General features: G+C 57.6%; 43 protein-coding genes across 43 annotated transcripts; 21 read left to right on the top strand and 22 right to left on the bottom strand.

Annotated features, from left to right (window-relative positions):
• Positions 1-191: 191 nt before the first annotated feature.
• On the top strand, positions 192-2,334 carry P884DRAFT_330347 (ferric reductase NAD binding domain-containing protein; the record flags this gene model as incomplete). The annotated part of the gene is made up of 3 exons (XM_069445681.1): positions 192-709; positions 806-871; positions 941-2,334. Exons 1-3 carry the CDS (start codon positions 391-393, stop codon positions 2,332-2,334), a joined length of 1,779 nt encoding a protein of 592 aa, XP_069296824.1. The 5' UTR covers positions 192-390.
• Positions 2,326-3,669, bottom strand: P884DRAFT_330346 (uncharacterized protein). Its single transcript, XM_069445680.1, has 2 exons — positions 3,401-3,669; positions 2,326-3,295 (listed from the first exon to the last, which is right to left on the bottom strand). The coding sequence occupies exons 1-2, from the start codon at positions 3,423-3,425 to the stop codon at positions 2,640-2,642; spliced, it is 681 nt and encodes a 226-aa protein (XP_069296823.1). The 5' UTR covers positions 3,426-3,669; the 3' UTR covers positions 2,326-2,639.
• An 893-nt stretch (positions 3,670-4,562) lies between these two features.
• P884DRAFT_300517 (uncharacterized protein) lies at positions 4,563-8,183 on the top strand (the record flags this gene model as incomplete). The annotated part of the gene is made up of 3 exons (XM_069444771.1): positions 4,563-5,637; positions 5,695-6,863; positions 6,921-8,183. 3 exons carry the CDS (start codon positions 4,563-4,565, stop codon positions 8,181-8,183), a joined length of 3,507 nt encoding a protein of 1,168 aa, XP_069296822.1.
• A 1,271-nt stretch (positions 8,184-9,454) lies between these two features.
• P884DRAFT_202668 (serine hydroxymethyltransferase) lies at positions 9,455-11,097 on the bottom strand (the record flags this gene model as incomplete). Its single annotated transcript, XM_069438446.1, has 4 exons — positions 9,455-10,445; positions 10,508-10,872; positions 10,945-10,980; positions 11,041-11,097. 4 exons carry the CDS (start codon positions 11,095-11,097, stop codon positions 9,455-9,457), a joined length of 1,449 nt encoding a protein of 482 aa, XP_069296821.1.
• Positions 11,098-12,462: 1,365 nt separating this feature from the next.
• On the top strand, positions 12,463-15,458 carry P884DRAFT_202803 (uncharacterized protein; the record flags this gene model as incomplete). The annotated part of the gene is made up of 3 exons (XM_069438456.1): positions 12,463-12,689; positions 12,809-14,794; positions 14,870-15,458. 3 exons carry the CDS (start codon positions 12,463-12,465, stop codon positions 15,456-15,458), a joined length of 2,802 nt encoding a protein of 933 aa, XP_069296820.1.
• Positions 15,459-16,389: 931 nt separating this feature from the next.
• On the bottom strand, positions 16,390-17,739 carry P884DRAFT_202435 (uncharacterized protein; the record flags this gene model as incomplete). Its single annotated transcript, XM_069438430.1, has 1 exon — positions 16,390-17,739. The coding sequence occupies one exon, from the start codon at positions 17,737-17,739 to the stop codon at positions 16,390-16,392; it is 1,350 nt and encodes a 449-aa protein (XP_069296819.1).
• A 563-nt stretch (positions 17,740-18,302) lies between these two features.
• Positions 18,303-20,981, top strand: P884DRAFT_31647 (TIP-1 family-domain-containing protein). The gene is made up of 3 exons (XM_069445287.1): positions 18,303-19,955; positions 20,019-20,354; positions 20,414-20,981. The coding sequence occupies exons 1-3, from the start codon at positions 18,384-18,386 to the stop codon at positions 20,834-20,836; spliced, it is 2,331 nt and encodes a 776-aa protein (XP_069296818.1). The 5' UTR covers positions 18,303-18,383; the 3' UTR covers positions 20,837-20,981.
• On the bottom strand, positions 20,819-22,540 carry P884DRAFT_225584 (mitochondrial carrier domain-containing protein). Its single transcript, XM_069439622.1, has 2 exons — positions 22,148-22,540; positions 20,819-22,000 (listed from the first exon to the last, which is right to left on the bottom strand). Exons 1-2 carry the CDS (start codon positions 22,260-22,262, stop codon positions 21,171-21,173), a joined length of 945 nt encoding a protein of 314 aa, XP_069296817.1. The 5' UTR covers positions 22,263-22,540; the 3' UTR covers positions 20,819-21,170.
• Positions 22,541-23,393: 853 nt separating this feature from the next.
• P884DRAFT_245138 (Sec34-like family-domain-containing protein) lies at positions 23,394-26,379 on the bottom strand. Its single transcript, XM_069440412.1, has 5 exons — positions 26,247-26,379; positions 25,850-26,157; positions 25,447-25,786; positions 24,461-25,393; positions 23,394-24,401 (listed from the first exon to the last, which is right to left on the bottom strand). The coding sequence occupies exons 1-5, from the start codon at positions 26,358-26,360 to the stop codon at positions 23,640-23,642; spliced, it is 2,457 nt and encodes an 818-aa protein (XP_069296816.1). The 5' UTR covers positions 26,361-26,379; the 3' UTR covers positions 23,394-23,639.
• Positions 26,380-26,675: 296 nt separating this feature from the next.
• On the top strand, positions 26,676-28,775 carry P884DRAFT_260673 (regulator of chromosome condensation 1/beta-lactamase-inhibitor protein II). Its single transcript, XM_069441481.1, has 2 exons — positions 26,676-27,827; positions 27,984-28,775. The coding sequence occupies exons 1-2, from the start codon at positions 26,832-26,834 to the stop codon at positions 28,761-28,763; spliced, it is 1,776 nt and encodes a 591-aa protein (XP_069296815.1). The 5' UTR covers positions 26,676-26,831; the 3' UTR covers positions 28,764-28,775.
• Positions 28,776-30,352: 1,577 nt separating this feature from the next.
• On the top strand, positions 30,353-32,228 carry P884DRAFT_270466 (protein-tyrosine phosphatase-like protein; the record flags this gene model as incomplete). The annotated part of the gene is made up of 2 exons (XM_069442353.1): positions 30,353-30,716; positions 30,787-32,228. 2 exons carry the CDS (start codon positions 30,353-30,355, stop codon positions 32,226-32,228), a joined length of 1,806 nt encoding a protein of 601 aa, XP_069296814.1.
• A 4,872-nt stretch (positions 32,229-37,100) lies between these two features.
• P884DRAFT_300508 (vesicle coat protein) lies at positions 37,101-38,519 on the top strand (the record flags this gene model as incomplete). The annotated part of the gene is made up of 1 exon (XM_069444770.1): positions 37,101-38,519. One exon carries the CDS (start codon positions 37,101-37,103, stop codon positions 38,517-38,519), a length of 1,419 nt encoding a protein of 472 aa, XP_069296813.1.
• Positions 38,520-39,418: 899 nt separating this feature from the next.
• On the bottom strand, positions 39,419-41,270 carry P884DRAFT_245128 (P-loop containing nucleoside triphosphate hydrolase protein). The gene is made up of 2 exons (XM_069440411.1): positions 40,797-41,270; positions 39,419-40,722 (listed from the first exon to the last, which is right to left on the bottom strand). The coding sequence occupies exons 1-2, from the start codon at positions 41,090-41,092 to the stop codon at positions 39,753-39,755; spliced, it is 1,266 nt and encodes a 421-aa protein (XP_069296812.1). The 5' UTR covers positions 41,093-41,270; the 3' UTR covers positions 39,419-39,752.
• A 1,321-nt stretch (positions 41,271-42,591) lies between these two features.
• On the top strand, positions 42,592-43,132 carry P884DRAFT_300506 (uncharacterized protein; the record flags this gene model as incomplete). Its single annotated transcript, XM_069444769.1, has 3 exons — positions 42,592-42,766; positions 42,821-42,891; positions 42,974-43,132. The coding sequence occupies 3 exons, from the start codon at positions 42,592-42,594 to the stop codon at positions 43,130-43,132; spliced, it is 405 nt and encodes a 134-aa protein (XP_069296811.1).
• A 1,383-nt stretch (positions 43,133-44,515) lies between these two features.
• Positions 44,516-45,684, top strand: P884DRAFT_292723 (uncharacterized protein). Its single transcript, XM_069444180.1, has 2 exons — positions 44,516-44,842; positions 45,022-45,684. Exons 1-2 carry the CDS (start codon positions 44,663-44,665, stop codon positions 45,571-45,573), a joined length of 732 nt encoding a protein of 243 aa, XP_069296810.1. The 5' UTR covers positions 44,516-44,662; the 3' UTR covers positions 45,574-45,684.
• Positions 45,685-45,811: 127 nt separating this feature from the next.
• Positions 45,812-47,486, bottom strand: P884DRAFT_245124 (CRAL-TRIO domain-containing protein). Its single transcript, XM_069440410.1, has 4 exons — positions 47,017-47,486; positions 46,904-46,953; positions 46,722-46,845; positions 45,812-46,652 (listed from the first exon to the last, which is right to left on the bottom strand). The coding sequence occupies exons 1-4, from the start codon at positions 47,206-47,208 to the stop codon at positions 45,975-45,977; spliced, it is 1,044 nt and encodes a 347-aa protein (XP_069296809.1). The 5' UTR covers positions 47,209-47,486; the 3' UTR covers positions 45,812-45,974.
• A 400-nt stretch (positions 47,487-47,886) lies between these two features.
• On the bottom strand, positions 47,887-49,161 carry P884DRAFT_330331 (Prefoldin subunit-domain-containing protein; the record flags this gene model as incomplete). Its single annotated transcript, XM_069445679.1, has 6 exons — positions 47,887-48,331; positions 48,390-48,515; positions 48,572-48,670; positions 48,736-48,847; positions 48,921-49,043; positions 49,130-49,161. The coding sequence occupies 6 exons, from the start codon at positions 49,159-49,161 to the stop codon at positions 48,218-48,220; spliced, it is 606 nt and encodes a 201-aa protein (XP_069296808.1). The 3' UTR covers positions 47,887-48,217.
• Positions 49,162-50,338: 1,177 nt separating this feature from the next.
• On the top strand, positions 50,339-52,052 carry P884DRAFT_225562 (aspartic protease). Its single transcript, XM_069439621.1, has 3 exons — positions 50,339-50,747; positions 50,804-50,960; positions 51,031-52,052. The coding sequence occupies exons 1-3, from the start codon at positions 50,646-50,648 to the stop codon at positions 51,963-51,965; spliced, it is 1,194 nt and encodes a 397-aa protein (XP_069296807.1). The 5' UTR covers positions 50,339-50,645; the 3' UTR covers positions 51,966-52,052.
• A 143-nt stretch (positions 52,053-52,195) lies between these two features.
• On the bottom strand, positions 52,196-55,333 carry P884DRAFT_225560 (ribonuclease H-like domain-containing protein). The gene is made up of 5 exons (XM_069439620.1): positions 54,836-55,333; positions 54,571-54,782; positions 54,172-54,505; positions 53,931-54,121; positions 52,196-53,871 (listed from the first exon to the last, which is right to left on the bottom strand). Exons 1-5 carry the CDS (start codon positions 55,196-55,198, stop codon positions 52,383-52,385), a joined length of 2,589 nt encoding a protein of 862 aa, XP_069296806.1. The 5' UTR covers positions 55,199-55,333; the 3' UTR covers positions 52,196-52,382.
• Positions 55,334-55,487: 154 nt separating this feature from the next.
• On the top strand, positions 55,488-56,503 carry P884DRAFT_31471 (uncharacterized protein). The gene is made up of 6 exons (XM_069445247.1): positions 55,488-55,718; positions 55,780-55,817; positions 55,884-55,960; positions 56,031-56,124; positions 56,186-56,258; positions 56,316-56,503. Exons 1-6 carry the CDS (start codon positions 55,678-55,680, stop codon positions 56,380-56,382), a joined length of 390 nt encoding a protein of 129 aa, XP_069296805.1. The 5' UTR covers positions 55,488-55,677; the 3' UTR covers positions 56,383-56,503.
• A 1,841-nt stretch (positions 56,504-58,344) lies between these two features.
• Positions 58,345-60,715, top strand: P884DRAFT_202397 (N-acetylglucosaminyl transferase component-domain-containing protein; the record flags this gene model as incomplete). The annotated part of the gene is made up of 5 exons (XM_069438425.1): positions 58,345-58,479; positions 58,542-59,673; positions 59,723-60,184; positions 60,242-60,342; positions 60,395-60,715. The coding sequence occupies 5 exons, from the start codon at positions 58,345-58,347 to the stop codon at positions 60,713-60,715; spliced, it is 2,151 nt and encodes a 716-aa protein (XP_069296804.1).
• A 988-nt stretch (positions 60,716-61,703) lies between these two features.
• On the top strand, positions 61,704-63,014 carry P884DRAFT_202526 (tubulin binding cofactor C-domain-containing protein; the record flags this gene model as incomplete). Its single annotated transcript, XM_069438436.1, has 3 exons — positions 61,704-61,761; positions 61,827-62,695; positions 62,790-63,014. The coding sequence occupies 3 exons, from the start codon at positions 61,704-61,706 to the stop codon at positions 63,012-63,014; spliced, it is 1,152 nt and encodes a 383-aa protein (XP_069296803.1).
• Positions 63,015-63,296: 282 nt separating this feature from the next.
• P884DRAFT_260654 (uncharacterized protein) lies at positions 63,297-64,294 on the bottom strand. The gene has a single exon (XM_069441480.1). It carries the CDS (start codon positions 64,233-64,235, stop codon positions 63,498-63,500), a length of 738 nt encoding a protein of 245 aa, XP_069296802.1. The 5' UTR covers positions 64,236-64,294; the 3' UTR covers positions 63,297-63,497.
• Positions 64,295-64,622: 328 nt separating this feature from the next.
• P884DRAFT_292715 (BPG-independent protein) lies at positions 64,623-66,611 on the top strand (the record flags this gene model as incomplete). The annotated part of the gene is made up of 4 exons (XM_069444179.1): positions 64,623-64,650; positions 64,748-65,100; positions 65,160-65,532; positions 65,590-66,611. The coding sequence occupies 4 exons, from the start codon at positions 64,623-64,625 to the stop codon at positions 66,393-66,395; spliced, it is 1,560 nt and encodes a 519-aa protein (XP_069296801.1). The 3' UTR covers positions 66,396-66,611.
• Positions 66,612-67,613: 1,002 nt separating this feature from the next.
• Positions 67,614-68,685, bottom strand: P884DRAFT_285651 (mitochondrial ATP synthase protein 9). Its single transcript, XM_069443780.1, has 3 exons — positions 68,473-68,685; positions 68,042-68,382; positions 67,614-67,863 (listed from the first exon to the last, which is right to left on the bottom strand). Exons 1-3 carry the CDS (start codon positions 68,582-68,584, stop codon positions 67,756-67,758), a joined length of 561 nt encoding a protein of 186 aa, XP_069296800.1. The 5' UTR covers positions 68,585-68,685; the 3' UTR covers positions 67,614-67,755.
• A 1,508-nt stretch (positions 68,686-70,193) lies between these two features.
• Positions 70,194-72,616, bottom strand: P884DRAFT_260648 (acyl-CoA N-acyltransferase). Its single transcript, XM_069441479.1, has one exon. The coding sequence runs from the start codon at positions 72,523-72,525 to the stop codon at positions 70,399-70,401; it is 2,127 nt and encodes a 708-aa protein (XP_069296799.1). The 5' UTR covers positions 72,526-72,616; the 3' UTR covers positions 70,194-70,398.
• A 668-nt stretch (positions 72,617-73,284) lies between these two features.
• On the top strand, positions 73,285-81,469 carry P884DRAFT_202610 (uncharacterized protein; the record flags this gene model as incomplete). The annotated part of the gene is made up of 4 exons (XM_069438442.1): positions 73,285-75,432; positions 75,499-76,380; positions 77,684-78,394; positions 78,779-81,469. The coding sequence occupies 4 exons, from the start codon at positions 73,285-73,287 to the stop codon at positions 81,467-81,469; spliced, it is 6,432 nt and encodes a 2,143-aa protein (XP_069296798.1).
• A 1,185-nt stretch (positions 81,470-82,654) lies between these two features.
• Positions 82,655-84,535, top strand: P884DRAFT_202363 (uncharacterized protein; the record flags this gene model as incomplete). Its single annotated transcript, XM_069438419.1, has 1 exon — positions 82,655-84,535. One exon carries the CDS (start codon positions 82,655-82,657, stop codon positions 84,533-84,535), a length of 1,881 nt encoding a protein of 626 aa, XP_069296797.1.
• Positions 84,536-85,315: 780 nt separating this feature from the next.
• Positions 85,316-86,593, bottom strand: P884DRAFT_278304 (DNA replication/checkpoint protein; the record flags this gene model as incomplete). The annotated part of the gene is made up of 1 exon (XM_069443173.1): positions 85,316-86,593. The coding sequence occupies one exon, from the start codon at positions 86,591-86,593 to the stop codon at positions 85,316-85,318; it is 1,278 nt and encodes a 425-aa protein (XP_069296796.1).
• A 316-nt stretch (positions 86,594-86,909) lies between these two features.
• On the bottom strand, positions 86,910-87,396 carry P884DRAFT_31362 (uncharacterized protein). Its single transcript, XM_069445232.1, has one exon. The coding sequence runs from the start codon at positions 87,310-87,312 to the stop codon at positions 87,001-87,003; it is 312 nt and encodes a 103-aa protein (XP_069296795.1). The 5' UTR covers positions 87,313-87,396; the 3' UTR covers positions 86,910-87,000.
• A 306-nt stretch (positions 87,397-87,702) lies between these two features.
• Positions 87,703-88,973, top strand: P884DRAFT_202639 (uncharacterized protein; the record flags this gene model as incomplete). The annotated part of the gene is made up of 2 exons (XM_069438445.1): positions 87,703-88,219; positions 88,285-88,973. The coding sequence occupies 2 exons, from the start codon at positions 87,703-87,705 to the stop codon at positions 88,971-88,973; spliced, it is 1,206 nt and encodes a 401-aa protein (XP_069296794.1).
• A 913-nt stretch (positions 88,974-89,886) lies between these two features.
• On the bottom strand, positions 89,887-92,559 carry P884DRAFT_245092 (proteasome regulatory subunit C-terminal-domain-containing protein). Its single transcript, XM_069440408.1, has 3 exons — positions 91,953-92,559; positions 90,563-91,890; positions 89,887-90,473 (listed from the first exon to the last, which is right to left on the bottom strand). The coding sequence occupies exons 1-3, from the start codon at positions 92,209-92,211 to the stop codon at positions 90,330-90,332; spliced, it is 1,731 nt and encodes a 576-aa protein (XP_069296793.1). The 5' UTR covers positions 92,212-92,559; the 3' UTR covers positions 89,887-90,329.
• Positions 92,560-93,474: 915 nt separating this feature from the next.
• Positions 93,475-93,979, bottom strand: P884DRAFT_31317 (uncharacterized protein). The gene has a single exon (XM_069445227.1). The coding sequence runs from the start codon at positions 93,810-93,812 to the stop codon at positions 93,549-93,551; it is 264 nt and encodes an 87-aa protein (XP_069296792.1). The 5' UTR covers positions 93,813-93,979; the 3' UTR covers positions 93,475-93,548.
• Positions 93,980-94,051: 72 nt separating this feature from the next.
• P884DRAFT_202353 (transcription initiation factor TFIID subunit A-domain-containing protein) lies at positions 94,052-96,144 on the bottom strand (the record flags this gene model as incomplete). Its single annotated transcript, XM_069438417.1, has 2 exons — positions 94,052-94,309; positions 94,390-96,144. 2 exons carry the CDS (start codon positions 96,142-96,144, stop codon positions 94,052-94,054), a joined length of 2,013 nt encoding a protein of 670 aa, XP_069296791.1.
• A 1,099-nt stretch (positions 96,145-97,243) lies between these two features.
• On the bottom strand, positions 97,244-98,652 carry P884DRAFT_31309 (uncharacterized protein). Its single transcript, XM_069445226.1, has one exon. The coding sequence runs from the start codon at positions 98,309-98,311 to the stop codon at positions 97,361-97,363; it is 951 nt and encodes a 316-aa protein (XP_069296790.1). The 5' UTR covers positions 98,312-98,652; the 3' UTR covers positions 97,244-97,360.
• Position 98,653: 1 nt separating this feature from the next.
• On the top strand, positions 98,654-99,513 carry P884DRAFT_31308 (uncharacterized protein). Its single transcript, XM_069445225.1, has one exon. The coding sequence runs from the start codon at positions 98,785-98,787 to the stop codon at positions 99,298-99,300; it is 516 nt and encodes a 171-aa protein (XP_069296789.1). The 5' UTR covers positions 98,654-98,784; the 3' UTR covers positions 99,301-99,513.
• A 904-nt stretch (positions 99,514-100,417) lies between these two features.
• P884DRAFT_330313 (DASH complex subunit Spc34) lies at positions 100,418-101,664 on the top strand. Its single transcript, XM_069445678.1, has 3 exons — positions 100,418-100,628; positions 100,718-101,576; positions 101,644-101,664. Exons 1-2 carry the CDS (start codon positions 100,564-100,566, stop codon positions 101,481-101,483), a joined length of 831 nt encoding a protein of 276 aa, XP_069296788.1. The 5' UTR covers positions 100,418-100,563; the 3' UTR covers positions 101,484-101,576; positions 101,644-101,664.
• Positions 101,598-102,358, bottom strand: P884DRAFT_202356 (DSBA-like thioredoxin domain-containing protein; the record flags this gene model as incomplete). Its single annotated transcript, XM_069438418.1, has 2 exons — positions 101,598-102,245; positions 102,311-102,358. The coding sequence occupies 2 exons, from the start codon at positions 102,356-102,358 to the stop codon at positions 101,598-101,600; spliced, it is 696 nt and encodes a 231-aa protein (XP_069296787.1).
• A 1,522-nt stretch (positions 102,359-103,880) lies between these two features.
• Positions 103,881-105,330, top strand: P884DRAFT_31260 (Ca2+ regulator and membrane fusion protein Fig1-domain-containing protein). The gene is made up of 4 exons (XM_069445217.1): positions 103,881-104,089; positions 104,208-104,276; positions 104,342-104,669; positions 104,766-105,330. Exons 1-4 carry the CDS (start codon positions 104,059-104,061, stop codon positions 105,136-105,138), a joined length of 801 nt encoding a protein of 266 aa, XP_069296786.1. The 5' UTR covers positions 103,881-104,058; the 3' UTR covers positions 105,139-105,330.
• Positions 105,331-106,090: 760 nt separating this feature from the next.
• P884DRAFT_285641 (glycoside hydrolase family 47 protein) lies at positions 106,091-109,760 on the bottom strand. The gene is made up of 2 exons (XM_069443779.1): positions 106,993-109,760; positions 106,091-106,857 (listed from the first exon to the last, which is right to left on the bottom strand). Exons 1-2 carry the CDS (start codon positions 109,395-109,397, stop codon positions 106,551-106,553), a joined length of 2,712 nt encoding a protein of 903 aa, XP_069296785.1. The 5' UTR covers positions 109,398-109,760; the 3' UTR covers positions 106,091-106,550.
• A 1,608-nt stretch (positions 109,761-111,368) lies between these two features.
• P884DRAFT_202810 (uncharacterized protein) lies at positions 111,369-116,452 on the bottom strand (the record flags this gene model as incomplete). Its single annotated transcript, XM_069438458.1, has 2 exons — positions 111,369-111,489; positions 111,591-116,452. 2 exons carry the CDS (start codon positions 116,450-116,452, stop codon positions 111,369-111,371), a joined length of 4,983 nt encoding a protein of 1,660 aa, XP_069296784.1.
• Positions 116,453-117,876: 1,424 nt separating this feature from the next.
• Positions 117,877-120,251, bottom strand: P884DRAFT_270438 (glycoside hydrolase family 5 protein; the record flags this gene model as incomplete). Its single annotated transcript, XM_069442352.1, has 2 exons — positions 117,877-119,787; positions 119,868-120,251. 2 exons carry the CDS (start codon positions 120,249-120,251, stop codon positions 117,877-117,879), a joined length of 2,295 nt encoding a protein of 764 aa, XP_069296783.1.
• Positions 120,252-121,054: 803 nt separating this feature from the next.
• P884DRAFT_202546 (uncharacterized protein) lies at positions 121,055-122,783 on the top strand (the record flags this gene model as incomplete). Its single annotated transcript, XM_069438438.1, has 4 exons — positions 121,055-121,311; positions 121,363-121,554; positions 121,608-122,051; positions 122,120-122,783. The coding sequence occupies 4 exons, from the start codon at positions 121,055-121,057 to the stop codon at positions 122,781-122,783; spliced, it is 1,557 nt and encodes a 518-aa protein (XP_069296782.1).
• Positions 122,784-122,865: the final 82 nt, after the last annotated feature.

Raw genomic sequence — 122,865 nt, 5'->3', positions numbered from 1 at the left:
TCGTATTCCGTACAGTAGTTCTAAGGAGTAATGTCGCTGCAGAAGGCTACCTGATACCGTAACCAGCGCCCCAATTAATCTTCGCAGCCGCCCTCACCCCCCTTTTGTTTCGCGCATCCGGTGGCCTGGCCCACCGGCCCCCGATTCAATCCCCCACCACACACTTCGGGGCTGTAGTGTACTTGTAGTGTATGTATGTATGTACTCCGTACAGTTACATACACGACGCTCCGTACATTCATTTACTTGTATGTACGCTTCAGTCCCCATGAATCAGGGAGCTAGGCACCGACCCTAACGCGCCCTGGGAAGTCGCTAAGCCTTTTGCTTCCCTTTTCTTCCCTTTCTTATCAATCCAGGCTGCTTCACGGGGATTACTGGCGGCGCAACATGGCTTGGCTCAACTATCATTTTATCGACCTGTCCCCGGACGAGAAACAGGTCCGCCGCCAGACTCTCAACAAATACGCGCTCTACTCCCAGGCTTCGGCGCTGATTCCCGTTGTCGTTATCCTGCTATCTAGATTGGCCCAGCGGGCGTTGAGCTCCGGGTCATCTAACAAGCAGTATGCGGCTGTGCCTAGTTCTCCGGTCCAAAAGCAACAGCGGACAAGCAGCGCGGGGACATGGACCTCTCGAGCCAGGAGGGTGCAGTGGTGGTTGAACGAGGATGTTGTGATGTCCGGGATAGTCTTAGGTCAACGCGATCGTATGTGCTACGCCTTTCGAGTGCCGGGCCCATTCCCCTCTCCGCTACGTGAAGGCTAGGCCTGGTGCCGGTTCCATGAGACTAACGTGCAAATAGAATGGCTCATTGGACTTCTCTGGATGGCCTGGCTCCTACTTCTTTGTGTGCAGGAAACCGGAGAGGGTAAGATGATGGACCGGCCTGCCCTTGGACAGTACGATGATTAAGACACGCCTTGGCTGACCTCTTCAGATTACCTGCACCTGACCAAAAGATTCGGCGCCATTGCCGTCTCGCAGTGGCCCCTCCAGTATCTCTTGGCGCTCAAGTCCTTCAACCCGGTCGCCTACCTCCTCCGATCCTCTCACGAGCAAGTCAACCGTTGGCACAGGGTCATGGCGAGGGCCACCACCACGCTGTTGTGTCTTCATGCTGCCCTGTACTTGAACTTCTTCGTCCAGACTGGCCGTCTTCACCGCCTGGGCGATCCTGTGGTTCTCTCCGGCGTCATGGCCTTCGGTGGCTTACTCCTACTCGTCTCAGCAGCCCTCCGGCCCGTCCGTCGTTTTTCATACCGGCTATTCTTTATCATCCACGTAATTGCCGGAATCGTTGTGCCACTCCAGCTCCTGATCCACGCTGCCCCGGCTAGGATGTTCCTGTTTGAGGCCCTCGCGGTCTTCTTCCTCGACCTAGCTTCTCGAAAGCTCGACACCGTGACGGGATACGCAACAGTGGAATCCATATCGGGCACCAATCTTGTCAGAATCTCGACCACTGTTCCTCGCTCCAAAGTCAGCCGCTATCGCGCGCGTCCCGGTTCCCACATCTACCTAAGCATCCCGGCTGCAGCTCGCAAGGCGATGGGCGCCGCCTCTGCGTCACGTCTCCTCTATGAATTTCTCTTCAACCCCTTCACGGTGGCTTCCGTGGACGAGAAGGACGGCGAGGTGACTCTGGTTGCGCGCCATTGCGGTGGGCCAATGACTACAGCTTTGAGGCGGCTCGCGCGAGCAACGAAACCGAGGAATACCGACAGAAGCACAGACGAGGACAAGGTGCTGCTGTCGATCGAAGGCCCTTACGGGGCTGCTGGCCGCCTTTCTCAGTTATGTGCAGATTTTGACCGGGTTCTGCTTGTTGCCGGCGGCATCGGAGCAACCTTCACTCTCCCGCTATACCGCGCCATACTCGAGGATAACCCGGCTGCGAAGGTAGAGATGGTGTGGGCGATCCGCAGCGCGGGCGATGCCACCTGGGCCGCGACGGGGAAGGAAGCCCAGGCTCTCATCAAGGACGACAATATCCACCTCTTCATCACCGGCAAGACCTCTGCCGCGGAGGGAGCCGAGGCTCCGAGGCAAACAACCGCCATTAGCCGCACCAATGGGGAAGCGGACGGCGAGGTAGAAATGATTGCCATGTACAGCGATGGTCGCCGCGGGCGGTACGCGTCCCAAAACAACAGAAAGCGTCCTGACCTCCAGAAGATCGTCGACAACCTATTCAAACATGGCCAGGATGAGCGCGTGGCGGTGCTAGTGTGCGGCCCCGACGACATGGCCAGGGAGCTGAGGGCGCACCTTGGCGTCTGGGTCAAGAAGGGACGGTCAATCTGGTATCATAAGGAGGGTTTTGGCTTCTAGAGAGCGTAAACGTAGTCATACATCCCCTACCACCCTACCATGGGGAGCGTCCAACCAAGGTCGCCTGATATCCATGCAAGCGGCTTCATACTATCATACCCGCTGTTCCCCATACATGGCTATGCCCAGCACGCAAACACCGCTTTCCCAGATCCCAGCCAACCCAAAGCCGAGAAAAAAAAAGATATAAGGAAAAAAAAGGAGTGATATGATATTGCGGGAACGCCAATGAGACATTGCAGGCCTCCATCCTTACATTCTGCGCAGGCGCAGCAGCCCCATGATTGTTGTAGCCTTGTTGGGAATCAGTCGGAGCGCTTTTTGGCACCAGCATTGTCTTCCCCCGTCTCGGCATTCTTCCCGGACGCCGGCGCAGAGACACCAACATCGCCCGTGTCGTCCTCGTCCCAGGCATCGACGGCATTCTCGTCCCAATTGTCGACTTCCTCCTCCAGGGTCGTAGCCCGTTGTCCGCCGCCCGCGCCGGCAGCACCGCTCATTGTAATCACACCCTCCTCATGCTCCCCGGAGGCGCCCCCAATCCCCGGACCCTCGCCCAGCTCCAGGTCCTCCGCCCCTCCGGCTTCCCCAGATGGCACGGCCGCATATTTCCTCCGCCTCTTCCGCTCCAGCATTCGCTTGTGGTACCACGAGCACAGGCCCAGCCCGGCCAGCGAGCCCACCAGGTTGGCGACAATGTCAAGGAGGTCGAACGAGCGGCCGTTGGGCAGCACGGCCTGGATGAACTCGGAGCCGATGCCGAGCCCGGCGGTGCACACGACCAGCGTCAGGTGCGCGGTGCGCCGCCGGGTCGTGTCGACGACCCAGTAGAAGACGATCGTGAGGACGAAGAAGGTAAGCAGGTGCAGCACCTTGTCATTGATCGGGAGGGTCGTCTCGTCGAGCTGCAGCGATGAGAGGCCCGCGTAGCCGGCGAGGAGGATGAGGAGGACGAAGACGCCTGCGTGTGCGAGGTCAGGTAAAGGTAAAGTCGGTTGTCGGGTGGGATGGGATGCGGGCATGCCGAGCGTCCTCGACTCGAGTGTTCAAGGGCGCAGAGACGCACCTGCAAAAGGTAGCCGTATCCTCATGGCGTGAGTGACGTGCTTGCTAGGTTTCGGTTCGGTGATCGAGTGGAAATGACCAGCATGCAAATCGGCTCTAGACGTCACAGATGCCTTGCCGTCATTGTCATTGATTCTGTTTCTCCGGAAGTACGCAACTGCAGAAGTGGGCGACGAATGTTTCACGATCGGTTTGGGGTGATGCAGCGAGGTGCTTCCTCACAAGGCTGCCACTGCCAGCGGGAGCTCCAGCCCCACCTGCAAACAGCAGAGACCTTACTTGGTGCAACTAAACCGTAGCTGGGGGGGGGGGGGGGGGGGTACGGAGTACCCAGGCACGCCAGGCTTGTAGCAACACCCGCGTGGCAGCTGATCTGGGGCGGCCTGGGGCAGAAGTGGGGCCACTCTGAACTTCCGTCAGCCTAGCCCGATTTCTCTCTCTCTCAACCCTTGCTCTGGTCAGCACCGCATCAATGTGTAAGCCAACCTTCAGTCCTTTGTTGAACGCTTCAACGGATGATCGATTATGGGAATACGGGGCAAGTACAGTCATCGATCTTTGAATTGATGCAGCTGGTTACTGTACTCGGTTTATTGGCATTTACGCATCAGAGGAACTGCAGCACCTTGCTCGAAGCATATCACGTGACTTCATCATCTGCCTCGCCCGCGCAAGAGTACAAGCACCGACTGTCAAGGTGCACCGCTCAAACGTCCAATTGGGCGACAAGGTTATCAAAAGTGCTGTTAAGAAGCAAAATTACGCATCAGAAGACGTCACGACCAGTATTCAGCCCGGAGGGAACTCGCTGTGAGCAAGGCGACAAAGGGTAACAGCCTCCTATCCAGTACCTCTAAGTTACGCAGCATCAGCAAAAGGAGCCCCCCCCACCCCTTGTCCAGAAACGGCAGAAGCCTGCTTCCGAAGTCGACTTCACGTCCAACTCCCCCCAAAAATCGGCCATCACAAAATCCATCGGCACGCAACCACGACATCGCCGATTGTCTGCAAACTTGGCCGATCACCCCTCTCGACGACGCGCTTTCTGCCCATGTGACTCTGACGCCCTGGATTGCCCCGGTGCCGGCTGACTACGAGCGCGTTCCCGGCGCATGGCGACCGAGCGACGAACCCCCTTCTAGCCATTCCGGACCCGGAAAAAAATGTCCATGACCAACGGCCAGCCCGCCTGGCACACGCCGAACTCCAGCCAGGCCAACGGCAGCAGGATGCCCAATGGCGTTGTGGACGATGGCCCGACGCAGACGCCGAGCGACAACCCACTCGCGCTGATGCCTGAGGCATCGGACCCCGACGACGACCATCGACGCGCTCACTTTGCGAATCTCTTTCGACGCGCCGAAGAGAGGCTCGCGCTCCTGTTTGGCGACAATGGCGAGTACAACACGGCCGCTCTCGAGGCCCTCAAGCGGCCCCCCACTCCGCCCGGCCCCCTGCTGCCGCCGCCGGCGACAGACCACACTCCGGCCCAGGAGCCGCCGCGCAAGAAGGCGAAGCGCGTCATCGACGAGGACGACTACGGCGACGACGACGAGGACGAAGACGAGCCAAAAGAGAGCGGCCCCAAACCGGAGACCGTACAGTCCAAACACGCCAATGACGACGGCGCCAAGACGCTGCTGTCCCCGGCCAAGTCTGGCACGCCGGTCCCCTCCAGTCCGTCGCCCGGGAAGCAAGGCGACAAGACTCGCCAAGATGGATCGCGCATGCAGGCAAAGTCCTCCGAGGATGCGCGCAAGGAATTGGAGGAGGCGCGCAATGCGACCGAGCTGGCTGCCAAGCAGAGTTTCCACACGCTCATCTACACGCTCGAGAACGACCGGACGGCCATGCTTGAGCAGCAACAGCTCGAAGAGTCCGAAAAGCAGCTGCAGGCAGAGATGGACAAGTCGAACAACAACAATACGAGCCAGCCGGGTCAGAACCACGGCTCGCTCAGTAACACAAACCTCGGCGCCTCGAGTCTCACGTTGAAACACCTTATAGCGCGGATAGACATGAAGCGCGATCAAGTGCGCGCGTCCGACGCCGAGCTCCGGTCGCTCATGAACGAGGTCCGCAAGAACAGGAGCAAGTGGGCTAGCGAGGAGAACGTCGGGCAGGAGGAACTCTACGAGGCGCTCGAGAAGGTGCTCAGCGAGCTCAAGGCGCATACTGAGTATTCTACCCCGTTCCTGAACAGGGTGAACAAGAGGGATGCACCCGACTACTACAATTGTGAGTTGCCTGCATAGCTCTCGTCCGCCCCGAACCCTCATCTGACAGCCGCCGCAGTCATCAAACAGCCCATGGACCTCGGCACCATGACCAAGAAGCTCAAAGGTCTGCAATACAAGTCCAAGGCCGAGTTCGTCTACGATTTGAACCTCATCTGGGACAATTGCCTCAAGTACAACCAGGATATGGGCCACCCACTCCGCCGCATGGCCAATGGCATGCGCAAGGAGGCGGAGAAGCTCATCCCCCTGATTCCGGACATCGTAATCCGGCCAAGAGCAGAGGTAGAGGCGGAGGAGCGCCGCAAACAGAACGGCGGCGAGGATGACGCGGGCGACGATAGCGACGACGAGCCGATAATGTCTTCGCGGGGCCGCAAGGCCGGCACAAAAGGGGCCAACAAGTCCCGAAAAGCCCCATCCGATCAGAAAGAGGGTAAAGAGGGGACCCCAAACGTGGAGCAGAAGCCGCTGCTGCAGGTTAACGGCATCCTCGCCAAAGCCCAGCGGGAAGGTTCCGAGGTGGACAGCAGCACCGGCTTGGGTACGCCACCGATCGGCGGCTCTCTGACGCCCAGCGGTGCCAATGGCCAGTCCGGTGTCAGCAATGCTGATGCCATGGACATCGACGGCCCATCGTTGGATGGTATGGCCCTCGGTCAAGCACTGGGAGAGGCGGCCGAACAAGTCTACGAGGACGAAGCGTACAAGATTTGGAAGCAGGTGACGAAGAAGGACCGAGCCTTGATTGCCAAGGAGCGCTACCAGCTGTTTGCCGGCAACAAGCTCAACCCGGACGAGCCCGCCCTCCTGAGGAGCAAGGCCGGGATGCGTCGCTTCCTCAAATCGCGAAGGGAAGCCGAAGCCCTCGGTATCATCCACGGCTCTCATCTCGACGCTTCGGCCACGGGCTCTAGCGACGGGGCCAAGGCCCCGGAGACGCTCGCCGAGGGCATGGAAGAGGAAGGCGAACGAACAGTCCCCTCGTACTACGAACCGCAAACCATCATCCCAGATATCGACCCAAAGCTCCAATGGGTGGAGGACGGCGAAGGGCAGGTCATCAATCATTTTGAGGACATGCTCCGACTGATCCCTCCCGGCCACTTCACCGCCCCGGAGAGCCGCCTCACAAACAAAATCGATGCCAATATACGGCAAATGCAAGAAACCCGCAAACTCTGCTCCAAGATCGGGGTCATCAAACAGATGCAGATCCAGACTCACGTAAGCTGTCGTCCTCCCCGCGGCTTAACGTTCCAGCAGTTACTAACAACAAAGTAGGTGTATACTAACCAATTTCCGAAATACAACCCGGAGCCATTCGTCGAGGCCGACATCGAGCCCAGCTTCATCGCAGGTGAAGGCCCCGTCATGGCGCCCGAAACCTGCAGGTCAGCGATGCAGCGCTCCGTGGCTAAGATCTTTTACCATGCCGGATTCGAGGAGCTGCAGCCGTCAGCACTCGACACGATAACAGACATAGCCGGCGACTATTTCCAGAAGCTCGTACGCACTTTCAACGTGTACCGAGAGGTGGAGAAGAAGCCGGCCACCGGAGTCTATGCGGAACGAGGCGCGCGCACCCAGCCGCGCTTCACGCCCGAGGAGGTGATTTTGCACACGCTTAACGAGAATGGGCACGATCTCGACTCGCTCGAGAGCTATGCTCGTGACGAGGTTGACCGGCTCGGCAACAAGCTCGGCCAGATTCATGAGCGCATGAAGGCCCACCTTGCCGACCTCCTCCGTCCGGCCCTCACCGACGCCGGCCCCGACGGCTCTGGCGCCTTCAATGATGGCAGCGAGCAGTTTATTGGCGGCGACTTTGCAGAGGAACTCGGCGAGGATTTCTTCGGCTTCAAGGCGCTCGGTCTCGACAAGGACCTCGGTCTGGAGACGCTCTCGGTGCCTCTGCATCTCCTCCAGTCACGAGTCCGCAGCCAGTACCAGATGCAGACTCAGACCGTCGGCGGCACCACTGCCGCAGACCTTTTCGATGCCCTGCCGCCGCTTGAACCCGTCACGCGCGAGTCGATTGAGAACGAAATCGGTCTGGTGCGCAACTTCTTCCTCGCCAAGCTGCATGCCAATAACAACGCGCCGCTGGTCGAGGACGAGGACCTCCCTCCTAAGCAGCGCCGCGCCCGTCCACGCCTCGGCGCCACGGGCAAAATCGTCTCACCGCAGAAGCGCAGCCCGAAGGAGCAGCTTGCGCTTGCCAAGAAGAAGAAGAAGCTCGAGTCCGGGTCCGCGCAGGTGACCGATGGCGCCAACGCTGCCGGTGCCAATGCCGCGGGCAACAAAGCGGGAAGCGTTTCACCCGAGAAGAAGAAGACGACGACGCTTAACGATGCCAAAACCGGACCTGCCCCCCCTCTTCCTCTTCCTCCCAGCTCTTCCCAGTCGAGTGCGCCAGGAGGTTTGGCGGTGCCGATGCAGAGGCAGGACACGAACACCACGGACGGCGGGGCGAGCCAGGCGACGGACAAGGATGAGGCGGGAGCGACAGGCATGATGAGCCCGGAGAGCCTGGAGCAGCGGTAAGAAGTCCGTTGCTTCTCATCTTTTCCACGAGGGCAAGTGGGGGGATGGATGGAACCTTGAGCTCTAGTACCCTGGACAAAGGGCGAGACGGAGACAAGAGTCGTCGAGCCTAGGCACCGGGCTAGGAAGTGGAAGTGGGAGCTCGATATTAATTTAAAGATGGAAGTTGGTTTCTTGTATTCCCCCCCCCACCCCCTTTCTCTCTTTTCTTCCTCTTTTACCCGTTCTCCTCCTCCTTTTCTTGTACGTCCGAGTGCGTTTGGGTGTCATGACTCTTTTAAGGTTCCGGGGCGGGGTTTGGGTCTGGGCCGGGTTCTCGGATGGATATGAACTCTTAGGTTCGCAGTATTAAATGCGGTTTCCGGCGCTCATCATTAGCTGCTCTCTTCCTTCGTTCGTTCCCGTTCATCCGTTAGATGGCAAACGGAACGATCTCATCTACCAATCCCAGAGGCTGGACCGGACGTTGGGGCAAACTACGACTACAGCAGTAGCAGGGTTATTGCAAGCATCATCACTTTGCGCTTTGGGGGATGGTTCGTTCTTCTTGTCTTTTTTCTCTCCTTTCGAGATGCCCTTTTCGTGTACATATTATATATATATATACAATATTTTCCGCTGGTCATTGATGGATATGTTCATACATCGAGTAAATGGGTATGTTGCGTGGATCGATACATATTGGTTGGCCCGTCGTTCAAACTCTTGACGGTTGGGAAATACTCCCAGCCCAACATCATTCCGTCACAACCCTGCAGGGCCGAGTGTTGAGTCAAGCCGGAGATTACTCCGTAATAAGGAGGCGAAATGTCGCTCAGTGCGGCATACTAACGTCACCGCAGCATCAGACGAAAAAATTCAGTTGCAAAACAGGCATATTGAATTTCGGGTATAGCCGAACCGCGTTGAAGCAGCCTCCGAACAAAGCATAACCTAGGTATAACCAGACTCCCCTCCGCCCGGTACCGAAACTGGTAAGTTGATGACCATGACACCCATGATGCAAACGCCCTGATGAAATGACTTGCAAGATGAGTGATTTTTTTCCGATTCCCGTTTTGCTTCTTTCCCATGGACCCATGAATCGTTGAGATCGCCGTCCCAGTGCACCACCTTTTCTAGATGCAGAACCTTTTTTTTAAAAAACACCAGAAAACTATGGACAGCCCAGTTGGCCCGTGCAAATGTTGAACAATTGTAAGCATGAAGGGTAGCACCACATGTGCCGTGGAATCGAACCCCTGGCGGTACAACCTGTTAATTTTGTTGGCTTAGATGCCAGCATCCATTCTCCAGCCCTCAACGGGGAGGGGGAAGGTGAGACTCCATTCGGAAATCTCCTTCTTGAGCTCGTTGATGCGGGCAACTTCGCCGCTAGCAACCTTGAGCTTGAAATCCTTGAGTTTGTTGGCCTCCTTTGGCAGGGAAGCCTGGACTTCCTTGCAAATCTTGATGCTCTCGTCGATGTACTGCGCGACGCGCTCAAAGTCGGCCTCACCAAAGCCGCGGCTAGTCATGGCCGGAGTGCCGATACGGAGACCGCCCGGAGTGAGGGCGCTCTTATCGCCGGGGACGCTGTTCTTATTGCAGGCGATGTTGATCTGCTCGAGGACAGCCTCGACACGTGCACCGTCGAGCTGGAATGGGCGGAGGTCGAGGAGCACCATGTGCGAGTCGGTGCCATCGGACACGAGCTTGTGGCCAAGCTCCTTGAACTTGTTCTCCAAAGCCTTGGCATTAGAGACAACCTTTCTCTGGTACTCCTTGAACTCAGGGCTAGCAGCCTGCTTGAGCGCGACAGCCAGTGCGGTGATGGTGTGGTTGTGAGGGCCACCCTGGTGGCCGGGGAAAACGGAAAAGTTGATCTTGTCCTCCAGGTCATAGAGAGTCTCCTTGCCAGTCTTGGGATCGACGGAACGGACACCCTTGCGGAAGAAGATCATGGCACCCCGGGGCCCGCGGAGCGACTTGTGCGTGGTGGTGGTCACAACATCGGCGTAATCGAAGGGGGAAGGGATAACGCCAGCGGCGACCAAGCCGGAGATGTGAGCGATGTCGACGACCAGATAGGCGCCGACCGAATCAGCAATCTTGCGCATACGGGCGTAGTCGATGAGGCGGCAGTAGGCCGAAGTACCGGCAACAAGAATCTTGGGACGGAAAAGCTGCGCATTCTTCTCGAGGGTGTCATAGTCGATGATGCCGGTCTCCAGGTCGACACGGTAGGGCATGGTCTCAAAGTAAGTCGAGACGGCAGAGATCCTGCGAGGAAGGGCTGATTAACAACCGCGTCAATGGTGTGATTGACTCTGTGGCTTGCTTACTTCCGCTGGGGAGTCTGATAGCCGTGGCTCAGATGGCCACCGTGGGGCAAGTCCAGACCCATCAGCCTACCATGAGGAGGCATGATGGCCTGGTAGACTTGAAGGTTGGCAGGGCTGCCGCTCAAGCACTGGACGTTGACGCCCCACTTCGCGCCATCGAGGTTGAAGGCCTCAAGGGCACGCTTTTGGCAGAGAAGCTCAATTTGGTCAATGTGCTGGTTACCGCCATAGTAACGAGCGCCCGGATAGCCCTCGGAGTACTTGTTGGACATAGGGGAGCCCAGGGCATCGAAAACAGCGCGAGAAGTGACGTTCTCGGAGGCGATAAGGATGATTGACTCGCGTTGCCGCTGGATCTCATTTTTCTGGACGAATCGTTAATTGCGAGCTAGACATGTTGGCAAAGAGAAGACATTGCTTACCATGATTTCGGCAACCTCGGGGTCGGACTCAAGAAGCGACTTCTCGAGCATCTACAGGCGGTGAGTCAGTCAACGGTAAAATTCGGCGAGATAAAAGAATCAGCAACGAACCTGCTTGTGCGACTCGGACAGCGCGTATGTCGCGCTCTTGGCGTTGCTGGCAGCCATTGTAATTGATCTGGAGGTGTGCAACGAAGATAGGGGACGTTCTAGAATGGTCAGAAGGAGACTCGGGAAGAATGGAGAGTTCTCAGGGACGGAAGATCTGACAGGTGCTGAGCCAAGCTGCTTTTGTGCGGGGGGCGGGAGCCCCCGAGTCGGAGACTTGGAGGGGCATCGGAGCAAGCAAGAAAATTCAGGACCCCGCAGTTTTTTTCCTTGACAGCATCAATTGCGGAGCGTTCAGCGAAAGGCCGCGCCCGACGAAACCCGAACCGGCAACCGAGCGCGATGCCAAGGCAGATTATATATGAGCTTATCGGGAAGATCATGCAACTACCCGGCTCAGATTGCAGCGATCTCGGTCGATTTCGTAACATAGCAACGGATTAATGGCCGAACGCATGTACTACATATTCTGCATATACTGGAGTGGTTCTGCGCTTCCATTCCAATTCAGGCTTTCCGGCCAGCGCTGTGATGCGAACGAACGATTGTCTTTGGGCCACAGTAGTTAGAGAATCTTTCCTTCTACAACAATTATTGGTTTCCCATCTCTAGTTCATTTACTACTTTGGTTTGTAACTCCTCCTTTTCTATTACCTATCTTGTCATTCTCTCATTGCCAATTTGAAGCTGGAGTCGCCGTGAGTGAATCCAGGCTTTGAGTTTGATGTGAGAATTCGTACTCTGTACTGCATCGGAACTTCAATAAATGAAAGTAAAAACGTTAAGAGGAGTTATTGAAGGTAAACAATGGGCCGTGATTCATATTCTGAACCATTTAGACAAACTGGAAATAAGGGACGTCCACAATGTGGTCCTTCTGGAGATTTGAATTGCCTAGTGCTCATTCCTACAAGCAGACGAGAGCAAGTTGAGCTTATGTAAGTATTAGCTTGACATGGGATGAGAGAGCGAGATCACGTGCAAGAACGACATGGCGCAGCGCCCCACTAATTGCCCCGAGCGTCGCTGGCCCAGACTAGCCTCGCGCTGGCTTTTTGGAACCAACTCTGGCAACCGCAGTCTCCGTCTCTCCTCTGCACTCTGACGCCTTGTCGCTGCAGCGAGCAAATGGCCATCGGATGCCGCAAACCGAATTAATTTTCGGTTGTATTCGAACCTGGGCATTGTCTAGTCATCGCGTGCAACCGTTTTGTAACAATTTTTTCTCCACCATCCGGGCCAACCGCCGTCGTCAAAACTTTTTGAAGTTGCAAGGGACGGTCCCACGCAGCAGCGTCCTCCCTTTCGACGACGCGAATCGCGACAGACCCAGCCAAAACCACCGCGCCAAAACCCCATCCCACTTCGCACCTCCCACCTCCCGGGGTCCGACCTCGACGGCCCATTCCGCATCCCCCGCCAGCCATGGCCTCACCCGCTGTCGCCGTGGCCCAGGTCAACGGCGTCTCCCCATTGTCGCGTTCAGACTCTCCCGGTTCAATCAATTCATCCACGAAGCGGAAGCGCGAATCAACCGACGATAATGAGGCCGACCTCAACCGCGGCGACCCGCCTAAGCAGCCCGTCAATGGCGTGCACGCTTCTGAGGGTCGCAAATCCCTTGTCCGTGATTTCTACAGGGTTTTGGAAAGGTATGCGCCGCGTCGCTGTCGACCATTCTGCTGCATCGGATGTCCAACTGCACACGCTGCTACCTACTCTTTTCCTGCCGTTTCTGTACTGACTTCATCCACCCTAGACACGACACGAGCAACCCATCGCTTCTCAAGCGCCCTCTTCCAGATTCACTTCCCGATGGCGAACCGTCCTCGAAGCGAGCGAAGTCAGAAGACGGCACACCCATCAGCATCTCGGACAAGGTGACACAGGACGTATATGAAGTGCTGGATGACTTGGTCGCCGACGTCGTTCACACTGCAGATGCACAGGTCAAGGAGCTCGAGACTGCAGGCACGCCGGGAGATGCAGACGTGCTCGCTAAAACGATCGCATTAAAGACCAAGGCGCTCGAGCTCTACAGACAGGAACTAGCATACCCCAACGTGCCGCGGCCGATTCCCGGGAAACAGACTTTCGGACGCCAAGCGCCGGCCACAAGTGGCCTGGTCCTCACAGCAATAGGAGCTGCGCCAACAGCGAGACCGCTTTTTACCAGCCTTCAGCGCGATGCAGCTAAACCTTTGGCGGAAGCGGCTCTACCCCCGGGGGTTACCGCTACCAAGGTTCTGTCTGAAGCAAATCTGTCGGGCGACAAGAACGGTCGCGTCCCTACGCTGGGAGAATTGTTTCCTTCCCCCCGAAACCTGCCTCCGCTCCAGCCACCAAAGGCGCCCAAAACGGCCACGAAAAGCAATGTACTGACTTTCTACCACCCCGAGCTAGCGGAGAAGTCCAAGTTCCGGTCTGGCAGTTACTTCTCTTCAAGCATCTCCGTGGGTCACTGGCTGGATTATAGCAATGCCACACCAACAACACATGCCAAAACAAAACAAAGAGAGCGGGCGCAGAGCCTGGCAGGCATCAAGCCCTCCACGACCGAACTAGAAATTTCCGAGCTGGAGACCCTCTTTCGGGGGGCTTTCTCCTCTTTTGCCCCTTGCAAAGACGACACAGGCGCCATTGTCCCCTCGGGTCAGCTCAGCCGCATCTGGTGGCAGCGCGTAGGCCGGCGAAACTTTGCGAAGATTGTCGATGCGGAGGAGCCAGAGGAGGAGAGTGAGAACGGCACAGCGGCTGACTCGGCTGTGGCTGTGGAAATTGATGAGGAGCGCGTGAAGGAGGCCATCGAGAACTGGGATGAGACTGCAATTGACCCGAGCCTTGACCATGTGTTGGGCAAGAAATCCGAGCAAGAAAAAGAGGTGGATGACCTTCTCGAGGAGGTCTCCGATTTGATCGAGACACTTGCCTCTTATCAACGCAACCGCAACCTCACCTTGCCAACCAGTCAAGACCGTTACTCAGCTGATCCGGTCAATGGAGACATGCTTCGGAACGGTAACCTCTCTCATCAGCCAAGCGAGGAGGAAATGGCAACCTACGAGGCGCTCAAGGCTCAGTTGGCCTTGATCATACAAAACCTGCCGCCATACGCGGTCGCCCGCCTCAACTCGGATAAGCTCGGGGAGTTGGCCGTGAGCACCAAGCTCGAGATTCGCTCCGACGAGTATCGTGGCGTTATGGAGGAGGATGAGCCGACGCGGCTTGCCCGGTTGGCCGCGCAGGCCGCGACGTCCAACCAACGTCAAACGCACAGGACGCCGAGCGTTTCTGGGCCCTATGCTAATCATCAGTATCAAACACAATTCACGCCATCGGTCCGCCCCGTTGGGACCACGCAGCACTTCCCGCAGACGCCCTCGCGTCCGCAGGGTAATGTGTACCAACGAGCGCCATCCAGCGTTCCCATTCCCCAACCTCACCAACAAGTGCAGCCCCGAGCCGCGCCCGGCACCCAATTCAGACCGATGTATGCACCCCAGCTCGCCAAGGCCCAGGGACCCTACGGCCACTCCAACATGCCACATCAATTCGCTGGTACGCCATCACAGCCACGAATGCAGCAACATGCCAATTACAATATGGGGCAGCCTGGCACGCCCAACCACCGCTTTCCACAGGGTTATCCTGCTGGTTATCAACAACAGCAAATCCAGCCGCATCCTCAACATGCGCAGCACTCCCCACACCCGCAACATTCTCCACACCCGCCGCCTATGGCGCACCCCCAACAGCCGTACTCGCCTTACGCTAATGGCGGGCAAGTCCCCCGAACCATATCGCCCCAAATTCCACAAGCGCACCAGTACAGCCAATCGCCAACTCCCCCTCAGCAGCATCAACAAATCGTCCGCCCACCATATGGGAGTCCCGGTCCGGGCATTCCTCCGAATGCCGTCCCCCGCCAATACGCTGCCGGCTCACCCGGCCCAGGCATGATGCCGGCAGGTGGCGGCGGCAATGGTGCAGGGGCTGCCAGGTCGAACCTCACTGGTTTTGCGACGGTCATGCCCGAGGTGCAACAACGGCAGCTGATGGAGCAGGCGCGTGCCCGCGCCGACGCTGAGCAGCGCGCCAGTGGACACATGGGCAAGGTTACGCAGGGCGAGGTTGTCGGGTTGGCGGGAATTGGGCTGGCGGGTCATATGGACGTGCACAAGGTGGCCGCGGCCAAAATGCAGATGGGCAACAGTGCTAACAACAACGGCCATAGCGTGTCGCCTAGTCCCAAGGTGGCGATGGGGGCGACCATGCAGGGACATGGTCAGGGCGGAATTAATGGCGCAGCTGCGGTTGGTACCGGACCTGCATCAGGAACCGGGAGCCCTATGCCAGCCCAGGCCGCGCCGGTGCCGGGGACTGCGGGTCTGCCGCCGCAACAGGGTAAACCTGTTGCGTGATGGCGTGCGTGGAATGTTGTAATAGTAAAAGGCTCCTCTCGGAAGGGAGTCATGCTTCCGTCGTATTGTAGTGGGAATGGTATGCCTGGCTACCTATCTGGCTGCTTTATACCAGGTATTTTTTTTTCTTCTAGACGGCAAGCGAGAACCGCTGGGAGTGGAGAGGCAATAGGGTGGATGGGGAAAAGGGAATCGGCGATGGAGGGATGGTCTGGATGTTTTCAATGGATGGCATAAGTAGGACGGGATCCGAGGTGACTGGGGAACAAACTGGAGTTTGTGAGCGGTTGGTTTTCGTCTTTTTTTTTTTTTTTCTCCGAGGAGGCTTTGGCTTGCTTTGGTTCTGACTTGACTGATTCGACCCGATGTGGGCTGAATGCGCCTTCCTGCCATGGGAGACCCCGAGAGGCGGATTGAAGTTCGTTGTGGCTCTATTGTACTCTTAACTCGTTTTTGAGGGTCTGGGTACCTAGACTAAGTGGGTGGATCGGCTCTGGTAACCTGAGAAGAGAGTATTTCGGTTCCGGTGACTTTGCTCCCGGTTGGCTTGGGGTTTTGATCTCTACAATCCTGTTGGTGATAGATGAGGTGGAGGCCTTTAGACAATAAACACGTTTTTGAAAACCCTTCAGGCGCCGGCCGTCTTTTGACTCTTTGAGGTTGTCCCAAAACAGGATATGTCTGGATAAATGAGGATAATCCATCAACAACTGCGTCGCGTGAGCAATATCTTCAGCAGAGTCTAGGACGAAGTCAAAAGTGGAGAGCTGTTTGATTCGTGTTAACATCTTGGTACTTTCTCTCTCTCTCTCTCTCTCGTTTTTTTTTTTAAAAAAAAAAAACCTCTGGCAGAGCAAGTAAGATCTGAGTTGGGTATCATCATATTCACATGGCTTGCGGCCAGCCATCCCGAGATATTTTTTTTTTTTTTTCAGTTCGAGTCGGCCTGTGTCCTCTGCCCGGTTGTCTCCTGCTTTTGCAAATCCGCCCTGAGAGCCCTCAGTTCAGCCAGCAGCTCGTCGTGGAAGACGTCGTAGCGCTCCATGTACAGGCGGCGCAGCTCAAAGACGACCTCGATGGCGATGAGGATGATGATGATCCACTCGAGACGGGTGCTGTGGGCCTCGCTCGACATCTTCTCGCTGATGTCGAGCACGCCCTGGGCGACGCCGACGACCTCCTGGGCGTAGGTCATCTTGTCGTTGAGCGTCTTGATGCGCACGCCCACGTCGAGCGCCTTGCCGATCTTGGCATAGTACGTCTCCAGCTTCTCTTCGGTGTCCCAGAAGATGTCTGGGAGCGCGTCGGTCAGGTCGTTGTAGTGGTTCAGCTGGCTGCGGAGGTTGAGCAGCTCGCCGGCTTTCTGGAGGATCATGCCCCGCGAGAGGGGCGCGTCGAGGCCTTGCGAGAGCCGCTCGGGGATGTGGCGGGTGCTCTCGAGGTAGCGGGTCAGCGAGCTCTCGAGCACGGCGAGCTTGGTGCTGCGGGCGAGGCCGGAGGAGAAGGCGATCTTGGCGAGGGTCGTTTCGAGTCGGTCGCCGGCTTCGACCTCGCGACGGGTTCCCAGCACGACCACGTCGCCGCTCACCCGGCTCTGCTCCTGCTCCGGGTCGATGACGAACTCGAGGTCCTCTTCTTCCCTGTCCTCAACGAACGGCATCTCGGCGGCGGGGAGGAGATGCTTGGTTGCCAGGGTGGTGACCACGTCTGGCGGGAGGCCCCAGGTCACGACGGTGCCGGAGGGGAAGACGAAGATGTCGCCCGTGTTGAAACCCCGCGCGTGCACCACCTCGTGGGCGTCGAAGCCGCTACCGTCCGGGTCGAGCGAGAAGCCGTGGTTCTTGAGGATGTCCTCGACTTTGTCCATGTCGAAGGACTCGGCTACGCATACCGCGCTGATGGTGGAGCTCCCCTCGGCCCCGGGTTTTTTTGTGTCGGTGGCGGGCGGAGGCTGCTTTGCCGGCACGCCCTTCTGGGCAACGATAGCAACCCGGTGCAGCGAGTTCTTCAACGGGAGCTTGCGCCTCTTCTGGGAGGCCTGGCTCGCCGTGGCGGTGTCGTCTGCGATCCCGATCCGGGGTGCCACGGAGCGTGCGGCCGGTTCGCTTCCATCTTGCTGCAGAAAGACGTTGGAGGTGAAGAAGTTCCGGCGGCGCGGGATCCAAGCGGCCGGGGTCGGGTGGAAATGTCGCTGGCTGGGACGGGGCCGGGAGGTGGTCGAGGAAACCGAGAAACTGGCACTGCGCGCGGCCGACCCCCAATTCGGCAGTAAGGGTCTCATGTTGGCGCCATTGAAGGGCGATTGACTTGGTAAAGTCAATCGCTGAGTCGGGGCCCGTTCGGTCGGGCAATGGGGTGAATCGTTGCCGCGCTGGCGATGGCCAGTTCATCAACGTAGTTATTTTGTGCGGAGAGAGGGAAAAAGGATGACCGGGCCCGGGGCCGGGGCCGGGGTCGCCCGCTGGCAGGCAATCATGCGTCACCGGCTCGATGTAATATTACGCATCGATACAACACGTTGTAACTAACCGAAGTTTCCGACGAGATCCACGGGCGAGCTGTAACTAATCCGTATGTACGGAGTACTATGTAACTTGCAGAAGGTAGGTAGGTAGGTAGGTACCTACCTTAGTTACTCTGTAGTGTATGTGCTCAGTAACTACAGTACGATTACTTGTGGTAACTACTTGGAGCTTCCCCCATCAGGAACGGGGTAGTTATGTAAAGTGTCTCCCATACAAATGATAATTGTAATCCGTACCTTCCTCGGCTCCACATCCGCCGAGCTTCGTGAATTACCCGAACAGCGAAGGTGGTAGTAGAATGACAACGAACAGACTGGCCAACCGTGTCCCCGGCAGCCACTACTAACCTCGCGCGAACACAATCCCTCGAGCTCTCACCCGATCCGCACCCGCACCCGCCATGGATCCCGACATCCGCGTCGAAGACTACCTGGACGACAAGCTACAGTCGACGACCGACTTCGAGCATCTGGACACGTTGATCAGCAGCGTCGAGTACCAGCGCAGCCAGCTGCAGTCGCAGCTCGACGATGCCACGCGCGAGCTCGACGAGGCCCGCCGGTCCTCGGCCGACCGCAGCGCCGCCCTCGTCGCCCGGATCGACGAGTTCCAGAAGCTCCAGAAGAGCATCGACGTCCGCCTCCGCATCATCGCCGAGTCCGACGCCCCCGACGAGGCCATCCGCCGCCTCGAGCCGCCCATGGAGCAGCTCCGCAAGGTCGATCTCGCCTACCGCTACCTGCTGCTGCTGCAGGACGTCGAGGCGCTGTGCCAGTCCGCCCGGTCGCACCTCCCGCAGGACCCCAAGGCCGCGCTGGAACCGTACACCAGGCTGAAGCAGCTGGCCATGCGGCTCAAGGAGCTTCAGCGGCAGGCCGACGGCGCCGCGGTGCATCTCGTCACCCACGTCGCGGCCGCGGCCGACAAGCTGTGGGACGAGATGAAGCAGACCATGTGGGACGAGCTCGAGGCCGTGCTGGCCAAGCGTGGGTGGCCGAGCGTGGACCCGGACTCGGCCGCGGACGAGGAGTGGCTCCGGTGCTTTGAGAAGCTCCTCGACCTGCAGGTCCCCGAGGTCCTGTACTCGCCGACCACCGTCAGCCTGCTGCCCATCGACGTCATGGCCCAGATCTTCGTCAAGGAGTTCCGCTTCCACTTCCTGAGCGACAAGCCGACCAGCAACCCTCAGCTGATCGCCGCGCACTGCTTCCCGTGGTTCCTGGCCCTGGTCGAGAAGTGGGAGGACTTCCTGAGGGACAACTTCGGCCCGATACTGGCGTCCAAATTTGGCGAGACCGGAGCAGCTCGCGAGATGGTCTACATGGACCCGGTCTGCGCCTTCATTACCTCGATGCTGCCCGTCATGAGGGAGAAGATCGCCCTCACGATTGCCGAGACTTCCGGGGACACGGTCTTCCTGAGCAGCCTGCTCTCACAGCTCATGACCTTTGACGAGAGGCTCCGGTCCGGCTTTGCCTACGACGGCGGCGACACCGAGGAAGGATGGGCCGGCTTGACGTCCGAGGTGCTCAGTCAGCATTTCAGGACGTGGCTGGAGGCCGAGAAGAAGTTCGCTCTGGAACGCTACCAGACGATCATGTCTGCACCAGACGCGAGGAACATCGATTACGACTTTGCCGCCGCCGGGAAGACCAAGCCCACGTTTGCCGCCGTGCGCGTCACAGACCTGCTGCGGTCCGTCACGGCGCAGTATGAGCGGCTCAGGCGCTTTTCCCACAAACTGCGTTTCCTCGTAGACATCCAGCTCACCATTCTGGATGAATACCACGATCAGCTCCGGGGCACGCTCGAGGCGTACCTGAGCATTACCTCGACTGTCGGGAGAGCGTTCGGCGTGACCAAGGAGCAGCTGGCTGCTCTAGAGGGCACCGGCGCCCTCGAGACGCTCTGCAAGGTCTACGGCAGTGCGGACCATATCGTGAACGCGTTAAGGGATTGGAGCAATGAAGAGGTGGGCGGTCCCCCCCCCCCCCCCGGGTTCTGCGTGTCGTTCCCGATTGCTGACCCGTCTTAGTTCTTTGTCACATTGTGGGAACAGCTCCAGAGCCGGGCCAGGGCTACCGAGGACCAAAGTAACCTTGCCGGCGGCATGAGTTACGACCATGTTAGGGACAAGACCTCGGCCGCCGTTGGGAAGGAGGAGGACGGCGGCGGCGTTCTCTTTGATGAGACCATCGCCGCGTATAGCCAACGAAGAAAGCGGGCCGAAGAGTTCCTCTCCGAAGCACTCGTTGAGTCGCACCGAAAGGCATTCAAGGCGTACCTCCACCGTCCGCACTGGAGCACCATTGCCGACGATGCTTCTTCCGGCGACCTAACGGTCACTCCGGAACTGGATGAGCCTCTGCGGGTGAGCTGCCTCGCCAGCTTTTCTCTGACAAGTAGCCAGCGCCCGCTGACCAGATCAAGCAGGTTTTGAAACGCGACTTGGATTTCCTCCGGCGCGCCCTGGGGACGGCCGTCTTCCGCCGCGTCTGGCGCGCCGCACTCGAGAGGCTGAACAACACGCTGTGGAGCGACGTGTTGATGAGCAACAAGTTCACCGCGTCCGGGGCAGCGCAGTTCGGCCGTGACCTGCAGGCCATCTCGGCCCTCGTCGAGCGATATATCCCCGACGGCTCAAGCGCGCTCGGCAGCCTCAGCGACGCCCTGCGCCTGCTGAACCTTCCGGTCGACGCTCCGGAGGGCGGCATGTCGCTCAAGCGAGCAACGGACATGGTGTTCACAGACAATACGGAGGCGAAGAAGGCGCTGGATGAGCTGGAAATCGACTCGCTGACCTCGGCCAACGCGAGGCAGATACTGCAGCGCAGGGTAGAAAACGCCGAATAAGCGGCGGGTATCCCAATATATACAATGTTTATGGTGGCATTATTCTTCCCGAAATGGTATCATGTGCTCTCTCTCTCTCTCTCTCTCTCTCCCTGCCCTTGGCTCGGACCCCGGCGCCCGTTTCCTTCAAGCAGCCGTCCTGGCCCCGTTGAAGGGTCCTTTCCCTACTCTCTAAACCGGTGCACCCATCCATCCATATCTAGACCGACGTCCTCGACTCTCCGTTCACCCAAACCCAAACAAACCCTGGGGTCGAACTCGTTGATAGTGTTCCTTTCCTCTCCTTCCTATGCGCTCTCCCTTTTTTTTTCATTTTCTCCTCCCCTCGCCCACCTCAGTTGATCGCCCGCATCGTCATCTCGACCACGGCAAAGGTGCCCGCGGAAACGGGCATGGCACGCAGCAGGGTCGGCCCGATACCCTTCCAGAAGCCCCTCATGCCCTCGGCGCGCCAGGTCTGGGCGAAGCAGTCGCGCATCGTCTTGTACCTCTGGTCGGGCCCGAAGCCGTCCGTCTGCATCTTGCTCTTGACCACGTCGAAGGGGTAGCTGCCGAGCCAGAGGGCCTCGCCGGCCAGGCCGCCGTAGAGGGCGACCTTCCAGCTGGCAATGTCCTTGCGCTCGACGCCGTTCCGGGCCGCGTCCGAGTTCATCAGCCACTCGAAGGTCAGGAACCACATGCCGTACGCCTGGGCCTCGCGCAGCACCGTGACGGCCGAGCCGCGGTACAGGCCGCGCGCGACGCCGCCCCCGCGCGCCGACAGCTGGCGCACGCAGTCCCACGGCCCGCTGTACAGCCGCGCCGCGCCGTGCGGCTGCGTCTGCAGCCGGATCCGGACGTGCTCGATCGGGCTCGACAGGACCGTGTTGGCCACGCCCGCGAAGGCGCCCGCCGCGTAGTACTCGCCGTATCCGAGCTGGGGTGCCGCCGCCGCCGCCGCCGTCCCGGCCGCCCCCGCCTTGCGTTGCTCCAGCCAGCGGCGGGCGGCGTGGAAGGCGCCGAACTGGATGGACACGCACGCGCCGATGCCGAGGAGGGGCGTCAGGGTGCCCTTGTAGAAGGCCAACGGTCCCTCGTTGCGGTAGATGGACGTCGCGGCGGCGAGGGCCGAGGGGTAGGCTTGCGAGGTCTGCAGGCGGACCTTGACGATGTCGAAGGGTTGGCCTATATTTTCCGAAGAAAGAAAGACATCGGGGGGGGAGAGGAAACATGTCAGATGGGTTGCGCGAAGGAGGTTTAATCAGGTTTTAGGTGGAGGGGGGGTTGGGGGGGGGGGGGGGGGGGGGGGGCTAAGAGAGAAAGAATCCGTACCGATCAGCACCTGGGCAACACCGCCGGCGGCGCCCGAGAAGAGGTCCTTTGCCGTTTGCACGGCCGAGGACGAGGACGAGCTGTGGCCTTCCATGTCGGCTGCCGAGTCGGCCATTGTGCTTTTCGGACCGGGGGCCTTTGTCTTCTTTTTTTTCCCTTCGTTCGGGGGCGGGGGGAAGTCGGGCACGTGGGAAAAAAACCAAGAAAGCCGCGCGTAGCGTCGTCAATGCACAGCTTTTTGCCTTGTGCCCAATGAGCCGTGTAGCAGCCCGGCCGTCCCTTGAAGGAAAAAAAAAAAAAAGGTCCAACGTGAAGTTTGGCGCGATGTCCCGTGTCGCGCGCCCGGTGTCGGCACACGCCCAGCTTATCTATCTCGGGTTTATACGCAGTAATCCTATCGCTGATCGGCGGGGTGTGGGACCTGTACGCAAAAGGCGGAGGAGGGTGCCCCGGGGACCTGAGTAGCGGTGGGGCGTTCTGGACCAGGCCGATGGCGTGCTTGCAAAACGGTCAAATGCATAAGTTATCCCATTATCCGGGCCAGCTGATTCTCCTTGTCGGGCAAAGAGTGTATGCACATACGCAATACGGATTAGTTCAACTAAGGCCATTGGTGAGGACAGCAGCATTGGAAGAAGAAGAAAAGGCACCGCAGATAAAACTCATGGATCCGTACTGAACATCTCTTCCGTTCCAAGCTGGGAGCAGGCTCCTAGGGTTGGATGGATGGATATATTTAGCGTCTACCTAAAAGCCGATTTGGTCGGCTATGAGACGTCCTCGCGTCGGCGGCGGAGGAAGTGGGCAGCGAAGTACAAGAGAAAAGAGTGCCTCCTGAACCGTAGGGCCCTTGCGTAGTTCCTATCTATGGAGTTGGCCATGGGATAGTCCCTTACTTGGGGGCTCCTCGAGGCCTCATTAAAAACTCCGGCAATTCACTGGTGCTGGAAACCCTCCAGCTGGGGGGGCCTAAAGCCATCGTTCGTCCACGGGGCGTCCCTCTTCGCACCACGGGCATCTTACCGAGGGAGGGTGGGGGGCCCTCCCGGGTTCATGGTAGAGTGGTTCTGGTGCTAAGTCGTAAACGCCTTCCAGGTGTCCTCCTATCGGGGAGGGCGGGGAAAGTGGTCTTGGCGTGAGGTCGAGGATGTCTTCTGGGTACCCTCCATCCCGGGGGGTGTCTTCTGGTGTGTCTAGGGTTGGAAAACAGGCGAGTCGAGCTAGCCGTTTGATCCATCCTCTTAGTGGTTGATGTACGGATTAAACACTAGCCCTGAGCACGCGATATCGCTGTGGCTGCTGTGGTGCATAAGCCCAACAACCCTTACCCCAAGCACCGTGGTGCCTTCATTCATGACTCTATTAGCACTCAGGACCCCGTGCTTTTGCCCCAGTGCCCCAGCCCCGGGCGGTGTTGGCAGGGAACAAGATGACTTTGCAGCCGTTTAACCATCCTCGGCAGCACTGAATAAATTTAAGCATGGGCGCTCTCTCACACCCTAGTCACGTAACTCTTCTTCTCCCCCAATACCCGTGCTTGCCCCTCCGCCTCAATCTGAACGGCCTCCTTCAGCTTGGCGATGACTTCCGGCTGGCCGCTAAACGCCGTCTCCAACATCTCCTCCAGCTCCCTCTCCACTTTGCCCACATTCTTCCCCCCGAGCTTGCTGCTGCTCCCGCCGCCAACACCCCTCGCGTCGTTGAGTACCCCCGCCCACCGCCTCGTAAAACCCACGATACTCTGCCTCAACAACCCGTCCAACTGCTCATGCGCATCATCCACGGCAACCGGCGCGGTAGTACCCACCCTGGGGGTACCACCGACAGCAGGAGCCCCCACGCGGCCCCCGCCAGCAGCACCGGCAGCCGACGCCGGTGAAGACGACCATAGCGACGACCCGGGGATGTAAGTGCTCAAACTCCCGAAACTGCTGAGCAGCCCGCCGAGGAGGTTGTGCGGGCGGAGCGTATCCCAGATCTGCGTAAAGTGCTGCATGTTGCCGCTTCCTGCGCCAAGAAATGCCGAGGAGGATGTGGCTTGGTTGCCGCGAACGTCGCCAATCTCGAGCGTCATGAGCTCGTTCTTGAGAATGAGTAGGTTCTTGATCATGAAGAGATCCGGATCGGTGCTACCAGGGCTAGGTTTGGCGGTTGCGGCGGCGGTGGCGGCGGCGGATTTGAGGCGACCTTCTGCGCGCTGGAGGGAGGCAATGGACTCCTTGATAATCCTGAAGACCACGGGACTGTTGCGCTGCTTGAGGGTCTCTGTTAGGTCAATGTGCTAGATAAGCAGAGGCTCATTTGCGAACTTACACATCGCTCCTTGGGCATGGATTGGTCGAACAGGACGAGCAGCTCGAGAGCTCGCTTAACGGGAGGGAAGGCGTTGGACGCGATGTCGCCGTTCGTGACGGGCCCAATCTTGAGGGCTTCCGGTGGAACGACGGCCCGGGTGATCGACTTGGCAATCTCGGCCTCGAAGGCGGCGTCGGTGAAGGCCCATAGGTGCTCGGCGAGCAGTCTGGCCGCGAGCTCTCGGCAGCGGCCCACAAACGGCGTTTCGTCCTCGTCGTACTCGGGGAGCAGGTACTCACTGGTAATCCATCCGACGAGGTTGCAGATTGTTTGCAGGTCGCTGCCTTGAAGGACCGCTTGCAGACTCGCGGCGATAGGGGCCACGTTCGCACCGGTGAGCACGGTACGCTGCGATTTGAGAACTGCAAACGCAGACTGAGCGTCTGGGGAGTAGTGCGGGTCGATCGAGAAGATGTTTCGGAAGAGAGTGGCTTCGCTGTCGGAGCGCTCGAAGGACTGCTTGACAAAGTTCCTCGACGCCGTCTCTATCGAGTCGTTGGCTTCGGCCCTAAAGACGTCCAGGTCATGCTGAATGATTGGCTTGAAATCGCGCTCCCTAGCGGCCCAGTAGGAATGGAACAAGTTGTTCGCGGTGTTGGCGTAGGTGTCGGCGTTGGGCGTCGAGGATGGCTGGCCGTCCTGGTCGTAGGCCTTCCGCACCACGGCCTGGACGTTCGGGATCAACGAATACGACTCGAGCACCATCTCCTCGAAGCGACCGTAGGCAAGAGCGTGACGTGCCGACTCCGACTGGGTCGCTCCAACTTGTCGGGATATTTCGGTAGATACCTTACTCAGGTGGTTGACGAAGCCCACCTCGAGGAGGTGAAGCGCCTTGGTGAGCAGCGCTTGGTACCGAGCAAGGTACGACTCCGCGTCCCGGTATGAAGACTGCGCCATGTCAGCCCGCTCATGTGGTATCCCAGAAGGGTGTGACGACTGACGTTTCTGGTCATGAACTCTATGCAAGAGTCGAGAGTGGACAAGATCTCGGCGAAGCTGCCCCCTTCGACAAGCCGCCCGGCTCCGGGTGCGTTGAGGCGGCGGGTGGCAGAATCCAGGTAGGTGTAGTATTGGAGATCTGTCCCGACAGCCTCGGCCAGCGCTTCCAGGCGCTTCTTTTCCGCCAAGAGACCGTCGCATTGCGCCTGGAACGAGCGTGTCTGATCGTCGACCGCGCGGAAAGAGTGGCAGAGCGACTCGAGGACTTTCAGAGCCTTGTCGGCGTCCGCCACAAGGGCGCCAAGATGCCGCTCGGTCATGGCCAGCTCGTCGTGGTAGAGCCTTGAGAGAGACGTCAGCAAAGGGCCACGCGGCCGACAGCGGGCACCGGATTGTCCCACGAACCAGTATTCCTGCTGGCTCGCCCGTATGAGTTCCTTTCCCAAAGTGCCATTGTAGTCCTCCTCTTCCTCTGGCAGGCTCCCTGCCGCAGAATCCGGGACCGCCAAGGCCTCCCAGCCGCGGTCGCTCCGCCTCCTCTTCCTCTTCTTCTTGGGTGCATGAACGGCCAGCTGCGCCCTCACGATGTCGTATAAATCCGAGTATGACTTGGCGCGCCGCGAGAGCGTCGGCTCTGGTGGCGAGTCGGCGTCTTTCTGGTCTTCGAAGAGCGTCGGTAGGGGTTCCACAGCGCCGGCATCATCGGCCGTGTTCTGCTAAGCGCCAAAGAAGTGTGTCAGTGCCCATCTGGCCAACACAACGAAGCGCGCATTGACACGCTTTGGGAGTCGGGGACACCCACATTCGGCTGCTGCGACAGCGATTGCTTCCGTCGGTGGCCTGCAGTCTGGGCTACGAAAGCCGGCTGGTGCTGTGACAACTCCGGCACAAAGCTGTACCAGGAGTCTTCGTACATTTTAAAGACGCTGGGCGGATTGGACCGATGCTGCTCTCTATCTGCAGCAGCCGCGGATGAGCAGCACCTCTTGGGGCCATCGAGCTCGGCCAGTGGGGCTAGTTAGTTTCCGCCGGTGGGTCTGTCCCCAATCCGGGGTTCGCGCACAGACCAAAAGTGGATGATACTGCCAAGGACGGATTAGGCAGTTACCGTACGTACCGTACCTACCTTACGGAGTTTTCACTACCGTAGCTCGGACCAGGGCAGCTGCTGACGCCGAGGCCGAGAAGCTCTTAGTTACTCGGAGCTCTCTTGTTAGGACCCGCCTGCACCAACACCTTCAACGCCGAGCTCCACATTCTTCAGCTGTCAGATCCAAATCCTTGGCACTGAGGCGGCCCTCGACGGCAATCAATGATTGCACTGGCAATGGCAGGGGCTCCAGGTACATACACTTAAGTGATTGATGATCCAGAGAAGAGAAGCAAAATGTTTAAGACGGCCTCACCCCTCTTGACACGGACTGTCTTCCGGCAGCCCTCGTCACTTCGGACGCTGGCAGCCACGTCGGCGCAATGCGCACGCTACTCCAGCTCAACCGGGCCGACCCAGCGCGTGAGCGCGCGCGCCGTTGGCCTGCTGACCGTTGCCGTTGCCTCCGGCGCCGGCACCCTCTGGGCTTACCCGCGCCTCTTCGGCGAGCCGCAGCCGGCCGGCCCCGCTCCGCCCGAGGCCGCCGAGATTGTCTACGAGAAACCTCGGAAGAAGGCCGCTGACAAGGAGGAGAGCCGCGAGCTTGTGAGCCCGCAGCATGTTCAGGTTAAGAGGAGCTGGGAGCACCCCGGCGTCTATGCCTGGGGGTCCAACGCTGGGAAGGTGGTTGCGCCAGACTCCAACGAGACCGTCATCAAGACACCACGGCGGATCCCCTACTTCGACGGCAAGCTCCTCCGCGATCTGAAGCTTGACCGTGACTTTGGCGTCGCCGTCACCGAGGAAGGCGACCTCGTTCAGTGGGGCACCGCCTTCTCCAAGGACGCCGTAACTCCTACCGTCACCCTCAAAGGCAAGGACCTGTCCAAGATCGCCGTTTCGCGCGACCGCATCATTGCGCTCTCGTCCAACGGATCCGTCTACTCCATTCCCGTCGCCAAGTCAGACCAGGAATCCGGCGAGAAGCCCACCAGCAAGTCTTGGTTACCCTTCTGGTCCGCCGAGGCGTCTATGAGCTACCGATTGCTCACTCCCCCGAGTCTGGGCTGGGGCGAGAAGGTCATCGACGTCAAGAGCGGACAAGAGCATTGCCTGCTCTTGACTTCCAAGGGCCGTGTATTCTCGGCCGCCTCTAGCTCGGAGGAGTTCCCTTCCAAGGGACAGCTCGGCGTCCCAGGCTTGACCTGGCACACACGACCGGCCGGTCCTTATGACCAGCCGCACGAGGTGAAGGCTCTGAGCAACATCAAGGCCATCGCAGCAGGCGCGTTTGTAAGCCACCTTTTATGCTATTTGCTTCCCTCTCCTCCTCTAGGATTGTATCGAGACGCCCTTGCCCTCCCGAGACTGTCGTTCTGCTCCCGAAACAGTCTCGGCAGGCCGAGGCCCGGATGAGGGGGAACTAAAGTCTCTAACAATGGTTGATAGCACTCGCTGGCGCTCGATGATCGAGGGCGCGCCTTCTCGTTCGGAGACAACAGCAGCGGCCAGCTAGGGTTCGAGACCGACGTCGGAGCCATCGTCGACAAGCCTTCGCTCCTCCCGGTGCACAAGCTCTACAGTGGCACGGGCCTCGTGCCCAAGGTCACCTCGATCGGCGCGGGAGGGCATAACAGCTACTTCACCGTAGACGCCACCAAGACCCAGGGCCAGAACGCCCAGGAAACTGGCCGGACCGTCGCAGACACGTGGGCGTGCGGCGCCGGCATTTACGGCGGCCTGGGCACGGGCAAGTGGACGCACGTCTCGGCCATCCCGACCAAGATCAAGGCGCTGTCCAGCCTGTACGAGTACGACGAGGCGACGAACCGCGTCACGCCCATCCGCCTGGCCCAGCTCGCCGTCGGCAGCACCCACGCCTGCGCCGTCCTCGACAACCTGACCCGCCTGACCGCACCGCGCAGCTCGACGTCCGGCTCGGACACGGACACCAACTTTGGCGCCGACGTCCTCTGGTGGGGCGGTAACGAACATTACCAGCTGGGCACGGGCAAGCGGAACAACGTCAGCGTGCCCGTGTACATCGCTCCGCTGGACGGCGGGCGGGCGGGAGATGCGGACAAGAGCGGGGTTGGCGAACCGCCGCGTTTCCAGCTCACGCCGAGGACGACGGTGCGGCTGGGTGAGGGAGGGAAGGGTCGGAAGGCTAGTGTCGAGCAGCGGATCGAGTGCGGCCGTTTTGTCACGGCCGTCTACTCGGGGTCATGAAGAGAAAAAAAAAAAAAAAAAAGGGGGGGGGGGGTTCCGTCAAAACTCGTTCTTGAACAGGCTTGCCCGGGAATCTATCTTTGAAACGGGCGAATGGGATGGCGCAAGGTTGATCAGCTGTGTAACATGTGATGTACATTACAAAAGGCACGGAGGGTTCTTGGACAAGCGCCTCTTAGTGTAGTTATTCGTTTTCTTATGTATTTATCATCACCGGAGAATGCAACTCCCCCTTTTATTCTTTCATTTCAAACAAAAGCCGCGACAACTTTGTTACGTGTACACTTCTGAATATTCATCAATCCACCTCACGCTCTTGTTGTGTGTTCTTCCCTCCCTCGTTGCAGCCTTTGATTTAATTACGCAGTCTACTGGATATGCAGGAACAAGGCGCGCCTACTGAGGATCACAAGCTCCATTAAGCCGGAGCTCGGAGCCTGGTTGGCGGTCCCCTGAGCGGCGCGTTGGCTTTTTTTTTGGAAAGGGGGGGGGGGTTGTCCTCAGCCCCAGATGCGGGCGTTGCCGCCTGGGAACCATCCGCATGGTGCGGTACCACTAGTGTAATCAGCGTAGTGCAATTCGTGGTTATTTTGGGATCTCGGTAAACGCCCACGGGTTGCCTCCACCTGCTGCTGCTGCGATTAAAGTTTTCGAGATGCCGCGTAAGTCATACACTATGTCTTTGGTATAGTTGTCTGTCCATCGCATGTATGAGCTTTGTTCTTCGATCATAGTTATTTATCCTCCAGTTCGCTCAACGTTTCGGTTCAATACATGATAAGGTAGCGTTTTTTTACGGAAGGAGCAGATAAGATACACTAGGTCCGGTAGCTATTCCGTAGTTCATCCTAGCCTGCGCTGGACTTCCGGATTGTTGGGAAGCCCACGGGATATGGGTTCGGTTGGGGCAATCGCGGCTAAGTGGGGGAAAGGACCTGGTTTGGTAGCGGGCGGCCCGGTCCCCTGCGTTGGTGGGGCGACATCGCTGTGGGTTAGTTACCGGAGAATCGCTTGACCATTCCAGCGGGTGCGCCATCCCGAACGGGACGCCCTGCAAGCACTCTGATCGACTCATTTCCCCCTTCGATCCCGCGCTGGGCTGTTTTTGGGAAACGCGCGCGTCCTAAAAAATATCCATGCTTGTGTATGCTGTCGGACCGGATTTGGACGACCTCCTAACCTGAGTGAGAAACTGCCCGAAAGTTCGGCGGCCTGGAGCCTCTGAATGGTGCAGTTAGCGAACTCGTGCCCCTTCTTCCGACTGGAATCGACTTCGCTCCCCGATCTTATTATCACACGCAAAGGATCGACAACTCCGCATTTCCGTGCATCTGCATTCCGCACGTGCCCCTTGTCTATTCTCCCGTGCCGGCCCGGGGGATCGGCATGCTTCTCGGTGACGCATAACTCACGGTACTTCTACTTCATCCAAGACTCATCGCTTTGACCGCCCTTCCGAGGTGCGATTTCTGAACAGGCTGCATCGCCTCCGTTGCCGCGTCCTTGCCACCTTCCCCTCGCAATCCTGGATCCTAGCCCCGCGGTCGCATTCGTCGAGTCATCCACGACGCAGGATTCGGGAGTGCAGAATGGCCAGTCTTCCCCGATTTCACCGGCGCAAAAAGGATGTCGCCCCGCCGACCCTGATTACCAGCAACCTGCCGGGCAAGTCGACACCGTCTTCGGCCGATCTACCGCCCAGTTCGCCGAAACGGTCTTTCCAGAAGCTCAGTCGTTTTAGAGTGTTCCATCGCTCGTCGGGCAAGCGCGCGCGCGACTCGCCCCCAGCGTCGCTACCACACTCCCCGGCTGGCGCACCGGTGCCGCCAGCAGACTACGCCGATGGCCGCCCGGTCTCCCCCCCGTCGCTAAAGATGGAGGCTGCGAGCGACGAGGTACAGAAACCGGCCAAACAGTACAAGATGCCTGCGTTCCTGGATTTGAGTGACGAAGGTGGGTTCTGTCCGGCTTTTACCCCATGCGCTGTCACCCGCCTCCCGGCTGACTCGGCGGAAAATCGCAGAGATCGAAAACAGGTTCTCCGAACTTGTATGGCGCGAGCGCAACCGGCTCATGCTCTCGGTCACCAACCCGTCGCCCGACTTCCGGTGGGCGCGCGTGACGGGCCCGCACCTCAAGACCCTCGACCGGTATCTCAACATACAGCCGTGGCACAACAACCGGATCAAGCTGCGGGTTCCCGAGGGGCACGTCGACTACGTCAATGCCTCACCCATCGTCCTCGAGCCCTTGCCGTGTCCCACGCCCGACGGCCGCCCGGGCCCGGTCCGCGAACCGGATCGGTACATTGCCATGCAAGGGCCTAAGCAGGCGTCTATGGACCACGTCTGGAGGATGCTGGTGGAGCAGCTCGAAAGCCCGGGTGTTGTGGTGATGCTGACGGAGACGCACGAGGGGCACTTGGAGAAGTGCTTCCCGTACTTCCCGCGCAGCAAAGACGACCCGCCGGTCGAGGTCAACGAGCGAGACGAGTTCGGCGACGGGTTCCGAGCTACGGTGCGGTGCGAGGGCATGGAGGAGACTCCAGCCGGCGACGCGATCGAGCTGCGAAAGCTCGTCATCCGTGTCTATCCGCGGCCAAGGACACCGGCTCAATCCAAGCCCGGTCAGAGCAATTCCTCCTCCCCGACAGAATCTTCTTCCCAGCAGGCCGCCGCTACTACTGAAACCAACGAAGTCTCGCCTACGGACCAACAGCAAGAACGGGACCAGCAACCGAACGCCTCGGGGGAGGAAGGGTCTTACGAGGAAAAGATCATTTACCACTTTCTTTACAAGAACTGGCCCGATTTTGGCGTGCCTTCCCTCGACGACCTCGATTCATTTTTCACGCTGATGCGCCTCTCGCGCGAGAAGAACGCCTCTCCGCGAAACCCGCGCGTCGTGCACTGCAGCGCCGGCGTTGGTCGCTCCGGCACATTCATCGCGCTCGAGTATCTCATGCGCGAGCTGGAAGCAGGGGCCCTCGAGGATTGGGACGAGCGGGCTGCCGGCGCCGGCGCCGGCTCGAAGACTACACCGTCCCCCGGAAAGAAGGTGGATGAGAAGGAGGAGGAGGAGGAGGAGGCGGCGGCGAAGGAGGAGCTGGAGGGGGGAGAGGAAGGGAGCCAGCGAAGCAGCGAGAGCGGAAGCAGCGAGACGGAGGGCCCGGAACTGCAGTCGCAAGGGCAAGGGCCGGATCTCATCTTCGAGACGGTCAATTCGCTCCGGGAGCAGCGGCGCGCTATGGTACAAGCCGAGTTGCAATACTTGTTCATCTATAGGGTTCTGAGGCAGTTGTGGATTGAAAAGTACGGACCCCCACAGGCGGAGGGGCAAGAGGAGGAAGAGGAGGGAGAGGGTGGAGGGGGCAAGGAAGTGATGCCGGGTGCCGATGGGAAAGGTGATGGGGATGGGGAGCGAGCGGCTAAGAGGTTGGAGATTGACCCATCTACTGAGCAGTAGAGAAGGTTTGGCGCCGGCGAGTTGGAGCTGGTATGGATAGTTGCTGTCTTCCCCTTCCTTCTTGTCTTATTGTTTGTCTTTTTTTGTCTTTTTTTTTTCTTCTCTAGCTTGACCGGGAATATTAATGCATAGAGGCTACATGGGGCGGTGGCATATAGGTTCGTTGACGAGATGGGTTTCGTGGGTAGGCGACGGGCGGGTGGTATAGAAGTCGGGCATAGATGGATCATGAATATGGCTCCATTCTAACTACATTTTCTTTGGCGGGGTTCTCAGTTTAGCATAAACCATACAACGTCAACGGCGTATCAACTCGCTGCCGAGGGATTAGTGTCACTTGACTGAGTCTAGGTTTAAGTGGCAATACATTGGGGAGTTCTAACTGTTTTGCTGCTCATGGCGAGTGCTCCGAGGACTTATCCCATTCTGCTGGCCATCTTACCCAGAACACCGAGTCTTCCCACCCGCAGTAGGCTGTGACGCCTTGTGCTGAATACGGAAGACGAAATGGACAGGCGGAAAAGCCGGGCGTCTTACTCGGTGGCTTGCAGCAAACTCCCCTTGCAGTCACAGACAGACAACCATCGTTGCAGTTCAGGCACACATCCGCCTAGATCACACGCCCAACAAGGGCATCGGATATTGGTACAGAGGCTTGCCTTGTTACCTCTTTCAGTACAAAAAAGAAAAAGAAAAAGAAAAAAGAAAACTTCGTGTTCCAACAGTGGTGAGTGGATCAATTCAAGAGGCGGCCGCTAACCTCTTACTATGTGGCCCTGTCCCTTGAAAGTTGAATCGGATCGCTCTTTCTTCACGCTCAGGAGGGCCGTATCAACCCGTTACTGCAGGACTTTTGACTGTGACTGGGAGGCGCTGTGTGTGATTGACAGGTGGCTTCGCTGACTGCGAAACACCATCGGTTGGACTGGGATGTCTCAACATTCCCTGTTCCCTGCGCGTCGATCAACATCATCTCAAAACCTGCTACGTACGCCGTACCTTATGCTCTCGGACATAGCAAGTGTGCGCTAGGTTAGTAGTGCCTTCAAGGCTGTTTACAACCTGGACGTATGTAGACCTCCAGATATCGCACAAGGAAACGGCACTCTTAAGGACTGAGGTGTTCCCGATAGAGGACCCCTATGATGTGTAAAGTATCTAGATGGATTAGCCGCCGTGGTTCCACCATGTGTACACGGCTCGCCTCAAGCTGTGTTGCGCCTCGCAATCCCAAATTTCCCTCGGATGGTATCGTCACTGACCGCTAAGTGGCGCGACACTTCCGCGTAATCATGTCTTTGCCTTTCTTTCCTTTTTCTGTTTTTCCTTTTTTTTTTTTCTTTTCCTTTCTTCTTTCTGTTATTTGCGTGGCTTGGCTTACTCATGCCGATACCGGTAAAGAATGCTCATATGGGACTGGGTACCTACGAAGCAGGTACCTTACCTAAAGAAACATGAATTTCGCAAAATAATTGTTCCAAATTCCGTACGGAGTATACCCACCCCTTACCATCAAAGAAATACTGTTCCTTCCAGGCTCACAAATAGAAATAGCTCTGTAACGGTAAGGTCGCATTACCGTGGCGCTAAAACACAGCTCGGCAGGTAGTGCACACTAGTCGAGGTCGAGACGTGGCAGGAATGTCACACTAGAAGCATGTAGTAGGGCAGGTTCTCGGGCCGTTACGGCTAAAATTGGTCTATCGAGCCGTTGCACTAGTTTGTTTGACCACCCTCGGCAATGCAACAATGGGCGAGTGGTCAGATTGCACAAATGTGCCAAATTGAGGGCACTTTTACCATGCGGTACCACCATTATGTATGTAACAAGTACGGAAGTACGGAGTACGGATTACTCACAGTACGCACCAGAGCGCTAAGTGTATGTGCTCGGTCATGCCAAAGACATAGGAACTTTGTTGGTCGAATACCTTCATCATCTGACTACGTATCGCCCAATTGAAAACAAGAGTCTCCCGTTTGACCGACGGAGAGTCCGGTAAGGTGGGCTAGGTTAGGCAAGACCGGGCAGTTCTAGGACAGGTTTAGGCCTTACAAGTAGTGTAAGAGGGCTGGAACAACAAGGGTTTTGAATTGAGGCATGGACCCCGGGTGTGTTGGGTGGGTTGCTAGACAAGGGGGGTTGATGGTGACCTCGGAAAAAAAAAGAAACACATGAACATAGAGGGGAGGGGCAGGGGGGTTTAAAAAGTGAAGAATTAGCTGGAAGCAAGAGAAATTGCCGAAAAGAGGAAATTTGAAAGAGAGAAAATGGTAAAGGAAGACAGGACAGGAAATCTACAGCCCCGGCGCTCCTGAGGAAGTCTCGTCGTCCTCGTCCTGCCACGTCCTGCATTCCGTACGCCGCAAAACGGCAGGGAGCAACGGATAGAACTGCTCGGCAACGGTCTCACGGCGTCCACGGGCCCATCCGTCTCAGCATTCCAATTGCGCAGTAGTGCGGGGGGCCCAATCCCGCCTTGCCGGTCACAGCCAGACTTGGTCACTCAAAGACCTTGTGAACACGGTGATCGCACGGCAGTCGGCTCGGTGAAGGCCGTCGCACAATTCGCGGCTTGAAGCCTGCCAAATCCGCACTCCTGGGGTGCCTCCAACCCGGCGGCTCGAGCGGGGTGGGGCAACACGCTGATTCCCACGTGGGGACCCAGGCGTTCAGGCGCCAAATTCGTCCTGTTAGTTACAGCGGGCGTCGGCTCTGGGAGATGAAGGTCTCTCACTCTGCACTTGTCTCCCTTCGCTGCTAGATCAGGCCGGGCGTGAGCCGACCCAGCGCTGCGATTTATCCTGCATTCCCGAGGGCCGAGATCCGGCTTTCTTGTCAGCGTAAACGCGATGAGGGGAGATGAGCAGCTGCAGAAATAACGATCGCAGACAGCGCGTGATTGTGATGAAAATCAGGGTAACCTGCATCGAGGGACGGTGCAGGGCGGGTGCAGCCATCCGAGGGCCTGGCCTGGCGCGGAAATATTAAACACTTCCGTTGGGAAGCTTTCATCCCACCGTGGTTGCTTGGAGGACAGCCACCAAAAAAAGCACGCAGGGCCAACAAGCCCACAGCGAACGGCGGAAAGCCCTTGCTGTTTGTCCCATTGCCTACGCCGTACACTCGCTCGCCGTACCCCAGCCCTCCTTCTCACATTTGGGAGCTAGTGTACAGCGGATAGCGGTTTCCAGGGCAATTTGACAGGGAGCGGCGCCGAGATGAATCTCATGGCCCGATTCCTTCACTAGCATTGCTCCGAAGGGCAGGCTCCATCAAAAAGGTCGCAGTCCCGTCTCAAACGCCAATTGCCCCACCGCGACAGTACACTAAAGGGAGCGCGCACAACGGTCCGGGAAGGCCGGGAAGGCCGGGATGGCCAGATTAGGCAAAGTACTAGATAGCGCTGGAACCCACAGTGGTGCTTTCTTTTCGTTCTGGAAGGATTCTTTAAGAGGACCCGATCAGCCCTGCAGTCAAGAAGGTCTTCCAGACCTCGCTTCTCGGGACCTTGGTTCTTCGGTCGTTGGCCTCAGTCCAGCACGGCTCCTCTCGACATTTCGGAGTATCCATTGGCCTGCCAGCCTCTGGGTCAGCACGACGGTGCATTTCTGTTCTCGACATCTCAGCCCTTTCTTACACAGTCGAGTATCTGGGTTGTGAAGTTGTTCCCACCACGGGTCCCTTCAGCACACTGCGCCGTGTGCAGGCCACACAGGGCGGGGCATTTTTTTTTTTTTCCATCGCTTGGCCGGGATTCTGCAGGCGCCACCATGGCTCGCGATAAGTCGTTCCGAGGTTATTGAATCCTCGTCCGAACCCTGAAATCAGCGCCAGAAAGACGAAAAGCAGCCGGAACCGCACGTGCGGCTTAACGCGTGCATCTTTGGGGAAACCTGGAGAGGCACGAGGAACCAGGCCATCGGATCTGACGTGCAGCAATTCAAGCAATATTCAAGCGAACCTAACCAACCCCCCTCCCACAGTCATTGGAGCGCATTGTGTAGTCCGGTCATTTCACGCTCAAGACTTCCGAGGCACACCGACTTGACTGACGATTGCCGTTCGCTTCATTGAGCGTCCGGCCGCTGATTTACCGCCTCGAGACTCTGCGCGCAACAGAGGCCCCTCCTGATTCTTATTGCGGCTTACCCCATCCTGGTCCGATCCCGTCGCAACCCGACCGAGCGCGGTCTGAGGGAGGGAAGCATCCATCACGGATCCGGGCGAGCTGTTTGCCATCTTCTCCCCGGCTTACACCTATCAGCGATCCGACTCCAACCGAGAGAACAATGACGATTCAATAACGCTGCCCCGATCATGACGTCAATTGTGAGTTTGGTGTGCCCCTCCCCCCTCCCATTCCCCCTCGTTCCTTCTGGCCCTCCATACCTTCCACACAAGGACATGGATGCGGCAACGAAAGGGAAAGCGTCAACCAGTCGTTTGTTGGGCCTTGTCGCACTTTCCCAATGTAACCCCGACACCCTCACCGCCTCAGATCCTGCCCCTTGTTTTCGGGCGAGTGCGTTCGACAGGCGCAAGGCTGCCTGCTGTACACCCCCACGTCGGCCCAGCTGAGCCCCGGCATTGTCCAAACGTCACTGAGTGCGGCCCTGTGATCAGAGCTCGAGACGCTCCCACGAGGAGATCAGGCTGCATCCCGTTCAACATCCCGTTCAAAACGGCCCTTTCTCCCCCTTCCTTGTGGCCCTTGCCATGATGCGCACGCGCACGCGCACGAACCCTTCCTCTTTTCAAACATACGAGATTCCATCCAAAGTTTGGAGGAGATGCGACACAAGATGCTAATCTGCCCTTTGCAGCTTTGTTTAGCGCACTATTGTGACCTCCATGGGCCGACGCCCCTGATGGTCACGGAGGGCCTTCCAGTCCCTTGCAGCATCTGTGACGAGGCTCCTCCCGGTCCTGCCACTTCGCGCGACAAGTCTGGCCCAAGAGCCCCAAGTTCGGCCGAATCTTCACATGTAGCCGCCATCACGGAAGCCCTCCGCCACATCAGCTTCTCCGAAGCCCAGCGGAGCTCGTCTGAGCCTGTCACGGAACAGGAAGCCCATTCCCGCCGCGCCTCCATACGGCAGGCGGCTCGGGCAGCTGCTGCCCCAACTACCGACTCTGCCATCGAGACCCCTCCTCAGAGCCCGTGTCTCGCCCCAGGCCCTGGAGCGCAGCAGCAGAAACCGCGGCAGGATTCTGGCTTCCGCAGAACCTACGACGAATATGTGACGCGCCGCGCCGGTCCATGCGACAACTGCGCCCTGACTTTACCGAAGCGACAGGAAAATGGCAAGGACGTAAGCACGGGGTCGCGGCCTGACCGAGGTCCTACCCTGAGGACGCGAGCTCCATATGCACGAGTATTTACAGGAGTCGATAACCATATGTCACCGCCGACGTCCCGGTCATCCTCGTCGACCCCGTCCGAAGACGAGTCCGGCAACCAGCAACGTCCACCATCCCACCGTCGAACCGGGACTGGCCTCTCGGTGACCTCTCGTTCCAGCGGCACCTCTGACAGCGCGACTGCCAACTCGCACATGCACTTTCTCGACTACACGTCGACTCACGAGCCTCTTGCGCCCGAATCCTTCTCCCTTGTTCGCGCATCGTGTTTGCGCACGCTATCATTGGAGACTCTCCCCCGCGCGCCAGCGACAAGCCCCGCTGCCGCCGGAGCTACCATGCCCACCCCAAGCGGCTCGCCAAAAAGCCCGGCCTATGTCACGACTCACAGCATCGGCTCGGCCGCGTCAGGTGGTTCAATCTTCTTCGGCGACAGAAAGGTCGGCTATACCACAGCCTACATCTTCCGAGTTCCCGACGTCCATGCTCGCGGGCACAAACGCGTCTACGCCTTCCTGGCGCTTAGCACGCACCCGGAGCCCACTGCCGTCAAGACTTTTACCTTTCTTTCTTCCGCCTTTCGGGACATGGCTTCTTGGATCCAGGAGCTCGCAGAAGCAGAGGCCGAGCGCGCCCTTGCCGAGTCGACCGGCTCGTCAGGAAGCAGCCCGGTCGCCCCCGGCCCGGGATACGGCAGCTTCCACTCTGAGCCGGTCGCGCCACCCGTCTCTGGGGGTAACAGTAGCTTCCTGACGGGAGGTATTGGCGGCCTGTCGCGGCGAATGGGTGGCGGCTTTGGAGGCTCCGGGATCGCGCTCAAACAGCGCGGACTGGCGGAGCTAGTCGGGCTGCCCGACTTCTTCATCGAGCTGCATGCCAAGTTTGTCCGGTTGTTACTTGAGATTGGAGTTATGGTTGGGTCGTGAACCCCAGCAAGCCGCAGCAGACAACCTCTGTCCTGTCCTTTGGAGGATTTGCGGCGGTCTCGATGATGGAGGCAGGCACAACACTCTGCCACGCTCCCTGCTCCACCTACTCTGCCTGCTCCGCCTGCTTCGACCGCTTCGACACAACAACAAGCCTTTACTCTTCTACCTCACAACCTTGTTAGTAGAAGGTTCGTTTTGTGCGAACCACCTACCTCACGGCCGAAAAGATTTGCATCACAATTGGAACAAGCACTGAACTGGGTCGTGGATGCTGAGTCGATGGTTGGTTCCACGCCACGGCTCCCGATCCTGGCGCCTCTTCTCTGTGCTACAACCTTGGACAATCACAACACGAAGTTCTCGGCTCCAACCTACTATCCCAAGCAACGGGACACACGAATTTCAACATATTCACGGGTTTAGACGGATATCAGGCACTAATAGAAGGCTGAGGCTGGATGCGGGAATGGACTACTTGCATTAGGGATACATGCATTTGGGAGGGAAAGGGATATGAGTGGGACCTGCATTGATCGTCACATAATTCTGCACAGAGGGCGTGGCTGATGTCGTTCTTCTATGAATATCCAAGAACAAGAGGGAGACAAGCAAGCAAGGAGGAGTTTGGTCTGGGCAGCCGGGTGGCCTGTGGTTGTCGTCTTCCTCCATCGTTGCTGTCGTGCTCTTTTTCTTTCTTTTCTTTCGAACGCTGATACCCAGAGGAGCGGGAATGGGAGGGGAAGATGGTGCGGTTTTGATGGCTTCTGCTCGGCGGAACGAGCCGCTGTTTGTACTATAAAATCTCTAGGGCTGCTGACGTTGTCGGCACTACATCAAGATTCGAAGTATGTATGTCACGTTCTGTTGTGTATAGAAGAGGTAACCGACAGGCCTGTCACGCTACTGAATGCAAGGGGAACGTCCGTTTCTGACGAGGGAAACAAGGCCACGGGTATATTGAATCAAGGCGGGCTGGACTCTTTTGAATCTTACCAAGGTAAGGCCGTGCAGGCGTCGCCGCTCATGGCCTAGATGACCGATCAAAGAGCAAGCCGATTCGTTCTATGGTTTGCTACAGCGTGATCCGGGTGGTTTTTTTTTTCTCCCTGTACATGCACGCCGCGATCCACCTCCCCACGAACTTGTTGTCGTCTGGTATTCCCGTCCCCTCTTTCCGGGCCAGAACTCATCTGATCCCGTCACCAACAGGGACAATCGGGTCGCCGTCGTCTATTTGTAGAAATCGAACTTGTTCTCGTCGCTCGTCCCCTTGACCTGGCTGCTGTAGGCATCCTCGAGATCAGACTGGATGATGTTGTACCGGTTCTTGCGGACGGCGCGCAGGCCGGCTTCTTGCATGATGGCGGCGATGACGGCGCCGCTCAGCGGGTCGTTGCGCACAATCAGGCTGTCGAGATCGACCTCGGGCGCAAGGCTCATCTTGCTGGCAATGGTGGTGAAGATGAGGCGGCGCTCGCGGCGGTCGCGCAAGCTGGGGAACTCGATCTTGCGGTCGAGGCGGCCCGGGCGGAGCAGGGCCGGGTCGAGCGTGTCGGCGCGGTTGGTCGCCATGATGACCTTGACGTTGGCCGTCTGGTCGAAACCGTCCATCTGATTGAGCAGCTCGAGCAGGATGCGCTGGACCTCGCGGTCGGCGCCCGTCTGCGCGTCGAAGCGCTTGGTCGCGATGGCGTCAATCTCGTCAATGAAGATGATGGCCGGCGCGTTCTCGCGCGCCATCCGGAACACGTCTCGCACCATCCGCGGACCCTCGCCGAGATACTTCTGCACGAACTCGGAACCGACCACGCGGATAAAGTTGGCCGTCGTCGAGTTGGCGACGGCCTTGACGAGCATGGTCTTGCCCGTGCCGGGAGGCCCGTACAACAGGACGCCGCGGGGCGGGTCGATGCCGATCTGCTTGTAGAGGTCAAAGTGTGTCAAGGGCAGCTCGACGGCCTCGCGGATCTCCTGCTTTTGCATGTCCAGGCCGCCGACGTCCGCATATGTCACGTCGGGCTTCTCGTCGGCGCCGAGCATGGCGATCGACGAGTCGGCCTCGGGCGGGAGGATGTCGACGAGGGCGTTGGAGTGGCGGTGCAGGGCAACCGAGGAGGACGGCTTGAGGAGCTCGCGATCAAGCGTCGACAGGATACGGACGACATAGTTGGACCCCGTGCTAGACTGGACGATGCCGGTGCTGGGAGCAGGGTTAGGCAAGCGGGGGTTGTTGGCGGTGCGGTTTTGCGGAGCTCGAAGAACGGGGGGACTCACTTCTGATCGATCGCTTCCATGAACTGACCGATGACTAGAGGTACGCTCTGGATGCGCTTGATCTCCTCCTGTGCCCGGACCAGTTCCCGCTTCAAGCTCCTCTGCTCATCCTTGATGTATTCTTCCTGCAGCTGGATGTACTCGAGTTGCCGTTGCAGCCGCTTCAGCGTCGCGTACTCATCGCCGCCTTCTGTTGGCACGCCCTCGAAGTTCTCGATACTAGGGATGGTCGAGGTGGTGTTCTTCTTGAGCGGCTGGGTGCTGTTGGTGGCGTTCTCGACCAGGACGTCACCCATTTTGACTGCTGTCTCGGCCTGGCGGGCTTGTGTATAGTTTTATAGCAGGGTGCGAATGACTGACGGACCGGGATCGATGCGGGATTTGTTGGCGTCAACGAGATCGGTGCTGCTGATGTGTGGTGCCTGCAATCGCAGATCCGGCGGTTTGTGTTGAAGTTGCTTCGGTGCCGTTCTGTCGCCTCGTTGCGTGCGCAGTCCAGCCTAGCCTGCGTTATCTTGGCGCTAGCCAAACAGTGGCTCGTCATCTGCCCGGAGCCTGAGGCTGACCCACACACTGGTCCGTGCTTGTGCAGAGATCGGCCTTCCCGCACTGTCCAACTTGGTGTCGTGCGTTGTGGAGAATGTACAGATTAGCTATGGTTTATACTCCTTACAGTAGCACCTCACCTTCATAGCACCAACCACTACGGTAGTAATACACCTGCAACCTCTACGGTCTCTTCAGCTGGCTTCCAGACCATATTGGAATGCCGAAGATCAAACTGATGTGGAGTTTCTTAATACGTCGAGGTACGGAGTACCCGCCATCGAATTGGAGAGGATTGGCTCTCGTGATCTGCCTGTGACAACGTGAGGAGCTAGCGTATGAGTACCCGATAAGGCGACTAGGAAGTATCCACATGCTATCGCGCGGCCGCTGCGTGGTGACTTGTAACTAGTTGTGCACTTCCTCATTTACGACCTTGATGGCTAAGCTCAAGGTCTATCCAATTTCCGTTGCTGCATTGCCTTTATTACCATTCATCTGTACCGATTTCAACGTAGCTGGGCTTGCACTGAAATTCTAGGTACAAATCCATACATACCCTACCTTTGTTGGTACCCTTATGTACGGATTACATGCATAGGTAGGCTCTGCAATCCCACGGCGAAGATCAGGGCGGGATGATGCCACCGTGAGCTGCGTTTGCTGTCATGACAGCAGCGCATCCAAGCGGCAGCCACCAACCGGCAGCAGCAGCAAGTGCTGGGGTCCTGGAGAACGCCCGCGGGGTATGCCATGTGGTGAGTGACTCTGCCGCTTCCGTTGCGAGCATTGGTTGGTCCAACGGTCGTGCGCCTTGCCCGCTCCCTTACCACGCCCCAGTCCGTCTTATTAGTCACTAGTGTAGGCCGGAGATGTTGCCGGCCAGGGTGCTGCCTCTAAGCCTGGTTCCTCTCCACCTGCCTCTCAATCATCCAAAGCCCAGGCCTTCCCTTTCCTTCTTTCCTACTCTTCCCTGCAGTCTGCATCTCCCCCAGATTGTCGAAGCCCGCGGCCAGGAAAGTTGTCTCACTCCCCACCTCAGGGTCTGCCTCCAAGTTGCTTGTATTCCCAATTCTGCAACACCTGCCTGCCTGAGTTCATGGTCTCATCTCGCCGTGCCGCTCTGCACGTCCGCCCGGCAGCAGTAGCAGCACCAGTCCTATCGCACGCAATCGCCCATCGCCACTCGTGACTGTGTCCCTCTCGACGCATTCGCAACTTCACGACCCGCCGCCACTGATCATTATCAATGGAGAACGACTCAACGTCCATCACTATTCCCGAACAACGCCACCGGGCGGTCCACGCCGAGGCCGGATCCTCGCCGTCGTCATACTCGAGCTCGCCGAGCTCCTCGCCAGAACCGTCGACCAAGGCGGCACAGAAGCGGAAGCTACTGCATACTCGACGACCGAGCCTGCTGAGTCGGTCGCCTTCTCTCCAGGAAACGTGCAACCCCCAGCTAACGTCATTGGCAGGCTCGGCCTTCACCCAGCAAGAATGCACGACCATCAAGATCGGTGACGATCCGGAGGGGCCTATGCGACTGGTAAGCTTGTATCCTGACGGCTGCGTGATATTGTGCTGCCGCCGAAAGCTGCACAATCATCGCTCACATTCATTTTCTCTAGATTACCTACCTCTCTTCCGACCAGGGCTTTGTCTGGAACCCCGAGATCTTTGTGCCTTCGTTTTGTGATTACGACTACGTCCCACTCGAGCAACGCCGCGATCCCGTCCATGAAATCTACCTGAGCGACGAGGAGATCAAAAAGATACTGCCGCAATGAACAGGTAACATGGCGCCCCCAGCCCAGAGCAACGAGTGCTTTGGTAAGGAGCCCATGTACATCACGTCATCCGGCGGCGAATAGTCGCGATGCGGGTCAACATTTCGCTAGCACCAGTTTCTCCGGAGTTGAAGGCGTTGATCTCGAAAACCGGGCGTAAAATCTTCCCTCAGTAGAGATATTCGACCAACTTGCTGTACACTACTTCGTGGTGTTGAGGTATCAGTCTACCTGGACGGATGGAGGCCAATCGCTGGCAACAAGAGTGCCACCACTTTCAAGTTTGCATTCAAGGATTTGTGGACGAGAGCAGAGGAGTTTTGGAACAGATCATGGGTACGGGAAACGGTTTGTCATTTATATCCAGAGAGGAGTTCGTTGATTCGGGCATTCCCATCTCATTTCTAGCAGCATCACCAAAATCCACGTCTGGGGGGCTAAGTCATTCGAGACAAGCTATCCAAAGCGTCCAGCTTCGGCGTAACCCTTTGTGTTGTAAATGGTGACCTAAGCAGACCGGTAGTTATTGTATTGCCCATGTCTTGCCCTTCCAAGTCGCATATTGACACCGGGGATCTCGATGTCATTTTCCACAGTCGTCATCTCGCTAGTGGGCAAGTGGGCAGGTACCTTGGTATGGTACCTTATGTACCGTACGCATGTACTGTACTGTATGTATATACATGACATAACTAAATTGAGCTTGGGTGACTCCTCGGCAGTTGGCCTTCTATAAGTCATTGACCAGCCTCAGTTGACACGGGACCTAAATACTGCGGTGCGAGGCTTATCTGCTGACGGGTGATGCCGGAGCGCCTGCGTTCCAAGACAAGCGGCACTATGTCCCGGGATCAGAGAAAGTCAAACTGCAATGGGCCCATCTGGAAAGACCATGCAAAGTCCGTATGTGTCTTACGGCGTCGCCCCTGTGCACCAGGCCAGACCTCATACCACACCATCACCAACAGCAGTAAGCGTGGCATTCCGGGCGTTCGAGCGAAAAGATACCGAATGCAGCGTTAGTCCCAACACAAGGTCCAGCATGTGCCGCCTGGAATTGTAACATCTCAGCTCCCGGTCTGCAGCGTCCCTGCGTCATGGGCATGCAGCTCGCACCGGCCAGCCAACATTGCTCCCGTTGCATCGGTGGTTCCCTGATCTGACCCCGAGATGGCGAGGTCGAGCCCCACCACTGACCGCATCCTCCCTCTTGACCGGCTCGGGCAACCCCACACCGATAATAAGTTCGTGCTGATAATCGTGGGGCAGCGCACGGGTGTTTCTTTGCTGTGGTATCGATAAGCCAACGCGTCGCGGTCTGTACAATCCATAACTACATACTTCGAGAGATCGAGGACGCCTTACCCCGGTTAGCAAACCCATTTATCTGCTATGCTGGGGAAGTATAATATTTTTTGGAAGAACTCGAGGATTCTAATCAACGGATTGGTATCAACACCTTCGTCAACCAATCCCAACACCTACTAACGAACAACTGGCGAATTTGAACCCACCCCCCGTGTTAGAAAGATGGATGAACCCGCGCACCGGCGCATCGAGCTCCAGTCACCGGAGGATTTGACCTATCTCATTGACAACGTGCGGCGCGCAGCCACAGATAGCATCAACGCGGCCTTCCCGCCAGTAGACAACCCACTCGACGACCAAGAAGACGAACTGCGCAACCAGATTGAACAGCTGGTTAATGACGTGAGTCAATATTCCCCCCCACCCGCAACCTCCCTTCTTCCCTCCCGGTCTTCCTCGCTTCCCCGCGCTTCACATTTCACCTCCTATCCTCTTAAAAAAGAAGAAAAGAGAGGAGAACAGACAACACGCCATACTAACACTTTGTTGACGCCGGCGCCCGACAACAACAAAAAAAAAAGTACATCATCCGAACCTTCACCCTCGCCGCGCCCAACCTGACAATCAACGGCCTGCCAATATCCGACCCCTCGCGCTTCCTCGACCGGGCCTCCTCCTCCGCCTCCCGCGGCGGCGGCGGCGGCGGCGGCGAAGACGACGACGAGCCCCAGGTGCAGTACGAGTACGAGCCGTTCGACCCCCGCAAGCGCGACCGCATCGAGCAGCTCATCTCGGAGGAGGAGGACCTCCTGCGCGGCATCGCCCAGCTCAAGCGGCGCGTGCCGCAGTCGACGGCGTCCAGGTGGGCGGAGGCCACGGGCGCGGCCGTCGCCGCCGACGAGGCGGCCCTCCGGGCCGCGTGCGAGCGGGTGGCCGAGGAGGGCGCCGTCAGCGGCAAGAAGGCGCTCGAGGGGATGGGCCCGCTCGAGAGGCAGGCCGACGTGGAGGCCCGGTTTGGGGATGCGGTCGGGACGCTCGGGAGGTTGAAGAGGGATATGCCGGCCGTGGTCGCCAAGATGGAGAGGGCCAGGGTTGCGGCCGGCTATGTGACTGGGAGTAGCGTTGGGAAATGACCAAACGGGAACGAGCCCTTGTGCCGGGCTCTTCATTCCTTCCACTCCGGTGTTCCGGCGTTTTGGCGTTCAGGGGAAAGGGGATGGGGGAGGGCGTTTTTTACATCGGGGACAGGCTATATGTAGAGTTGAAATTCAAGGCCATACCAAGGCATTCAACTGATCTATTGTGTATTCATGCAAATGGCTAAAGTATTACCAAGAACGCAACAAAGTCTACGTGTCACACAGTGACGCCCACAGAAACTCTGCAAAGATCATGGCTTCCCCCTTGCTGCTGGAACAGAGAGTTCCAGCAGAACAAGGGGTAGATCTTGTTGGACCTGAGACTCAAGGACCCGCTCTCCAGCCAGGCCCCGCCGTCCTGTTCAGACGCCCAGCCTTGTCTGGCTGCTGGTTCCCTACGCGGCAGCCGGAACAGCAGCATCCTCCTTGGCTGCGTCGGCAGTCTCGGCAGCAGCAGGCGCGCCAGCATCGGCCTCGGCGCCCTCCTTGGCCGCCGCGGGCTCGTTCTTGGCCGCGGCCTCGGCTTCCTTCTTCTTCTTCTCCCACTTAGCGGGCCTGGCCCACTGCTCCTCGCGCCACGGACCCATGTCGCTGAGATGGCACCCGCCCTCGCACTCACACGTACCGCCAAATTGCTTGGGCAGGTTCTCGGCGGGGATCTGGGCGAGCAGCTCCTTCTGGTAGTTGCTGCCGAGCACATGGATCTTCTTGACCGTGACGGGGTCCAGCCAGCCCTTGACGACGCTCCAGACGGTGCTGAAGCCCCAAGGGGTGTTGATCAGGTACAGATGGCCGAGGCGCTCCGGGTAGTAGTTTTGGCTGAGGGCGCTGGCCTGCTTAACGTACCCGTACACCTGCGGTGCCTTTGCCAGGCCGACGCCCTTGAAGTCCATGATGGTGCAGCAAGTCTCGAGCAGCGTGCCGGCCTTGCGGCTGCACGCCGGCAGCCGCGGGTCCGCCACCCGCTCGTACTCAACCGCCAGGTTCGTCAGCATGCGCTCCGCCGTCGTGATCTTGTACATGGCCGTCAGATCGATCCCTCCGAGCTGCTCGATGTAGACGGGGCGTCCATCCTGAATAGCGAGACGACCGTTAGATTGAGCGCGGGGTAGCAAGCATTAAACTGGGGGAGATATGCATACCTTGTCGGTCTTGTGGTAGTACTGGGGATAGTACTTGAAAACCTCCTCCTTCTCGGGGTATTCCCAAGTCGGCAGCAATTCGTCGAGCTTGGTCTCTTGCCGCCACTTCTCGCATTCGATGAACCTAGGATCATTCCGTCAATACCCACGCATCGACACCGCCTTCTTTCAAAATTGCTTACATGGTCTTGGCCAGCTCAACGTCAAACTTGCGGGCACGCAGGAAGCGCAGCTACCACATTTTGTCAGTAGCCGTCCCCAGCCGATATTGTTCTTTCCGAGCCTTCAGTCATACCAGCGTGAGCGTGTCAAGCCGCTCCTTGTAACCCTCCGATTCGAGGAGCAGCCTCAGCTGGTGGACCTGGGCCTGCTGTTGAGGCGTCAGGTAGCCGGGATGCCCGCTCTGGGGGGTTGGGGCCGTAGTCGGGTAGTCGTAGTCATCGTACTTGGGATCGAGCTCCAAGGGTGCGGGTGCGGGCTCAGCCATTTTGTATGGGTCTGTTTATCCGCTGGTAGGAGTTGTTCCGCGATGAAAAGGACAGGGTGTAGGTAAAGGAGAAGTTGCCAGGGACTCAATTTCCCCGCTAGTTTTGGATGCCGTCGGTGGAGGTGTCTTGCGGGTTTCAAGACAGGCGCCGAGTGTGTGGATAGGGGCGAAGAAACCGGCGGTTCGTGGCAAAAGAAAGGGCTTGGGGAGTTGGGGGAAGGGTGCAAAGTGTTGACGGGTCCTGAAATAGGTCAAGGGGCCCAGCGCCGTTGATTTTTCGGCGCGGGTGACTGGGTGACGGCGTGCTAGGGGGGGGTTTGAATGTTGCGGTCAATCACTCTCCACTTGGCCAGCATACGCCCCGCACAATGGCCGCCTAGCCCCTCGGGCTCCCCACCTTCTGGGCGATCTGGAGATCTGGCATCCCTTAACAGAGTAATCCGTACTATGGACAAGTCGCGTAAAGCGCCTGACAACGTAGGTTGGCCGGGGCCGAACCCCAACGCTTAGCGATCGTTAAGCTTACTCGACCGAGCGGCAGTGCCGCACCTGCTGCTGGCTGAAGTCGGGCAACAAAAGGACTCGGCCGCCTCTGCCGCCCTCGTCGGCCCTGCCCAACCAACGACACGCCAGGAACGCCTCACAACTTCTCAGAAGTTTTCAGTCCGAGTCTATATAACGCAGATCTCTTTCCTCCATAACGTCACGATTTTTGTTTACAAAAGAAAAGCCGTTTTGGAAATCAAGGGCTCTTCCCTTTTTCTCCTTGTTCTCGGCTCTATGTGTTGCGTGCCGAGGATTGGCCCTTCAGCATTGGCACTATCCATACCGGGCCTTCCGTCCAAATACACTTGGCAATGTAGTTGTGCCAGCGAACCCGGTCTTTTGGGACGGTGAATACTAAACAGAGACGACCGCCACCGGGACGGAAACTATCTGGAAGCAGAGACGCCTGCCGCAGTCCGGCGCGACAAGGGACAAACCATGAACATGTCCTTCCTGAATCGCCTCAGCTCCCGGAGTTCTGAGAATTTTTCCTTTTCCCTTTCTCCTCCTCCTCCTTCTCCTTGCGCTTTTGCACGACATCCCAGTTGTATAGCCTTGCTACCGCGACTTCCATCGTCTGCCCGCGGTTAGCAAAACTTCCTTACCAAAGCAGCTTAAGCGCAAGGCTGGCTCACCGTTATTTGCTCCCGCAGGAAGTCCAAGTCCTCCTCGCAGTTGGACAAACTCTGCTTCGCAGCCTGCAACTTTGACTCAAGGAGCGCCTCGGCCTCGTCGATTGGGTAAGACAGCATTACGTTGGCCTGCCAAATGTCAGCCTCTAGAAGCACACTCCCACACTCGTTGGAAAGGTTCCTACCCCAAGCCACAAGTAAACCTCGTCCGTCGGCGGTATCTCGGCCTTCGCATACAGAGTGTCGTTCAATTCGAACGTTGTCTCTATCGGATCAGATTCGCCCTGCCACAATCAACCGCCGATCAGCACCATGGCCGCTCATCGAGAGTGGCCGCGCCTCGCCCTACCGTCCTCAGCTTCAAAAAGCGGACAGCCTCCAGCGTTTTCCGAATGTCGGGCATTTTGTCCTTTAGTCCCGCTACCCTCCGCTGCAGGTTCTGCTCCATGAACTGGTATTTCCTGCACGCCGACCACGTATCAGCCGAACGCCGTCCGTCAAGGCTGGGTTTCAATCTTAACCGGGAGAGCTCACGCAATCATCTCTTGAAACCGACGCAGCGTCGGCTCAACATCTGCTCGTGACGTGACATAGTCCTCGACCTTGTCGACGAATGGCGCATACGGAATGCCGCGAGGATTGGAGGGTGTGGCGTCCCTGTCTCGTGCAGGTGGTCAGTTAGCAATAACAGCCAGAGTGCATATGCTAGAATGGCGCCCGCGGGGGAGGGAAAGTTTGGTTACCTTGCCGCTGCTTCCTTGTCTGTGCTCGCCATCTTGGACAAATTCTCACATGTTGCAGTGGAAGGATACTGCAAGCGACTGTTAACCCGAGCCAACAGAGTGACGTCGGGTTTGGTACCTAGGTTAGGTCAAGCCGTTCTCAAGCTGCTGGCCAAAAATTCATAGCGGGGTCGAGTGGGCAGCGAGGTACTTCTCGTAGGGAGCAAGGTGAAGGTGTGGGGTAGCAGGGGTTGACGCTACAAAGTACGGATACTTTGTATCCGGATTGCTGTGTGGTACGAAGCATCCGTGTCTTGGATGCTCTCTAATTATGTACGGATGTACCTTTCTCCATACGCTTCCCCATTCTCTATTTGGTTGCACCTGCTTCGTTCGTAGTGTATGTATAACAGTACAACTATCTACGACACCTGAACTGACTAGTGCGTAGAATTCTTCAGTTTCTCGAGTACGGCGCTATCGCTTTGCGCAAGAAGCACCTTCTTCTGATTGCGTTACTGTGCTCAAACCTCGCCAGCCAGCTGCGGTGCTCCACAAGCCCTCCGCGTGACGCGCCCAACCGCCATTTGCATCCCGGTCCCATGAATCGAAGATACCTCGCAATCGCTGACGCTCGCTCATCTTATCCTGTGGACGACTTATCCCTCTCTGTACTCTGTACCGCGTCGCGGTATCAGGCCAGAATGATAGCGGGAAGACATACGCAGTTATTCGGATTACGCTCGCAGGAAATGGGGGAGTAGCTTGATAGTTCTCCACGGCGAGGGTGTCTCGGGCTGAGGTGTCAACTAGTTGTATGTACACTCAGGACGAGGCATTCTGCGTTTTGAAACACCAACCTTCCAATACCGGAGGTGTTGTATGCAGGATCACTTGAATATGTCTGCACCCATTATTGCTGTACCTGTATGATTCGGACAGCGCGAGCATGATTGGTCGCCCCGTTTTGTCACCGCATTCGCAGCGGCGGCGGTAAGCAGCCACCTTGAGCACTGCCAAACGTTTTCAAGAGACACCCCATGTGGAGTAAATTGGAGTAATATGTATCCTCCAGAGCCGTCAATCAAACTATTGTTTCTCAGCAGGATTGCCCGTCGCTCATGGCGGATGTACCCTGGTAGGTAGTTCGTTGATTACTTCCTTGGATGAGCCTGGTGCGCATGAAGGTTCCGGGGGCCCAGGTTGGGTGCCTAAAACTAACTGTAAACAGACGCACGGTGGCGACGACGTAGCCGGACCGTGTAGCGAGCTTTCCCCGGCCACTACGTAATCGGGGAGATGCACTGCAGGAACACCTCACACCTGACCTACCCCCTTCGCCTCCGCATCCGTCCCAACCCGCTTCCCCAACCTCTCTCCATCAACTTCTTCCGAGACTCGACATCACCTTTTCGCGTCGTGTCTCATCGTCGTCATCATCACCATCGGCGATAGATTTGTTGTGCTTCGATCGTCGCATCGCCTTGACTTCCATTCGTCCTTCACGCCGACCGACCGGACCAGACAGTCGCCCAAAATGAAGGGTGCTTTTCTGCTGACCGCAGCTGTGCTGCTCGGCTCCGCCCAGGGAGCAGTTCACAAAATGAAGCTGCAGAAGATCCCTCTCTCTGAGCAGCTTGTACGTCTGACCCCGTTCAAGCACGCGCCAGCGGCTACTGATCTTACCGCGTCCAGGAGGCGGTTCCCATCAACACCCAGCTCGAGCATCTCGGCCAAAAATACATGGGGTTGCGCCCACGTGAATCTCAAGCCGATGCCATCTTTAAGGGCATGGTTGCCGACGTCAAGGGCAACCATCCTATTCCCATCTCCAACTTCATGAACGCACAGTGTATGTGACGCCACCGTGGTGGCATGGCTGGCTCGTCCTCAATTCGGAGACTGACACTGGAGCACCCTAGACTTCTCCGAGATCACGATTGGAACACCCCCTCAGTCATTCAAGGTGGTCCTCGATACCGGTAGCTCCAACCTGTGGGTTCCATCAGTCGAGTGCGGCTCGATTGCTTGTTACCTGCACTCGAAGTATGACTCATCTGCCTCGTCCACCTACAAGAAGAACGGAACCTCGTTCGAGATCCGCTACGGGTCAGGCAGCCTGAGCGGGTTTGTCTCTCAGGACACAGTGTCCATCGGCGATATCACAATCCAAGGCCAGGACTTTGCCGAGGCGACCAGCGAGCCCGGTCTTGCCTTTGCCTTTGGCCGTTTCGACGGTATCCTTGGCCTTGGCTACGACCGGATCTCAGTCAACGGCATCGTCCCGCCTTTTTACAAGATGGTTGAGCAGAAGCTCATCGATGAGCCCGTCTTCGCCTTCTACCTGGCCGATACCAAGGGCCAGTCTGAGGTTGTCTTTGGCGGTGTTGACCACGACAAGTACAAGGGCAAGATCACCACCATTCCGTTGAGGCGCAAGGCCTACTGGGAGGTTGACTTCGATGCCATTTCTTACGGCGACGACACTGCCGAGCTTGAGAACACTGGCATCATCCTGGACACCGGTACTTCTCTGATCGCTCTGCCCAGCCAGCTCGCCGAGATGCTCAATGCTCAGATCGGCGCTAAGAAGAGCTACACCGGCCAGTACACCATCGACTGCAACAAGCGCGACTCCCTCAAGGATGTCACGTTCAACCTGGCTGGCTACAATTTCACGCTCGGCCCCTACGACTACATTCTCGAGGTCCAGGGCAGCTGCATTTCTACCTTTATGGGCATGGATTTCCCGGCTCCTACTGGGCCACTTGCGATCCTGGGCGATGCCTTCCTCCGGAGGTATTACTCCATTTATGACCTTGGCGCCGACACCGTCGGTCTGGCAGAGGCCAAGTGATTGAAGGATGGGCGGCAGGGAAAGACGATGGGTAATACGGGGAGTCTGGAAATCGGGCTTTGGACTGTAGTCTGTATCTATCCAGTTGCTCAAGAGAGTTGTTGTTCGATTTTGTTATAGGATCTGTCTAGGAACTTTTAGCAGGAGTGAAATTTTTCGTGTGCAAGCTCTGGACTTGAGTACGCAGGCAGTTGCACAATCTGCTTCGCCGAGAAGAACAAAGGCGTCCTCTTTGAAAAAGCCTACCTACGCGTCACAGGGGTATAATTTTTTGAGTTTGACCTACGCCCTGTCCCATACCAACCGCGTCCCAATCCCCGTCAACCTTGCAATGTCATTACCCGTGGATGTATCACGTAGCAGAAGCCGACATCCCACACGCTTCAACCTTCCTATCCAGACAATGACATGGTAAGCTCATTTTTTAAAGGTTGCCGTCCTCCCTCCCTTCACGTGATTCATCTTCCTTGCGCCTTGTGGCGCATCCCCTGACTTCATGCCGTACGGATCAAAGGGTGCAAACTTGCCCCGCACCTCTTTTCTGCCGCCATCATCATCATCATCATCGCCGTTCGTCGCCCGCGCAGCATGTAGCACGGACGACGCCTTGCTGTAGTCAAACGGCTCCTGCTCGGCATCGTCATCATGGTCTTCCTCCTGTTCGCCCGAGGTCTGTTCGTCGGCTGCCGAGGTCGCGGCGGAGGCAGATGTCTGCTGCTGCTGCTGCTGCTGCTGCTGCTGCTTCTGGGCTTTCTTGGCGGCTCGAAGTGCCTTCCTGGCTTGACCCTTGAGTTCCTTTGCTCCCCTTATGTCTCCGTTTTGAGCCAGTTGCTCTGCCAAGAGCTGAGCACGCTTGAACTCTTCTCGAGCAGCCTTCTTGGCTTGTTTCTTTGCCTGCTTGGCGGTCTTGTCATCACCACCCTCAACTTCCTGCTCGACACTAGGAGACTTCGGGTGGTCTTTGCCTGCGGAACTATCTCCACCCATCTCGATGTCGGAAACGACTTCGGCTTCGGATGCTGACTCAACATCAACATCCCTAGACTTCCGCTTTCGGCCAGCCTTCAGAGTGAAACCTTCTTCTTCGAGAACAGGGAGACCCTTGGTGTCTTGTTCAGCGACACGCTTGGGTGACGGTTGGTTGGTTTCCGGCAACTCCTCCTTAATAGCACCAAAGTCAAACGTGTACAGCGGAATCATATCTTCCTCACGTATCGGCCGGGCTTTGGACGTCCCGTCTAACGACGAGTTGAGCGCCACATCCCCCCAGAGCTGGGAGCGGTCACATTTCAGTTCTTCGATGCTGAGCGGCTCACTGTCCTCTGCCGCGGCAGCTGCCACCTTCTTGACCCCGAGCGAAGTCTGAGAGGCGCCTGATGACAATTCTCGGAAGAACTGAAGCATGGTGGGGCCGTTCACACCCCTTGCCCGAGCTTCTTGAATAACCTGAAATAGCTCCTCGAGACGACCTTTGAGCCCCCGTGCATTTGACTCCAATAAACTCCACAGAGCCTTCATGTCGGTGGGAATGATGCGTGCTATGTCGCTGAGGACCTGCTGGGTCATAATGAAGAATGGGCTCTCATCTTCCTGGCGGGCCACATCATCCCGCCACTTGTGCACCGCCTTGTAGACGGCGAACTGCTCGCCGTTGTACAGCGTCGGTGATTTGATCAAAGTATTGTACCAACCGCGGTTGCCGGCTCCAGTCTCAGGGTCACAAACGGGGTGCTCGTAACGCTGCAAAGACACCTCCTTCGACTTCTGAATAACACGGTCGATCGGGTTTCCATCGGGGTTATTCTGAGAGGCAAGCTCGGCAAGCTCGTTCCGCAGCATGTCGTAAATGTAAAGCAGGAAGTGGGTGTCGGATCGAGCGTAGTAAAACATCTCTTCAGGGAGAGGTCTGCCGGGTTAATCTCGTTAGTCAAGATGCTTGCATCGAGAGACTGAGCACGAGCTTACCTTATCCGCCAATCCGCAAGTTGATACTTTTTGTCCGCGTCAAAGTCGGCGAACTTCTTCAGTAAGAACGCCAAACTCTTGCCTGCATACCCGAGGGTGTCGCTGGCATAAAAAGTATCAAAAAGGCCCACTATATAGAGCCCAAGATCTCGCTGGAGCCAGATGACGTCCATAAACGCGCCATGAAGTACCTAGCGCTGGTTAGCGGCACGCCGCCCCCGATTCTTCCGTACTTGCTCACCTTGACAATCTTCGGGTCCGCGAAAACTTCGTTGAGAACCTCGAGCTTGTGTCTCCAGGGAACCAGTGTGTCAACTATCCAGTCCTTCTCTCTTGTGCTGATTTGCATCAGCGATAAAAGCCCTGCGTAAGTCCTGAAATCATGATGCTCTAGATCGACAGCAATCTCGGTTGCCTGCTTCAATTCTTGCAGCATCTCCAAAACCCCTTCGTAGGTGTCGACCCAGATTGCCTTCGTCGTCTCCATCGGCAGATACTTGATGGGCTCGCAGGACCGATAGACCTGTTCGGGATATTGCATGTTGGTGATCTCCTGCTCGTACGGATGCTTGTACCTGCAAATGGTCAACGTCTTCTCTAGTTGCAAAGCGCGTGAAGCTATGAAATGAGGCATGCGTACTGGGTGCGGCCTTCTTCGTCGACAAAGGTGTCGAGACTCGTCTCCAGCGGAACACGGGCGTGAGGTTTGCTCGTCATTAGAGGCTTCCATGGTCCCGAATCAAAATTGTCTATCTTCCTTTCGAAAGCGTTCTGGGGCTTCAAGATATTGGCACGCTTCATCGACCAGTCGAGCCTGCTGGTGGTCGATCTCGAGCGTTTGAGCTCTCGGCCCTGGAGATGGTCAGTCAACGGCGCGACAGATGATAGAAACTAAGCGCTCGTACAAGTTCGGCAGTCGGCGCATCTTTCCTCTTAACCAGACCCGTGTACTCGTCCAGGCAAGTGTCCGACTTCTCCAAGAGCGAGTCAATCACGTCCACCACGCCTTTCCATTGGATCTCTACATCGTCCACGTCTTCCAGCTGAGGTTCCCGTTGGGAGGTGAAGTTGCTGGCCGACTTAAGGACGCCGCGCGCTAATCGCAGGATGCGTTCCGTATTCTGATCGAGGCGAGTCGCGACCGAAGGGTGGACTGTCCGCTGAAACTGGAGGTCCTCGTTGGCGAGCGCGTTGACAGACCGTGTTACCGTGACCAGCGCAGAATGAACGGTGTCCCGCAACGACTTGAGGTCCTGAGATGACTCCATGATACTCGCGATGCCGGCGCCCAGGAATCTTATATGGCGGAGGCAATTGGCGACACGAGTGCTTTTATTCGGGGAGTCCCCATTCTCGATCCGCGCCTGACCTAGGAAGGGAACTTTTCGAGGGCCCGCTTTGTCTGGACTGATTCGATAAGGTACCTGACGAAAGTTGCAGCAAAGCAGACACTTCAGTTCGGCCAATCAAGTGTGTTATTTATGCAGTGTGGGTACAATTGATAAGATAAGTTTTGATGCGGCTACCATGGGAGTGGTGCAGGCAGTTGACCCTGTTTCTCACAATCTAGTGGAGCGCAAAGTACTCCGTACTACAGAGTACGACTCGGGACTTGCATCCGGTGAATCACACCTGGAGCTTAGATGATCAGTAGCGCGGAACTAAGCGTCAGTCTTGATACATAACACCCTTACAAGAGCGTTTGCGAAGACGGACACCATAGCTCATCCAGGCATCAACGTCCAAGATGTCTCAATCACTCGCGCCAGAGTGCAACGAAATCAAGGAGTGAGTGAACTTGAACTATTATTGCATGTCGTGATCAGGCTGACAACGGCTGCCTACGAAGACGCTACGACACTTGCTTCTTGAAATGGTACAGCGAAAGTAAGTTTTTGGCGGTTCTCTTCTTTTTTGGTGTGATCTTTTGACACTTATGATCCATATGTGCAGAATACCTCCGTGGGATCGGCACGACAGACAATAATGAATGTGCTGGCTTGTTTAAGGAGTACAGCTCCTGTTTGAAAGTAGGGTGGTGGCTCACATCTTCCACGAAATACGCTACTTCTTCACAGGGCTGATGGGTCTGTTCACTAGGGAGCACTCAAGGAGCGTGGTATTGATAAACTGCTGGATGAAGCTCGGGAAGACAATAAGGATAATGATGCAACGTTGATGGGGAAGAAGAAATGTAAGTGACCCCGAGTCTCGAGCCGGCGAGTGATAAATCTGACGGGCCGTTGCCTCTAGAGTGGAAGCATTCCTGAGGCATTCCATGCCCCCAGCCTGCAGTCATCTGGCCTGCAGAAGTTCTGTACGATTATTGTACGCAGTATTTGTATCATCGACGTCCATACGCGCATCCACTCATCCAGAGTTCAGTCATGTTGTGTATCTGGTAATCCAGAAGTGTAAAATAGTTCGAATCAGGCGCTTTGGATGCGCTTAGACAAAAACAAGCATTATATGGGTTTGTTTGAAAGATAAACGGTGGAGGGGACGGAAAAGTACTCTACAACAGTTGCAACATTTTCATCGAGATGGCATCGACATGAGATTCCAGATGAAGTACTCCTCTCAAATTTGTCTAGTAGGACCAGCTCCTGGTAATATTATGGCCTTGGTGAAGAAACACTGACACTCATTGTGCTACAGAACGGCAGTGTGGTGCTGCAAATACGGTCAACCACAGCGGTGTGAGCGCTGTGGCAGGCACTGCTGGAACTCTCGTATGGTCCTCAGAAGTGGTGATGATGGTTGATTGTTGTCAAGTGCCGGAAGCACTGGTGGAAGCTCTCTAAATACATGCTGAACCCTGGTCCGTCATCCCTAGTGGTGGGTCGGCCTCCGAGTACCTCGATCCAGTAACAACACATTGCGTGCCTAGCTCTAATTAAGCAGGCAGTAAGTGAGCGTCATGACTGGTCCGCGGTTTGCCCTAAGCAATCCCGTCTACAAAGCTCTGCGTACGTAAATTGCTTGAATTGGTAGATTGCATTGCAAACTCGTCGACTAGCTCAGATGCCTCTTGGTTATATGTATTGTCAATTAATGCATCGGGCAACATAATCAAAACCAATTGGTTCAGTTAGGAAGGCGGCCATCAGGCTAGCCGAGGAGTATCTTGGTTCGAGAGGCCGACACCTCACCTTAGTCACGAATGTTTGTAGAATATGTGCTAAAACTGTGTGAGTAAATTGTCATCGTTTCTAGGCATTTCTTCCCACAGGACTACCGCCCCCATAGAGGAGGAAACCAAGAGGTCATTGATACACTTACAGCCATTCCTCCCAGGAACACAAGAGCAAGTCTGCTGGTTGTTTGCAGGATGAGGCGTGCAGCCAATTGAATGAAGATGTCCCTCGTGTTCTTCATTGGTCTCTGGGTTCTACCTGTCGTTGCCGTGTTACATTTCTCCTCGTGCCAGGCCTGGATGCGCCTTTGGCCTCCTCGTTCTGCAGGATGTAGGTTCGAGCAATTTCAGCCTTTCCGCAGTCCAAGCTAGGATGCCAAAGCCACTCATTAAGTATTTCCCAAGTTCTCCGTCGAATCCAGGGCTTCGGCTACCAGTACTCCCGAATAGGTAATACACTACTGTAAGGTACGGAGTACTACCGTACACTATGTTTTACGAGAGTGCAGTGGGCCAGTGAACATAGATAGGACCCACCCACCAATCTCCACAAACTCCCGATTCGCACGCTAAGTGGAATTCAAGGTTCTGGACCTCGGGGTTTCAATTCCCCTTTCACACTTGGATACTGTGAAACGCAAGTGTTAGACCACGGTCGAGCTCACCCTCGCTGCTCGATATACCTGCGCCAACGCCGAAACGTGGGATCACCAACAGTCGCGCCGGCGTTTCGTCCCCAACCATCGGATCGCCTCAGCCTCAGCCCGGAATGCTCTGGCCATAGCCCACAGCGCGATTCTATGCACCCCTTCTCCATCTTGACTCTTGGCATCTTCGTAGCTGGCTACATCACCGCTCGATGGGATCTCGTCACCCGTCTCTATGAGCTTGCCATTTTCGCCTGGACCTACGGAGTGGTCGTAAGCAACGGCCCCCCTCCCCCTCCCCACCTGGCGGCGACGCTGCTTCTGCGTTTCTGCGCCGAACGCCGATCGAATTCTGACGAAGCCTTCTCTTGTGCAGACACGCGCCGCCAAGGGCTTTGTCGTGCTCAGCCTGGTTTTCCTCTGCATTTTTCTCCCGGTGGAGCGGCTTGCGACGCGAGAGGGGGACCTGGTACGACACTGCATTCCACCCGCCTTGTCCAAGCTTCCAGTTAAAGCTGACTGACTGCCCGTTTCAGCATCCGCGCTCGACCTCATCCGGCATCTCGGCCAGGGAGCAACTCAGACGGCGGGGTTCTTTTTAGCTGATTCGACTGCGCTCTTGCTGTCGGACATGCCAGATAATGATGGTCTGATGCGCGTTTTTTGGCCGGCCGATCTGCCGCGGTCGGACCTGAGGGGCGTGGTAGTGGGGTGGAGGAACTCGGCTCTGGACGTATTTGTGCTGGCCATCCTGGAAGAGGTCGAGGTGTGTGCGCGTAGGCGAACATTGAGGACAGCGGAGGGTGAGATTGCTGACTCGACCCCTAGCTTCGGAATGTCGAATTCGCCCTCAAGATTGGCACGCTCCTCCGCAACGCTCCCCATCCCGTGAGCCGCATCTACGAGCTGTGCGGCCAGACGTCGATATGCGTCCTTGGCCTGTCCAACACCCCAGACTCGGTCGAGATTGATCCGTCATGGATACGCGTCACGGTCGGGCCCAAGCGCCGTGTCCCTGCCATCACATGTCCGCGAGCCTCGAGCATTCAGCTGATCCTCTTTGAGAGACCGAATCCCACTAGAATGCAATATATTTCCCTAAACCCAATCGCGTTGGCTCTTGACGACAAGCACGATAGTTTCCGGCAAGATGTGTCTGATGGAATTGAAGACGATGACGAGAAGGAGGAGCGCAAGAAGAAGGAGCAACAGAGACAGCTCGTCGAGAAGCTGAAGCAGCATTCAATCTTTAAGCGTGTGCCTTCCGAGAAAGAAAAGGCACTCGCCAAGATTGTGAACCAGATCAACTGGTCATGGGAGCTCGAGAAGCTGGTCCAGAAGAACGTTTCTCGCATTGGCACGCGCCCTAAGCGGAGTCTTAGTGTCTCCGAGAGGGTTGTTGAGTCAGCAACGACGGCGCGCGACATGATGGTGGTGTGGATGTGGGATCTTTTTACCGTCTACGTTTGGCCTGTCATCAAACGGGTCTTTGTCATGGGCCTATTGGCCCATCGGATCGCCGCCGAAATGCTCTTGCGTATCCTGGAATGGCGGGCGCAGCCAAGGTACGCCGCCCTGAAGGACATCTCTGCCACCGCTCAGCAGGTCGAGATTCGTCTGCAGCAGTTCTGCTACTGGCCGATGCAGTACGTCACTCTTCGGTTGAGGAAGAACGACTGGGAGAGCGTGACAACCAGCCACCCCGACTACATCCGCTTTTATAACAGCCTCTGGCTTGTGGCCAACGATGTGATCATTGGCATCGCGCTGGGGTCTTACATCATTGATAACGCTGGCTGGGTTGCTGAGGAGGTCAACCAGCTCCTCAGTCAGTACACGGTGGACGCGCTGCAGAGCAGCATCTCCTGGCTCATGGGATGGCCCGCCGGGTTGAAGCTGAACAATGAGCTAGGGGCATTCCTCGGCGACTTGTTTCTATGGGTCATTGATTATTGGTCAAGTAAGTCCTCTCAGCGAGTCAGGAACAGGATATCGCTGACCGAAGCCAGGCTTCATCGGGGCTCTTCGCCCATATCTGCCTCGCATCATCTGGTTCATAGGCTTCTCGAGCTTTGCCGGAGCAAGCATGCCGATAGCCTTGTTTTCGGATCTTCTCTCCATCCTGACGGTGCACATCTACTCTTTTTACCTAGCCTCGGCCCGAATCTACCACTGGCAGCTGAATATCCTGATATCGCTGTTCCACCTGTTCAGGGGCAAGAAGCACAACGTCCTCAGAAATCGCATCGACTCGTGCGATTACGATCTTGACCAGCTGCTCGTTGGCACCATCCTCTTCACTCTTCTCTTCTTTTTGCTACCGACCGTGGTGGTGTTTTACCTTAATTTTGCTATCGCACGCATGGTTATCATCTCGCTCAAGGCCGTCTTCGACACGATGCTGTCTTGCTTGAATCACTTCCCTCTTTTCGCGCTCATGCTTCGGATCAAGGATCCTGGGAGGCTTCCTGGTATGTACCTGTCTTACAAGGCCGTTTGTTCGGGTTAGTAGGCTTACTCGACGGCAGGCGGGATCCGGTTTGAGCTTCGAGATACCCAAGACTTCAGATCACCCATTACTAACTCGCCCACACAAAAGCTGCCTTCGACTTCAGTAATATACCTAAAAGTGAGCTACTCCTGACCTATCGTCCAACATTCACCGCACTGACCGCAGGCAGTCCGTTCCCCTGAAATTCAAGGCCATGTTCCACCAATACTTTCAAATGGGACAGCGGATCCGCAAACACTATCTCTCGCCGCGGGTGTTGCTCTGTCTTCTCACCGGAAAGTTTGTCCCGCCGCTGAACCGCAAGAACCTGTACAGCCTCCAGTACAGCATGCTACCGGCGCGGAGAGCGGGTGTTATGGAGATGTGGAACGCGGTCAATTCGCTGCCGGAGTCCAAGAAGCGGGGGGTGCCGGTGCAGGTGCCAATCCTGGCGAACGGGAAAACATTCCCCAGCAATTATGGCGGGGGGAGGTCACGAGGTTATGGGTAGAGCTGGTAAACACGGTTATTTACATCGCACTAGAACGTAATAAATGGGCTAAGGCATTGCTCTGATCAGAGGAAACCTCCTGAGTGGAGAATGGTCGCTTCTGCTGTAGTTCGGACAGTCCAACAATCTCAGAGGAAAAGAGGAAAAAAAAAAAAAAAGGGGGGGGGGGGGGGTTAAACTCAGATAACAACTGATCCTGTTGCCCCTTGGGCACCTGTAGCTGGCAAGCGATCGGCTGAGGAGCTCCAAGTTATATTTCGGTTGTTCTCAACAAGACTGAAGAGCTTAGGTACACTGCCGAGTAATGAGCTAACAAACTCACCATACCTGCCACTTTCCTTCACGTTGTGGCTAACATGCGCAGCATTGTATGAGAAAGGCCGGTACCTTAGAAATCTTGTGTTACCTAGGTACCTAGGTACCTATGTACCGCAGCGGACCTTGGGGAAGCAGCATCTCAGCTCTGCAGACGGAAGAAGCACGCATAACCATCGAACCCCTTCCTTTTCGTCTCAAATGCTCAACAGCCAAATCAGAACGCGTTCGCCCGCGTCTAGATCATGGCTGGACCTGGGACTAGCTTGACCCCGCGATCTCTCATCTAGTGGCCCCACTATATTATACTCTTCTGCTGCTGCACCTTTAATGCAACTTTAAAGACTCCAGCTACATACACAGCAAACGACGAAACAAGCGTGAGATTTCCATCTATAGATGCCTTGATTCCTGTAAGGTTGGATGTTGCCACATCCTAGCTCCTTACGTGCCCAAGAGTGAAATTCAGCGTTGGCGAAGTTTAGGGCGCTTCTCCTCACTCCTCACGGCCGGCAAGCTCGCACTTGTAAGTGGGAATATCCCTTTTTCTCCCAACAATAATGGGATCTTTCCTTCTCCTTGTGTGATGTTCGGCATGTTGCTAAACAGCAATAATCATTCAGTCATTTTTCGGCACCTGAACCCTTCCTCCCCGATTTACAGTCTCTTCAAGATGAGTTCACCGGACCCCAAGGAACGCTTCTACCGCCAGTTCCAGACCTCAGTCACGAGTAAGTTCTGGGCATCCAGCCCCTTGATTCAGCGTCTTTCAGCGTCTCTAAACAAGCACACAAAGCCATCCATGAGCAGATCAACCAGCTCTCTTCCTTTGCCAGCGTCGGCCCTGAGCGCCAGGATGCTGTCGACCACATTCTGGGTGGCCTTTCCCACCTCTCCAAGGAGGTAGCCGATGCCACTGAATTCATCCCAGCCCATGATCTGCGGATCTACTCCGACACCGTGAAGTCGCTCAAGGACCAGCTCAACGAGGCGCAGGCCAAGTTGATGCCCAAGAACCGCTTTCAGTTCAGGAAGCGGCCCGAGAACAGCGACGCTGCCACGGCGAAGCCTGACACTCGTCGCCTGGACCTGACCGCCAACAACACCAGATCGTCCACGGATGTCGCATCCACACAGACGGAAGCTAAGGACACCATCGGCGCGCTCCCGGCTTCCTCGTCGCTGCCGACCAGCAGCAGGAACTACAACGCCGAGATCTCTCGCGATGACGCCACAGCTAAGGGCGTAGGCGTTCGCAAGCCGTCCTTCTCGGCGGCCCGCGACATCCACCTGTCTGACCACATCCGTGTGCACATCACCCTGCCAGCCTCGGCCTCTCGTGCCACCTCTTCCGGCACTCTGACGGACCTGCATCAGTGTGTCGTCGACATGACCCTGCCCACATCGAGCAGCACCACCGGCAGCGGGCCCGGTACCCCCTTCGCTAGCCTGACCCTCAAGGACATCCGGAGCAGCGCCATCGTTGCCGGCCACGTCAACGGGCCGGTCCACGTCACGGGCGTGCGCGACAGCGTCGTCATGGTCATCGCGCGCCAGGTGCGCATCCACGAGTGCCGCAATGTCGTCTTCTATCTGCATTGCGTGAGCAGGCCGATTGTGGAAGACTGCACGGGTGTGCAATTCGCGAAAGCACCCGAGATCTTTGTAAGCTTTGCTTCTCCCCCCCCCCCCCCCCTTCTTTTGTTTTCGTTCCAAATTGAAGGCGATGGCTGTGCTAACATGGCGTGCGTCTGTGTAGCTGACGGAGAAGGAGAAGAAGGAGGCCAACCTATACGACCAGGTTGACGACTTCAAGTGGCTCAAGACGTTCAGCTCACCCAACTGGAGCCTGCTGCCTGACGACAAAGTCGTGCCGGAGGATGTTTGGAAAAAGGCCCTCGATGGCAAGCCCGGTGCGCTCATTGACGATACGCTCCGCATGCTGGGCGTTGGGAAGGGTCTCGGCGCTGGGAAGGAGACCTAAGGAGCGGGGATTTGGTGGGAAGAGTTGCCTCGTCAGGAAGTCGTTTATACCAGGGAAGATGGTGTGTGCTTTGCTCCCCCCTAAGGGAGAGAGGCGTTTGGTCAAGAGCTCCGCGTAGCTTCGTACACAATCAACCATGATTTCTCGCACCGGCTGTCTCTCAGGCCGTCTTAGTTACTGCTGCCTGTCTTATCTCAGCATTTTGTCAAGGCCATCACCTAACATCTCGAGTCGTTTATACCCAACACCGACACGTAGGGTGTTTACGGAATGAATCAGAGGTTTTTTTTTAAAAAAAATAATAATTCGGTCTCGGATAAACCAGTCAACGGACCACCAACTCCTAGAACGATGCTGCAGAACCAAGCTGGTATCAACCCGCCAATTGTAGCCCCAACGCCGTGAATATGATCGCCTATGTCTTACCCATCCCATTCCACACCGCACCCAGGGCCCAGGGCCCTCTCTTAAAAAAACTTGTCCTCACTCGACCATCCTCTCCCCCGCTCCGGCCTGGCCATTCCCATCCCCCTCCTTACCAGCGCCGCCACCGCCATCGTCGACGTCCATATCCCCCATGACGACGACCCCCTCGCTCTCCTCCCTCTTGGCCTTGACGAAGAGCAGCCCGTCCTCCTGCGTGCGCGCCAGCCGCGCCGCCTGCCTCGCCCGCCGCTCTTCCAGCGCCCGCGCCTCGGCCTCCTGCTGCGCCAGCGCCCGCCGCACGTCCCCCAACATGCGCACCGCAGCCCGCGCCCGCTGTAGCTTGTGCTTGAGGTTGTCTGTCGCGAAGGGGAGGTCTTTGACGGAGAGCAGTTCCTTGTCGGCCGACCCTGGGCCGGACCCGGTGGTGCTCTGTTGGTTCGGGTTCGGGTTCGGGTTTGCTGCTCCTGCTGTTGATGACGATGCGGCGACGGCCGCGGCGGCGTTGGCGGTGTTGCTGTTGGTTATGGTATTGTTGGATGATGAGGGGTTCGGGGTCGGGGCCGAGGTTGGGAGATGTGTCGTGCCGGTTACGCCGCCTTGGGGAATCGGGGTCGCCCCGGATGTCGGTGGCTTATTGCCGCCGCCGCCTGCGGAAGCTGCTGTCGCGCCTGTCGCATTGGCACCGCTGGGCGAGCTTGATTGCTGTGCGGCGCGCAGGCGCGTGATGATTGAGGACAGCTCGGTGACCACGTCAACGGCATCGGGGGAGAGGCCCGCGGGAAGGTGTGTCGCCATTGTTACGGGGCATTCAGGAGAGCCGCCGAGAGATCCTATGCTGAGTAACTAACAACATGCCCACCAAAAGATAAGACGCGTTCCTGCTGTTGGTGGGTTGGATGTCGGGTTTTGGGTGGGGACCGGAGGCGGCAGCACCAGTGATCGCTCTGTTATTAGCGGCGCGCTAAGCTGGTTTAAGGCAAAAAGCGTTCGATGCCGTACGTCAGGTGGGGGGACTTTCCAGGAACACAGGCCCGACCTACCCCGCCATCCCGTCTCAACAAGTCTGGTCAACTTTTTTCCCTACCTATCTCGGCCGACTTCCTAGCCGCGCCGTTTTGACTGCCACGGACTTTTCACGTCATATCAAACAAACCCCGAGACAAGGCTCCCCACAAGACAACAATGGCTCCCGAACACAAGGCCTGCCTGAGTACGTCCCGCCGCCCAGACTACGTCCTGTTCGCATGTTACGTCCTGATATACCTCGAGGCGGGGTGGCTGATCATGATGCTTCTGCGGTCCTCTAGTCGTGATTGACGGCTGGGGTATTCCATCCGAGGATTCGCCCAAGGATGGCGACGCCATCGCCGCCGCCGAGACCCCCGTCATGGACGAGTTCTCTAAGAGCGCCACCGGCTACACCGAACTCGAGGCCTCGTCGCTCGCTGTCGGCCTTCCAGAGGGCCTAATGGGCAACTCCGAAGTCGGACATCTCAACATTGGAGCCGGCCGTGTCGTCTGGCAAGATGTTGTTCGCATCGACCAATCCGTCAAGAAGGGCGAGTTTAGCAGCAACGATGTAGTCAAGAAGGTCCTAGAGGCGTCCAAGAACACCAACGGGCGCCTTCACCTCTGCGGTCTCGTTTCCCATGGTGGTGTGGTCAGTACCTGGATGCCTGTGACGTCGCCAGAGTTCTTAAGAATGCTGACTGCCCGTAGCACTCGAAGCAAACCCATCTCTACGCCCTCCTCAGGGCTGCTAAGGAAGTCGGCGTTCCCAAGGTCTTCATCCACTTCTTCGGAGATGGCCGCGACACCGACCCCAAGTCCGGCGCTGGATACATGGAAGAGCTGTTGTCTACGATCAACGAGATTGGCACTGGACAGATCGCTACCGTCGTCGGCCGGTATTACGCCATGGACCGCGACAAGAGGTGGGAGAGAAACGAGGTTGCGCTCAAGGGCATGGTCCTAGGCGAGGGCGAGCAGAGCGATGATCCGGTCAAGACGGTCAGGGAGCGCTATGAGAAGGGCGAAACAGACGAGTTCCTCAAGCCCATTATTGTCGGCGGCGATGAGGCCCGCATCAAGGGTGAGTGCCCCGTCTTGGCTTAAGCATGGCGAGTCGAGATGCTGACTATTTATCCAGACGGTGACAACGTCTTCTTCTTCAACTACCGGTCCGACCGTGTTCGGCAGATCACCCAGCTCCTGGGCGATGTTGACCGCTCGCCTCTGCCCGATTTCCCCTACCCCAAAGTTAATCTGGTCACCATGACACAGTACAAGCTCGACTACCCGTTCGAGATTGCTTTCAAGCCCCAGCACATGGGCAACGTCTTGGCCGAGTGGCTTGGCAAGCAGGGCGTGGAACAAGTCCATGTCGCCGAGACCGAGAAGTACGCTCACGTCACCTTTTTCTTCAACGGCGGTGTCGAGAAGGTCTTCCCGCTCGAGACGCGTGACGAGTCGCAGGACTTGGTGCCCTCGAACAAGAGCGTCCCGACGTACGACAAGGCCCCTGAGATGAGTGCCGATGGAGTCGCCGAGCAGGTGTGCAAGCGGTTGTCGGAGGGGAGGTTCCCCTTCGTCATGAACAACTTTGCCCCTCCGGACATGGTTGGCCACACTGGTGTCTACGAGGCTGCCATCGTCGGTTGCGCTGCGACTGACAAGGCAATTGGCAAGATTTACGAGAGCTGCAAGAAGAATGGTTACATCCTCTTCATCACTGCCGATCACGGTAATGCTGAGGAGATGAAGTTCCCTGACGGCAAGCCCAAGACCTCGCACACCACCAACAAGGTCCCTTTCATCATGGCCAATGCTCCTGAAGGCTGGAGTCTGAAGAAGGAAGGCGGCGTCCTCGGAGACGTGGCCCCGACTGTCCTTACTGCCATGGGTCTGCCCGTGCCTGAGGAGATGACGGGCACAAACCTGCTCGTCAAGGCATAAATAAGCTTGGGAGAGCTGGACGGGAGATGGCTACGACGGCAAAGACGAGATTCGAACATACATCCTATACCTAGATGATAGACGCTCGGCAATAGACCGCGGGAAAGGTACCCCGCACAACCCGATCTGATACACTCAGCAAATGATCGTCCCGAGTCCTCGGCGTGCTCGGTGTGGTACTAGCGCTGATCCCAGCAGCGTCAGCAGGCTGCGAGGTGTTCCAAGAAATTGCCGCCGCGCAAAGTGTACCACACATATGTTTTCCGTAGCGTGTACCTCCCCCGTGAACCTCGCCTTTGGACGTCCTCGTTCCGTGGGCAACGTTCCATTGCTACCCTCGGGTCTCAAAAGTTCCTTGTTCGCCTCCTTGGCCACGCTGCAACTCAGGGTAACAGAGAGGCGCACGGTGGCAGTGACACCCTCCGCATGCCACCCTCCCCAGGTTTGAAATGCGGGGGATGACCGAAAGCATGCAGGATGCTGGTTCCGAAAACGAACCTTCTCAAAGTATCCTGCCCGCATTCCTTCGCAGCACAGATACCTTGACATGGACAAATCACCTGACACCTCCGAGTCGCACTTCCTTGCCTATTGCATGAGAGCCGTGAGGGGAAGATCGAAAAGGGAAACAGCGGCTCGGGAAAAGGACGACCCCAATGCTGGAAATAACCCAAAGGGGAGAAGGGCGCGTACGCAGTCGCAACAAATAAGAAGACGGCTCCCGGCAATTATCCAACCTCAACCAATTCTCCTCCTCCTCCCCCATTTCCTCTTGTTTCTGGGCGTGGTACACATGCAGACATCTTCGATGACAACGACAGCACCAACAAACCGCATGAACAACTGACACGCGATGTCAACAATTTGATGTGCCTCGCGTGTTAGCGCCCATGGTTAACGGGGAGACGCTTGCAGCGGCCCAAGTGGGCTCGCGGTGGAGCAAACAATCGCGGACCACGTTTCCACCGGGAGACTCGCGTGCCAGAGTGGAGCAGCAGTCGGTGAAGTGGTCGAAACCTCCCAACGTTAGGTTTGGGTTCGCGTTTCTTTACTCATCTCTTCATACAGACTGCGTCCCCTGCCACCACCTATTCCTTTCTTTTCTGTTGACATCTCAGCAAGGCGTATGCCACTGCCAGTGCAGGAGTCAGAGCAGGTGAATGAGCTCAACAGAACGTCCCGCGGGCTTCGACGTGGTGCACCTGGAAGGGAGTTTTTGAGACAAAAGTGAAATTTTTGTGATGGATTTTCCCCCAGTAAACCCGGAGGGAAGAATCGCCGTGGGTAATGTACAAGGTTATGTCGGCAGTGCCGACAGCAAGACGGTCGGATCGCCCTGGAAGTTCTCCCCGATCTAGGTCTATATGGCCCCATCTATGTTGATGCGATTCCCCGCCATTATCCCATGCACACTTCCGTCTGTTTCATCAGTCCACGCGATGCGATCAAGTCGCAGAGACCTATGAACCTCTCGTACACACCAACATCTCGTCCCCACGTCCCCATTATGTACAGGCAATCGACCGCTCCGAGCGAGGTATCGACGCCAATCCCATTCGATAGAGGGATACGTTTAGGTCTGGTTGACGGTTAAAATTGCGATTCCGGATCCGCTGGAAGCTTGTTGCTCTACGGATAATACTTACGAACTTGGCCATGAGGGCAACCATGAGGTCGAAAAGACCGATGGCTTCGACGAAGGCGAAACCCAGAATGGCGTACGAGAAGAGCTGGCCACGGAGGGCAGGGTTGCGGGCGACGCCGTTCAGGAGGGCGGCGAAGACGAGACCGATACCGATACCGGCACCAGTCAGACCGATGGCGGCAGAGCCCATACCAATGTTCTTGGAGACCTCAACCATGGCCTGGGCAATCTCGGAGGAGTAGGCACGGCGCTGGACAGCGAAGGCCTGGCGGGTGGTGGCGTTGATGATGGACGACATCTGCTGACGCTTGACGGCCTGGAGAGGAGAGGACTTGCTGGCGACTGTGAACGCGCGAGAAAAGTCCCGTTAGATTGCTGGTCCGGATCATGATCGCCACGGTGCTATAGCCGCAGCAGGCACGCCAAACTCACCAGTCAGGGTCCGCTTGCTGGTGTTGGCAAGCGAGACACGAGCGGCCGGGCGAGCGGCCTTGGTGGCCATCTGAGAGGCCAGTCTCGAGGCGAGCACACGGGTGGAGGCCATTGTGACTGATGGGAAGAGTAATGCAGAGAATGCAAAGACGGGTCGGGGAGGATTGGCGAGATGGTACTCTTGAAGGTTGAGGCAGAGGCGATGGCTCGACTGCTGAGTGGGAGAGAGAAAAAGAGGAGGAAGGGAAGAGCGAAAGTGAAAAACAGGTGGTCAGCTGGGGAAGCGGACCCTCGGGCTGGTCCGGGCAACGGGCTCGAGCAGTACAACCAAGCGACGTGAGTGGCCAATTCGATGCTCGCTGGTGCAAAACTCTCCACTTGGAGCTCGCGGTGGGTCACGGCTCCAAGCTGGGACAACAGTCGCGGGAGAGGGAAAAATTTGCTGCGGCACTTTAGGAAACGGTCGGGCAATCTCGGACGCGGCGCGCACAGGAAACCGTGGTCGATCGACCCCCGTGGCTGAGCCGCTCTTTTCGGCCTGCTTCCTCCAGCAACAACTTCGATTCTCAGCCTCAATTGCTCCTGGTGGACACAAAATACGTGGGCCCCAACAATGGTGGAAGCCATCGCTGTTCCATTTAGCGCTCCTTGGGAGCTCCTGGGGCTTTGGATCTGGCGGGCAAACTGAACATTGGCCTGTTGTTGGGCGTCGCCGAAAATTTTCAAACCGGGTGTTGTGTCTCACGCAATGAGGCTCCCGTTTCCTTACCAGGGTGTCCTGAATGCCCCCACGCACCCCCCACTTGGAAGAGAAATGGCCGATTCCCAGTCGCCAACATCGCGGCACAGGTTCCACAGATAATCCACCGCGACATCAGGGGCCGGGGAATGACGACAGGATGAGGAAAAATGCCTCTCTCCGCTCTTCCTAGCAGGACTCCGTACTCTTTCGAAGCTATCACTCGAGATTGACAGGGAGTCAATTTGCACACAGAGCATGCAGCGGTTCTTGAGATCTCCTCCGCCACACACACCTGTCAAATGACGAATGAAGGAAAGTAGAGAGCTAGTTCGACGTGACTTTTTTCAAGCTAACCCTTTTCACCGACCCGAAACCGTGTTTGCGAAGGTTACACAGCGTCTTCCAATGCGAGTGCGGGTCGGATCTCCCGGCGCAATTCGTTGTGGTGATTGGCTGGTAGGACCGCGGTACTCTGTATAGTACTTCCGGTTTGCCGGCATTCGTGAGACTGATCGTCCTCAGGCTTCCAGCCACCGGGTACACTCACTACCACACAAATTGCTGTGGCTGATAACTAGTTTAAGTCAAAAAGGTGAGATTCGGGGAACAGATGATTTCTTGGCAACCTGCCTCCTGTCCATCAATCTGAATCTGGTAATCCGTCGTCCGTACTCCGTACTTGTACTACACAATAAGTGTTCAGTTGGCTCGCTACCGACGCGAGTATACAAATGAATTACGCGACCCAGCTTATCTTACTCAATTGCGAAGTGTTTTATTTCGCAGAACTGGAATAACGCCCTGGAAATTTGAGTTACAATTTTTGTTGCATTGATTGTTGATTTCGACAAGGTTCAACAACGTCCACTAGAAGTGAACTGCCCGCTCCTGAAGGTTGGGTTTCCCTGTGTGGTCAACATTCTTCATTGCCTGGGACCATGGCATACGGCGGAGAATTCCTATGTAGATTCTTGAATTAGTGACGTTTGACCAACTCCCGAACTGGATAAGTCATTACATAGCGCTGCAGGCCCACGTTCACATACATAGTAGAGATAGGGGTATAGTAACCAAACCGGTTTCCTCACACGAGACTCGATAAGTGTACCGCCTGACACCCAATCGCCAAGTTTAAGATCGAGAAAACCTCCATCCCAAAGCACTCTGTTCTCAAAACACAACGTTCAAACAGGCTCCTCCAACTGCGCCGTCCTTCCCTTCAGGGCGTATCCCTCCACGAACCCGTCTGGATCACAGGTCCTCTCGAGGCTAATCTTGTTCGTAGCAACCCACTCCCTGACAGCAGCCTGCGAGATGCGGACCCTCTGCACCACTTGATCCGGCGACGAGGACGCCGTTTCCGTCGTGAAGGCGCCGGAGCCGTTTGGGTTGGCGCCCTCGTCGGCCCTCTTCGGCGCCTGCACCTTCGAGCCGAGAGGGGGGCCGGCTCCGGCATCTTCGGCCACCCCCATCTCTCGCAGCACCGACAAGCAATCTTCAGGCGCAATCCATGTCGCCTGGCTGCAGGCTTCGATGTCCACCACAATCTCTTTGTTTCCCTTCTCTTCTCCATTTGCGCCACCACCATCACCACCACCACCACCGCCACCACCGCCGCGGCCACAACTGTCAGCATCGCTACCCGTAGTGTCGGCATCAGCACCAGAGAGCCCCAGAATCCACCGACATATTTCTCCGGCCCAGAATCGCTTGTATCCTTTCTTTCCGAGATCCGAGATGGGCTTCTCGGGCCCGCCGAGCACGCCTTCGCGGCGGGCGATCTCGTACGAGACGCCCATGAGCAGCGAGCCCAGGCCCTTGCGCTGCCAGGGCGGGAAGACGAGGATGCAGGCGAGGTTGTTGTTGTCCCAGGACATTTTCTCCTTGGAGAAAAAACCGACGATCTGGCTCCTGTTCCGTACGGGGGCAGGCCTTACTGACCGCGTCTCGGGATTGGCGGTGGTCGAGGATGTGGCTGCGGGGGGAGGGGCCGAGGGTGGCGGGGTGTAGACGAGGAGAAAGTAGTTGAAGCCGGTGACGTCGAAGAAGACTGACTTGTTGTCGAGGAAGAGCTTGGCGAAGAGGGAGAGGTTCTGGCAGAAGAGCACGTCTTGCTCGCCGTCGACCTCCCGGATGCTCCACTCGCCCTCGTCCTGCACGACCTGCTCGATCAACCTCTGCCCAACACTGCCGCGCTTGCTGCCCCGTCCCTGCTTTGGTGCCGGGCCCGCCGGCACCAGCACCGTCCGCTTCCCCTTGGGGTGGGTGTAGATCAGGCGGCCCGGCAAGTACCCGCGCCTCTCGCACCAGCGGACGTGCTTCCACCATGTGACCAATTCCTTGGAATACTTGAAGCAGCGCGGACAGACGTACAGCCTGTCTAGCATGGGCGGATGGTGATCGCGGTCTCGACGTCCGTGTGTTTTCGCGCTTGTCGTGACGTCCTTGCCGTCGTGGTGTTGGTGCGCTGCTAACCCCCCGCCGCCGCCGCCGCCGCCGCCGCCGCCGCCGTGGTTCTTGGTCTCCTTGCCGCCCTTGGTGCTGTTGCCCGAGATGTCGCCGAGTACGTCCTTTCCGTAGTATGACGGGTACCATGCGCGGAAGCAGATGTCGCCCAGCACAACCTTGTCGATGTTGCGGTCGGGGCGCGGAGTGTTGTCGGCCCCGCCAGCGGCGCCGCCGGGCCTCTCATTCGGTTTCGAAGCTGGGTTCTGGCCGAGTTGACCGACTGAGGTGGTCATGATGATGGGCTTGTTGCGACCGAGCGAGACGGATTGCTGGTGGGGCACGAACGCATCAGCTGTCGACGAGCGGGGTCCATGCCTCTTGGGCAGGGCGGCCGACAGCGATGGAGCGGGCCGCGAGGCCGCCGCCGCCGACTGGTGCACCTCAAGATGTGTCATCGGGAGGGCCGGGGTAGAGGCGGGATGGGCGGCTTGTTTGGCGTCGGAGGTATTGGGACGAGAAGGACGGGGAGCAGCTTGTGCTTCTCGGCTGGAGCTCCGGCGGGTCGAGCGCGTCAACAGCTTCGGCGGCAACTGATCGCGCTGTTGTTGCTCCGAGTGTATAAGCACGTTTTCTTTCCCACGCGGAGAACTAGTGGGCTGCAAATGGTCGGCGGGTTGGCCATTGGCATCGGTGCGTCGCCGTCGGCGTCGCGGCTCGGGGTCTTGGGGAACCGGGAGCGGGGGTACTGAGCTTTGGCGCGTCGCTCGGCGCTGCGTTGTTGCAGGGGCGGTGGCGGCAGCAGCAGCAGTGGCGGATGATTCCTGTCCCCCCGGAGGACGTTTTCTCTTGAGGTGAGCTGGCATATGTGTTCGCGACGCTGGGCCTTGTTACCAAGTGCCCGTTGTTGTCCAGTCGCACAAGGTCAGATGTAAGACAGGTACGGGATAAATTCGCGGTTATCTCTCTGATGTGCGAAGCTACAGGGGTTCTCGTGCACCTTTGGGGAACTGAGCACACCCAGAAACCACATCGAGTTAACTAGTGTAGGCGGCATTCCTTTCCGTGCCCACTCTCGCGCCCCTAAGGGTGGGTCCAGCGTCAAACAGAGTGGGGCTCCACACTTTTAGTGTCGTGGATTTGGATGCGAAAGTTCGAATGCTTCATCGTGTCCCACGGTCCCGCGACGGAGAGGTTGAAGGACGCGAGTGCTGGTGCTATCGCGGCCAAAGCTACTCAATGCTCTTGCTACGATGAGTGGCAACTAGGGGCAATGCTGAGCGCGCGAATCACTGCCTTGAGACGGGCCGAGAAATCCAGAGCGCTCGTTCATCTGGTGCGTCGTCGCAGGTGCTTTTTTTACGTTTTTGTTCCCGTTCCCGTTCAAGCTGTTGACTTCAATTGCTTTCTAGCGGCTCAGCTATACAACCACAAGTTCTCGTTGGAAGTCGACCGACTACGATGGCACCGAGTTGGCGTCGCAGGCCCGACCTCGACAGCCGGAGCAGTCTTACGTCTACAAGCGCTACGCCACAACCATAGCCAACGCAGCGCCCCCAGGCGACGGGTCAAGATGCTATCGAGACGCGTCCGAGAGATTTCCCGGGCCCTTTGAACCGACCAGGATGGTCAAAGCTGTCGGTGCCCCGCAAAGACAATCCTCAGAGCAAGACGCATTCGACGAGATCCTTCGAGAGACGAAGGAAGATGCAATCACGTCGCGGAAGGTCCTTGACGATCCACTGCCTTGTGTGAACGGTACAGGAGAGTGTGGGCGGCCATTTGAACACGCGCGAACGACGCCGGACCAAGTGGTTGGGACCACAGCAGGCAAGATTACGGGCGACGCGGCGCCAGAGAAGTCGAGCCCGCTTGAGAACACAGACCACGAGTTGCCATTCTTGCAACTTCCGACAGATCCGGCCAAGCTGAAAGCGCTTCCGACAGGCTTCAGCGACATGACGGAGCAGGAGCAGCAGGAAGAACTCTGGATAGTGCACGCCGAAGAGCGTCTTGGCAAGGAGTGGGAGCTGGAAGACCCTGGCAAGCATGCGCCGTATAATCACGACTATCCGCCTTATTCGCCCTCCAAGGTGATCGGAATGTTACACCGCTGGCGCAACCGTGCCTGGACTGCTCAACAATGGAGGCTCGCACGGGCTATCGCCGGTAATCGTAGCCTGCGGCTTCCGGTGCTGACGGCGCAGGCCTTCCTTCGGCGACACACCCTTCTGGCTCGTCGGCGTGGCGTGGAACTGAAGATAGAGCGGTACTTGGGCGGGACTAAAGAGTGGAAGGCCCGGCTGGCCGAGCTCGAGAGCCAGACTGGCGTCTCTGAGGCCGACATCAAACAGTGGCTCTGGATTCTCTCCCCCGAGCGCGGAGATGCCAAGATTCAGAGGTTTCTCAAAAGCAAATGCCGCAAACCCCTGTTTCTCCTGCAGCTGCTCCTGGCCAAGGACAAGAAAATTCATGAGCCGGCCACCTTTCTCGGGCTGCTGAAGTTCATGAGGGAAAATTACGTCTTGGCTGACCGCCCGCAGGACGAGCTGAATCACCCGGCGTACAAAGGGCAGGGACGTGCCGTGACGTGGTGGCATTATCTAGTCTTTCTCTACCGGCTCGTGTGGCATTGCCGGGAGGGGTGGCCTGCGGCCATGCCCTTGCTCGCTCGTCTGACGGCCGATTACATCGGCACGATGCGCCTGGATAGTAAAGCACGGGCGTTGACTGGATACCAGGCTCGGTCATTGGTCTTGAACAAGTCGCTCCGGTACTTTTCCTGGCCAGCACGGGTCCGCCCCATCGACCATATGGAGCATAATTGGGCCGCACAGAGACATCTCCTACGGCTTGCGGCGACCGCCGAGCCGCCTCTCGTCATGGACCAAAACGGGTACCGAGCTGTCAGGGCGGTCCTCATCGCCTTGCGTAAGACCAAGGGCGAGGCGAGAAATGCGGACCGTTCAGCACAGACATGGCCACCGTACCGGCGCACCTTGGACGGGATAGACGAGCGCCGGGACCCGGAGGACGACCTCAGTAGGAGTGCCAAGGCTGGCATTCTCGTCAGAGCGGCGGGCTACAGCGACGACGTCGTCGACCGAGCGCTGAGCGCGCTTGGCGGGTCGACGTTCGGCCAGGCTCCCACAATACAGACCAGATCACTCCCTCCTGCGTTCTACTCGGGCAGACTGGCCAGTCATAATATTTTCGCCGAGTGGGCTGCGCAACTGCGGGCGACAAGAAACGCCAGGGAAGCCTGGATAGTGTTTGAGAACCCGCCCGAGCCGGGACTTCGGCCGACGGCGCAAATCTACGGCGAGATGTTCGAAAAGCTCTATGCCCGCCCAGCATCGGAGTCACCAGCGATCCGACCAGGGGATGTGAAGGAAGCGTTCCCCGTGTACGACAGCAACCTAAGCGAATTCGAAATCGCCAGGCTCACGCCTCCAAGTCCCGAGGAGTTGTACGACCTCATGTTGCTACAAGACAAGCTCAGGCCGACCGGCTTTTGCCTTGCGGTTCTCATTCGCAATTCGCCTTCGAGGGCGACGGCATTGCGATATTTGGGCGACAGTCCATACAAGCCCTGCATCCAAGCGCTCCGCGTACCTGCTTCACGGGCGGACGCCGAGAGCCTGAAAGCGCTGTCCGAACTGCCGCTCAACATATTCAACGCCTGGATTGCCATGCTCTGCCGCCTCCATACCCGAGCGCCGCAGGAGAAGAGCGCCAGGCCCGACTCCCGACCAAATGCCGAAGGTGCACACGTGGCGAATAACGCGAATGCGAAAGACAACGGCGAGCACGAACGGCGGTCCGGTGAGGTGTATCAGGGCGGTTCGATCCCGGAGGCCATCACGCTCGCAACGGCGTTCCAGGCGCACAACGCCAAGGCGGCGCACCGTGACCGGCAGCCCTGGCACACCATCATGCAGGCGCTGGCGGGGCGCAAGGTCCTCTACAGCCAACGGGGCGCCGAGTTCAACGTTCTCGAGACGTTGACGACATTCCTACGCATCTACGAGCGGACTACGGCATCCAAGGGCATCGACCCGGTCGCCTTTGAGGCGCTCTGCCTCATGATTCGCAAGGCGCTGAAATTGATGACTTTTGAGAAAGTCGAGGGCGGCAAAATGGTCCCGCGTCCGTACATAGCCGACACCGCCGTGATGGAGAAGCTGCTCTGGAGGGCGCACCGCTATGCGGTGAAGACGTTTGAGATGCTGACATCGCCCGTGCCCGACGAGCGGCTAGAGGGAGCCGACGCACCTTCTGGACGTGCGGTCGGAACGATCAATGAGGAGGAGGAGGAGGAGGAGGATGAAATGAAAGAGGCTGACGATTGGGCGACGCCGGGGATGCTCCGCTTCAACGTGGTCGGACGCCCCTTGCACAAATACATGCTAGCGCTGGCGTGTTGCGGCGACCACAAAGGGATGGTGCGGCTGATGGACTGGCTGCTGGACGGGTGGGACCAGGAATACATCCGCGAGGAAGCCAAGACGTCGCACAACATCGACTACCACTACACGATACGGACGATCGCCTACTTTGCCGAGATGGGCAGGGAGCTGGTCGAGCCGGCCGAGCTGGACCGGCTGAGGCAGCGGCTGGAGGACCTGCGCTGGGAAAAGGGGTGCACCTGGTTCTGGCCTCAAGAGGGCTGGCAAGGGCCAACGGAGGAGCAGGCTCTTCCCGAGCTGGAGACGGACTTGGTGGTCATTGAACGCTGGCCGCGGCTGAGGCAGATGATTAACTCCACCGACACGCCGGAGGAGGACCCCGAGTGAGATCAGGCCGACGAGAGAGGCTTCGGCTGGTGTACAGATGCGCATACATGTACAATTCAAGGTTATGTAGAACGCTTGTTACAGTTAAAGGCGTATGTACTACTCCGTACAGGAGATGCCTTCTGCCCTTGGCCCCGCTAAATTTCCCGTGTTGTTCCTGCTTCTGCACCCTCGTCTTTGTCCGGGCCGGACCCAAGAAGAGCCCATCTGGAATCTGGAACCTTTTCATGAACAAAAGAGTCTACAGATTACGGATTACATTCGTGCATTACGGGCAAGGGAAACATGGGGGTGACCGTGCTAACTTTATCCAGACTTCTTTGTTCGCTCTGTTCCTTCCCTGCACCTTCTCTAACCGCCGATTGGCCAATTCCGTCTCCTCGTTCATTCAGACCCCTGTCTCCTCGGCGCGTCACCAATGCGCGTTTGCTGCGCGCCTCTCGTCTGGCAGCAGCCACTTTCATCGTCGGTTTACGCTGCGGTGTTCCCAGAGTCCATACGGAGTGCATGGCCGCGACTCCAAGTTGAGATTGTTGGATTTAAAATAATGAATCTCTACTATTCCTATTATCACTGTCGCTTCGGTGCTATTTTGCAGCTCGCTGCTGGCCAGGAACAAGGCGTTATATGCAACAAATAGTGGATTTCTTCTTAGTCCGGGGTCTCTTCTCTCCATTCCCCCGTTTGCAGGCATTCTCATTCCTTTTCTTTATTCACTTTCTCCAAGGTATTCTTCTCACCCATTCATACCTCCACAATCCCCCTCACTCACTATTACCGGCCAGCACCATGTTCAACCTGCCTTCAGGCTGGGTTGTTCTTGGGCCAGGTTCTTCATAGTTTCTGGCTCTTGGGAAAAAAAAATCCTTCCAGGAGAGCAGCTCGTTCCTCGGCCTCATTCGATATCACTTGCCACGAGAAGCGAAAACTACCATCATCACAGTCTCTCTTTATCACGTTTGCAGAACCGATGAGTGCATCGGCGACATGCCCAGTCGAGGAGCATGATCCTCTGGGCCAGACCCGGGCTGGACCCGATCTGTCACTGCGACTCCAAGGTCAAGATTGGGAGGCAGCTCCTGCGGGGACGCCGACAATCCACGCCCTCGCTCTCGAGTCTGACTCTCGGCCCTTTGTCGAAAGTCAAAATGAGGGGGTTGTCCTTGGGCTACCACGGGGGAACGGCCGGGATCCTCCGCTGCCGGAGTCATCACGAGCCTCCTCCCAGACCCTCGCCGATCAGGGGTCGGTCTCGTCTGGTTCCGCTGCGTACGAAGTTTGCCGCAGCAAGCACATTCGTGTCGAGTTGCCGCCGTCCACGCTTGTCCACCCAAAGTCCCAGTATCAAGGCTACGTACCGCCATTACCACCCACCCCGGAAAGTGATGCAGTCCTCTCGTTGCTCGAACTCGCCCGGTCTCGAAAGGAGAAAGGGTTTGCCGAGATTGAGCTCGAATCTTTTACTTTCTACATCAACTCGGCCATATACCCTTACGAGATGCGACCGCTCCAGCACATGGCGACGAGAATTGGGCACGATCAGTTCTACTTTGATGGTGTGCTTCGCGTCGGTGACACTAGACACTACGTACAAAGCGTCGAGGTCTCGGAGCTGCCCATTGGGAACTATGGCACCGAGCATGCCACCGTTCGAGGGCAGATCTGGGCTCGGTCGAGGCTGAATTCGAAGGCGGATGTGTACTACCTCCTGACCCAGCCGAGCAAGGAATATGACCGATTCTACGCACCGTTCCTGTGGGTGGCTGACTTGGCCAAGCATGTTGTGGACTTCTCGGCCGCCATGATAGACCGAGGCCGCCCGGTTCAGATCAACTCTTTCAAGGCGCACTTCATGCGCTGGTTGCGCCGGACACATGGCAACTCGCCAGAATTCCGGCGTTGGCGGGCACAGCATCCGAGTGGTGACTATCGCACATCGGTCGCCGCGAACATTGACTTCATTTGGAAGGAGGTCAACGGCGTCCTGGGCCGGAAAAAGGCGCTCTCGATGCCCTTGTTCCAGGAGACCGTCTTCTTCACAAGATACAAGCAGACCGTCTCGCCGCCGCTCCCGATGGTCGTGCAGGGAAGGGAGAGCGCGGCCCCCACCATCGTGACGCCGTACGTTAAGGACTGCTTCGGGCACATGGTTATCGGCAAGATCTTGAAAGCTATCGAGAACCCGATCGCTCGTGCTAGGATCCCGGTACGGCAACATTCGGACATGTCAGGCGAGAGGTCCTCGGCACTTCCCGACAGGCTCCCGTCGAGCAAGCGGACCCGTACTAGTGAAGCCTGCTTTATCCCGCTAGACGCCATTGAGCGAATCAGAGTCGGTGACACCATCTCAACGCCTCGCGATGGAGAGACGACAGATACCAAATGGCGCAATATGGCGTCCAAGGGGGCTGCGAAGGACGACAGATGGTTTGGCCTTGTTCAGAGAGTCCACGTTGCGAAGGACGGGTCCCGCAGCTTTGATGTTACCTGGTTTTATCGGCCGGTCGAGACGCCGTGCTGTATGATGAAATATCCCTGGCCGAACGAGCTATTCCTGTCCGACCACTGCACCTGTCAGGAGGGCCACCGCTCCCAAGTCAAGGAGCACGAGGTTCTGGGTGTGCACAATATTGACTGGTTCGGCAGCCCGGAAAAGAGCGGCGGAGGAGAATTCTTTGTGCGCCAAACTTATCTCGTCGAGGACCGCCGCTGGGTGACTCTGCAGAAAGCTCATATGGTATGCTCGCATGGCCGCGAGAAGCTCGGTTACCAGACGGGCGATACTGTCCTCGCCGTACTCTCCAAGTCACCGGAAGCCAACGCTGAGCCGTACGAGGTGGTCAAAGTCTTTAGGCAAGGCGATCATCAGTTCGTGCGGCTGCGGAGGCTCCTCCGTCGTTGCCAAGTCGACCCGCAAGCCGACACCGCCCCAAACGAACTGGTCTACACCGATCAACTGGTGGTGGCCAAGCCGGACAAGATAATTGGGAAATGCGCCGTCCGCTTCTTCAGGCCGACGGAGCCAGTACCGACCCCCTATGACAGGGGCGGCACCGGTAATCTCTTCTACATCACCCACCATCTTGTCTCCGGGGATGACGGAGGTGAAAAATGTGTGCCCTTTGACGGCGACTTCCCGCCTTCTCTCCGGCAGGGCTTCGACCCTGCCCAACCAGTCCCTCGCAGGCTCAGGGGCATGGATCTCTTTTGCGGCAGCGGCAATTTTGGGCGAGGACTCGAGGAGGGCGGAGCGGTCGAGATGTTATGGGCGAACGACATCTGGGACCGGGCAATCCACACCTATATGGCGAATAGCCCCGAGCCAAAGTCAATCAAGCCCTTTCTAGGTTCAGTTGACGACCTGCTCCGGCGTGCGCTACAAGGAAAATACGCGGAGAATGTTCCACGGCCAGGCGAGGTCGAGTTTATCTCGGCCGGCAGCCCCTGTCCCGGCTTCTCTTTACTCACGCTGGACAAAACGACGCTCGCACAGGTCAAGAATCAGTCCCTGGTGGCATCCTTTGCGTCCTTTGTCGACTTTTACAGGCCGAAGTACGGGATTTTGGAGAACGTAGTGGCCATCGTCCAAGCCCGACACAACCGGTCCCAGGACGTCCTCTCGCAGCTCTTCTGCGCCATAGTCGGCATGGGTTACCAAGCCCAGCTCGTACTCGGCGACGCTTGGTCTCACGGGGCGCCGCAAGGCCGCAGCCGCGTCTTCCTCTACTTTGCGGCGCCCGGCCTACACCTCCCAGACGCGCCCCTCCTATCCCACTCCCACTACCCTGGCGTCAACTCCCGCGGCCTCGGCGAGATGTGCAACGGCGAGCCCTTTGTCAGCCGGTCCTTCCGGCCGACGCCTTTCCAATACGTCAGCGCGGCCGAAGGCACGTCCGACCTGCCCCTCATCGGCGACGGGAAGGCCGAGCCCGCTGTAGCTTTCCCAGACCATCGGGTCTGCACCGGCCTGACTCCCAAGCTGCGCCACCAGATCGCCGCCATTCCAACCCACCCGTACGGTATGTCCTTTGCCAGGGCGTGGCGCGGGGGCGACGGCGTCATGACGCTGGCCGACAGGGCCCTCTTCCCGGCCGACGGCGCTCGCGTCAGCCCAATCTCGCAGGGATGGCGCCGCGTCAGGCCGGGGGACGTCTTCCAGACGGTGACCACGCGCAGCCAGCCGACGGACGCGAGGGCTGGCTCGGGCCTGCACTGGATCGATAATCGGCCGCTGACGGTCCAGGAGATCAGGAGGGCGCAGGGATTCCCGGATCAAGAGGTACTGCTGGGCACAATGGCAGACCAGTGGAAGTTGGTGGGCAATAGTGTTGCCCGGCAGATGGCGCTGGCGCTGGGGCTGCGATTCCGCGAGGCATGGGCTCTCAGCTCTGCCACACTGGAGGGGAGAGAAGGGAGCGCAAAGGCGAGCACCAGTGTGGGCGTCAGCCTTGAGGGGACGCCGGTTGTGGATGCGGGAATGGTGAAGCGGACCGGACGCCGTCCGAGCACGCCCCGGGAGATTGTCGACCTCACTGCAGCGGTCGAGGATGAGCCGAGAGTAGTAGCAACGGATAACGAGCACAAACAGTGCGACTTTCGCGAGATTATCGACCTCACCTTGGCGCCAGATACGACTGAACGAGCTGGCCGTCGTCGCGGGGGCTCGCAAGAGCTATCAGCCAACATCAACATGATCAGGAAACGGCGTCTGTCCCAGCATCAGCAGGCAATACCAGAGGCACGATCTTCCAAAGTTGGACGATTAGAAAGCAGGGAATCGACGCCGGCTCCGCCACGACTCACGGCACCCGAGCCCAGGCCTATGCCGGGGCGTGGTAATGATGCCCGGGCACGGCTGGCAGATCCGCGACCCCTGGTTCCGCCGAGCCCGGCTGTAGAAGGGGGAAAACCAGCAAGGGCAGGCCCGACAATTGTTCGACTGTGGGCACCGGAAGAGCTGGGAAGCGATGAACCAGGGCCAAACGGCGACGACCTACATCAGTTTACCGATTAGTAAGTCGGATTGCATAGCTTCTGTCACGGAGTCTAGATTCTGCATTGCGGTGACAGCATTGAATTTTGAAACATTGGGCGAACAAAACTGAGAGATTCAAACTCCAAACGGCCACGAGTGCATCCCTCTTCTCTCTCCGAAGAATAAGGTGCATATATTTTTAAGGTAGGCACGGAGTGCGTAGAGACAGAAGTCGAGACCACCGAAACCCCATGCTTCTTGCTACCCAGTAGTTTCAGTGCTTGCTAAGGTGGGAAATTTGGTTGGCTCTCCTCTCTCAATCCCGCGCCTGCTTTCCGTAGCCAGCCAATCAGAACTCGCCCGCGGTTGCCGCAAGGGCGATCCAGAAACAACCACCAAAATGCACGGAAGGTCGCCTCAAGACGAGGCGCTTACACCAAACAAATAGTGAACATTGAGAATTACGAGGCAAGGGCACACAGCCCGAGGGGCCCGTCAAACATGGCGGCTTTTCAAACATCCCCAGGTTTCTGTGAGGCGATTGGATGCGGATCAACGCGACCATGGCGGCCGCAGGCACCCCCGTCATCTCGCATGCTGAAGAAGAAGCACACCATGCTCCCCCTCCCAGGTCCGAGGGACAAATCCTGACCGTTCGACTCGCCGCGCCGCGTCGGCCGCCTGACGCGCTTGGGTAGACGGGACAATAGCTCAAAGCTACCTTACCACGGACAGCGTTGCTGTTCTTTTGCGACGGCGACCAGGAGACGATGGAGTCATCGTTCAGCGGTCGCTCTTCGGAACTCTAGTCATTTCTTCTCCCCTGCATATCTTTCACCTCTCCGTTCCCCTCTCTCCTCTACCAGGTCCGTCGTGGTCATCCAGTCGTTTTCCCTTGTCCATATCTTTTGGCTGTTCGTGGCCGGGTCCTTTTTGTCACCATTTGTGTCCTTTGTCATTCATTCATTGCCCGTTGATTGTTCCAGGCTGGCTTGGTGATAACCGCCAACCGCCAAAGAACGGATACTTCTTTTTAATCATCCCGCGACAGCAAGCCTGTCTTGATTTGTTCTCCTCATTAGTCTTATTTCTCTTGTTCTTGTCTCGGGCAGGCCCTCTCCGCAACAGTCTTGACGTCTTTTCCCCTCTTCCCGTCATCTGCTTCAGAAAGGCAGACACACGCAGACACATATTCATACGCTCATACGCACGCGCGCAGCAAGGATGCGTACGACAACACTGATAACACTGATATTACACGCCCTGTCGCTCGTCGCCTCCGCCGATGCGGGCCCTCTGAGGAACCAATCATGGCGACGGGCACAGGCACTCAGGATGCCAAGGCAAGCAGAATCCGGCTCCGAACGCGTGGCGAGTAATTCAGCAGAGAGCGCTTCTCAGTCGCTGCCGGCAATAATAACGACTGCTACCGACGCCGAGTGCTCCGACATTCCTGCCTTGTCAGCCACATCATCGCTGTCGTCGTTGTTGACATCCAGTGTATTCTCAGAAAGCTCCACCTTTGTCACTCCGATGACAACGGTGAATCCAACTTCTTCCAGCTCAGAGAGTCCACTCTCAGGCGGCCTCGGGTCTTCAACGTCCAGTGGGACACTGCTCCACAGCGCTGTCGAGCTTTCCCTCACGAGCACGACGACTGGGGGGCCTGTGGTGACCCCCTTCAGACAGGATCCAGATGTATCGTCCACTTCGTCGGCGCTTACAGCGCCGGAGAGCTCTGATTTGTTGTCAAGTATCAGCTCTACCACTGGCACGCTCATCTTGGGTACCGGGTCCGGCCAGGTTTCATCGACTTCTGGTTTCTTCTTGAACTCAACGGCCACGGCGACTACCTTGGGCTCCGCCACGATCACAGGGCTTCCCAGTTCTGCCGGTCTCTCTTCCAGCTCCTCCTCTACGGCCCCCGTCGTCACAGGGTCGCCCAACCCGGACATCCCGACAGTATTAGAGCCACCGCCGCCAGCGACTACCACTGTGTTGCCGGACGTGTACCAGCGCAATATCGAGGAGGCGCGTGGCTACAACAAAATCTTTGCAACCCTGACGGAACAAACCGCCTGCAGTCAAGGTCAAGTCGCATGTATCGCAGGGGGGGTCGCCACCTGCGCCGAAGGTGGTACCTGGGATATTGCCCCTTGCTTGGAGTCGGGCACTGCCTGTCTTGCGATGCCCATGAACACAACCGATGGCGCGGTTCTGGGCTGCACCGACGTTGCCCTGGCCAAACAAGTTCTCGGATCGATTCCGGACGCGCTGCTGCCGGGTTCGTCCTCCACCGTGTCGGCAACGGCCTCGACTACACTCTCAACCTCAACCGATTCATCGGCCGATGCGTTGCCCACAGCTAGCTCGACCGGCCGTAGGACCCGCACATCCATCGTTACCATCACCAGCGGCATCGAGACCGTAACGGTGACTGTCGAACCCAGCACCACCGCCGACTCGTCAGTGCTCAGTACCCTCTCCCTCTCTCAGTCGCCATCCTCGGAGACCAGTACCATGTCCAGTTCCGACACAGCGGTCATCCAGCCTATCACCCGCACCGCAGTCATAATAGTCGGTACCGAAACGGCAACCATTACCTTCACGATCGATCCGAACATCCACCCAACAGCATTGCCACCTTCTCCCGACGAATCGACCACCTCCCAGGGACCACCCTTTCACAAGAGTCCACCCGGAAGCAACTTCTCTGTTCCCTCTATTGTCTTCACCACCGTGCCCCATTCGACAACCACCAGCGGCACTACGACATCGTTGTCATCGTCGACGTCGACGCGCGAGTCGCTCGTCGTCATCCCCATTGAGAGTACGACCGCCAAAACCACGACAAGTGCCACGTCGGTCGAGACGCCCACCGAAACTCCCACAGAGACGGAGATGGAGCCTCCAGTGTCTACAACAACAACAACCTCGACGCCCGGCTCGGCGAACGGCGCAGCCGATGGCCCCGTCTCAGTGATAGTCACACAGCTCGTGACAGTGACGGAAAAGGAGACGGTGACTACCACCGATACTGCTACTGTTACTACGACGGTGAGGCTGGGGAGCGTGGTGGTTGTAGATTCAATTATGACTAGATAAGTCATTGTGCGCTTGCTTTACGCTGATGATCTGCGAAGGCCTGGGCTTTTTTGAACTACATTGCCCAGACCTAAGAATGGGGGAATCTAGTAGGGCAGGTAATTCATGTCCATGACTGCCCATCCACTCTCAGCTATTCCGTGGTTCGGATTTTCATTATTCAACTCGTCGTTATGTCTCCTTTCTGGCAGCGTCTGAATTATGTAGCACTTGAGTCGTTGGGCGGCGAGAATATTTAATTGTTTTGCGTAGTCTTAGCTGTAGGGATTGCTCCTTGTATTTATAGATTCAATAAAGCTGAAGTTGATAGCAACCCACCTTCAAACTTCCAGATAAGAACTGTTTCGCTAACATGGTCTAACTATGGCAGCCACACTCTCTCACCGGGACACGGCGAGGTTTAGCCCATGTCTGTGGCGTAACCGTGATCAGAACGAAGCCCTGGACGGGGTGCACTTGTTCACCAAAGCTGGCAGTTCAGTTCACTCGCTAGGACATACAGAATAGCGTTTCCGCGGGTATTTGAAAGCGATTACAGCAGGAGACCCAGACCCATCTCTACCAAGCAACCATTCCCACACAAAAGCCATGCTCCCAACGCCATGCGACCGCGCCCCAGCACCCCCGGGTATGTTATGTATACCTGCAAAACGATCCATACGCCATGCCATGCCATGCCATGCCATGCCACCCCATGCAGTAGTGAGTCGTTAAATGGTTGTGAGAGCTCCATGCGGAGGCCGCCCCCACCCCTGCCTGCCTGCTTGTTTGCTTGCTCGTTCACCGCCTCCTCCTGAACCGACTGTTGTGCGCCGGCCCGCCCTTGGCCCCCGAGTTCCGCAGCTTGAGACGCTTGAAGTTGGCGTGCGCCGTCGCCTTGACCTTGCGCACGGCCCGCCTGATGACGCCTTCGCCTTTGTCCTTGCCGTCGCCGTCGCCGCCGCCGTCGCCGCTGCCGCTGCGGCCGTTGTTGGTCTTACTGTCCTTGTCTTTGTTCTTGGCCGTTGCTGACCGAGAGTTCTTCGTCTTGGGCTTGCCTCCTCGCTCCTCGTCCTCGTCCTCCTCCTCCTCGTCGTCGTCGTCGTCGGCGGCGGCGGCGTCAAAGTCAGCGTCCGAGGCGGAGTCAACCTCCGAGAGGCGCAGGCCGTCGTCACCGGCTGCTGCAGCGGGCTCCGAAGACGCGTTCAGTTGTGTCTCGGGCACCATGTCGTCGACTTCCGCTTCGTGACTTTCGTCTTCAACATTGGCCTGCGTAGGCCGTTTGGTGCGGGTCGGCCGCATCTTGACCAACCGGGTGGTGCGCTTTTGGCCGCGCTTCCTGAACTGCCGGAGGGGTTGTTGCTGTGCTCCTTTCTGTTCCTCCTCGTCGGGGCTGTCGTAGAGCCCTTCCTCGTCGAAGCCGGACAGCAGCCCAACCGCGGGCCCCGTTGTTCCTCGAGCGTTCGCCTTACCGGGCGGATCGCGGCCCAGTTGGACCGCCGCCCCCTGGCTATCCTTGGTCCCGGCCCCTCCCTTCCGCATCGTGTTGTCAACAGTGGCAGGTCGATCGATTCCCCCGCCACCGCTCGAGCCCGCCATCTCCATCTCCCGCAAAGCCTCCTCGTCGTCGCCAAAGGCTTCCTCTTCCATCTTCCTCAGGTCGGCAACCACGCTGCTCAGGCTCCGTCCGAATCCCAGCTTCCGCGGCAGCCTCAGCGGGCCGACTTTTCTCCACGCCTCCTCCTCCTCCTCCTCCTCCTCCTCGTGGTCCTCCTCGTCCGTTCTGCCGCCGTCGTTGGCGGCCCCTTCCTCCTTCTTCTCATCGACGCGCGCAAGGCCCGTTCTGCTGGCCGCCGCCGCCGACATTCCGATCGAGACGGTCCGCCGCCGCAGGAAGGACGGGGTTGCGCTTGAAGGTGTGGCGTTGCCGTTGGGCTTCTCCTCGGAGTTCCGATCGATCGTCGGGGTCCTGAAGGGCGCGTTGCCGTTGTCCCTCCTGCTGTGGAGGGGCGCTGCAGCCCTGGCTGTGGTGCGCCTGGACTGCGGCGTGGTGGCGAAGCGGGCAGAGGTCGGCGTCATGGCCGTTAATGGGATCGCTGTTGGTTGGGGGAACGCATCATTGGTCCATCGTTTACTGGGAGTCGCCGCGACGGGGTGGGCGTCGGCAGTTGGTGGGGCCGCAGAGGACCCCGATGGGGTGCGACCGAGCAGGTCGAAGAGGCCCAGGACGCGGCCGTCTCTCTGCGGAGTTGGGCTGATCGAGGTCGGCATCGCTGCGGCCGGGGTAAGGGACGCTCGATTCATAGAGGGGGTGGCGGCGGCGTGACGTGCCGAAGGCGTGCGAGTACCGGCCTCCACGGCGTCGGACTGACAAAGGTGCGTCTTCTTTGGCGTCTGGGCCGGCTTGCATCTCTTGGATGGGGTCTGGGGAGGGAGGGCAGCCTCGGATTGGGTCCGCTTGCGCTGCTGGTGGCCGCGGGCGTCTTCTACGGGACCCGACGGCGGGGGCGGGAGCTTGCCTGCGAGTATGTCGCGTAGCTTGTTGTACTGTTTGTATTTGTGGGCTGCAGTCCGCGAAGGCGTCTTAGCCGAAGAGAGCACGCACGCATCGAACGAGGCGGGGGGGGGGGGGCATACGTACCAATGTCTGGCCTTTGTTTGATGTCGTCACGGCCGGGCTTCTTCCCGGCGTGCGCAATTGCCCAGTCGCTCTCCCATTTCTTGAGCTCGGCGCGCAGTTGGAGGCACTGACTCTCATAGGCCGCCCTGGCCTGCTCGTCCATTGTTTTGTGCGGCATCGAGCTTGGGTTGTGATGTTGTTCATGAAGGACGGGGTTCAATCGCCCGGAGGAAGACGGAAAGGAAAAGGTACAACACTTCGAAGGACAGAACCCCGGAACACGACTTTGCGTGAGTGGGTATTAACATTCAAGACGCGTTCTCGATCGAGACGCGTTTAACCATGGACCCCACATGAGATCATGCTTGGCGCGAACTGCAGTGGTAATTACAGGTAAGGAGGTGTAACCGCCCCGCAATCACAGGTGGTTACAAGGCCACAAACTCGGCAACACCAGGGCACCGTGATCAGAGTGGGGCAGGTGCATCTTGACATGGACCTGGGTTCACGATGCGCAACCACAGGCTCCTCTCTCCCAGAACATCGACTATTGACGTCTCGGGAGCCCATGGATGCTGGAGCAGCTATTGACGCGCCAGAAGATATCCAAGCCCAAGTCCTGAATGCTACACTTGCCGAGATCAAGACAACGCGACTGGGTTCCGCGGATTCCGACGAGTCTCGCGATCGCGACTGCTGCGTAATCTGCCTTGATGCCATTTCCGATCCCTGTGCCGCCCTCCCCTGCGGCCACGCCCATTTCGACTTCCTCTGCCTCGTGAGCTGGCTTCAGGAACACCCAAATTGCCCGTTATGCAAGGCCAACGTCTACAAGGTTCGCTGTGCGGACGACCAGAAAGCCGAGGTCTTCTATCGCGTGCCCAACGCGCCCAGGACTCGAAATGACGGGGGAGGCGCCCAGAACAGCACAAACTCCTTAGACGCCACAATACGACGGCGAAGATTCGCCTCCCAAAGCGGCCTGCTCCGGGAGAGAGAGAGACGGCCGCCGAGACCGCCTCCCACTGTGGACGAGGCCATCCAGCGGCGCCGCTACGTCTACCGACACCAGCTATACTCTCTCCGTGAGCCCTTTCCCCCTGCCCGCGCTATGTTCCCGCCACGGATTTCGACTAACCCCCCAGAGAAGACATAGGATCCAACCGCATCTCCCGGTACCGCCCGCACCCGACCCCGGCCCAGTTTGCTTCCACCCCGCACCTCGTCTCGCGTGCCCGGCTCTGGATCCGCCGCGAGCTCCAGGTCTTTTCCTTCCTCTCCTCCTCCTCCTCCTCCTCCTCCACCACCACCACCAATGACGAGCCCGGTCCCGCCAGCACCGCGACCAGCACGAACCGGGAAGATCGCCGCCGCCGCAACAACGCCGAGTTCCTCCTCGAGTACATCATCGCCATCCTCAAGACGGTCGACATACAGGGCAGCGCCGGCCAAGCCGAGGCGATGCTCGCCGACTTCTTGGGGCGGGACCACGCGCGCCTGCTCCTGCATGAGCTGCGCAACTGGCTGCGCAGTCCGGCCGTGGGACTCGCCGCCTGGGATCGGGAGGTCCAGTACCCCGAGCCCGGCCCCCATGCTCCTCGGGACGTCGTGAGTCGTGGTGATAGTGAGGACGGCGAGAACGATGACGGTGATGAAGGCGGTTCCGCCGCGGGTGAGGACGAAGCGGGGAGATGGTGGCGGGACCGTGGCGGGGATCATTGGGTGGCCCGCCGGGGGGCGCACGCAAGTCCCGGTGGGAAGAGGAAGAGGCGAGCGAGTGGACGGCCAAGGGAAGGAAGGGTGAGTCGAGCTCGAGGAGATACGCAAGGAGGTGGATGAGAGCCCAGAGGGCCGCGGATAATCAGCCAAGCACGACGACGATCGGTTTTTTCCAACACACCGCGTGGTCGTCAGCGCGAAATCAGCGGGCGGCCGGTTACGGCTGTGTCCGGCCCTTCTCGTGCTGAGAGAAGTGAGAGGACGAGGTTCGAAAAAAGCTCGCCCCCGGACACTTATGCCGATTCAAATGGCGGAATTCAGCTGCGCGGATACCGTTGGGGTCCGTAGAACCTATAGGAGCTGGAAGGTTCTTGACGGGTTGCCAGAATCGACTTCCGCCCCCTCTAACCCCCCCCCCCCCCCCAAAAAAAAAAAAAAAAAAAAAAAAAAAAAAAAAAAAAAAAAAAAAAGCCCGACAGCAGCCATGCTCGTCCGGGTCTAGACGAATGGCTAATTAAATGCTCAACCCTTAACCGTGCATGCTGCAGGCGAGGCGTGGATGCCGGACGGACGGATGAGGCCAGGGTCGCTAAGATATGAAGTGCTTCCAAGGTTTTGGAGAATGAGGCCGATTCGAGTACGGTTTCATCCACCATGGGGACTCGAGCACCGAGCGACCCTCTCACGAGAGGGCAAAACTTGTTTGAAGAGAGAGGGACCAGTTGCTGTCCACATCGGACTCGTTCTACCTCGGAAAATGAAAGCACGGTATGGAGGCTTGAGCCAAGGGCTTCAGCCTTGTAGATGTGCCAATCTGCATTTGTCTCATCGCCCTCGTTGCTGGGGGAGTATCCTCGGCTCTCTTCCGACGCTCAAAGCACATCCAACTCTGTCTCCCCAGCTTGATAACGAGTTTCGAACGTAGTCCCAAAAAAACGAAAAAAAAAAAAAATTACCATCTGACCCTAGCAACCCACCAACCGCGGAGCGGCATGGTGCCGATGAAGTCAAGGTAAACCTACGTAAACACGACGGCGTCGATCCTGCAAATTCCTGGTCATGTTACGCTTGGGTGGCTCAAGTCCTTCTCCATTCTCCTGCTTAATTAACGCTGCTGATTGTTGGAATCTATGCAGCCCAGCAATTCATCTAGTCCAACTGAAATGGCAGGACAGCAATCCGCAGATGCCATCGCCACCAAAACCATGATGCAGCATCACCATTCCTCTCAAAGCAACCTGGCTCTTGATGTTGCGTACCAAGCACCGGTCATGGTGACCACGGCCATGATAAAAGGGAGCTGGGCGTTCCAGGTCCATTGAATCTCCGTCGTATTCTTCCTACTACTACCCTCACTCAACCTCCCAGCCCTTTCACTCTCTCCCACTCCCCCCTCTTCCCTTCAGACATAAAGTTTACAGAGAACCCAAGGGTGATGGAAATGTCAGGTGCAAATGGCACGGTTGGTTGGGATAATTACATGCCCTCGAACTCGCCGCCGAGGTCGTCCTCGTCCAGATCACCTTCCTGAATCTCCTTGGCCATCTCACGTTCGCGCTCACGGGCCTCCTGCGCATTCTTAAGCTCAAGGCGATGTTGGTTCATGGGGAATCGCATAGCCTAGAAGAGTGAAAAAGATCCCGCGTTAGTAAGGCGTGACCGATATGGGATGACGTGTAGCGGGGTAAGAAACTAGATAGAAAACATACCTTGACGCTCTCGTCGTGCAACGCCAGACACGCGCGGATGCGGTCGTGGAACGCCTCGCCCGGCTCCCGCGTGGCGTACACGTCGCCGACCTCTTTGCTCTTCATGAACCCCCGCTCACGGTCGAGCGTCGCTTCGATGACGCCGTCGCGGATTGCCTTGGCCACGATATACTCTGCGCTCTCCTCGGAGCCCAGATGCAGGCGGATGCAGATGTCGCGCAGCGAGATGCGGCTGTAGCTGAGGCTCATCATGCGAATGCCCGTCTTGATCACGTTTTGGCGGAGGCGTAGAATCAGCGTGTAGGTACCGTCGCGGCGGAATGCATCGGCGTGCTCGGCAATGATCGTCTCAAAATCCCCCAGGTTGCCGACGCGGACGGCCTGAACGAGCAGGAAGTAGGGGCGCAGGGCCGTCTCCATGTTCGGCTGGCGAAAGGTTGCCCGGTCGGGAATGTCGCCCATCAGCAGCTCTACGACGAGCAGCAGCTTGGTAGCGGTTATGCTGAAACCGAGGGCGCAGGCGCTCGAGGGGGCCTTCCGCGTCGCGGCCGTCAAGTGCTCGTGGGCTTCAGTGTAGCGGAGCTGAATAGCACGCGTGCGGCCGAGGTAGTAGAGGAAACGGGCAACCTGGTTGTTCGCGGCATTCTCGGGAAACTGCGTGTGCGAAACCAGGAGGTCGGCTTGCGAGATGTGCGACGTGAGGAGGTAGTTTCGAAGTAGGAGAACGATGACCGTGGCTTGTGTGTCGACGTCCTTGCGCAGCACGGCTGTCCGGAGAGCAGCCAGGAGAGTAGGTCGAATCGACACGATTGGCGACTGAAGAGACGGCGGCAGCGGAGCAATCTGCTCAGCAAACAACGAGTCGTAGAAGTAGACCTTCGCGGCGAGACTATCGAGAGTGCGGCGGTTGAGGGACCGGATCTGGTCAACCAGGAATTGAGAGAACTCGAAGCCTTGCTGGTGCTGTTTGCTGTCGTGCAGGAGAACCTGTGTGAGAATACCGAGGAAGACGTCCACCTCAGGAATCACCTCCTTGGCCTCCTTCTTCGCGCCATTCTTGCTAGACGGCTTCGGCTCGCTGTCGACCTCCATGTCCGGTCCGAGCTGCTGACCGAGGGGCACGTCCGACCGGCCGATGGCCAGCAACATCTGCCTCGCGACATTTGCGCTCGCCGATGACGAGGCGTAAGTCTCAGAGATGGCCTGGGCGAGGATATCGGGCGTGAGGCGCTTCCTGATCGACGAGATGGATCGCAAGGCCCGCAGGGAGAACCGGGCGTCGAAAAGGGCGACGGCACGGTCTAGGAGGGCGAAATTGCTCTTGATGTCTGTGGGACACGATCCCTGGTTAGTATCGGCGGCCTGAAGCAGCAGATGGCGCTGGGCATACCGTTGATGGTCTGGGCAACGGGGTCGACCTTGGCCTCGCCTTCGGCAGTCTTCTCCGCGTCGTCCATGGCCACGTCGCCTTCGGCGTCGTTCGGCGGCGGGACCGAGGACTGCTTGGATGACTTTGACGGAGGCACCACCACGGTCATCTCGTCGTCACCTTCCTTCTTGCTGGCCTTCTTGCCCTTGGGCTTGAGGTCCTTGCCCCCGCGGTAACCGCCGTTCTCGACGGGCTCTTTGTCAGGTGTTTTGCCGGGCATGTTCGAAAATCGACCCGAACGGTAGAGCTTCTCGGATGCGCTCCCGCCGATGAGAGACAGATGGAGCTCGAGATGGAACACGGGACGATCGCGAGGCGCGGCGGCTTGTTGGCGTGGGTCAGGTGGGCAACCCGCCCCGAAACGGTTTGTTGGAATGCGGACGGTCAAAGGTCGGCCACGGCGAGCGCGAGGACGAAAAAGTGCCTGGAGCGCAGGTGCAATGTGCTACAGGCACACAGAGTTACTATCGCCGCGGTGGATGGAATTTTGTTGTGCTAGGGTTGGCGATGGGTGATGCAGAAATGGAAGACTCCGAAAGCTCGAGGGCAGTCGGAGATTGGGACCTGGGAGGCAGTCGCCAAACGTGACACGAGCAGCGGCACAATGGGGGGGGAAGGGTAGGTAAAGGTACCCGACCTGGGATTGGTACCTTAGCTTAGCGGCATTCCGTTGCGTTTAGAGAAGTAGAAGCTCGGGCCGCAGTACCTGCCGCGATACGCTGCGCCAAAACTGATGCGCCCGCAACAGGGCAGCGGGCAGTGGATGCGGCTCGCCTCAGGCCCACTTGGGCTGAGTAACCGCTTTGTGACGTTGTCGATTTGCTGCCTGTTGGACCCAGCTTCGCTTGCTCTTGCTACTCTCAGCTGGGGCCTGACTCTGGGCAGCAGCAGGAACCTGGAAGCCCTGATTTCACTGCCTGGAATAGAAGGTAGTCATTCCCCATCGAGGGTCTTCGTCGCTTCACCTCCATCAGAGGGTTTTTCAGGCGCCGCAATACGTACACTACGGATAACAGGTTCGCTAACTTAGTGCCGTGGCTTCCTGGGCGAACAACTAGAGGTTCCTTGCAATCTGTCAAAGCGCAGCACATGGACCAGAACACGACTGGAGAAGTGGAGGTTGCCCTAGCTAAGGTATTTCGATTCCAATATCCTGGCATTTCAAGGCCCCATGCCCATCGTGGCCGCCGAGCGGGTATGTACATACATACACAGAGCCTTGGCTACGCCACTGAAAGATATGAAAATAATAAGCTTACAAGCATTTCGCAATGCGGAACATATCAACCAATCTGTTCATGGGCAGTGCCAGAACGTAATTATGCGTAAAGACTGTTCGTCACCCATTCGCTGGTAGAATAACCCCGGAGACACTCGAACTAGACGACCAAGGAGAACTACAAAAAAAAAAAAAAAAAAAAAAAAAAAAAAGGGGGGGGGGGAGAGAGAGAGAGAGAGAGAGAGACCAAAGAGGGATAATACTCGTAAAAGGCGGTGATAATAGGAACGTCAAACCATCTCTCCTCTGGGGCGAACAGGTAAGGAGTGAGTTCGAGATCATGTATGAAAGCATCCTCGTGCTATAGAGAAGGATTCGTGTCTCAACTTGGGTTCAAGGCGAAACGAAAGCACTAAACAGGGGTTGTCAAAATACTCTGTGTATAACATTTCGAATTCGTCGCCACGCAACATAACACCAACCAAGATACGAGATAAGTCCTTCAAAAAGACCGAGCCGTGACAGCCAGGCAGCAAAGAAACGAAAACTATCATGCGGCGACGAGTTTGTTCATCCGTTGCAGAGAATATCCCGCTGTTCATAGCCCACCCCGTATCCGTCCGTCCGAACGCCAGATGCTATAAGTGCAAAGAAAAAGCCGGCGTGTCCCCCAAATATTCGAAGCAAAGAGCGAGTACTTTGCGCCCGCTGCCAGATCAACCCGAGCTGCCGAGAAGCCAGAATGCCGATACCAGAAATAAGTCCCCCCAGAATACACCAGGGCAACCGTAGCACGATCCCCGAAGCTGGTGCGGGAAGCGAGAGAGAAAGATAGAACCAATCAAATATCACCCTTGCCGGGGACAACCTTGGCAGCTTGCACGGCGCTCATCTTCTTGATCCACGAGCTGTTGGGCTGGATCTTGCGAACGGTCCTCAGCTCCTCGCTCGAGTAGCCGGGGATGCGGATGTTGTAGGTCCGCTCCAGCACAAGCTGAATGTCGCGGATCTCGAGCACCTTGGAGCCCCGCTCCTTGGCATTGCGGCAAGCCTGGTGAAGGACACTGTCGACAAACGAATCGGCCATGCTGAGGACAGACTGGTTTGTGTCAGCAAGAGAATAATATAAACAGAAGAAGCATTTCCGACCGCAAGAATCAAGTATTGAATTCTACTCACCTCCTCTACTTCGGGAGTCAATAGGTTGCCCTCTTGGCCCTCGGCCGTACCACCGCAGACCTGGCGCACAAGCTCGTCCAGCTTCTTCTTGTTGAGTATGCGCTCGCCCTCACCCTCGAGCTGATATGCCGGGGTCTTGGGAAGCGCGGGCTGATTCATGACTCCGCCTCCAATGCCGCCGCCACCGCTATAGGTGGGGCGACCGGCGCTGCCAATGCCTCCAATGTTAGGGACGGGGGTCGGCATTTGGACGGCCTTCTCATGGAGCACCTTCGGAATCGGGAGTTTAGATTGCAAGTTGGCTTGCGGGGTGGGCTGCGGTTGCGGCGGGTGCGCGTGGGGATGGCCTTGCTGCTGCGCTGCGCCCATCACCCCAAGTCCCGGCGCTTGGTTGCTTCCGGGTCCGGTTGTGGGCGGTGCCGGAATCACACCGGGGCGCTGCGACGCGAGATTGACGGCGGCTGCGTGCGTGAGAGGTCGAATATTGGCGTTCGCGGTCGTCGGGGTGGCCGACTGCGGAGTCTGGAGGCGGGCGGAATTCTGCGTCGGCGTACCCGCGGACGGTATCCCACCAACAGACGCCGCCGCGGCGATTGCCGTGTTAAGAGGCGTAGGAAGGGCTTGCGTCCCGGGTTCGGCTTTGATGGGCGCCGCCGGATGCTGGATTTGCTGAGGCTGTTGCGATTGCGGCTGCGAGGAAATCGGTTGCGCCGGAGGCGCTTGGCTGACCGGAGACTGTTGCGCCTGTGCGGGTGTTGCCGAACCTTGGGACTGGTGCTGGGGGTGCGGTCCTTGCTGCGCCGGCAGCGCATTCACCGCACCTGGCACACGGCCGGCCGCCAACTGCTGTTTTTTGGCAGCCTCAATGGCCGCGTTGACAGCAGCGGTCGAGTTTTGCATCGAGTTTGCGGGAGGCGCTCCATTGTTAACTCCGGGGCCAGGCTGGACGGCGCCTTGCGCTCCTGCAGTTTGCGGACGCTGCTGGTTTGCGGCGACCGAGGCGCCATTCTGTGCTGTCCTCTGGTTACCGCCGATACCATATTGCTTCCGCACGAGATTGGCAAACGAGATTGCGTCGGTATATTGCTTCTGAAGTTGCGCCTTGCGATCCTCCAACTTCTTCCTCTCTTCCGGCGGCAGCGCCTGGTTCTCCTGCAGGGTCTGCTCGATTGACTTGGTCGCGCTGCGGGCATTATCCATCTGCCACAGAGCCCGGGCGTACTTCGTCTTGATCTCTTCCAGCCATTTCGCCTTGTCCTGAACGTTGGGCGGAGCCTGGAACTGGATCTCGTTAAGGTGGCTCACGATATGGGGAGGCAACGTTCTCGCTTGGGCGGCCGCAGCCTGAGGAGCAGTTGCGGGTGGTTGGGAAGGAGGATTGGCCATGGGGCCGGATGGCCCACTGCCTCCCTGAGCAGCCGAAGCTTGTTGGCCATGCTGCGCCGACTGAGCTTGGCCGGGCTGCTGCAAGGACTGCTGCTGTTGCTGTTGCTGTTGTTGTTGCTGTTGCTGTTGTTGTTGTTGTTGTTGTTGTTGCTGCTGCTGCTGCTGCTGCTGCTGGTTCTGTTGTTGAGCTTGGCGACGCTGTTGTAGTTTTTGCGAGAGCATCCTTCCAAACTCGGCAATTTTCTTCTTCGCATCCTCTTGTTGAGGAGACCCAGGGGGGGCGGTGTCGTGCATTTTCCAGAGGCTAGCAAGCCCTTTCTCGTATTTGATCTTTTCCTCCTCGCCGAGATAGGCGATCCCGCGCATCATCTCGGGCCGATATAAAAGGGTACCTTGCTGTCGGTTCGGTTGGCCAGCAACCTGGGCATTTTGAGCGGGCGCCCGACCCGCCAGGCCTTGACCTTGGCCTGGTGCTGGGTTCATATCGGCCAGTTGAGAGATTGTATGTGCAGGTTTCCACGTGTTCACGCGGAGGTATGGGAGTTAAGGTATTGGTGCGTTTCGACGTCGCGATGCGGGAGACCCCGTTTGAATCAACCTCGTTTCCTGAAAGGCGCCAGCGGTGATTCGTCGAGTGTTGGGATGCACAGACATGAAACCTTTGTGGGAGGGGAGGAAACGGTCGAGGTCGACGCGTCCTTTACCAAGCAGAAGGCGTTCGGGAGTTTAGGCGGGTGGAGTCGAGCCGACCAGGCCAGGATTTTGTGGCTGGGTGAGCATACGTTCTCTACGTTGATTGGACAGCCTCGCCAAACGCCTGCCACATAACCGCCACAAGTATTGCTCAGCCTTGCGCTCTGGCTCCCTGCTGACTGTTCACCACTTCGCGAAGTCGAGGGGTGATCTGCGGCCCGGTGTCTGTATTCCGTACATTCAAAGCGGCACGCATTTGAGCATACCGTTTTTTCTCGGAAAAGCGAACCAGTCCAGGATTACATTGGTTTTGAGCATAGAATCGCCGTCTGTGGCAACAGTCTATCACTCCGAAAGAACCTGTACAAAGCGAGGATCCATTCCCAAAGGTACCAACAGCGCCCCTCACCCGCCAGCCAAACGGTTCAAACCAGGAGCGTTGAACTGAGCATGCCGCCCAACCCGTCTGCCCAAGATCCACAATCCCACCTCTATCACATATCATCAACCGTAAACGTAATGTGAAGCGCCACATCCCAGTGTCCATCAGTGGAGAGGCAGTCCCCGGTGGATATCCGGCCGCTGCCATGATGAAGTCGTGTTGGAGCCAATTGGAAGAGATGCCGGTCCAAGATGCCGCCCGCCACCCGGTATACATGTACTAAATAGAACGCGATGGTCGTCATCACAGTTTTTTTTAAGTTTTTTTTTGCTCGCATCTCATCAACTCATAATCGTCGTTGTCACCAATGGCCGTCGTTATCGTTATTGGGGTATAGGTTCGAGAATGGAGATAAGGTCAAATAAAAGGCTTGTCATCATGCCGAGCCGCGCCGAAGGTTACCACGTTGTCACGGTAATTGGAGAATGAAGCAGTGGACAGCCGGCGTTATCATGGAGAATCAACCTCCATGCTAACGTATTCATAGTAGGGAAGTTCCCGCGCGAGCGACTCGCCGATGAAGATCTCGTCCTCACTCGAGCCCGGCTCGTCGAGCTCATCGATCCTTGGCGGTGGCGGGTCTTGGAACTGTAGGCTCCGCCGGTCACCAACCCTCCGACGCAGGCGACGTGCGCTGGAGCCAGCCTGCTCGGCGTTCAGGAAGGACCTGATGTCCTCGCGGTCCGTGTCGCTGCCGATGCTTTCGCTGATGGTCCGCTTGCCGATGCTGCCCGAGGTCATTCGTTTGTGCCGGCGTTCAGCACGGCGCTTCGTGAGAAACTCGTGATACTCTTCCTCGTTCAAGCTTATGTCCGAATCGTCGCTGCAGTTAAGGTTGTTCAGGTTGTACATCATTTTCTGGTCAATCTCGGGCCGGGTTCGCGAGGTAGAGCGGCTCCGGTCGGATTCGGCGTACTCGATGGCCCAGGGCCGAACCACGTCGACCCGGCCGTTGTCGTTGTCATCAAAGTCGCTCAGCTCTTCGACGTCAAAATTGCTTTGTGTCACCACGCGGCCCGTCCTTGCTGGCGGCGTCGGTGGGGCCGCAGCCGGCCGCCGCTCTGTGGCCGCCGACGGGGAGAGGCCGGCTGCTGCATTGGAAGCCTCCGAAACCTCGGAATCTTCCGACTCCGAAAGCGGCTCAGAGGATGAGCTTGTGGAGCGTGGAGAGAGCTGTTCTGGGCGGATCGAGGGCGGATGGCTAAAATCTAGCCCGTTGACCGCTGTCCGGCCGGTCGACGGTGGCGGCGCCATTGGGCGAAGAGGAACCTGCGGCGACCGTTCCTCAGGCCGGGGGCTGCTCTTGCGGCCAAAAACGGGAGATGCAGTCCTGGGGGTCTCTGGCGGTGACGACGGCCCCACGTTTTGGGAAATTTTCGATTTTGTCGCCGCTGGCCACATCGTCTGCGGCTTTCAACTGCAGCCCGGACAGATTCGGTTGGGCTTCGACTTCCAATAATTGCGTCGTCTCCCGAGGGACAAGGATCTTATCGATTGCCCTTGCGCCGCGAGTGTGGGGTAGACGGAATAAATGGCGGGGCAGATGGAGAGTGAAGGAAGAGAAAGAAAAAGAAAAAGAAAGAGAAGGTGTCGGGGAATTGCGCAAGATCAGGGCGTCAGGACCCAAAGAATAAACCTCCAGCGCGGAGAAGAAGTTGGGCTTCGGTTGCTTGTCATGATAATATCGTGCGGACTCTAGGCAGTGTTGCGTGCAGCGCAGGCTGATTCCCGATATTGCTTTGGGGGTGGGAGGGGGTGGGTGAAATCTGAGCACTGAGCGGAAGGAGTTGAGCAATTGGGATGACGCGGGGGGGGTGCTGCTGGAGAGTGGGCGAGCAGCGCTGCGCAAATCGCTGGGTGGTGCCACGGCTCTGATGTGCGCCGTTGCGCTGCTCCTTGTCGGTGCGCAAAGCAATGGCTGCAAAGCAATGGCTGCTCCGAGCCTTGGTACAGTACAGTACGGGCAGCTCGAGGGGCGGCTTGTCGGGAGAGCGGGGGATGCCACTCAACTCAACCCTTGTGACGGGCAGTCAGGACCTCGAGTCAAGGCCAGGACCAGAACCGCGGTGGCTCCCACAGCGTTGTTCTGTCTGCGGCGGATTGTTGTTCCTTTTGGCCTTTGTTACAATGATGTCTTCCAAGCTCTCCAAGCTCTCCAGGCTCCGAGACGGTCAAGTTTCCAGGATCACAAGGCACAGTTGGGCACCGGACTGAGGAACCGTCTTCTAGTTTTGCCAGTCACTTGCGCAGTGTCTTGGTGCAGGGTTGTCAAGCCCTACCAACGCCGCCGGCGGGCCGGCCGGGAAAGAGGCAAGAACCGTCGGCCAGTCCCTTCAAGAGATCTCTCTGGAGCCAAACCCTCGTTGGCCGGACGCGGTTCGGAGGCGTAGCGGCAGTTTGGGCAGCAATGCTCCGGTACCCCTGACATGTCCCTGGACGACAACGGCCGCAAGCGAAAGCTGTATGGGGTAAGGAGGTAAGGAGCCTGCAAGAGCGACTCAGCGGGAAGAGGACGAGGCGCGACGCCGGCGGTCGGCGCAACGCACCTCAGGAATCATGGTGACTTACTTCATGCTGTGTCAAGACAGACACCATGGTGGCTGTTGAGTTGTCCATCGTGTCAGCAACTGCGCAACGGAGCAGACGGCAGCTGGTGGTTCTTTGATTAAGCCAACAGCGAATCAGAAGCCCACGCGCCACCGAAATAGCCAGCTTTCAGTCTGAAAATCTGCAAGGTCTGTCTCAACTGGAGCCATGCCCAATGAGGAAGGGAGACAGAAGGAGGGAAACAAGTGGGCTTCCAACAGCAAGGAGTAAGAGGGCAGAACGGGAGCATGCCCCTGATAAAAAAAAAAAAAAGGGCGCGAGCACCGTTAAGCATACAAATGATACGTGCATCTAATGTTGTTGCCATTCCATTTCTCAAAAGTACAGTCAGATTCAGACACTCAGACCATCGAACATTTGAGCTAACTATGTTCTGCCCATCTCTGGAAAGTGCGGTCCAGAATAGAAGCTTGTGGAGCTGCAGATAGTGTCCGTTGGGCTTTCAGGAACGCGCGCATCTTGGGCTTCCCCTGTTCCATCGTCTATCCTCAGTCTGGGAAAGACAAGAATTATTCTGCGGCCCCCGCTCAATCACAACAGTTAGGTATCTCGTTCGATATAAGCTTGTATGCATTAGCGGCGTGTCAAATATTAAAATATATACGGGAAAGTGTTGCATTGTAGGCGCAGGAATACGTCGCAAACCAAATTGGGGCAGGTAAACAAGGAAGTGAAAATAGCAGCATCAACCTAATGGGTCCTACTAATACATATCCAGGTACCTTATGCAGGTATCAGTTTGGATTATAGCTTCCATGGTATGCGCAAGATGAGCTCTCTAGTCCAGAGTGTATCACTGCCACGTGATAAGCGGGGTAATTGAGTGGTGGCGGACCCTCTGCGGAGTTATGGATTAGACAGCTACAGCACGCTACATACGGTACAGTACCTCAATGCTGAGTCTTGCGCTTGTGGGACAGTACTTCGTATGCTACGCAGGATACGGGAGGAAAACATGCCAAAACTTCAAGAACCCAACTACTTGAGCAACGGCCAACTCTGTACCATCTACATCACCATCCTTACGGTGACCTTAAGCGGCCATCATGTCACTCCTTTCTGCGCATTTGGAGCAGATCTCCATCTCGTGTCGGGGCATTGACAGTCTCCCGTAAGCCTGGCTACCCTACCCAGCTCCGCAACACGCAAGCCTTGCACTCAAGTAAACAGACGCGTGCTGACCGCAAGGCCCGGACATAGGTTCCCACCACCCAAGATCTTCACCAATGCCCTCCTCTCCAAACCGGACATTACCTCTCTCATTCGCGACACAGAAGCCCACGAGCGCGCCCTTTTCTCCGTCCCCGCACCGCCGCCGCCGACTCAACAAACAGCATCAGCATCAGCATCAGCGGGCCGCCAGAACAAGGCCGAGGCCCCCAACCCGTCGTCCCGCCGAAAGACCGTCTTCAACGTGACGGGAGGAGAGGTTACAACCGGCCCGCCGTCCGGCTCGTCCCGCGGCGCGGGGCTCGCGGCACGCCGTAACACGGCGGTCGCCGCGGTCCTAGGCGGCAACTTGCACGCGCAGATCGTCCGCCGCGGGGGGCAGCAGCACCAGCCGGGACAGCCGGGGGCGGACGTCGACATCGAGGTGCTCCTGCGCGGCGCCGAGAAGCTGTGCGCCGTGTACGCGTTGCCGGGCGCTCTGGAGCGGATCCCCGCGCTGCGCCAAAAGTATGCGCAGCAGAAGGCGACGCTGGCGTATTACGAGGGGAAGGTGGCGGAGCAGCAGGAGGCGTTGGAGCGGATGAACCTTGAGAGGGTCTTGGACGGGGATGACGGGGAGGGGCAGGAGGAGGAGAAGGAAGGGGGGGAGGAGGATGAGGAGGAGGAAGTGGGCATGACGGAGGAGGATCTGAGGAGGGAGGAGGAAGAGGCCAGGCAACTGGAGCGGAAGAAGAGGGAGTTGCAGGCACGGTTGAGAGCTCTCGAAACTGACCTAGGTGGCCTACTGAACTTCTAACGGGGGCAGGGCGAGGGGAGAAGATGCGATCCACGCATCATCGTCGCGGCGCCGGATGGGAGGCCTGAATGCGGGTTGCACTTGAGGAGAAAGGTCAGTTTCTATTTGATCTCGCTAGCAGCTCGGCCCTTTGGAAGACTCGATGCTGACATCCGGAGAGGACTTCTTGGCCCGGGCAAACACCTCAAGGAACTTCTGCGGATCCTGAGCGCCGTTCAGTTCATAACGGCCGTTGATGGTGAAGTTGGGGACACCATGTATGCCTTTCCGATAGGCGTCCTCCACTTCGCGGTCCACTTCCTCGCCGCCCTTTCCCTGGTTCAGCCAGTCCCGGACCTCGTTCTTGTCAAGCCCGGCCTTCTCACCGACCGCGACCAGCACGCTCTGGGACGTGATATCGGCGTCCTCCTCGAAGTGGCTCTGGAAGAGAGTCGAAATGACTCGGTCCTGGACATCGCCCGACTTGGTCTTGGCTAGCTGAATGAGCCTGTGGGCGTCACGGGTGTTCCCGACTCTGCCCTGCAGCGAGAATTTGATTCCCTCGGCCTCGCCCACCGCCCTGAGGTGTGCTTTTATCATCGCCGCTCGCTCAGGCCCGTACTTCCCGGCGAGGTGGGCGTTGAAGTCGACACTACTCTTTGGAAGGGTTGGGTCCAGGTAGAAGGGGTGCCAGCTGATGTTGAAGGAGTCATTGGCGCCGCCGGGTACGTCTCTTTTGTACAACTCGATGGCGCGCTCTAGACGTTTCTTTCCAACATAGCACTAGTGCACGTAGATGTATGAATCAGCAGGTGGGAACCGCGCAGTCGCAGGATAAGAGCACTCACCCAAGGACAGATGGCGTCGGAGACGATCTTGATGTTGAAATTGGTCATTTTTTTAGAAGTGGGTTCTGTCAGTCGAGCGTACTCGCTATACGGAGCAGTGTGTGCAACTTTAGGAAAGCAGCGCAGCCAAGGTGAGAATCAGTTGCGTCGACCTTCCGAGACTGCGGATATTCATACCTCCTTAAGTCGTACCTCAATCGCATCATTAGGAGCCAGCTGCGGGCATTGATGACAAATCTGCGAAAGCCCGGTTTTTTCAAACTCTCCGATAGTTACCGAAGCTACGTTTCGTGCTGTTCCAGCATGCAGGTCTTAAGGGCCCCTTAAGACCTCACAAGGAACTCACCGTATTGCGTTCTTCAATGTCGGCATCTCGCGTTGATGGACAGCAGCAGCTAACGGAGTCCCGAGGTCAAAACAATGTACATACATACTTGGATTTTATTAACAGGCAGCTGAGGTAACACCTGAGAGACAACGGGGGTCGGCAATGCATCCGATTATGAGGTGCGCCAACCCCCCCCCCAACAGAGGAACTGCGGGCCACGGCGATGATTTGGACTCAGGAGAAGTAATGTATATACAAAGATGACAGGAGAAGAATTGCAAGCAGGAAGCTCAGAGGAATTGATCATACTCTATTGACCGCAACGAATTTCAGCTTGCAAGCGAGCCGACGAGCGAGTTATGGGTCGTTCTGGCAGTAATCTGTACTGTGGTACGGAGGTACGCAGTAAACGATTCGGGACCCTGGCAAGCCAATCCGTCACCAAGCGGGGCAGTCTGACGAACCAGGGTGTTAGCTGCAGCCTGCGCCGCTTGTTCCTGCCGCCAAGACCCGGCGCCAGCGCAAGCTTGGCGCCAGTGCCCGGCCAACGAGGTTAAAGTAAATAAAAGTCGGTGGTTGGGACAACGGCATCAGGGATACAGCCAGTCGCCCTGCGCCTTCCACACTCATTAGGAAAATCGGATGGCGGGCTAGATCTCTGCGCCAGCTCGAGCTTGTCTCCTGTTTCTCCTCTCGACCGCGCCATCGTCCGGACGTACCACTCCAGCCACCGACATTCGTTCCGCAGATCGAGCTGCTGAGGGAAGTCGTGAGGTGAGTAGCTCCTGCGCACACTTTCTCTTTTCCCACACTGCATACCAGAGCGTCCGCCGGTCGCACGCTTCCTGCTTTCCCGCTGTTGCATTCCGTCGCCCTAACGCTTGTGTGTCACGCATTGCAGTTCGGAACAGCCAGCCCAAGTCTGGCAGTGACAAAATTGGTAAATCGGTGTCCCATCACCTGTCACCTAAAAGTCACCCGTCTTAATATCCTTGTCGCCCAAAGCAGCTTGACTTGTCCCGCCAGCACTGGCGGCGCTCTCCTTAATCTTTGCTGTGAATAGGTCTTGTCGTTCCGCTCGATCAGCCGACCGATCGATCGTCGGCGAATCCTGGCGCTGTCGCAACTCGCCTCCTTGCTGAGACGACGCGAGACATCCCCTATCGGGACAGGGCGAGGCGAGACACGAGGAGAGGCTGCCTGTCGCATTCCAGCGCAGCGACAGCAAGTCCGCCGTCTTTGGCCGTTCGGCACGACGACGTCCCATCGCTTGCCTCGATCAAGCGCTGCCGCCGCCGACGCTGTCCGACCCCGGCCGTCACTCCGACGAAGCTCGCGGAGGACCGGTGCGGGTTCCCGGAGCGGCATCGCGCACTCGGATAACGATACTTAGACCAAGCGCACTCTAGGAAGAATCAAGATGGCGACCAGATTCCAGTTGGGGTGGTATCGTAAGTAAACAAGTTTTGGCCCCTATCCGTGGCTCTATGGCGCGCGCGCAGCGGGTTACGGCTTCTGAATCCGCACAACTGGGGAAGCATTCCTGACTGACCATCCGTTCGACCACAGGCTGGGTACCTTTCCTGGGCTATCACCACGTGTTGATGATCTTGATAGCGGTGGCGATAATATTGTTGTGTAGGTTTCCTCCTCCTGTATTACTGCTCTCGCTGCTCTGGTTGCTGACGCTAGCCCTCACCCAGCTCTCCTGCTTGCCGGATGCTCTTCTTCATCACCCCTCATCCCCGATATCTTCCTCCTCTCGCTCTACTACACGCGCTACACGGCCACGCCCGATACGGCACAGGTCGACTACAACGTCCATAATGCCATCGCCGACATTGTGGGCGACGCTCGGCTCCAGGCGCGCGTGGGCTTCTTCGGCATCTGCGTGAGCCCCGACGGCGGTTCCTGGTTGTGCAGCAACAACGCGACGACGCTAGCGAACGAGGTGTCGCTCGATCAAGACCCGCTCAACCTCATCTGGCTGGCCAGCCAGTTCAAGGACATGATTGTCTTCCCCTACCTACTGTACGCATATTCCCCTCCCTTTTTTTTCCCCCCTTCTTCTCACCTTCCGCGGGAAGGAGCTGAGAAACTGACATCACCGTCTCCGCGCGGAAATAGCATCATCGCAATCATCTTTGCCTTCATCTGCCTGTTGCTCCTCGCTACCTTTCCCGGCTGGCACGAGGAGGAGGACAGCGAGGGGTCCGAGCGCGAGGTTAAGCCGTTCCCCTCGCGGCCCGTCAGCCAGGTCGCGCTGGCCATCATCTTCATCTCGTCCATCTTTGTCCTCGTATCGGTCCTCTGGCAGCACACGGCCTCGGTCGCCGCCAGTATCATCGCGCAGGACCTGGCTAACGGAAGCGTGCTCTCGGGAGTCGGTACCTCGGCCATGGTCATGGGCTGGTTCAGCTTCACGCTGCTCATCATCGTGACCATCGGCCTGCTGGTCATGATATTGAGTATGCAGGTGCTGGAACATATCATGGATTGATGATTAATTTTTTAAATCCTTCTCGGCTTTTTGCGACGACGATGACGACAAACGACGACGATGGCCACGAGACGCCGTGGGATGAGACAGGGGATCTTGTTGAGGGCGGGTGCCATCTATGCTGGCATGCAACGACTGGAACGAGTTATTGGGTCCGAGGGATGAAGAAGATGGGGTCTACGAGTTCATGGATGGTATGAACGGCTGTTTGGTGTTGTTTACGGTACATACGACGTGGCTGCTGGAGCCAACCGGTTGGCTAGCGACGACTCTGAACGACGGATGTTGCGCCCGCGCAGGGGTTGTTAAGCAAATTGGGCATATTGCGGGGGAGGGAAGGGGGAACTTATTTTGGCGGCGGAGAGGTACGGCTAAGCTATGATATGGGTGGACAGACTTGTTTATATGGAGCATGTTCGATTGTTTCCCATTTTCCTTGTTCTTGGTGTTTTCTCACTTTCTGCATCCATGTGTGCGTATATATAAACTGGGGAGATGGCACGAAGCCATGCATTGGTGGTCTCTGTCGTTGATGTTGTCGGTATATAGCGAGAAGCGAGCGATCATAAACAGGGATGGAGTTTGATCGATGGCCAGGTGTCTCTTTTGGATTTTCTCCAACGTTGTAGTTAGGTGAAACATGTGAGTCTCGTGCGTACCCCTTGCGCCTCGAGTACCACCTGTAATGTCTCAAATGTGCTCAGAAGTGAACATTTATTGACAAAAAAAGCCCCAAGAACGCAAACTGATCAAATCGAGCATAATCAAATGTTTCAAAAAAATGAAAAGTTGAAAACCGGAGACATTAGACTGGATAGGCCGACCATGCAGCAATATACCAAGAGCAGAAAGAGAAGAAGAAAGCAAAAAGAAAAAAGAAAAAAAAAGAAAAGAAAAAAAGAAAAGAACATGAAGGAAATTGATGCAGTAAGGTTAGATTAGATAAGCCTTTGTGGGTCCTGGCTTTGTGGAGCCCTCTTTGTGCCCGCCCTCTTCTTATACCTGGCGACAGGAACCCACGATTTGAGAGACATCGAACTATTGAACTATCGTGATTTTACCAGACCAACCAACCTCCATCAGAAATAGAACAAGGTTTGTGGGGGCAAGAATGACAAAAACACTTCCTAATGGCTCAATATTTAGTGTCTAATTAAAATAACCAAAACCCCATAAACGCCATTGCTCGCCACGCCCAGTTGCTATGATCAGCGGAAGACCGTCCTTTCATCCCACACCCCATGCCAAGATGCGTATATGTATACAATTACAGATTTGCTTGACGGGTCGAACCAACATCCTTTCCCCAACTATTGGACAGAGGGACCTCTTTCCTCGGCATAATATCCTTGCCAACCTTACCGATACCCTCCCATAAAAATTTGACTATTTAAAAAAAGACGGCAACCACGCTAAGTTGGGCGTTTGAAGGGATGCGCCTCGGTATTCAGGACCCAGTTGTCCAACGAGATGACGTCGGGGGTCTCAAAGAGCAGGTAAAAGTACTTGAGCGTCTCGGCGAGCCAGAAGCTCTCCATGTTGTCCTCCATGTCTTTGGCGTTGCCGGGGTCCTTAGTGGTCACATCGCGGATAGCGCTGTGGCCGGCCTCTGTCCGGGTCGCGCCGATAACGGCCTCGAACATGCGCCACCCCTTTTCCTGCCAGGACGGGTCGCCCGTGATGCGGTACATGTACCAGACGGACTCGATTGCCTCGGGCCTATGGTAGACAAGGCGTTAGTCAGTCAGTCAACTTTGGATGAAAGGGTGGTTGAGAAATGTCGCCGCGGTGGTTTTTTTGGGGGTTGGAGGTTGGGGGTTGGGGGGAGGGGGAGTGATGGTAAACACGGCTTACCTGAGGAGGTACCGCTTGTCGGTGAGGGTGACGAAGCCCGGAGGGATGCGCTCGTTCTCGATCCGCTGCGCAACGTATTGTTTATGGGTGACTGGCTTCATGGGTGCAGGAGGGAAAACAAGCTTGTCGCTTCTCATGGGTTGCTGGTTGTTGGAAATGCCTTGGTTGTCGGAACTCACTGCCACGTCCCTCTTCAGGGGGACGGGGGCCGGGGTCTTGTCGTTCTCCGTTACTTCGGCAGGGAAATCCCCCGAATCCCCATATTGTGCCGTCTCCGCAGCAGGCTTACTCTGCGACTCGACCTCACGTGCCCGCTCCTCGGCCTGCTTCCGCAGAGCGTCCTCCTTCTTGAGTTTCTCCACTTGCTCCTTCCACTCGGCCAGCTTGGTGTAGTATTCCTCCATCTCGGCTTCGCGTTGCTCCGCCCTGGAATCCAGAGCCGTGTACCACGCCGCTTGATCGTAGTGACAGTCGTCCCTGCTTTTGCAGGGCAGGACCCGCGCGTACTCGGGCATGACACCAGCGGGCATCACCTCGTACGCCCACACGCAACCGTCGGCGAGCTTCTTGGCAATCTCGACATCTTCTTGGCGGTCAAAGATCTTGCCACCCAGGCCAAACATGCCACCGAGGAAGCAGGTGAGGTGCGTGACCTCCCACTCGTACGTCAGCTTGTCCGCGGTGCCGTCGGAGGAGTAGGCCTTGGCGGAGAAGAGGATGTCTGGGTCGCCCTCAGCCATGGGACGGAAGAGCAGATACTCCTTGACGGCATCGACCGTCTTCTCGTGCATGGTGCGGTACTTGGGTTCGAGGCCACCCAGCATGAGATATTGCTTCGGAAAGTACTCATACGTGGAGTCTTGGCTGCCGCCCATGCTGTACGAGCCCGTTCCCCAGCTGGTTCCCGTCAGGGGCTGAGCGGCGCAGTCCCAGTTTGGGGGCAGTTCCTTCGCGTTGAGCGAGGTTTGATCGCCGCCGCGGGGACCATCTGTTCGCTTTTGTGGCCCATCACGAAATCCCGTGGCGATGTTGCCGATGTCCGTGCCCAGGGCGGAGCCCTCCGGACTCTGAGCTTCGTGGTGGCCCGCAAGTGCAGGCTTCAGGTCATCGGTGCCGTGCTGCACGGTTGCGGCGCCACCGGCCGGCGTCGCGGAGGAGGATGACGGCGGCGGAGCGGTCCTATTGCAGCCAGAAGCGTCCAGGCGCTCGGGGAAGATGCCCGGGATGGCCGTGCCGTTCTCGCGGTTTTGGAGGTCCTCCAAAGCATCGGTGATGCGGGCGATTGCGTCGTAATACTTGTTTTGGCCGGTAAGCTGAGCTAGGCGGGTGAACTCCATACTCATGGAGCCGAGCTCGGCCACGCTCGCGCTGGTGGAAGCCCGTTTCGGTCTCTCGGCGTAGTCCGGCTTCCAGTTGTAAAAGAGGATGGGCAGGCGGTTGGGCGTGTCGAAGACGCCCATCAGGATCTCGGCAAGCTCGACCGCCTTGTCCAAGAGCACGCGGTATCGGGGGTCGTTGCCCGTGACGTCGTAGGCCCCAACAAGACCGCCCAGATAGCGGATGATGGTCTCAAAGACGGGGATTTCCTCGCGGTAGGGCGTGGTGGTGAAGTCAATCCCCCTCACGGCGTCCACGGCCTCGTCAAACTCGTCCTTCAGGCCCATGATCCAGAGGGTATCGAGAGAGTCGACAAGGGTAGCGGCCCAGCCGCAAAAGGGGTCCCTTGATCTGTTGGAGACGGGCATGAGCTCGTCATGGGTCCAGGCGTACTTCTTGTAGCCGGTCCAGGCGTGCAGGGCTTCGGCCCTGACCTTGGCCAGGCGCTGCTCGCGCTTCTCCTTGGCGGCGGGCGACTCTTGGGCAAACGAGAACTGCACCGACGGAATGGGCTTGGGGTTTCCCGTGGGAAGCGGAATGAGCGACTCCTCGGGCACGGGAAACCACTCGTAAGGCTTCTTCCAGTGTACGACGGCGGAGGTAGGGGTCGCCGGGTCCAGGACCCCGACGTCTTCGGCTTGCGCATCGTGATACCCGTCGTGGTGGGTGGGCGGCTTCCTCTCGGGCACGACGGCGGCAGGCTCGGTAGGAAGGCCGTAAGTGCCTTGCTCCCCGTCGGCATCCTTCAGCTGCGGGATCCGGATGCTGGGCTCCGGATCCGGCAATGGCGAAGCGCGCGGCGGAGGGTCGTGCGGCGGGGGAACGTGAGGCGGGGGACCTTGGTGCGGGTTGGGCGCGGGCGGCGGTGGAGGCCGAGGCTCGGGTCTTGGATGGGTGTTGGGACTCGTCTTGCCGCGCCACGTCTCCCTCGGCTGGTCCCATTGCGAGCTCTTGGAGACGTGGTAGAGCAGCACAGTGATGACGAAGGCGCAGATGAGCACCACGCGGTGCCGTCTTGGGCGAAACATGATGGAGACGGGGATCGACTAGCCCGCGAGAAGCCCGGATCGGGAAATCGGGAAAAGCAGCGCTCGCGCAGGTCGGTACTTGAAAGTGGGAATCTTCCTAGCTGGGTTTCGGAAGTCGCATGGCGGCGTGCTGCTCACAAAATACGACTTGGACGAGACGATGGGGTCTGCGCGCAGACCTTCCACTGGGAGACGAGAGAGAGAGAGGGAGGGAGAGAGAGAGAGGGAGCGGGAGAGAGAGGAGAGAAGAGAAGAAGAGGAAGGGAAGGAACGCATGCAAGTTGGGGTATGTATGTAGGTACTCTACATAAGGTAGGTACATACAAGAGAAGAAGAAGCCGCACTCGCCAAGACTCCCCGAGGAGGGGCGGAAAGCAATGGCAAAGGGTGAATGAAAACGAGCGGACCAGGCCCTCCCGGGACGCGGCGCACTACTGTGTACGGAGTGACAGTGGCCATTTGAGACATAACAGTGCTCCGTAACCTACTTGGTAGTTAAGGGAGCGCCATGAACGCTGGATCGCGCCAAGACGGCGTTCTTGTCCCACATTCCAATGTTGGTCACGGTTTTTCTGGTCTAGAGTCTTGGCATGTGCAGGGGGAGCGAGCGGAGCCGGGGGTCACGCCCAACAAGGTTGGTCCAAGTGGAGTAATGGCAAGGCTTAAGTTCCACCCAGAGCTCCGGTTAGCTTACTAAATACGGATTAACTTACAGAGGCACGAGGCACAGTAAAGTGTACGAGCTCCTGGCGAGAATTTGATGGTTACAATACACGTATGATCTCTTCCCCTTACTAAACTACTCCTACACTACATGACAAGTAGGAGCTGTCCTCTTGAGCTGTTGCTGGAATCCGTTGGCTGTCTCGTCATGTCGAATGTAATCCGTGCACTCTTCTGCACACTGCGTCGACTGTGTGCGCGAGCGATGCAACTGCCGGTTGCATTGGCCAGATTGGAGAGTGCGGGGGCCGTCATCATCTGGAAAAAAAGAACATGCCTTTTTATTTAGCCTACCTAGTGTACACTACTGTCACCACGGTAGTACTCGGAGCTCCTGATCTGCGACCCGAAGCCGCCGCAAGCGGACAGATAGGTCCGGGTAACTAACTATCGCAGCTAGTGTACGGAGTAGCTCGCAACTTGTGGGGTAGAGTTGTGCGAAGGATAACATGCGTGATGATAGTGCAGTATTATAACTAGTGTAGCGTACGCTGCATGTGCATACAACGCGCAAATTACCACGTTACCTTACAAATACCTCATCCCGATCGAGAGTATCTCGTCTCTTAAGCGACTTGTCCTCGTTCATTACTCGCAACGAAACTGCGCCTCCCGCTCCTTTCGAGTGAAACTGCTTGGTATTAAGAAGCAACGGGGTCTGATATTCCCAAACCACGAATAGCGTGCTGTGGGTGGAACCCCATGATCTGACGCAAGGACAACCCTTGAAATAGCAGACGCAGGGACTTGCGGACCCAGCCGGCCACCCCCCGTTTCGGGAGGATTCCAGTTAAAGTGGCCTTAACGTGCCGAGCACGGAACAGTACGGATACGCAGTAACTACGTTCACCAAGGTACAAATACGTTACTCCGTAGACTACGCAGTACTTTCATAACTAGGTACCTTACGTGTGTACGGATTACATGAGAACATGCCCATCCCAGCAAGCACCAAAAAAATCGTGTACCCAGTAACTAGTAGGGGATGCATGTGTACCTCGGCGGACATGACGATGCATTGCTGGCGACAGCTACCACACTCACACTACTACCTACTGCATGCACGAAATTCAAAATCATTTCCATCGAAACTGCCTGTACCCGACATAACAACAACCTTTGCGTCCCATGGCCTCCGTGGCAACCATAACCACCACGCTACCATGCCCTTCCAGCGGACACCAGTTCCGCTGTTCCTCTTCGTCCAAATCATCCACACAAAACAGCAGCACAGCCTCCTCCATGCCGCTACAAGGCATGCCTGATCTTGGCGTAGAGCTCCGTATCGTAGAAGCTGTAGTTGGGATCGTGCTCGCAGAACGGATGCTGTGAGAGAAGCACATCGGCAGTCGGGCGGTCCGTAGGATCCCTATGGGTGGAAGATCCGGTGTTAGCCTTTCTAATAGGGACAACGAAAGATGACGAGGAAGAAAAAAAAAAAAAGAGGAAAGGATAAAGAGAACAACGTACACGGTAAAGCAGTCCAGCATGAAGGCGATCGCAATCGGACTGATCTCCTCGCGAATGTCGTCCGGAATCGGCGGCGTCTCTCCGTTGGCAATCTTGTAGATAGCACCGACCGCCTCGTCCTTGCTCCACGGCCGGCGTCCGGCAAACATCTCGAGCACCACGCACCCGGTGGACCAGATGTCCACCTTGGCGCTGTACCCTTCCCCCTGCGACCGCACCACCTCGGGCGCCATCCAGAACACCGACCCCTGCATCGAGTTCGTCTTGTCATTGCCGTAGATGTTGTCCGTCTTCTTGCTGATGCCAAAGTCGCTGATCTTGCACGTGCCGTCCAGGTCCAGCAGGATATTATCCGCCTTCAGGTCGCGGTGCAGGATGCCCTCTCTGTGCAGGTACGCCAGCCCGGACAGGGTCTGCCGCGTCAGCGAAGCGACCACGGGCTCCTCGAACTTGCCGTGCTTCCGCAGGCACGAGCCAATCGAGCCGCCAGATATGTACTCGAGGAAGATGGAAATGCTGCGCTCCTTGCGCTCGCAGCCGAGGTACTGCACAATGTTGACGTGGTCGAGGTGCTGCATCGTATCGATCTCGCGGTTCAGCGCCGCCACCAGCTCCTGCATCTTCTTCTGGTCACCCTGCGCCGCCTTTGGGTTCACTTCGACCTCCTTGACCGCCAGGAACTCGCCTGTCGTGGCGTTCATGCCCAGGTAGACCCGCCCGAACGTGCCCTTGCCGATGAGCTGGCCCTTGAACCAGCGGAACGTCGTCTGCCGCTTGGGAATGTTGTCACGGTTGCCCTGCTGCGTCGGTAAGTTGTCTTGCGGGATCGTGCTCTGACTCAGGGCCATGTTGAGCGACCCGCGCTCGGGCTGGATCTGCACGATATTGGCGTTGAACATCTTGGTGCTCTTGCGCCGCATCAGGTTGGTGTTCCTGTCACCAGGCCCCGCCCCGGCCCGGGAGTTCAGCGGTCCCGAAGCCTGCGTGTACCGCTTGCTTGCCTCGTGCGCACCGCGAGCAACTTCCCTGATCGACTTCATGCGTCCTAGCCCACCAGAACGGCGCACGCTCCGACCTGTCAGCGTCTGCATCGACGTGGGTCGTGAGTCGAGCGCCTTGAGGGTTGACTCATCGGACCCAAGCGTATCGCTCTCGTTGTACGTGGAAGCAGCTCGGCCGGCCCCGGAGGCCAGGCCAGCGGGCAGCGGAGGGATAGGCGGAACAGAAGAGGACCCTCCCGCGTTCTGCTCGCTCTCGTCTGCCTCGTCGATGGGTGAAGGCCCCTCCCCGTCCTCGAGAACTGGCTGGTCAACGTCAACATTGGGGAAGAAGTCCTCGAGATTGTTGATAAGTGCATCGGTAGGCGGGCGGTTGGCCCAAACGTCCTTCTCGATGAACGACTTGCGCCTGCTCAGCTTCACTTCGGGGTCATCAATCTGCGACGACCGGCCGTTTGCTCCGTCTTCTTCACCGTCGGCCGGCGATTTGCTGTCGCCACTGGACTGCGGGGACTGGAAGGCGACCGATACGGCCTTCCGAGAGCGGTTCGTGTTCACCCGCAGACTTGGCCGTTTACCGCTGCCGTCGGACTCGCCGCCCTCCGCGGAGGCTCCCGTCTTCCGGGACGTAGCGTTATTGCGTGCCGAGAGAGGAACAGCAAACAAACCGTCGTCGGAGTCATCTCCGGAGTCGTCTCCGGCCGCGTTCCGGTTTTCGTTGCTGTTCTCGTGGAGGGTCGAGGCTTGCGAGAACCTGACGTCGTTGCCTTGGAAGTCCGTGTCGGGGCCGTGCGACTTGCGCTTCTCGCTGGTTGTGGTCGCGAGGGCATGGCTTGGCTCGCGAGAGCTCGGGCTGACATCTCCTGGCGATGGAGTATGTGCTGATCGATGAATCTTAGCATCACCTGTCCCTCCGCGGAATTGGTCGGGGCCTGGAACCGCTCCGGCGAAACCCCGGTTGTCAGGACCAGGGTACGGCGAGTAGTCCGGAACCAGGAACGGCACATTCTTAGCACTCCAGGTGGTAGACCCCGGTGATCCGGGAACGGGTCCGGTCTTGGGACTACTCTTGCCTGAGCCGGAGCGTGTCCGCTGGCCGAGATTAATGGTTGACAAAGCTCTCTCACCTTGAGCATTGGCTTCGGTGTTTGTCACCGGCATCGACGACACCCGGTGTGGCGACAACCCTCTGTGACCGCTCGGGGTGGGCCGTCCGATACCAGCCATCCGCTCCCCCATGCCTACCAGCAGACCGTGAATACCGTCCTCTGGATTTGGCATGCCTGGTCGTTTCCTCTGCTTCTCGAATGTGACCTCCTCGCGCAAGTCGGACGACGCGCGTTTCGGACGGCCGCCGCTCGTATTACTATCTTGCGACAAGCGTGTGCCGTGGTTCTTCCTCCGCGATTCTGCCCGGAGAAGCGTGGCCGACGGGTTCTCCGGGGGCGCCGGGGCCTTGCGCTGCGGGAACAAGGTGTCCACCTTCCGATCCTCGTACGGCGATCCTCTGGGGACGTCAAAGTTCACGGTCCTGCCTACAATGCCGTAGGGCGTTTCCGCAGACGGGCTGCTCTCCTTGGCCTCAATCATTTGCCTACGCTTCGCGAGGTACTCCTCCTGCTTCCGCAGCTGTTCCGCCCTGTATTGGATGGCCTCGGCTGTCAACATCTTTTCGTCTCGCTCCTTGCCTTCGAGCGGTTCTTGTTTCGAGGTGGCTGCGGAGGAACCGGGCCGCTGTCGCCCGTCCTTTGCATTGACATCCCCTTCCTCCACAGCGACAGGCCCATTCCCAAACGATGTTGTCGCAGGACTTCCATTCTGGAACATGCTCGGGCGGACAAAGAATTTCAATGACCCGACCGAATCCCCAACATGGGTTTTGGTGCTTAGTAGCTTCGCATCATCAAGTGGTTCTTCGTCATGCTCGAATCTTCCCAGCTCTGTCAGATAGATTTGAGCACCGTCGCTGCTCGGAAGGCCCAGGTTGATACAAATAAGTTGTCGCAACTCGGAGGGCGTCCCAACATCAGTGACGTCTACCATACGGTAGTTCCAGCAATCGGCAGTTGCAAGTATGAGGACGCGCCCGCTGCCGGCCCGCTTTGAGGCCGGTCGTTCCTGCGAGTTCTCGCCCGGGTTACTATGGCGGCAGTATTTGCAGACACTCGGGCTGGTTGGCGAGTCATGGTCGTCAGGCTTCTTCAGGCCCTTAAATATCGACGAAAAGAACGAGCTGCCTTTGGCGCTGCCCGGAGGATCTGTCCCTGCGCTTCGGTCACCGGTATCCTGCGGCGAGTGTCTGTTGCCATCTTGGCCGGACCGCTGACTGTGTTCGTCGGAGCCGCGGGGCGCGTTCACCAGGTCACCGAGGCTAACCCCGTTCTTGAGCAACGCTGCCGCATCGGGCGGGACCCCAGAACCGTAGATTGCGGCGTTTGAGGATATCGAGTCAGTGCTGTTGCGCGAACGGTGGCCGAAGCTGCTTCTGTGGGGGGAGGCGGAGACGTTCCCTGCGGTGGAAGAAGGAGGGAGGAGGCCGGACTGAGGAACGGGGCTGCCACCGGGGCTGTCCCTTCCCAGCAGGTTAGACTCGCGGAGGGAGCCGACCTCGCCGGACTCGCTCGGGTTCGGACTATGACGACGGGCAATCGCGGTATCGATGTTCTTCATGAGGCTCCTGTGGTTCGATGAGTCCGAGCTCATGGTGTTGTTGGACGTAGGCATGGTTGCTGACCGCGACTGCGAGAATCTCCTACCGCTGAAGCCGGGACCTGGGGTCTTGATCGGAGTGTTTGGGGACTCGGCCGACTCGTTCGCGGTGCTCGGCGCGCCCACGGCACTAGAGGACGCTTTGCGAGCGTGGCTGGCCATCACCATTGACGGATCTGGCGGACGACCGGTGACGACGCTCCGGATCAGCCGCCGCATTCTCTTACCCTCTTCTCTCTCCCTAGGCTGGTCCCATACGCCCCCATTCTTCGGGCACACCCTGGCCAGCATCGGGTACACTTGCTGGTGCATCATGCCAAAGTTTCCGCGACCGCCATGGCTACTCCCGAGCTCCAGAAACTTCGCGCCGTGGATATCAAGGAGCTCGAAGGTCTCCTGCCAGTCTTTGGAGAAATTGTTTGCCCGTAGCCATGCCAGGACCCTTTCCAGCGGCCACTGAGCTGCGAGCTCGGCTGGAACTGACGATGTCCCGCCGCTGGTATTGGGCCGCGCTTTCGCACCCATGGCCGCAGCATACAGCCCGTCACGGCCCGACGTCTCCTCCAACGGTGTCGCAGCGGCCGAGTCCATCCCGGTCCCGGTCTGGCCCGAGTGGGTGCCGTCGTCGGGAATCCACAGCCCCGGGATGCCCACGCCCTCCCCATAGGTATCTTTTGTCGGAATGTATGTCGCACTCATCTGCTCGCTCGGAGGCGGTGGGGGAGGCACCGTAAGATTGGTCTGGCCAGACGACATCGTCGTGGAATTGGCGGCAGTGATGGCCTGCGCGTGCGTTTGGGCGTGAGACATTGGGTTATAGGCTTGCAGCCCGGTGCTGCCGACGACCGGCGGGGGAGGGGGGACGTTGAAGGCCGTCCGGCCGTCGTAGGCGCGACCCCACCGCCCGTGCCATGGCGCGTTGCCCAAGGCGCTGGGCGGTCCGATGGCGCTCGATGGAAATGTAGAATTTGGCGGTGGGCCCGGGGGCGGTGGGAGTAACACATTGCCGCCGGTCGTGGGGGCACTTGGGTACCGAGGGGGCGGAGGGGGGATGGCCATCATGTTGCTGATTCCGACGGGCGGCGGCGGCGACATGGGCGGAGGCGGAGGGGGGACCTGGAAGGGACGGGTGTCCCGTTGGCCATTTTGATACATGGCTAGCAGCCGCGCTCACGAGTTATCGGTGCTGTCGCAGGGTCGAAAGCGGTGCACGGTCGGGGGGATCTGCAAGGCCGAGCGCGCGGGGGAAGCCCGAGTCGGTATCGACGAAAATCGGTGCAGACACAGGCGAGGGAATTAGGATAGCTGATGATCGAGACTAATTCACTGATCCGTGCAAACACGGAGGAGACGGGAATGATGGCCGTCGTGACTTGTTCTCGACGGCCCCGGGGCGCACGGCTGGTATCGGACGGCGCTTACCTCGGGTTTCTGTAGTCGCTGGTCATCCGTCCACACCACCTTTGGAGCGGCACAGGTTAACCCAGCTTAGGCGTCCCTGCCCAAGTAGGTAACTAGTTTAACGTAAGACTCTCCGGTGCGGTACCCCGGAGATGCGGGCGCCAAAGCTGTGAAGGGCGTTGGGTAACAGACACAATGAAATGAACGAGGTCTACCGTCCAGACTTCATTTCGAGGGAAATATGGGATGGCGGCATGACAGCTGTGAGAGCGAGAGCGGGAGGTGGGCGTGGTCAGGTTGGTGCAAAGCTGCCGCCTGCTGCTCCTCTTTTCTGCTCGGGTGCTCTTTGTCGTCTGCGCGTTCCTCGTTTCGGGCCCAGCCCAGGGTCTGGCGGCGGCAGTGGTTCGGTTTTGTGATACAGCTGCCTGCACCCTGCAGCTTCCTGCTTGAATCCTAGAGGACTCGGCCAATCAGCTGGGTGCATGCCTTTAGCTCTCGCCCACCCATGGCTCATCAGTGGTGGGGCTGCAGTCCCATTGCGCAAATCACCCCAAATCCACACTTTCTGCGTCAAGACCAGACATGACAGCGCCGCCAGCTTCAAGTCCAAGGGGCGTCAATGCTTTGCCTCGGGTGTCAGATACCCCTCGAAGTCAATATGCTTTCTAGTGCAAGGAGTCAAATCCCCACTCGAGGTCGCCACGGTTTCTTTACCAACAGGTATATTTGAGATCTGCACCACCCAACGAGAAAGCCGATTCCGAGTCTGTTGTTCCTGCAGCCCATTGCGACATAACTTATATTCCCGCGGAGTGTGTGGCACATGCGACGGTAGTGCAGGTTGGCAGGCCGACGTACCCGGTACTCCTCAAATTCAAGGATTGTTTCTCCTAGAGCCTCTTGATGAATTGTGGTCGATCTGAGAGGGGCGGAATCCTTGGATCCATCGCTTCTCAATACCAGCTACGAAATTACCTGAGCCTCGGACATGCCCCAATTCCCCCCACATAGCCCTACTGATGATAATGCTGTGTGAACTAAGACCTGAAGCCGTAAGAAAGAAAATAAAGGAAAGGAAAGAAAAGAAAAGGAAAGAAAAGGAAAGGAACGAAAAGAAAAACAAAACCACCAGACACATCGCTTTCTGCGCTACCCGCAGTCCCGTAGCGCTAAGGACCTTACATGGCCGTGCAACTGCTCCATGCCCCCTGGTTACATTGCTCGTAATACCCCGTATCCTCGGCGCTCTCTCCGATGTTGTGTTTCTTGATGACCCCGGAAACCCTCAAGGTCTGCTGCCCATCACCATGCCACCAGCGCAGCCGCTGGGTGAGCACCGTCTCCTCCTCATCGCTGCTTATCTCCCACTTACCCGAGCTCACCTCGACCGAGCACTCGTCCTTGGGGAAATGGTACTCCGGGAGGAACACTACTGTCGGCGCCTCCGGATCTGCCACTCTGGGAGCTTGGATCGTCAACGTGAAGAGGCATTTTCGGAGATCGAACCCATAATCCGTTATGACTCCGGCCGTAGCGACCGGTGCTGGCCGCACGTACGCCTCTGCTGCACGGTAGCCCGGGGAAGCCGTGAGTTCGGGCTGACGCGAGGTAGCCTCTGAAGAAATGGAAGGATTTGTGATGGAGCGTCTGAGGTTAGCGGGTGTAACGCTCTCGTCGTCGTCCAACTCCTTCCTAGCAGCCGGTGGTCGTAGGTTCGAAGTCGAGTCTTCGAGGCTTGGGGGGCGGGGGCGAGCCGAGAGTGGTAGCAGCTTATCATCGACCGAGACGATGGACAGATCTTCGCCATTCCACTGATCTCCCTTTTCGTGATCGTTTGAGGCCATGTATAGCCAAAGGCAGTAACCTTCCAAGCCGGCGGCCTCCACTCCGAAATGATTGGCGTCCATAGCAGCCGATTGACTCGAGTAGTCGCCCGTCTTGTATGCGTACTTGTCATCCATATCGTACGGAATGCCGAATTCCGTCATCAAACATGGGTGGTTCCCCATGCGATCGAGACCCTCCTTTCTCATGGATGCGTGTTGGTCTCGGAAGCAGTTCCGGATTGCCGTCTCCCCCAGCTTCACGGCCAAGGCTGGGTGCCAATACCGTCCGCGGAGCACGCCTATCACGTCCACGTTCCAATTCCGGTTCCATTTCTTGGTCATCAAGGTGATGCCATCGTACCAGTGAGGGGAATAGACTAGAAATGGATCATCGCCGTCCGGGGTGTCTTTGATGAGCGGTGGAAGTTCCATGGTGGGACCCTGCAGAAGAATGATGGCGTTCTTGTGTACTGACCGGACCGTGTCGCGGTATTTGCGGAAAAAATCCATAAAGTAGGTGTTGGTGAAGTAGGAATAGTCAATGGTTTCCCCCGTTGCCGGATGCTTCGCAAAATAGTCCTTTCTGAGAAGCGTGTCCGTCGACGGGTCCCAGACGCCATGCTGTGCCCAGACGCACTCGCCCAGCTTCCACCCTGGATCTCTCTTGTAGCCGTACCGCGACTCATCATAGCCTTCTGGGAGCCAGGCAACCTCGCCATGCGGATCAACAAGCGTGCGCCCGACCCTGTAAGGGCCAAGTCCCCCCATGTCCCAGGTCTCGACCTCGACTGCTCTCCCAGACCCTGTAAGCATGGTCTGCCATATTGTCGGGCAAGTTCCTTTTTTGAGGGCCTGCTCTTTCGGTATGACACTGATGTCTTGGTAGCCTATCATGCCTTTATTCGGCTCGTTTAAGCTCTCCCAGCCAAACACCACGTCGTTCTCGATGTCGCCGGCCTCGTGGATGCGCTGCGCTAGATGAGCACAGGCGCGGAGGAAGTGACCCTGTAGGTAATCTTGAATGTTGACCCCGTCGATGATACACCGTGGTGCAAAGTCTCTCCCGGCAAAGAATAAGGTGAACATGGTGGCCGCGGCCAGGCGGTAGTAGTTTGTCGACCAGATCATCTTGGGAAACGCGTCGGGTTCTGGGTAAGTGTTATGGACGATGGCGGCTTCTGTCGCCGCAAAACTCTGGGGGTTAAGCCCAGCTGCGTAGAGCGTCCACATGGGAGCGCCCGAGCCTCCCGAGAAACGAGACCACTAGAATCACACGCGTCAGCTCCTTCGACCTTGTGCCCTGCCCATATCGCGAGCCGGCGGGCAGGAGTCAGAACACGCACCACATCCTGATGCGGGTCCATGAAGACATAGAAACCGTAACTTTTTGCCGCCCTCAGCACCTCTATTGTCTCGTCTATCCACGCCTCATCGTAGATGCCCGGACCGGCGGCTTCGATAGCCTCCCAAGTGAAGACATAGCGGATGGTGTTGTACCCGCAGCGCTTTAACCGCGAGAAATGGAGATGAGCCTCCTCCTTGGAAAAGGGCCGGCCGACGAAGCTGACATTGTCTCCATCGAAGAAGTCTTCTGGCACGTGCGACGGCTGGTTGGGCTTGCTGGGGTACTTGGCTTCGCCGGCGACGTTGATGCCTCTGAGAAGGACTTGCCTGCCGTAGCCGTCGCGGAACTTGCCGTCTTCGATCGTGAGACGGAGGTTTGTCATTCTCATTGACCGAGCAAGGTTTCGTGTGATCCAGGGGTAGGTAGGGGTGGGCGAGCAACACGACATAGATCAGTGGGACGGAATCGGAGTTGGAAGGCCGCCAGTCTGAATGACGTCGAACGGACCAAACAGGGGTAACAAATCGGTGACACAGAGCTGCACCGACCGCCAAACAGCACCTTTATCGCGAGCCTCCGCAAAACAGTATTCGAGAACAAAAAAAACGGGAACTCGACACCAGAGGAAAAGGCCTTGTTTCCTGGGGCCTGGACAGCAACCACCAACTGAAGATGACAGGTATGAGTACTCCGTAGTTGGCGGAAGGTGCTGTTCATCTGATTACAGGCGGGTTAGGGGTGTAGAGGACAGGGTCCAGGTTACATTTCACAGTGTTAATTCACAAGGCATGGAGAACACACGGGGTACGGATTTATGTTTGGGTAGGTACCTAGGTACTTCTGTGCTTGGCAGTTCTCCCCAGGCCGCGCGCGTCAAGTGCCACTTTACGCGCGACACGGTTTCTTGGTCTTGGCGCGTCTTGAACTCCGTATCCGTACTCTGCCAACTATCTCGAGACCAACAGCCCAAGGAGCAGGAACATTGAACACGAACGAGACTCTTGAAGCTGAAGACCTTTGCAGTTTTCGATCCAGGCTCTACCGCTCTACTCGTTCAACATCCAACATCCTGACAACGGGGCCCGAGGTCGCACAAGTACGAAGGAGACCATACCGCATTCCGAGACGCCCGCTGTTGGGCCAAACGGCACCGCTTCGTCAGTCACTCAGATGGGAAGAGAAGCAATGACGACAGCAATAGAAGAGGACACTGTCATGGTCGAGGCTGGGGAAGTTCAGGGTGTAGCAGATCCGGCTTCCATGCAGGCAGTGGAACAAAAATCTCTGGCCCAACCCGCCGATGACGAGGACATGGGTGTAGAGATCAAGCAGGAGAGCAAAGCGGAGGTAAAGCTGGAGGATCTCTTTGCCGGGATTGACTCGGACGACGACGAGTTTCCCACTTCTAGCAACCCTCTGAACAGCCAGGAGCCTGGACACGCGTCAGTTTCACTCGCTTCCCAAGTCCACGGCGAGTGCTAACTCCAAGCCAGCGAGAACAACGCTCAGGACACGTCGATTGAGCTCTTACGCATATACTACCAGCGCTTCTTCCCTTGGCGGTACATGTTCCAATGGCTGAATCACAGCCCGGTCCCCACCAAGGATTTCAAGCATCGCGAGTTCAGTTTGTGGTTGCACAACGACGCCGTCTTGCGGTATCAGTCATTTACCACTTCAGACCTGTTAGCGGACCATGTTCCCACCTCTTTGATTGTTTGTTGACCTTTCTGAACAGATTTCGCAAAGACGTATTGCGGCTGATGCCGAGACGTATCGAGATCGGACCTGTCTACACGGCGGACCCCAGAGATCGCAAGACTTTCCGGACCGCGAGCGCCTTCCAGCCGATAGCGAAGGAGCTTTGTTTCGATATTGACTTGACAGACTACGACGACATCCGGACGTGCTGCGACATGGCTAACATCTGCCACAAGTGCTGGAAATTCATGATCATGGCCATCAAGGTGATCGATACCGCGCTGCGCGAGGACTTTGGCTACAACCACATCCTCTGGGTGTACTCGGGTCGCCGTGGTGTCCATGCATGGGTCTGCGATAAACAGGCAAGGACGTTGAAAGACAACCACCGAAAGGCCATCGCTGCCTACTTGGAGGCGGTGACCGGCAAGCAAGGCGGCAAGAGGGTTAATCTCCGTCGGCCGTTGCATCCTCACCTCTCGTAGGTTACCGCCCGCCAGCTGATTCCGCCCCGGGTGACATAGTTGACACTAACCGATCACTCCACAGGAGGAGCATCGACATTCTCAAGGATCACTTCCAGAGAGACGTCCTCGAGACCCAAGACCCCTGGAGAAGCCCCGAAAGGGCCGAGAACCTCCTCCAGCAGATCCCCGACCACCAACTGCGCGAAGCCCTCCGCAAGAAGTGGGAATCCTCTCCGGGGCGCTCATCCACCGCAAAATGGGCCGACATCGACGCGCTGGCTCAGACCAATGCCAGCGCCGCGTTGGACCCCAAGGAGCTGCTCGATGCCAAGCAAGACATCGTTATCGAGTATACGTACCCGCGTCTCGATACGGCTGTTTCCCAGAAGCTGAACCACTTGCTCAAGAGCCCCTTCGTCATCCACCCGGGAACCGGGCGTGTTTGCGTGCCCATCGACATGAACAATCTCGACGGGTTCGATCCGCTCAACGTGCCGACGCTACAAGGGTTGGTAACGGAGATTGACGCGTGGACCGAAGCTGACGGCGCAGCCATGGGGGGGTCGGGGGGTAGTAGCCAGGAAGTGAAGCCCGTTCAGGACTGGGAGAAAACGAGTCTGAAACCCTATATTGAATATTTCAGGTCGTTTGTTACTGCGTTAATGAAGGACGAGAGGGAACCCGGTGTAAAGAGGGAGCGTGAGGAGGATGAAGTTCAGGTCAAAGTTGAGTCGCTGGACTTCTGATTGCCAGCACAATGAGATTCAGGTCACTTAGCGCCCTTATATGGGTACATACACGCGGACATGGTCTGGGTTTGGGATATCT

Source organism: Thermothelomyces heterothallicus (genome assembly GCF_042370625.1).
Source record: "Thermothelomyces heterothallicus CBS 202.75 unplaced genomic scaffold P884_scaffold_14, whole genome shotgun sequence".
Lineage (NCBI taxonomy): Eukaryota > Fungi > Ascomycota > Sordariomycetes > Sordariales > Chaetomiaceae > Thermothelomyces > Thermothelomyces heterothallicus.
Note: the sequence above shows the minus strand (reverse complement) of the source record. Positions and strands in the feature narration are given on the sequence as shown.

Coding starts and splice junctions, on each gene's coding strand:
- P884DRAFT_330346 (XM_069445680.1), bottom strand. CDS start 3,425: ATGAGGATACGGCTACCTTTTGCAG. Junction 3,296..3,400: donor GATACGGCTACCTTTTGCAG/GTGCGTCTCTGC, acceptor TCGCACACGCAG/GCGTCTTCGTCCTCCTCATC.
- P884DRAFT_31647 (XM_069445287.1), top strand. CDS start 18,384: ATGGATCCCGACATCCGCGTCGAAGACTACCTGGACGACAAGCTACAG. Junction 19,956..20,018: donor GGGATTGGAGCAATGAAGAG/GTGGGCGGTCCC, acceptor GACCCGTCTTAG/TTCTTTGTCACATTGTGGGA. Junction 20,355..20,413: donor AACTGGATGAGCCTCTGCGG/GTGAGCTGCCTC, acceptor GACCAGATCAAG/CAGGTTTTGAAACGCGACTT.
- P884DRAFT_225584 (XM_069439622.1), bottom strand. CDS start 22,262: ATGGCCGACTCGGCAGCCGACATGGAAGGCCACAGCTCGTCCTCGTCC. Junction 22,001..22,147: donor TGTTGCCCAGGTGCTGATCG/GTACGGATTCTT, acceptor CGGAAAATATAG/GCCAACCCTTCGACATCGTC.
- P884DRAFT_245138 (XM_069440412.1), bottom strand. CDS start 26,360: ATGTACGAAGACTCCTGGTACAGCTTTGTGCCGGAGTTGTCACAGCAC. Junction 25,394..25,446: donor TAGAGTTCATGACCAGAAAC/GTCAGTCGTCAC, acceptor GACATGGCGCAG/TCTTCATACCGGGACGCGGA. Junction 24,402..24,460: donor CCATGCCCAAGGAGCGATGT/GTAAGTTCGCAA, acceptor GAGACCCTCAAG/CAGCGCAACAGTCCCGTGGT.
- P884DRAFT_260673 (XM_069441481.1), top strand. CDS start 26,832: ATGTTTAAGACGGCCTCACCCCTCTTGACACGGACTGTCTTCCGGCAG. Junction 27,828..27,983: donor CCATCGCAGCAGGCGCGTTT/GTAAGCCACCTT, acceptor AATGGTTGATAG/CACTCGCTGGCGCTCGATGA.
- P884DRAFT_245128 (XM_069440411.1), bottom strand. CDS start 41,092: ATGGGTGACGTCCTGGTCGAGAACGCCACCAACAGCACCCAGCCGCTC. Junction 40,723..40,796: donor ATGGAAGCGATCGATCAGAA/GTGAGTCCCCCC, acceptor CCCTGCTCCCAG/CACCGGCATCGTCCAGTCTA.
- P884DRAFT_292723 (XM_069444180.1), top strand. CDS start 44,663: ATGGATGAACCCGCGCACCGGCGCATCGAGCTCCAGTCACCGGAGGAT. Junction 44,843..45,021: donor TTGAACAGCTGGTTAATGAC/GTGAGTCAATAT, acceptor CAAAAAAAAAAG/TACATCATCCGAACCTTCAC.
- P884DRAFT_245124 (XM_069440410.1), bottom strand. CDS start 47,208: ATGGCTGAGCCCGCACCCGCACCCTTGGAGCTCGATCCCAAGTACGAT. Junction 46,846..46,903: donor GTTGAGCTGGCCAAGACCAT/GTAAGCAATTTT, acceptor GAATGATCCTAG/GTTCATCGAATGCGAGAAGT. Junction 46,653..46,721: donor ACTACCACAAGACCGACAAG/GTATGCATATCT, acceptor CTCGCTATTCAG/GATGGACGCCCCGTCTACAT.
- P884DRAFT_225562 (XM_069439621.1), top strand. CDS start 50,646: ATGAAGGGTGCTTTTCTGCTGACCGCAGCTGTGCTGCTCGGCTCCGCC. Junction 50,748..50,803: donor TCCCTCTCTCTGAGCAGCTT/GTACGTCTGACC, acceptor TACCGCGTCCAG/GAGGCGGTTCCCATCAACAC. Junction 50,961..51,030: donor CAACTTCATGAACGCACAGT/GTATGTGACGCC, acceptor GGAGCACCCTAG/ACTTCTCCGAGATCACGATT.
- P884DRAFT_225560 (XM_069439620.1), bottom strand. CDS start 55,198: ATGGAGTCATCTCAGGACCTCAAGTCGTTGCGGGACACCGTTCATTCT. Junction 54,783..54,835: donor ATGCGCCGACTGCCGAACTT/GTACGAGCGCTT, acceptor GACCATCTCCAG/GGCCGAGAGCTCAAACGCTC. Junction 54,506..54,570: donor GACGAAGAAGGCCGCACCCA/GTACGCATGCCT, acceptor GACCATTTGCAG/GTACAAGCATCCGTACGAGC.
- P884DRAFT_31471 (XM_069445247.1), top strand. CDS start 55,678: ATGTCTCAATCACTCGCGCCAGAGTGCAACGAAATCAAGGA. Junction 55,719..55,779: donor GAGTGCAACGAAATCAAGGA/GTGAGTGAACTT, acceptor CTGCCTACGAAG/ACGCTACGACACTTGCTTCT. Junction 55,818..55,883: donor CTTGAAATGGTACAGCGAAA/GTAAGTTTTTGG, acceptor CCATATGTGCAG/AATACCTCCGTGGGATCGGC.
- P884DRAFT_260654 (XM_069441480.1), bottom strand. CDS start 64,235: ATGGCGACACACCTTCCCGCGGGCCTCTCCCCCGATGCCGTTGACGTG.
- P884DRAFT_285651 (XM_069443780.1), bottom strand. CDS start 68,584: ATGGCCTCCACCCGTGTGCTCGCCTCGAGACTGGCCTCTCAGATGGCC. Junction 68,383..68,472: donor CAGCAAGCGGACCCTGACTG/GTGAGTTTGGCG, acceptor GCGCGTTCACAG/TCGCCAGCAAGTCCTCTCCT. Junction 67,864..68,041: donor TTGCCCTCATGGCCAAGTTC/GTAAGTATTATC, acceptor TGTGTACGAGAG/GTTCATAGGTCTCTGCGACT.
- P884DRAFT_260648 (XM_069441479.1), bottom strand. CDS start 72,525: ATGCCAGCTCACCTCAAGAGAAAACGTCCTCCGGGGGGACAGGAATCA.
- P884DRAFT_31362 (XM_069445232.1), bottom strand. CDS start 87,312: ATGCCGCACAAAACAATGGACGAGCAGGCCAGGGCGGCCTATGAGAGT.
- P884DRAFT_245092 (XM_069440408.1), bottom strand. CDS start 92,211: ATGCCCGGCAAAACACCTGACAAAGAGCCCGTCGAGAACGGCGGTTAC. Junction 91,891..91,952: donor CGTTGCCCAGACCATCAACG/GTATGCCCAGCG, acceptor CGTGTCCCACAG/ACATCAAGAGCAATTTCGCC. Junction 90,474..90,562: donor TGCACGACGAGAGCGTCAAG/GTATGTTTTCTA, acceptor TCACTCTTCTAG/GCTATGCGATTCCCCATGAA.
- P884DRAFT_31317 (XM_069445227.1), bottom strand. CDS start 93,812: ATGAACAGCGGGATATTCTCTGCAACGGATGAACAAACTCGTCGCCGC.
- P884DRAFT_31309 (XM_069445226.1), bottom strand. CDS start 98,311: ATGTGGCCAGCGGCGACAAAATCGAAAATTTCCCAAAACGTGGGGCCG.
- P884DRAFT_31308 (XM_069445225.1), top strand. CDS start 98,785: ATGTGCGCCGTTGCGCTGCTCCTTGTCGGTGCGCAAAGCAATGGCTGC.
- P884DRAFT_330313 (XM_069445678.1), top strand. CDS start 100,564: ATGTCACTCCTTTCTGCGCATTTGGAGCAGATCTCCATCTCGTGTCGG. Junction 100,629..100,717: donor CGGGGCATTGACAGTCTCCC/GTAAGCCTGGCT, acceptor GCCCGGACATAG/GTTCCCACCACCCAAGATCT.
- P884DRAFT_31260 (XM_069445217.1), top strand. CDS start 104,059: ATGGCGACCAGATTCCAGTTGGGGTGGTATC. Junction 104,277..104,341: donor GGTGGCGATAATATTGTTGT/GTAGGTTTCCTC, acceptor GCCCTCACCCAG/CTCTCCTGCTTGCCGGATGC. Junction 104,670..104,765: donor ATTGTCTTCCCCTACCTACT/GTACGCATATTC, acceptor GCGCGGAAATAG/CATCATCGCAATCATCTTTG.
- P884DRAFT_285641 (XM_069443779.1), bottom strand. CDS start 109,397: ATGTTTCGCCCAAGACGGCACCGCGTGGTGCTCATCTGCGCCTTCGTC. Junction 106,858..106,992: donor GACAAGCGGTACCTCCTCAG/GTAAGCCGTGTT, acceptor TGTCTACCATAG/GCCCGAGGCAATCGAGTCCG.